We start from the raw sequence: 144,179 nt of genomic DNA, 5'->3' as shown, positions 1-144,179 counted from the left end.
GAAAAAGAAAGAAACCAAAAATCATAACAATCTACTTATGTTCATTTGGAACAAATTTAGGAAGAACAACAACATTTACCACAAATTTTTGGCCACATTGTGCTGCAATTTATACTGAAATTTTATGGCCACTAATAATGCTCAACTTCGTTTCTTTTATGCATACAAAACATTTGTTACACATATGTATGTATGTGTTGAGAAAAGTACTCAAACAGACATATAATATATACAATATGACTAAACATTAGTTTGTACATTACTTTGATAAGTGCATTAGGTTAGTCCCCGAAAAAGTTGGTTATGTTCGGCAAATGTGACCAAATCAAAATAGATAATATTCCTCAACACTAAAAATCAAACATAAGCTGAAAATAAATCAAATTGGTTGCCTTGGTATACTTTTTTTAGTTGGTATTGTGCTGCTCCATTAGTTTTGGGCTAGCATGTTCGATTTCGGTCAGAGACAACGTACTTATATTAGCTCATATCGGTAAATTTAACTAGGAAATAATTGTAAATTGGGATATATACTCCATAGTTTTGGTATAAGCACAATTGGGACGAACGACGACTTTCGTATAGCACGACGAACTAGTCGACAAAAATTCGTTGCGTAAATTCGTAGAATGGAACACAATCAAATTATTCGTACTGCGAATTCGTTTCAAAATTTGTTTGTTCGAAATTGGAAAAAGTAAGAAAAAGGAACAAAAATTATATTTTTGTGAATCTCCACGATTTTGAGATAATTTTAACAGCTTTCAAATTTATTCGAACATTATTTCGAAATTAGAAATTGGCCTCGAAAAGAACTAAAATTATATTTTTGTGAATATCCCCAATTTTGAGATTATTTTAACAGCTTCAAAATTTTTTCGAACATTACTTCGAATTTTCGAACTTAATTCAATTCAAACATAGCATTGTAGTGTCATCATCATGCCAAATTTCTGGCAATTCGGGCCACGAGAACTGGTTTTAATGGCTTCAAAAATTTTTCGAACTTATGTTCGAATTTTCGAAAAATATATTTTTAGTTTTTATGACCCAGAGATTATTTTAAGAGCATAAAAAATTTTTCGAACATAACTTCGAATTTTCGAATATAATTTCGAATATTCGAACATAATATTGTATTGTCAAATTCGGGCTACCGGAATTGGTTTTAAAACAATTTTCCCCAATTAATTCGTCGTTCGTCTGCGTAAGAAATAGAAATAAACCTATCGCATAGTTCGTTACGTACGACGAATTTCGTCATACGCAATGATTGTGTACATTTTCATATACCCAAGTGTGTTCTATTTCTGACGACGAATATTCGTTCCGAAAAATTCGTCGTTCGTCCCAATTGTGCGTATACTATTAGTTTCCATCTAATATTTTCAAAATAATTTTGAAAGTGTTGGTCAAATTTTTTATTTAAATTCTGAAATCCTTGCTAATTTTCTAAGATTTTGATGATAATGATTGTATGATATTCTTTTTATTTTGTGGAATATTTCTTTGTATGTTGTTTGTTGCCAAGTAAGTGTATTTTTTTTTTTGTTAGAGTCAAGTACATTTAATACTGCCCAATTAAATGTAACAAATTCTTCCTTCCTTCGTCCTTTTTTTTGTGATTTTCTTTTTGTTTTGTTTTGCAATTGCAAGCAAAAATATAAAATTATTATTAAGTAAAAGTTGTAAATAGTAGTGAAAAGAAAAAACAAGGAGTCATAATGCGAGTACTAAACTGAACTTAACTAAACACAGTATAACTATTGTAAGTAACAATACAAATGTGAAATAAAAATACTACCAAGCGACTTTATATGAATTTTTGTACATAATGAACACATAAAGTTTTTGAAAAAATCACAGTTATTAAGAGGGGAGTTTTGTATGTTACGTAAATACCAGAATATTCAAAATGTTATAAAGAATTTGAAATTTTGAAAAAAAATTTCATTTTTTTTTTAATTTTAGCTTATTCTAATCAAAATTAAAATTTTCAATCTTTAGGACGGGATATCTTGAAAATCTGATATGATGGAGAATTCAAAAAATAGCGGAGTTCAGTTGGCAGATCATAAATCTGCTAATATAATTAACAATCCTGTTGTTATGAAAACCCCCCTTTAATAGCCACATGAAAAAGAAGATCATGTAATTTAACCACCACAAACAAATAGAAATGAAATAAAAAATATAAAATAAAAAGTTTCCTACTTATCCTAGGGAACAATGGATGACTGAATGAATAAACATATACTACATATTCTACATAAGTATATTTTACTTTTTGTATGCTTTACACAAAGCTTACAAATACTTCTACTACTACTTTATACTGTATAAAAACAAATTGGTTTGAAGTGTTAATTTGCCCAAAGCGTTATACGTTTTTTTCTGTTTCTGGTTTCAAAACTAACGTTCAGATATGTGTGTGTGTGTATGTATGTATGTAAAGAGGAGACTAGGGAAGAAAACAAAGCAAAAAGTCCTTCCTTTTATACTCGTTTATTTTTATTTTTTTTTCGCTTTATGTTTGTACTATTTACAAAAGCTACAGCACAACAATAACAAGAAAAAGGTTATTCTACTGAGTATCTATTGTTTGTTATTGTTCTTCCTTTTCTTTTGCTTTTGGTATAAACTAATACTCGCTTTTCTTATGCCAGGCACGTTTTGTCTTTATGTTTTGAACAGTTAAACGTAAAAGGACAAAAAAAACAAGTAAGAGTGTTATATGCGGCTATGCCGAATCTTATATACCCACCATCAAACCTCGTTTGACTCGAATGAAACTTACTTATGTCTAATTTCATCTATATATTCGTATTTTTAGGCCAGTTATAAGCGTTAAAGTAATTTTCTGAAGGGGACATTATATGGGGGGAGTAGGGTCAATTATGGGTCGATCCTCATAAAATTTGGTAGACAGAATTTGGTTCGTATAAAATTTATTTGTGTCGAATTTCATCGCTACACTCGTATTTTTAAGTCATTAATGAGCGTTGCAGTCATTTTCTGAAGGGGACCTTATATGGGGGTCAATCATGGACCGATCAACATAAAATTTTTTAGATAGATTTTGACTCGTATGAAAATTACTTATGTCGAATTTCATCTATATACTAGAATTTTTAAGCCAGTAATGAGCGTTAAAGTCATTTTCTGAAGGGGACCTTATATGGGGGGTAGGGTCAATTATGGACCGATCCTCATAAAATTTTGCACAGTGATTTTGGATCACAAGAAACTTACTTATGTCGAATTTCATCGCTATATTCGTATTTTTAAACAAGTTATGGCTGTTAAAGCTGCTTTTCTAGGGGCCACTTGTATGGGGGCTATCCGAAAACGTGGACCGATATTGCCCATTTTCAATACCAAACAAACCTTACCTATAAGAAATATTTATGTGAAATTTCAAGCCTCTAGCTCTTTCCATTCGGACTCTATCGTGCTTTCAACAGACAGACAGACGGACGGACGGACAGACGGACAGACATGGCTAGATCGTCTTAGAATTTAATGAGGACCCAGAATATATATACTTTTGTGGGTCTCTGACCAATATTTCGATGTGTTACAAACGGAATGACAAAATCAATATACCCCCCATCTTTTTTGATGGTGGGTATAAAAAAAACAAAACAAGCAAGAAATAGGTACTCTCAAATATACTTAGCGACGCTCACACGCACAAACTGGGTAGTGTAAAGTGTAATACACATACACTTAATCACAGTAGGTCGAACATAGATAGATATACGAAACGAACTACTGATCAAAGCGAACAAAATATGAGTATATTTAATATGATTTTGGGAATGCCTATGGACTTGCTTATTAACGTCCCATTGTTTTAGCGGTATATAGATTTTCTAATTACTTTTCTAACACATTAAAATAATGATCATAGACCCACCAAAGTTAGGTCCCTTATTAGATTCCAAAATGATCTTGTCAAGTCCGTCCATCTGTCAAATTTTGAAATATGTTATAGTTTTTCTAACATCAAAACCCACTGTACTAATATATTTATAAAAAAAATAGTCCTTAAACGAAAAGAACTTGTTACAATTTTCTTTAGTGTTTGTAAGGGTATTGCGAGCAACGCCAATGTAGAGTAGTGTGGCAAATAAACAACACGAAGAGGGGGAAAACGTTCTTTTGATGGCAGTATTAAAAGAATGGACTTTGAGGATGTTGGGTGTCATGATTATAAGTATTATCTAGTCGAAAAACAACAACAACAACAGCAACAACATAAACATAAACAAAAATTTATTATTTAACAAACGAATTTCCAAGTATTGGTTGTTGAATATTTACTAAGGTCAATCGAAAGTGTCAGTGGGAAAGGTCTCAGACACAAAAACAACAAAAACAATAAATAGCAATATATAAAATAAGGACGATTTTATAAGTTAAAATTCTTCATTTCCTATTAACATCTCTTTTTGTTGAAATGATTTCCTTTTTTTTAGCCTTCGCTTAAGAATTTAAGCCAAGAATGTGTGCAAAATTTAAGGTTGCCTTTTGTACTTAATGTTGCTTCCAAAACGTTAACAAATTGCATAAGTATTTCATTTATTTTCTTTTTAAGATATTTCAATTGAATAAGTTTTTTTTTTTTTATTTTAACTTCCCCTAATTTTTTGAAATTTGTGTTTATCTTTTCTTTTTATTTAACATTTTTTTAAGGTTATTGATAGAAAATCCTTTTTTAAGTTGAAAATTTTTATCACTTTAGCAAAGCATAAAAATTCAATTGATAATACTGCTGCCGAAACAAATAATGGAAAATTGAAAAAAAGTTCTTTTCTTTATTTTTGGCCAACACAAAAACCAAACATAAAAACGAAAAAAAAAAAAAAAAATGCAGAAAAAACGCCTTAAGTAATACTTAACAATATTTAGTTTTCATTTTCCTTAACAAAAGTGTTTAGGTTTTTCTTTGGTTTTACTTACTTTTTGTATATATTGTTTAAGACATTTTTTCAATGGCAAAACAGCAAAACAATTACGCGGTACCAAAGTCAAAAAAGGAAAAAAAGGAGCATAAATCTTGAAAATATGCATTATTATAGCCACCGGATATCGTTCGTTATAACAGGATTTTCTGATTATGTTAACACTAACGCAAAGTAGGTGGTGGTATTGAAAAACTTATTAAAATATGATACTCTACACCAGTTATAATGATTTTCGAAATGAGCTTGAGCCAGTTATAGCCATATCTTCGTAAAATTTGAAATAAGTTGTCATCTTAACCTGCTATCAGATTAAGTTTAACTGGATCTAGGGGACATGCGAAAATCATTGATCTTATACCGCAACCCGCATATGCCGTTGATTACTACATCCCTGAACCTCTCTAGACAGTTCCAATATCACATCTCTTCGGAATCTCAGGAATCTCTCCTACCGCCTACAAATTACTTCCGTGTGTATACAGGATGGTATTTTCATTGAAAAGTTTGGGACTAAAATCTCATTTAGATTCTATAACGACTACAGTATCTTCCTCGCTAATATATCAGCGATCAAAAGGTCGTCAAATTCGCTGAAGTACTATCGGTATCCAACAGAGATATCGGAATTTATAGTGATAATCAAGCTGCAATTAAGTCCCTAATTGGCGCTTCTCTACATCACAACATGTCTATCAATGGCGGACGTCTGCGAACGAGATGGCGAGACATTCGAACATAAGACTTGTATGGGTCAAGAGACTTGGGACTACACATGGCAATAATATTGCTGATACCTTAGCAAGAGTTGGAAACATGCCGAGTAAGTTGGATATGGACCAGTACTGTGATGTTCCACTACCTGCTCATTATTGAAATCTGTCACACAGTGAACATACTTGCACGATTTAAAGAACGCTGTTGACCAATATGGATCCACGTAGAACCGCCTGTCTTCTTGGTATTCAAAGAACTCAATTAGGTGGCTACTGTAAATTTGGCAAACCCGCTAATCGTATTGGTTTACCGCATAATGACTTCTGTAGAAGTTGTCAAAATTATTACGAAGAGGAGATAGTAGTCCATCTTCTCTATTATTGTTTAGCTTTGGAAACGGCCCGATTCCGAACCTTAGGATAAACCTATTTTACTGATCTGTCAGATCTGTTAAATGTTCAATTTGAACGACTATCTGCATTCTTGAATTTGTCGAAATGGGTGCGAACCTCAAATTCACACTAGGTTGGGCTTCTATTTACGTCTCTATAATAAGTGCACTCTTAACTCCTTACTCTCTTTCTTCTCTCACTGACGCTTTTTCTACTATTCCTATTTTTCTCTTCTTCTTACAGGGATTAATATTAGACGCAAATAAGGCTGTAATTCGGATGTTTGATATGCAGCTACCTGTCAAACCAAACCATCATTATTCCAAGCGGCCGTGAAGGATTCACTAGCCTACTTTTAAAATCCAGACCTCGTTGTACGTAACGGTTTTACATTTGTCAGGTTCCCTTTTCCCTCCGGTTATATCAAAAAATTAGCTTTTCACAGTCGTAATTCAGGTCTGTGTTGGGGAACAACTCTAGCGTCATCGAAAGCCGGGCAACGCTTGTGTTTGTTGCCTGGCTTTTGACAGTTTTGCGTCTCGCTCGCACTGGTGTTGTGTATTACTTCATACAACTGTTCAAAGTTATATGTTGTCTACATTATCCTCGTGCTTTTGTATCACCTCAAGTGAGTTTATGTTTTATTGGTGGAGACCATAGAATACTCAAACGTTTATACCCTGGTGGAGACCATTGAAACTCAACTGTTTATACCCTGGTGGAGACCATTGAAACTCAACTGTTTATACCCTGATGGAGACCATTAAAACTCTTTAACTTTACGGTGGAGTATCATTAAAAACTCAAATTTTTCTAGTGTTTAAAGGTAAAGGAAACCCAAATATATTTATCGAAGTATTGTGAAAATAGGAGTTAGAAGTGTTCGTGTCTTAAAATTGAACACTCTGCATTTTGTTGCTGCTATTGGGCTTAAAACGATCAAGATATTAGGAATTCTGATGGAGATCGAAGATGAAGCTACAAGTAAGAAAAATTTATCTACCAAGTGTCAATTATAATTTTTAAGCTACAAGTGTAAACTGAAAACGTGGTTGACGTGATATAAACTTTTGAACGAGATTTGTCAAATAGTTAAAATGATATTTATTTAAACTCCAAATAAATTGTAAAATGCAACACCTAAAACTTTTGCATCATTAAATATTAATGATGATTATTCGGATGATGATGCTTTTGATTGCGACCGTGTTGATTGTTGAGAAAAATAAGGAGATGATGTTGATGATGATTTTTACAAAAAAAACCAAAACTATTACACTAACCCAGCAACTGCTCTTGCTTTGTATGGTAACAATCTTTATGCCACAATAACCCCAACCAGTCGTCGTCATCGTCAGTCATTTGAAATGTCGTTGTATTGTGGTGTTTGTTTGGTATGCATGTTATAATGTTAAAAACTTATGACATTTTACCATCCAAAAAATCGACATCACTTTAACGTTTTTAGCATTTTCGATTATCTGCTTTATTTTCATTTTTTTCACATCATACTACTGCAAGGTTTAATATACATTTACTGGTAAACGATTTTTTTCAGTTTGGTTTTTTTCTTTTGCTGTTATTTTGCTTCTAAATGTTGAAAAATATTTTTTTGGTTTTTTGTGTCGTTTTCAGTTTTTTTTTTTTTTTTTTTTTGGTTAGTGGTACGTACTTTCAGATCTTTTATTCATTTTGAATTTTGCTTTAAGGACTTAATGCAGATGACGTTTTAGTCTCGATGATATGTAGCGATAAATATTAAATTTTTTCCTAGAGATTTATTCTTATTTCGTTCTTTTTCCAATTTTATTCTTGTCGTTTTGTAGGATGACGTCTGATAGTAGTGGGGGTAAAAAAGTCAAATGCACCAAACGGATACTGTTGCAAATTTGTATGACAAATAATGGCAACGCCAAAAATGCATACTTACTTAGCTTTTTGCTTTATTCTAGATTTCCTTTTTTGTTTTTTTTTTTACAAAATTAAATTTTCCTCTTAAAGTAGGAAGTGCTTAAAATTATGTGGTTGTTAGAATAAAGAATAAGAATCTCTGCAAAGGATTAAATTTATTTTCAGGTTTACATACATATATATGGGTGATTTCCAACACAAGAAAAGAAGGTATTCCTTCATATGTTGAAGAATTTCACTTGGTAACAATTTAAAAAAATAATTGAATTTATTTTTTGCAAATCTTACAAAATTTTCTTTAAAATATTTTAAAAATCTTAGAATTAGGTAGAATCACCCATATGTGTAAAATCTAACTTACTTACTTAGATTAGACAGACACTCATACATTCTTTAATAACAATTTGTAAGAAATTCTTTCGAAAAGAAATGAAGACGAAAAAGAATGAGCGTCACTTTGTGTTAATGAATTGTACGTGCTGAATTTTAATAAGCCCAACACTTGAACATATACGTACAAATGTAATCACTGCCACATAGATATAGACAGACATACATGTACATTTTCTACATTCTCATAAGTAGTTGGTTGTTAAACTTAAAGTTACAGACGTTTTTTTTTGGTAAATGATAAATAAACAAAATAATTTAAGAAACTCACTCCCTGCTCACTAATCCTGAGGAGGTAGAGTAGTTTATTCAAAAATGTAAGTTTTGCAGCAACAATGTTTAGTCAAATACTTTAAATAAAAATAAATTTAAGCTAAATTTTTTAAAAGTTCCTGCTATATTCAGGTGAGAAAGCACCACATTTCAACTTTACATTTCGTTGGTTATTTGTCAAAATTTAACCATTTATGAGTAATTTGACATTTAGGTGTCGCATTACCATTCTAGTCCTTGGTAATCTATAATGTATTTGAAGATTAACAGTCAATCGGTTAGTCGATTAACTAAAAAAAATAACGTGTTCTGATTTAACTACTTCTAGAATGGGCGCACTCAGAAACATTTCAGATTTTTCAACAGCAATCTTGGAAATAATGTTATTGCTTTTACTTCTGCAACTTCTGAATGATAGTGAATGATGGTTTATGCGGTTCAGAAGCGCCGATTTTCACACGGAAGATATATATTGCCCAGACAAGGTTAAAGACCAAAAATTGGAAGCCCATGGAGATTGTTATCAAACTAAATAAGAGCATGCAAAATCATTGGGAGCATTGGGAGAATCCTGCAGGTTACATCGAAAAGCAGGGTACTACGGGAATTGAAGACGATTTTACATATCGAAAATTCAGCTAAAAGAAAATTATTAGTTACTATGAAAATGAATCCATTAAGATAACCCAAAGATATCGTTTGTGAGGCCCGGCCATCGAGCCGATTAGGTACCAAAACTAAATATCCATGGCGCTAGGATGGGATCAAAAGGACCCTTTTCCATTAGGAGCTGCAGAAATTTAATCAGACCATCGTACATTTGCCGAAAATTGTACCATTCAACTTTTATGGAAACTCTGCCACGTACAACGCGTGTTATGTACTTTCAGCTTTAGAAAAAAAGTGGTTGTGCAACGTTGCCTCACCTACAAGGCAAGACGCGTCCAACTGTTATTTGGTTCGATACGCTTCACTCCAGAACATGTTATTCGAATTGACTTGATCGTTATTGACGAGGAATCCATATGTTACCAGAAAGATTAACAGAAGATTATAACGCGTATAACGCGTGTTATGTATTGTCTGCTTTAAAAAGAAGTGGTTGTGAAATTTTGCCTCTTTAGCCTTACAGTCCAGACCTCGCCGACTATTATTTGTTTCGATCACTTTGGGATACGCAGGTTATTCGAATTGGCATGATCGTTCTTGGCCTCAAAGGATGAGTATTTCGTTTAGAGCGGTATCCATATGTTACCAGAAAGACTAGAAAAGGTCATAGCTAACAGGAACTGTAATTTGGAAAAAGCTGCATTAGGGCATTTAAAAACATTTTCAACAACCTAATGTGTTCAACATTAAATTAAACTATGCGATAAAAATAAATACCCGGGAACACCTCCAATACCTTGTGATACTCACTTAAAACCCGAATCTCAAGATTTTTGAGTTGTTCGACAAATTTCAAAAAATGATTCTTGTTGTACTCGATAATGCCTATTAAAACAAGTAAGAGTGCTATATTCGGCTATGCCGAATCTTATATACCCTTCACCACGGTGTATTTTAAAAATATCAATTATATAAAATTTTAATTTATTTCATGTTCCCGTTTATATTATTATTATAGCAATAGCAAAACGAACAACAACAACGCTAAACGAAATAAACACACAAAAAAACAAAATACACAAGACAGTAAAACCAACAGACATCCAAACATACGAAACGAAATACACAAAAAAACAAAAACAAAATACACAACGCAATGAAACCAACAGACATCCAAACATACGAAACTGAATACACCAAAAAACAAAAACAAGGCAATGAAACATACGAAACGACATACTCACAAAAAAGCAAAAACAAAATACACAACGCAAAGAAGACAACAGACATCCAAACATACGAAACTGAAAGCACCAAGAAACAAAAACAATATACACAAGGCAATGAAACACACAGCCATCCAAACAATTTTCAGAGTTTGTCTCGGATTTTTGCTCATATCTCCGGTATTTATGGACCGATTTTGCTGATTTTAAATAGCGATCTTCTCGAAAGCATGTCTAACAGAATTATTGAAGATTTGAATCTCGCCGTTATCTGGGGTCCTCTAAAAACTGATTTCAACAAACACACAGACGGACAGACGGACATAGCTTAATCAACTCCGCTACCTATAAGGATCCAGAATATATATACTTTATGGGGTCGGAAAATTATATTATAGAAATTACAAACGGAATGACAAACTTATATATACCCTTCTCACGAAGGTGAAGGGTATAAAAATGGTATCATTTCCCAGGTACTTCGTTTTTAGTTTATTTTGTCTCACTGTGTTATTTGGGTATAATAGTGATAAAATATTGTTATTGTTGCAAATAGTATGTGTGTTACATCCATATGTTGCATTCACATAATCTTGCAATGTAATGATTTCTAAATATTTTAAGTATTTTACATGTATGCTGAATGGTATGTACAAATACGTATGCATTATATATACAGTGACTATTAAAAAAAGAGATAATCAAATAAAAAGCACATGTCTGTTTATGACATTAAAAGGAAGTGTAATAGACTGCCAGTCATTAAAAAACAGAAGAAGAGCGGTTTTATGTTTTTTATTTACAAAATAAGCATTTCAAAACACGTGATCCTATATTGTTTCTTAAAAAATTATTGCCAGAACAAATAAATAAAATTAAAATTTTTAATTAGAATATTCAGACAAAAAGAATGTTAAGAAAATATTTAATTACACAGTTTAATGTTTACATAATTATAATAAAAATAACAATAGAAAAAATAAGGCTTAAGAAGAAATTTATGCTTTTAAACAATTTACTTATTTTTACTAATTTTTAATTAAAATACAATAATGTATATACTGCAATATACATAAATATTTAGGTAGTTTTTAAATATTCCGAAAAATTCTTAAAATTTATAAACATTCCGGAATGTATTAAAATTTAAGAATAAAACGAATATACACTCAATTACATGCTAAAGGTTGTTGCATTTATTGAAGAGTGTCATCATTATGTATGCCTTTTAATTTATGTTTTCCTTTTACCAGCCAGAATTAAGGACTGGTAAAAGAGTACGTTGGATGGATGTTGTAGTTTGGCATGTAAAACCATTTATCAACACTTGAATGATCAAATGCATATTAAATTAAATTCAAATCATCTTGCATATAGACAGACATTTCTTTTTACACACACACACCCATACAACTAAGTTTAAGTTTACATAAACATGAATATCTACATATTATTCATTTATAACATCAAACAGAGTATAAATTAATTCATATAGGATTGACCAAATAGGACTCTTTGGGTTTTCAAGCACAATGTATCAAATAGACATTTTAAGATGTTATCAATTGTATAAGAGTCTGTATGTAAATTAACTATAAAATATATGTACATACACGTAAATATGTATGTTTATAAGTGTGTATGTATAGTAGAGTGTTCCATGAATCAGACTTTTTTGAAGAGCAAAGTTTCGATGTAATACAGTTATAAATTTTGTATACAATTTGATTCGATTTTCACTTAAAGCCAAAATTACTTTATTGATTACAAATTTTCGAAAATTTTCCTAAAAGAATAAAATATGTGAGACAAATTTTTGAGACATTTTCTATAAAACTTAAATTTTTTTAAATCCTTCTAGGAGAAGATACCTTTAAAAAAACAAATAAGAGTATTATATTTGGCTATGCCGAGTCTTATATACCCACCTTCAAATCATGTGCTATATATTTCAAGTGAATTATGGAAAGTGATCTTATACTATATGAATCGATCCTTTTGTTAAAAAAGCCAGTTTTTGAGGTGTAAAATTATTTTCTGAAGAGGTCCTTATATTGGGGATAGGGTCAATCATAGACCGATCTTTATAAAATTTGAGCGAAGAAACATATTAATGTCGAATTTTGTTGCTATATTGGTTTGAATATTATAAAATTAATTGGTATAGTAGTGTTTTTAAGCGAATTATAGTCATTATCTGAAGGGGACTTATACGGAGGATTGTTTAAATCATGCACCGATATTGTTCATTTTCGATACCAAACAAAGTGCAAATTTGTGTGCAAAAATTCTGCCCTCTAGCTTGTCCCGTTTGGACTATATCGTGTTTTCAACAGACGGATAGATAGTTGGACGGATGTGGCTAGATCGTCTTAGAATCTAATAAAGACTCAAAATATATATACTCTTGTGGGTCTTAGCCAATATTTCGTTGTGTTATAAACGGAATGACAAAAACAATATACCCCCATCTTTTTTAGTGTTTTTAATGGTTTTCAAAAATATCTATTTAAAAGTGAAAATTTCGAAATATTTTTATAAAATTTTAAATTTTCCAAAAAAATTTTTTCAAAAAGTGAACTTTTTAAAAAGTATTATAAAAAGTGAAATTATTGAAAATGTGTATTTTTAAGAAAAAAATTTTCGTAAAATTTCTATAAAAAGTGAAATTTTTGTAAAATTTCTATAAAAAGTGAAGTTTTTGTAAAATTTTAATCAAAATTCGTAAAATTTCTATAAATTAAAATTTTTCGTAAAACTTTTCTATAAAAAGTAGAATTTTCGTAAAATTTCTATAAAAAGTGAAATTTTCGTAAAATTTCCAAAAAAAGTGAAATTTTCGTAAAAGTTCTATAAAAAGTGAAATTTTCGTAAAATTTCTATAAAAAGTGTAGTAGTAGGTTTCGTAAAATTTCTATAAAAAGTGAAGTTTTCCTAAAATTTTAATAAAAATTCGTAAAATTTCTATAAAAATTACAATTTTCGTAAAATTTCTATGAAAAGCGAAATTTTCGTAAATTTTTTATAAAAAGTGAAATTTTCGTAAAATTTTGATAAAAAGTGAAAAAATCGTAAAAGTTCTATAAAAAGTGAAATTTTCGTAAAATTTCTATAAAAAGTGTAGTAGTAGGTTTCGTAAAATTTCTATAAAAAGTGAAGTTTTCCTAAAATTTTAATAAAAATTCGTAAAATTTCTATAAAAATTACAATTTTCGTAAAATTTCTATGAAAAGCGAAATTTTCGTAAATTTTTTATAAAAAGTGAAATTTTCGTAAAATTTTGATAAAAAGTGAAATTTTCGTAAAATTTCTATAAATAGTAAAATTTTCGTAAAATTTCTATGAAAATCGAAATTTTCGTAAATTTTTTATAAAAAGTGAAATTTTCGTTAAATTTCCAAAAAAAGTAAAATTTTCGTAAAATTTCTAGAAAAGTAAAATTTTTATATAAAAACTGATTTTTTGAAAATTTTTCTATAAAAAGTGCAAAAATTTAAATGAAGTACTTTTTGAAAAATTCCGATAGAAAGGAAAGAAAATTTCCAAAATGAATTCTAATTTCCGACAGGACATATAGAGACATTTTCTGGAAAATATCTACTTCTTTGATACCTTGAAAATCAGCTCAAGACACGAAATCAATTGAATGACTAACCCGACTATATGTTGGATTTTATATAAAGTGGTTTTCGACAAGTTGCTTGAACTGACAATACACGATCGACTTTGACATTTCTCAAGGGTTCCGTCCACGCTAAATTATATTGAGTTCACTTCAAAATTATGGCTTGTTTTTTGATCACAAGATTGAATAATAGTTTCAAATAAATGGTAACAGAAAAACCTGTTAATATTTCAATTCTTATCATATTCATATTGATATTAATGGCCATGTTTTTTTCGGCCGGACACTCTAATATACAATATATATCAAACTCAAAAATATGCAAATAAATACTTGATAATTTGTATTACATGTGAACTATTACAAGAGAAACACCATTTCCATTTGAATATTTTGAAAAGAAATTCATAGATTTAGAAAATCTTAAAGCAAGAAAATTTTCAACATATTAATGCAATAAAATCTAACACTTAGTAAGGGGAAATGGTGTTATTATATTGAATGAATATACACATGTATATTTTAAAGACAGACACATTGTATAACAACTTAATATAAAAGCTTCATAATATTGTAATGAAAAGTCTAAGATGTTGTAAATTTATAATAAACATCTCGTTAAGGCGTTGGACCAGAAACTCAACTGAATGCTTAAAACAAATAAGGAAATTTCTATTTAGTAAACTTTGGAATAATTTAAAATTATTTTGAGGAATAAATATGTACATAATTAAATATAAACCCCCTTATTCACAAACAACATTTTTATTTTATAAAAGGTTTATAAAACAACATTTTTATTTTATAAAAGGTTTATAAAACAAAATTTCCATGTAAAATCTAATTTATAAACTGTTTATAAAATAAAAATTTTGTTTGTGAATAAGGGGGTTATAATATATTTTCTTTATTAACAATACGAAAACCGATTAGAATTTCTCAAATTATGTTATAAATAGTTTTAACAGTGCTCTTGGAATATACATAAATTTTTTCATACTTGTGCAACAAATAAAACTTCAAAATATTCATACTCATGCAGTAATCTATTATTTAATTTTCACTAGTTTGCAATATTATTTATTTTCTGTTATTGAAAATTTTGTACGCATTTGTGGGCTAAAATCTAAAAATAAACTATTTTTAATTAGCGAAAAAGAACCAAAACAGTGAGTACACATCAAATTAATAAATACTAAAATGCCAATAATTTGTTTAATTTAATAATAAAGGTAAATGTTACATTGTTTTAATTTTATTTATTAAAATATAAAAACTGAAAAAAAATAACAATTATGAAGTGAACACAGAATTATTCTACACACTGTTTATTTCAAAGAATAAACCTCTAATTGTCTAAAATCATATACAACACGTTCTGTACACTGCATAAGCAAATCAATGGAGTTTGAAGTGAAAAAATTCCGTTAAAAAAATTAACGATGAAAGTGAAACTGAAAATTCAAATACATGACAATACATCATACGTCTAAACATTTTTATAGGACAACCATAGATCACATTAAAAATTCATAAATATTTACACAATTTCAATATACAGTACATGCATGTACGTAATGTTGTTGTATGTGTGCTTGGGTACGTGTTCCAGCAGTTTTACAGGCTGTAAATGTATCGTCATTTAGAATTTTTTCGAAATGTCTAACTATTTTGAATGTGAATTGTCTCTTTGGTGTCTCCAAGTAATCAAGAGAGTGGCCACTTTAGACGTTTTCTCTGTCATACACATTATAAAATTGTAGTTTAATCCACCATAAGTAGGTTAACTATCGAAAAATCATTTGTATTCAAAATGACGATAATTATTTTTAAAGAGGCAGTTGACCAGGTTTGTCAAAATTACTACCACACCCGCAACTGCAGGAATACATATTTCTGAAATATTTTTTTTTTGAAACATTTCAAAAAGCCAAACTGAAAATCCAATAAGAGTCAACGTTGGCATAATGCATTATAATCAGCATAGAGATGGATGTGTTAATCATAAATTCAAAACGTCGAGGGAAAATATTAAAAATATAATAAAGTTTTTGATACCAGTATTATTGATACTTGTATGGGATGATGATGACCTTTTTGACAGCAATAGAAATAGTAGATGTAATAATATTAAAAAAGCTAAATATAACTAGGTGTTATATTAAGACTAATTATAGTAATAAAATTTTCTTTTGTCCAATCAAATTCATATTTTAAATTACTACTTTAAAGTTTTAAAACTTATACATTATAATGAGTAAGTAGTGTGTTTGTGCTAATGTTTGTAATATCCAAAAATTAGAGTTAAATAACCATATCAGCGTAGATAAATTTTATATAAACCCAAATCTCTTTATAAAATTTTAACAGAAGTCACGCAACTCATTATACCCTACACCACTATAGTGGGGAGGGTATTATACGTTTGTGCTGATGTTTGTAACACACAAAAATATTGGTCCTACACCCACCTTTAAGTATACCGATCGACTCAGAATCACATTTTCGATTAAGACATGTCCGTCCGTCCGTCTGTCCGGCTGGTTGGCTGGCTGTCCATGTAAACCTTGTGCGCAAGTACAGGCCGCAATTTTCAAGATAATTTGATGAAATTTGTAAATTTGTTTTTTGCATAAGGACGAAGCCTATTGAAAATGGTTGAAATCGGCCCCCATACAACCGTACCTCCCGATTTGGGCTTTTGATGCCATAATTACGTCAAATATACAATTATCTCTCTAATTTTAAATTGGCACAAATAAGTTTTATATAAGTATAAATGACACTGCAGATTTTCGTAATGATCGGCCCTTATTTGACCGTAGCCCCCATACAAATTCCCCTTCAAAAAATGTCTTAAACGTCTAAAATTGACTTGTAACCATTTGTATCGCAATAAAACTCAATATAATTAACTATTATTTAAAGACATATCCTTTTCCCAAATTTAATGAGAATCGGCCCATGTTTGACCTATACTCCTATATAAAGCCTCATTTAGAAAATTTGTTTTTTATCAATAAATTGCTTTAATACTTTGGAATTAACGTAAAATTCAACATAAAAGTTTCTTTGTGAAAAATAAAATTTTTTTAAATATACTCATGGTTTAGGGTATTATATGGTCGGCCATGCCCGACTATACTTTCCTAATTGTTTTTATATAGTTTTGTTGTATGAAGTCATACATAATATAATTTGTTCTGAAGCCTACTTATTCGATTTTTCGTTGTAAACTAGACAAGAAGCAACGACTTTGTATATACATAACTAACATACCCTAGCAAAATTAAATACATACAAAATTTTGATTACTTTTATAGAAAATTTTAATTGATTAAAAGTCTATGTTTTTTACGTTGAATAATATTGAAATTTTACACGTGAATAAAGTCGCATTCAGTAAGGAGCGTGTATTTTTTTAATTTCATTCGTTTAGATTTCGCATTTTAGAAAATTTCGAAACTACTATTTGAAAAAGGAAAACGTACTATAAAATACCTTTTAGAAATGTTCATTCAATCAAATATTTCTGTGTTCAATATGATAGAAAATTCAAAAACTATAATTTGATGAACGAAAATTAACCAAAAATCCCATTCATTAGATTCTCATTCACTTAGTCCCTTCATGTTAATTTTTATATATCTATAAAAATATATCGTAAAAAAATCAAAAAGTATCATCTGAAAAATTGAAAAGTACCATATATGTTCAAATTTATGTTTCTAGGTCGAATATTTTGGAAAATTCAAAAAGTACCAATAGAGAGATAAAAAGTACTAAAAAGTTCTATGTTTAATAATCATGTGTTTTGGATTCATATTATAGAACATATAAAGAATATCAATTGAAGAAAGAAAAAGTATCAAAAGTGGAAAGTACTAATAAAAAAAATTACCATTTTCCTCCTTTCGCCTAGGAATAGACTTTTTAGAAAATTAAGTTTAAGAAATATTCCGTGTTTAAATCTATATATGATTCAAATATGCATTCATTTGTTCCAGAAAAATTGTGGTTTCAAAAAGTACCAACCAATTTACCCGAATTTGGTCCTATATAGACCTTAGTACCCGTATTCCAAAATTAAAATTTTTTCAAATTTTATAAAAATTGGCTCAATGAGTTTGAATAAAATTAAATTTCCCGTTTTTCCCCTTTTTGGTACTTTTTTCCCCCAGTGAAATAGCAAATATTTTGTTTAAATAAATATTACAGAATTAGTACATAATTTAATAGGTGTACGTCAATAAGTCGAAAAAGTTTTCTTAATGTGCTAAAAAAAAGTACCAAAAATACAGTTTTTCCCTTTTACACCCAAAAAGGACTGAATTTTAAAGAAGTAAGAAACAGGTGTTTTATAGTTTTGGAAGATATATCCAAAATATTTCCAATAATTTTATTAAGTTTATTTGTTAAAAAGTTATAAAGAGCCAAAAAAAAGTACCAAAATCACCTTTGTTACACATTTTCACCCCTTAAAAGTATGTATTTCAAAAAAGTACCAGACACTTATCTGCTCATTTTAAAAGTAGATACAGGTGCATTTAAAATTATTCTTGTATCACTCGTTTGTGTAAGATAATTATGAAAACCTGTTTTAGCCGGGTTTTCCCTTTTTTACCCCTAACCAAAAACACATCTACTGTCAAAATTTACTGATTCTAGGTTCATCCGTTTGGTCTGTGCGATGATGAATCAGTCAGTCAGTAACGCTACTATTTTATATATATAGATAGAAGATAGATTACATAGATATTCACAAAATTTGAAGGGCTTTTCGAAGCCTTGCTAATAATATCATCTCTGTTTACGTTTTCCACAAATGAATGCTAACTGATGTGTGTACAGTTTTTCTTTTTTGATTTGATTTGTATTTACAAGGACTCCCATTAACAAAGTCATACAAAAGGTCGTCTAAACTATTCCAAGTCCTTGTAATATTACGAAGCCATATTCAATATGCATGCGATTTCGCCAGGAAACTAAGTCTTCTATTCTCTCTTTAAAAAGAGAGAATTTTTTAATTTTATTTTCCAAAAAGGTAGGATAAAATATTAACTGCATTTTTAGCAAGCCTTCGATAAGGCCTTCAAATTTTGTGAATATCTATGTAAATATGCACTTACAGAGTCGTTGCTTCTTGTCTAGTTTACAATGAAAAATAGCGTAAATCGACTTAAGAACAAATAAGATGACTTCATACAACAAAACTAAAGATTTATAAAAAAATGACTTCTGTTAAAAAAAATTTATTCCGTTAACATATTTTCCGACTTATGCTGTTTAGCATAAGAACAAATTAGATGACTTCATCATCCTATTGTAGGACTATAAAGCCCTTCAAGGAAATTGTATAAGCTTTCTTTAAAAAAAGGACCTATTTTGAAAAAAAAATTATAAAAATTATTTAAAAGAAAGAATGAAGAAATAGCTTTCTGAACTCCTTGGACAATTTTTGCTAGGACCAATAGGTGAAGAGTTACACTCATTTGAATAAAACCCTGTATGGCCAAAATGTCCAACTTTGACCCCCCTCTAATAGGTAGAACTAAAAATTTGTGTCTGACCTACTATCCGATTTTTATACCCACCATCAAAAAAGATGGGGGGTATATTGATTTTGTCATTCCGTTTGTAACACATCGAAATATTGGTCATAGACCCACAAAAGTATATATATTCTGGATCCTCATTAAATTCTAAGACGATCTAGCTAGTCTGTCTGTCTGTTGAAAGCACGATAGAGCCCGAATGGAAAGAGCTAGAGGGTTGAAATTTCACATAAATATTTCTTATAGGTAAGGTTTGTTTGGTATTGAAAATGGGCAATATCGGTCTACGTTTTCGGATAGCCCCCATACAAGTGGCCCCTCGAAAAGCAGCTTTAACAGCCATAAATTTAATACGAACCAAATTCTGTCTACCAAATTTTATGAGGATCGACCCATAATTGACCCTACTCCCCTATATAAGGTCCCCTTCAGAAAATTACTTTAACGCATATAACTGGCCTAAATATAGGAGTATATAAATGAAATTCGACATAAGTAAGTTTCTTTCGAGTCAAACGAGGTTTGATGGTGGGTATATAAGATTCGGCATAGCCGAATATAACACTCTTACTTGTTTGAGTTGGGTTACTTGATATGAAATTCCCCATATACAGATATACATATATTCAAATGTATGCACCAGCTTATAAAAGTGACTGTTAGATGCAATTGCTTTGCACTTTGAATTCAATTAGCAACAATGACTGATGCGTAAAAAAATTCATAGAAAACTGCTAACGGTTGCAATTGATATATTGCACAATAGGTAAAAAAATGTTTATAGATCAAAAATTTTTAAATTTTAAAACCCGAACATATTTTTGCAAAATCTGTTGAGTTTACTTTTCTCTTATCTCTGAAAGAAACTTCTGATTGTTAAAAATAATTCACATAAATGCGTGATCAGGGTAGACAGAAGTTTTCTTTTAATTTTGTAACAGTAGTTATAGTATAGTATAATTTTTTAAATTCAATAAAACTATTACTTAATGTTCTTTTTTCTTCATCAAAAACTAGTTTCTTTCTTTTTTTTCTCATTGTTCTTAACCCAGAAACTCAACTTTCATTTTCTATATTTAATGTCCTTCGGTTTTTGTGGTCCACAATTAACAACATACTTTCTTTATTCCTCAATTGTTTTTTTGTTTTATTCTGTATAATGATGACACTTTGTTGTCGTGGTATTAAATGTAAGAAAACAAAGTTTCCTTATTTTCTTTTGTTTATATATAAAGCTAAATATCCACACAATACTAATGCCGGCATTTGACATGTCGACACAGTTGTGTCTTAATTAAATTTTATTAATGATGTATATAAGCACAAAAAGATAAAATCTTAAAGATATCTAAAGGTTAGCTGATAAGTCTACTTACCAATGTGGAGATGTATTTAACGAAAATGTTGCTGAAATGAGATAATAAATTAATATAAATAAATTAAAGTTACATAATTTTTTTTTATAAAAAAATTGTTAAGAAAAAATATAAGGCCAGTTCCTTTAAATGCGAAAGAACGTTTCTTTCTTATTTTATATTAAAAACAACAAACAACTTTTTGAACTTATTTGTTGCTTTCAATATAAAATGGAGGAACAGGCCCATAGATTTCTCCTAAGTAAGTTTATACTAAACGTAAAGTAATGATCAGAAATGAGAGCTGTTTTTAAAGGAACAGTGATTGGAATTTTTAAAATTTGTTTACAACATTTTATTCGAGTTTGATGAAATGATTTTGAAAATTTCGACAACGTTTATATAGACACACAGACGAACATAAGGACATGTTCAAATCCATTCAGCCTTTTTTAAGACTCAAACACATTTTTTTACATTTCTAATAAATTAAAGGGAAATATTTGTAATGAAAATTACATGTTTTTCTCTACAAATTTTTATTTATTTTATTCAGTAAATTTTTAACACAATTACGTTTCAATGGTTTTTTTATTTGGAATTCATTAAATAATAAAATTAAACAATTAAAATTTCTCTTTTCCTTTAATATACAATTTATTTTAATTTTGAAATAATTGCAAAAATACCACATTAATTTAATTAGTTGTATCGTTTGTAAAATTTCACTTAATTATAAATAACTACCAGTACGTATAATAAAAACAAAAGAGAGAATTACTACAGAAATACAAATACTTTGTACACAATTATCGTATTAAATTAAAATATTTTATTTTCTAATAAATTTGTATGTATGAACAAAATGTGTACATTTTGTATTTCAATCAAAATGGCTGTTGTAAAATAAAAAATAAAAACAATTTATTGTACAGACCACAACACAATTAAAACCTCAAAAATTCGATCGATTCTATCAATTATAACACAAATATTTGCACACATACATAGACATACACATTTAAACACCATAACCATAAACATTTTATTTATTTAAACACAAATATTTTAAGCTAAAAACAAAAACATCAATGGCTCAAGCAAAAGCCATAATAGTAATGGGAATATTAAATAATAAAATTATAAATAATAATGATTATTTTGTAATATGTATACTAATGTAAATGATCACACACACACATTAATTTGATTATAGAGCAATAAAAATACAATTTCAATTGGCTTTACATTTTAACACTACTGTAATGAATCTGTACATACATACCTAAGTACACTTTTATGTATATCGTTTACTTCATTTATTAAAAAGTCATTATTTAAGAAAAAATACAGTTTCGAATAAAATTACTTTTAACTCTAATAAAGGGAATACTTTATAGTTTAATTTAAAGCTAGTTATGAGCTTTAAAGACATTTTTGGAAGGGGTCTTTATATAGGTGAAAATAAAATCGTTTCACATAAGAGGCAGTTATGAGCGTTCAAATAATTTGCTGTATGGGATCTTATATGAGGGGTAGGATCATATATGGTCTGATCCTCATAAAATTAACGATCCTATATAACATGCTTAATTAGGAAGAATTATTTTTACTGACTAATTAAAATTTGTATGACGATTTAAACCATATCCCAGGGGGTCACCTGACCGATATTGCCCATATTCAATACCATTCCTCTTGTCTGTATCTTCAATAGACGGATGGACAGATGGACAGACAGACAGACAGACAGACGGACAGACGTGTCTAGATGGACGTTCATGTCTAGACGGAAAATATCAAAAAATACCAGTTGTTAAACAAAAAAGTTCCAGTAAAGTCTCCTTTTACAGATTTTAACTTAATCGGGGCGCTGCGTGTTAAATTATATGTTTCTTGTACAAGTTAAAGTACGAAAAAGTCCCCTTTTATAAGTTCTTATTTACTCCGGGCTTTACATGCTTAATTTCAGGGTTCTAGGTTTAATATGGGAAATTTAAAAAGTACCTTTCGGAGAAGGAAAAATTCCCAAATGTAACATTTTATAGATTCTCATTTCCTCCGGCAGTTAGATGTTTAATTTCGTGTTTCAAGTATGTCTGATAGAATTATTGAAGATTCGGATCTCGCAGATATCTGGGGTCTTCTGAAAACTGATTTCAACAATACACACAGACAGACAGACGGTCAGAATAAGGAAGCTGCGTGTCCAATTTTATGTTTTTAGGCTCAATATTATAGAAAACTCGAAAAGTACCTTTTGAGTAACGAAAAGGCACCAGAAAGTCGCCTTTTATAAGAGTTTCTATATATGTTTCTAGGTTCTATAAGTGTTTCTAGGTTCAATATTATAGAAAACTCTAAAAGTACCAGTTAAAAGTACCAAAAAGTACCGAAAAAGTCCCCTTTTATGGGGGTCTCTACATGCTTAATTTCATGTTTTTATGTTCAATATTATAGAAAACTCTAAAAGTACCAGTTAAAGAACGAAAGAGTACCAAAAAGTCCCCTTTTATGGATTCTCACATACTCCGGTCTCTACATGCTTAATTTGATGTTTCTAGGTTCAATATTATAGAAAATTCAAAACGTACCTTTTGTAGAACGAAAATGTTACCTTTTATGTGTTCTGACCTAATCCGAGCTCTACATACTTAATTTTATATATCTAGGTTCAATATTTTTGAAAATTCCAAAAATACCTTTTGAAGAACCAAAGGGTACCAAAAAGCCCCATTTTATAGGTTTTCACTTTCTCCGGGATATATGTTTTTTTTAATTTTATATTTCTAGGTTATAGAAAATTCCAAAAGTACCTTTTGAAGAACGAAAAGGTACCAAAAAGTCTTATTTTATTACCATATGATGACCGAAAAATGATAGTTGTCTTTTAACTCAAATATTGTTAATTAAAAGAAATCATATAAACTCTTTTTCCTCTTACTGATAACTTTGAATTGTATCACACTGTATTAAAAATTAATTTATATACATTGCTGTATATAACTAAACTCGTTAAATACTACATATATACATATGTAGTTGCCAAGGTTACTCAACAAAATTCTCATACATTTTAGTAACTTGTATAATTGTTACCTACAAAACAATATTGACCACTATTCATGCCAATATTTATTACCACACTCAAACACACATAAAAACACAATAATCAAGTTAATCGTAAACACTAATAAATACAAGTAAAAACTAATACATATAAACTTACGCAAATCCCTGCAGTTCGAGGAAGATTTCGCAAACTTTTGCTGCTGTTTAGGTACTAGATGTTTAAACCTTAATTTTTTAAGTGATCGCAAAGTTCGTTCAGTACACCATTTTACTTCGGGACACAACAGAAATAGTTACTTTGTAATACTAATGTAATGATTGGCTTTTGCCGAGTACATTTTTGTGATATTATTTAAAAGTATTTAAATTCAAGTTGTTAGGCTACCTTGAAGGGATACATTAACTCATGTAGAACTACTTATATATTGTAGACTTTTTGCTCTACACATCAACCAACACACCCGCAAACATTTTGTGCAAAAACAAAAAAACTATAATAAAGTTTTGCAATTATTTATATGAAAATACTTGTTGTATATAGACATTTTATTAGTAGATGTTGTTGTGGAAAAATTAGAAACTGTTTTGTAGTTTTTGTTATTTTATTTGTTACTTAACTTTGTATGTTCATTACCTTGGCAATATGTATGGGAAATAACAAATACGGCAAGAGGTAATATAAGGAAAGATTTATGATTCCAAAGTGAAAAGGATTGAACACGTTATAGAGTGATCAGAAAATAAATTTCAATGGAAAGTATTAAGTTTTGTGTAAGTGTCTTTATATTTAATAGATTGACCCTGTGACCAAAGCTTTTGCTTGCGAATGGACACCACTAGAACCAAAATATTTGGATTCTCATAAAACTTATCAGGCTATATTTTGAGAGGATTCATTATTTTTGTTTTTTATACCAAGTCAATCTAATATTTATACATATATGTAATTGTAAAATCTAAATACCTTATTTTTACTTGGGATTTTGGTCACAATTTGTATTCGTTTAATAAGCTCGTTGTCTATAAAATTCACGCAGAAATGAAGTTCTAATACAACTTTAAGTAATACTTCACTTGAATAGTTTTTTTCTCAAAATTTTGCTACAAAATAACAGTTTAAATACTTAAGTCCCTGAAACATTGCAAGAAATTCTTACCAAGAATGTATGTACTTCATATTTGCAACACAAAAAATAATACCTTGATTGATTTTAATATTTAACAATATTTTCACATTGTATAACCTTTAATTCATTTTTAGGTTCTGCAACTTTGTAATTGTATTGTTTTAAATTGTGTAAAAATATTGTTTCATTGTTAAAAACTTCATTGTCAAAATGTAGCAGCACATACCTACATAATATGTACGTGTATGGAAAACTCAATACGATATAAATATTCGACAACAAAAGAAATCCTTGCAGGAAATTAACTTTACATACATGTAAATTAAAAATTCAAAGTTATTGGTAAATGTTTGTTTTAAATTTAATTGACTTTTTAAACTTGTTTTTAAACAATCGAAAATCTAACATGACGTATGATTAATATTTATTTCCTGTTACAAAATGTTCATATAATAAATGTTATTCATACGCCTACAAATTAAAAAAGAAATCATGTTACATTTTGAAGAATAATGAAATATAAGGAAATCATAAGAATACATTTCACGTTACTGTTAAGTGAGAAATTTAAGAAAAATATATACAACAACACTTCCCATTTGAGTTTTTCACTTTTGCCTTCGAATTCGAGAAAACGATGAATTTTTACCTTAACACCAAATTAATGTTTTTAAATTTCCATAATTTAAGAAAAAAAATTCTGCTCTAAATATCAATAAAATTTCTATATTTTTTTAAAGCATTTTTGCATGATTCTTGCATGCCGCCCACAATTTTTTATAAAAACGCTGTTGTATGTAACATGGCATAAAAAGTTTTTCTAGATTAAAGTGAATTGTGTAAAAATTGTAATTTTTGTGTTCATATTTTTTAGTTCATATTGGAAAATTGATTGACTTTATCAAGTACATAGATAATCCTCTTATTGTTTTGGAGATTACACAAAATATAATATGTTTTATTGATGAATAGTTTTCTATGCTGCTTTGCAATGGATTTATGTTTGAATAGAAGTACAAATTTCATGGCTATGGGAAAATTTTAGATAAGAAATATATATTTTTTTAAATTTAGCAACTGTGTTAAATGTTGAGTCTTTTCGAAAAGGAAAGATGATAGAGAAACTTTATAGACAGTGAAAACCCTGAAATGGGATATACGTAAATGTAGGAATGACTTTAGATAACATCAAAGTCTTGTGCTAAGAATTTTAGCAAATTCGAAGGAGTACAAAAAGTTTTTCTTTTTGGTATTTTTTCTAAATATTTTAATATTGTTACATCAAAGGCTAAAAAAAGTGGCAAACAGAGGTATAAGCGGTTAATTGTATTTCATAAATACAAACAATTTTGATTGTAAAATTTAAAATAAATAAATTTCATGACAAACCCTAATCACTATAACAATTAGAAACCACAATCCAAAATTACTGGGTAGAGGTATCATATGAATCTGTATAACTGACTCATCTTAAATTGTACATTTTTTACATTCGGCCTAAAAATTCTAACCCTACTCCAATCGTTAAAAAGTTAAGCAAAAACAAAATGTTGATGAAAATATTTATTATTTGCTGACTTCACACAAAAATGAAGAACAAAACCAACCATAATTAATAATATTTAAGTTGTTTTGTTGTAAATTTTTATTTGAAAAAAATAATGCTGACAACTTTGTTTTTTTTTTTATTCTCCACAACAATACATTCATTTTAAGTTCACAAACATGGCATCCGTTTCATTTCCGGCGCTTTTAAGTCATTTTGAGTTCATAACTTTTTTAAATAAAAATATATGTGTATAAGAACATACATCGTTTTTACTGTATCTATGTATGTATGTAAGTAAGTATCCATATGAGTGTGTGTGTATGTGCGGCAAGTGGGTTGGTAGCGGTTTTGTAAGTATTTGGGTATTTAAGTGCTTGAAATGTGTGTGTGTGTTTGTAAATGCATTGTACAACGCGTCCGTTTTACAGGAAATATGAAACCGTTGACAATAGGTTTTATTATTTTTTTGTGTACAACTTTAGTATTTTTTTCACATTTCCGTTATTTTCAGCATTTAGTCAAAGTTTTTTTAGAACTACTTATTTTCATTTCCAAATACACATACCCAAATACATCCATAAGCGAAAAATAGTCCTTCTAAATAAGTCTATGTATGCGGTTTTGAGCTCTAAATGCATTTTCTGTTGTGGTAGGCATATAAAGTTGTTGTGTGTATTTATACACTATTGTGTGGGTAGGTATTATGCCTTTGTACTGATGTTTGTAACTCCAAAACATAATAGTCTTATAGCCATCTTAAAGTGTATCAATAGATTCAGTCCGACCATCAAATATGCAGTATGTAATCAAAATTATTTTATCAAAATTCTGTGAGTATGTGATAATTTTAAAACCCCTTGTTTGTCCTCTATACAATGCCTTCTAATGTAGAGTGTCATATGTTGGGCATGTTCAAATATAATTTCTAACTTGTTTTATATTCGATCTTGAATGAGTATTTAAGTGTCCATGTTTTTGCGTTTCACTCTATATACACTGCACAAAAGTTCTATAGTTAAATGTACATAGTCCTGTTGAAATAACCAACACCCACTATATTATATTTATTTATATCGAACCAAACTGTTAGTAGTAAAAAACAAGACCAACTGCTTGCAACTTTAACTATACATAGATGTAGCTGCCACTAACATTACAAACACTAAACTACAACAATACAATATTTTATACACAATCTGTTGTTGCAAGAGTTTTAGAAGTTCTAGTGGCAAGTACACATTCGATGTTAGTAGTGGTAGCTGTAGTAGTCCTAGTGTCGGTAACATTTGTTGTAATAAAAAATGCATTGACCTTTCAGGAAGCGTGTCTACTGTTTTAATGGATTTTATGTGGTCCTCTTTAGTTTATGCACTTGTTTGTTTGTTAGAGGTGTGTATATATATGTGTGTGTGTGGGTTTGCTATTGAAACTTTTTCAATTTTACTTATTATTTTCTAGCCAAAAAATGTACATGTTGAAAAAAAAAAAAAATAAATGCACAAGTACAACTCAGTTGTACTGATATGAAAAAGCTAGACCAGTCAGTCCACTCCTTTTCAATTTTGTACAGTCCATTTGTATTGCACGTTATTAAGCCGATGAAGCACAAAACTCTTATGGATGAACTTTTTTTGCTGTGAATTTTCTATGACAACATATATAGGCGATTTTGTGAAGATTTGTTATATACAATGTGTATTATTTTTCCATTATATTGAAAGAACAAAAGAAAAAAGTGGCAAAATAAAATGAATAGCCGTGGCAAAACATTTTTTAACAATCATCAAAGCTTATAGGTTTTAAAATTAAGTCATGCTTTTTCACAATTTATTTCAAAAAAACAAAAACGCATTTGAAAAAAACTCATTACTCTTACACATTTTAGCTTATATTAAGAAAAAGGTAAAAAATATATATGAAATAATAATCTGATATGTTCGACCACATGATTAAAATTTTAATCTTAGAATCTTCCTTATGTATTCTGCATAAATTTTGTAAAATTTGATTACAAAATTTACACAGGGAAAAAATATGATAATTAACTATATATTATAGCCAATATTCTTAGACTCACAAGTTTCATATCAGAAGACTGACACATGAACATTTTGATATCAACTCCAAAAGCAATTTATTGAAGATGAAGTTTTGAAAAAATCAATTTCTTTCTTTATGATCTGAACCAAAATGTTTTTGTATAAAATCTGAAACAACAAATGAAATGAAATACCCTGTAAGACACTTGAGTACTCCTATGCGCATAACATAAACAACGTAAAGAGTATGTCGGTGTACAATTTTATTTAAGTATTTTTTTTTTTTTTTTGCATTTCATATAAAAGTTTTCAATATTAAAACATATAAAAAGTATATGTATTTAGTCTATAAAAAATATAAGTAATATTAAAAGTTGCAGACAGTCAATATATATTTTCCTATATGTATTCTCTTTAATTTATTATGCAACATGTGTTTCTTTTGATGAAATATTTGTATTTTAGTTGATACATTTTTGTAAATATTAAAATAAAAGATAATAAAAGTCTGATTGAAACTGAAATTAAACTTAAAAACTATCTATCTATCTATCTATCTATCTATCTATCTATCTATCTATCTATCTATCTATCTATCTATCTATCTATCTATCTATCTATCTATTCTATCTATCTATCTATCTATCTATCTATCTATCTATCTATCTATCTATCTATCTATCTATCTATCTATCTATCTATCTATCTATCTATCTATCTATCTATCTATCTATCTATCTATCTATCTATCTATCTATCTATGGTTTAATATTTAAAAATAATAAAATGTCATTAAACATGAACCATTTTTCTCGCAACTACTTTTTTCGGATTATGCCAGTCTTATAGTAAATCTTATGTTGTGATTTATATAAAGCGCTAAAACAATTTTGGTGATTAAAAACAAAATCAAAATGTTGCAAAAAATCAAAGGTTTGCCCGCTTTTAATAGCCCAGAGTATGATATTTCTGAGTTATTGGTGCTTTTGTTTAACAAAATTATATGAGGATCGAACCACTACTAATTACCTTTTTTATTTATAGTACAGGAGTTGTTGCAATGGAGAAAATTATAGATAAAAAACCAATAACTCAATAACTTTGTATTTATTTCAACTACATAAAAATGCAATTTACTGACACACGTTTCAATCATTTACAGAAAACAATAATCTATATAAAGACAATTAAAAAAAAAATATGTCAAATAATTCTTCTAAATTGTATTTCGTTAGATAGACAATGGCTGTTGTTTACAAATATGTGACATGATTTTCTACAAGTCAAACAGTCAAGTTAAGCTATTTATTTATATATTAAGTTATTTTTAGAAAATGTTTAAGTCATTTTTCAAAACGGCTCAAGATATTTAAGCTAATGTCATTTATTAATTGTACATAAGTACAAAACAACAAGTGCCATTCAATGACTACTTCGAGTATGAAATCAAGACTCTTATATAATTGAATAAATAGAAAAAAAAAATGGAGAAGAAGAAAAACCCTTAACAAATACCGCCAACATGAAACTAAAAATAAAACTGAAAAAAAACATAAATCCCACACAAAATGGAAAATTGAAAAAATCCCGCTTAAACACCCACTACAAATATGTTGCCACAAACAAAATAGAACTATAGGATGAAATGAAAAAAAAAAAACAACAGCACATAATAAGGAAAACAACAACATAAAAAATGGATTGTTACACATAACAGCTACAACAACAAAAACTGTTGAATCTTTAAGTTTGGGTTTGCTGCTGTTGCTTTAGAAAGCGTAAAATCTCGATAACAGACAGACATATCTGAAATTGATGTTAAAAACAACAGTTGCTTTCGAACATTTCGCCTGCCAGGATAGGACAACACTAAACATGTAGCAAAAACTATTGTAGGTGTTTGAATGACACCTACGATGAGAACAGAGAACATAATAAACATTCCATTCTCTCCTAACTGCGCAGACGTTGGAAATTCATTCAAGAAAATTTTTAAAAATCATTGTTGTTGCTGGTTTTGCAAAATAACTTTCACAAATATTTTCTCTGTTGACATTTTTTGGGTATTTTCCTTGGGTTTGTGTGCTAACGGTGTTCGTTCATACAAGTGTTGGTCACAAAGGATGACAACAACAACAGCAGCAACAAGAGAATATAAATAATTGGAAGGATATACAAAATAGCGGCTATTCTATACAGCTCAACACAACTCTGCTCAGCACAACTCATACATGTACGTGCACATACGTTACAACACTATACTCATTTTTATATATTAATAATGTTATGGAAGGTTTCAAAGTTAGTTGGTATTTAAACACGGTAAAAGAATGAGCTAAAAAATAAAATAAAAAGAAAAATAAATCTGAAACGCCAGGAAATCAATGATAAAATTTATGAAAAAGTATTAATAGAATTGAAATAAATTCATATACTAAATAGTGTAATATATACATATAAAAAAGAAACTTAAATTAACACTACTTAATTAAAATCAATTTAAACTTAAATAAATAGTTAAATTTACTCAAAAAATCAAACAAAAAATTGTAAGAATATGTTTTTCTTTAAATAAAAATTCAACCTTAAAGTTTAAAATAAAACCTTTTAAAATATATATTAAATTGCTTATGTTTAGCCCAAAATATCTTGCAAGTGTATTTTTAAAATAATAACAAAATTATAATGATGTTATAAAATCGTTTAAACCCCCAAGAAAGTGAAAAATCACGTCCATTTATGTAAATATAAAGCAATTTCTTATTATTCATACGCCGTGTAGGCCCTGTGAATGTTCTGTTACTTTGTGTGTTTGTTGTTTCCGTTTTATTTTCGTTCTTTTTTTTTTTTAATTAAACTTTAGTTACTGAAAGCAACTGTTTGTTAGAGTATTTGTGGGGGAAGTGAAATAAAATTAAATATATTTTTTCTAAACTACTTGATTTGCCAAACTGCACAGTGGGTCTGAGATGTGAAATAAATATAAATAAAATTAAAATAAAATGTTTCAGTGTTTAAGAAAAGAAAAGCAAGTGAATATGAAGTTGTGAATTGCTCATATATAGTTAAGAAATTTCTTGTCTTTTATGAAAATTTCAGCATTATTATTGACAAACTGATTTTTCTTTTAGATCTGTAATAGGTAATTTTTAACTGAATGTTTAATGATTTTTATGCTGAGTTGTTTTATTTGTAATTTATTTTTCGGTGATTAAAATTTGATAAAAATTTCTCACTAATTTAGTTTAATTTGTAATAAACAATTATTTAATGATGTAACATGACTTCAATTTATATGAAATTTATTTTTATTAAATTTTTCTTTATACCTATAATTTTGATGACAGGATTACACATTTTTAAGTTTTTAAGCAGATTCATTAAGGTGATTTTCAGGAGGTGGTCTTATAGGGAAGCTTTCGCACATAGAAAAGTTGATATGCTTGTGAAACTAGAGTCCATTTATAGCAATTCTGCATAATACGTTTTTTATAATCAGCTCTTATGTCCTTATGAAAGGACTTTAAATTTCAAAGAACTGACAATTTCAAACAAATATTTTAATTATTTGTATGTGTTACATTATGCTCATATTGGTATCATAAGAAAGCTGGGAGTCGGTACATTCTATTTATATTATTTATTTGACTCACTTAGACAAAAAATCTAAAAAGAAATTAAATTTAAAAAGGGTATAATTTTCAAAACAAAAATTTTTAAATTCTTTTTTTGAAAAATTTTCTTAAAGCTTCCAATTCATTTTTAATCCTGATGAATTGAAATAAATAATATTACTTTGTAGCAGAGATTTTTAGCTTCATTTGATATTAATACCAAATTTTGTATATAAATTTGGAATTCCATCTTTTGAAATCGTATACCCTTTAAACATTAAGGTCCTTTTATAGGGACATAAGAGCTGATTATGAAAAACTGAGTACACAGCGTTAATACAAATGGCCCATGGTTTCCTATACACATAGATTTTTTCATGAAAGGAAGCAATTTTTGAATTTTATGTCTGATGTTATTTTTTCCAGATTTGAAAATTGGAAGAAATGAAAAAAAAGTTTTAAAATAAAAAGCTAAATTATTAAAATGTACTATAGTGAAGGGTACAAACGATTCGTCATAGTCGAATTTAGAACTTTTACTTCTTCTCTTTTGTGTTCACTATGTTCATTTTTAATCAATCGTAAGACGTATTTTTGGTGATAATTCAATAAAATTTTGTGTATAATTATTCTATTCTCAGTCTATTATTTCATTTAGTATCCATAAAAATGTACCGCTGGAACTGACTATAATTTCTTACTTTTTTATTTATTTCAATATATTAATTATAAACTTAAAAACGGTCACTTTATACAGTATTGAAATCAAATTCAATATATTACAACATGTTTCATCATGTTTAATATGAAGAAAGGTTCGTAGAATCAGGATCTGATTTGGGCGCTGTTCAAAATTTCAATATATAAACCCTTTCCTCATAATTTGTATTTACAATTTGTGTTATAAACCTATGATAAAATAAAAATTAGATTATGATTAAGGCCATTAACAGTATCAGGGCGTTGAAGTGTTTTTCGAATAATTAAATGATATGAAAGCTTAAATCAAAAGTATACCGATACAAAAAAAATTCTTAAATTCAAACAAAATTCTTTATCCTACGACCCACTGTGCATAGATGTTGCATGTTTTTAACATATAACAAATGACCGCCTAGAGAGACAATTTAACAAGATTTTACTATAAAAATAGCACAGAAATTAAAAAATAAACTCTAACAGCAAATAATAAGAAGCAGTAAATTGTGGCAAAATACGTGAAAGTTTTATTCTGTTTGAAAATAAAACAAAAAGAGCACAACTCTAACAATATTGGCAAGTGCTAAAACTTAATGTTAAAAATAAAAAAACAAACTCGAACAGACAAACTAGCAAATACATACATAATCAATTAAATGGCCTAACAGGCATTGCAAGATTGCAATATAGTATCAAAAATACAAGGATACTTTAACATTCATAGCACTACTCATACAGACATACTTATCACACCCAATATACAAAGTTTACGTGCCAGCAGTAACTGAAATATACAATTAATTTAAATTTAAATTAAAACGTGTCTCTGTCAGAATAACTTGTTCATCTTATTGCGGTTAATTCAATTCAATCATTCATACATTCAGTCATACATATGGTCCTTGGTCGTGGTTATTTCCCTTAAAGTTAAATTATAACAAGTGCTAGTATTTGCGGTTTTGGGTGGTAAATATATTTGTACCAAAACTTATCTCTACTTGTTTTCCCAAAAGCTATTTCACCTCGCTGATATATAAATATTAAAATTAAAAAAAAAAAATAAATAAGTAAAAAAGCTAAAAAAAATTATATATTAAAAAAATATAAAACTTAATTTTTTTTTGTATTAAATACGTGTCATTGTGCGTTGTGAAATGGACAATGTGTGACATTAACTGCATATGGTTGTTTAATCTACTTGTGGCAGTTGTTTTAATATTACTACAACAACAGCAACATGTTGTTGGTAGTAGACAAGTGCAACAACAACAACAAAATTTACAACAGCATAACTACATATCGCCATACGATGGTATATCATCATATGCTGCTGCAGCTGCGGCAAACTATCTTCGTCGCACCTCCTCTTTGTCATCCTCTCAGTCACATAATGTGGTGAAACGTGAGATAAAACATGACAAAAATACGGATTTTATTTCATATTTAAATGGTAAGTTTAACATTGAAAATGAAGAAGAAAATAAAAAATTAATATGTATTTACGAAGAAAAATATACTTATTTTACATTTACGCTGTATTTATTAAACATTTCAGTTTTTACTGGTTTACATTTTATGTTATATTTAATGAGAATTAAAAATTCATTCTCCAAATGAAAGATGCATATTATACAAATAATATTATATTAAAGTTCAGAATGTGTTTTTATTCAGTACGGTCTATAGGCTAGTCTAGTCTATAGTCTAGTCTATAGTCTATTCTATAGTCTAGTCTATAGCCTAGTCTATAGTCTAGTCTATAGTCTAGTCTATAGTCTAGTCTATAGTCTAGTCTATAGTCTAATCTATGGTCTAGTCTATAGTCTAGTCTATAGTCTAGTCTATAGTCTAGTCTATAGTCTAGTCTAGTCTATAGTCTAGTCTATATCTAGTCTAGTCTAGTCTATAGTCTAGTCTATAGTCTAGTCTATAGTCTAGTCTATAGTCTAGTCTATAGTCTAGTCTATATTCTAGTCTATAGTCTAGTCTATAGTCTAGTCTATAGTCTAGTCTATAGTCTAGTCTATAGTCTAGTGACAACATTCATTTTCACCCCTCTGCAAAAACCTATTTAGTCACTTTCCTACGTTCCACAGTGGGGCAGAATGGAAATTTTTTGGAAATAAATCTGGCATTTCTAAACGGCTGATCCGATCGGGATAAAATTTGGCGTGAGCGTAGCCAAGGAGTATTCGAGTTTAAGTTTTGAAGATGAACCCTGCAGATGCCCCAGGGACGGCGCTGTGGCGGCTCAAAGTAGGGTACCTACGACATGTAAAATTTTTAAACTCGTGCCATTTTTTTGTTTTTCACCCAAATACAAAGATTTTTATATTTTGTGAAAGCGCTCGACGAGATCTTGAAAAAACATGCTTGGTCATACTACTTATCTCTTATAATATCCGAGTTATAGGCATTTAAAAATTTAGTGATACAAAATTTACCATACCTTGGTCCGCCTTTTTTTGAATACCGGGCGTAATTTTGGACCAAATGGACTCTTGTTAGTTAGACAACAAAATTTCCAATAATATACAAAAAATTTCAGATCAATATCGTTTACAGATCCAAAAATATACGTTTTTTAATTTAAAAATTCAAAAAATTTTAGATTTTTGGCGTTTTTTTGCCAAAAATGTGTCTTAACTCTTTTATTAATAAAATAAAATTTTTATTAAGAACATATAACAATTTTATAGTTTTCTAAAAGGTATCTTTACGCAGAACGCTTTGGCGTAAAAAACTTGTCCTATTTTTTGAAAATGTTGCCACTGCGTCCTTCCGAATATGACCTATTTTTTATCAAAACTTCAACTTTGGGCGACATGTTCTAAAATCCCAAAGCTGGGATCAGAAAACTGAAAGCAGTTTTGGAAACCTCAATATGTTTTCTATTTACTCCAAAAGTATTTTCCCAGCCCTGAAAGAAATGTGGACCCTATGGGCAAAAAAGTAAAAAATCCCATTTTTGGGATTTTCATTCCTATTTTTGGGAATTGCGGGATGCCCTTTGACCTTTTCAATTTTTTTTTTGCATATTCTTATTTGAAATGACAAATTTAACAAGCGTTGAAAATTTCATTGAGTTTTGTTCATAAATAAAGATTTTGTCATATATTACATATTTGTTTAATTTCTAAAACTATGATTTATATCAAAATTTTAATAGGATCGCAGATAGCTACAACAATTTAGTCCATATTTATCCCTTAATATCATTTTTTAGTTAGATATGGAAATTCTCGACCCTTTACAAAAAATTTCAAGCCAATATCTCAATTACATTCAAAAATATGTTCATTTAAACCTGTGTCCTTTAATTTCATCTTTTTCATATTTTAGTATTAAGTATGACAGAACATACATTTGGTGTTGAATAAAATATTTGGACAATTTTTAAAAATTATTTAGTTAATTATTTTATTATAATATTGTATATAAAATAAAAAAAATTATAATTTTATTATGAGCCACGCACAACAACACCTAAATCACCCTACACAAATTACCTTTCCCGCCCACCGAAATATAAAACACAATTTAATACAATATCATCAGTTAGTATAATAGCTTTTTTTATTTGAACTGTTTATCTTAAACATAATACAATTAATTCTTACAACCTACTTATATAGTTAATTCCTAACACTACTTATTTTCTATAAAATAATCTGTCATATCGGTATACATATCTAGAAGGTAATATAAGTCCTTTAAATCTTCCTTGTTTTGAGATGATAGAGTTTCATAACAAATCCATCTTTTTCGCATAGTTGAAAGAACAGGATCAGAAGATAGAAGTAAACTATTAAAAATATCTTCATTCTGTGATTGCCTGGAGCATTTTCTTGAGCTGAATAGTTGAACATGCTTAAAATCTCGATTCCTCGCTTCCTGGGCTTCTTCTGTTAACTCTCCAAGTGGAAGAATATTCGATTCAATTATTATTTGACCATGACACAATACTTTGTGTACTGTTGGTGTTAGTTCCCTCCATGGATACAGAGATACAAGTAATTTAGAAATTTCAGATGTGTATTCCCCAAATCAATTTTCATTAATTTTATGTTTACTATTCGGTGCCATTAAAATAGTTTTAACTCTTCGAAGCAACTCCTTGTCGATTCCAGTTATTTTTGAAGTAATTTCAAAATCACGAAAAAACCTTCTCGACGTATTACCGTCATTTGTACTACCGCAACTTGAAAGTGGTTTGTCGATGTTTAATCCCATCTGAACTTTAAATTCTTCTTGGATTCTGCTTTTTCCGCAGCTCTCAGTTCTTTCAATTCTTCATTATTTTTTGTTGATTTAGTAGGATAGTTTGTTTTTTTTCCTGGATCGCCTTGTATTATGGTAATATATTGTGTCCTTTTTCATGCAGAGCTTTCCTTAATATTTGGTACTTATTTCGACTGAGAGCCAGTTCCAACATAAGCGCTATTGCTTCCTCTTCAGTAAAATTTGATTATGATGTTGGAGTTGGTATACTTTCCACAATTCGCTTAAGTCGTTTTGGTGATGCATTAGGAAGAATAGTTGCAATATGTACGATATCCATATGTTGGTTTTCCTTTTTCAGCATTTCGTTAAATGTATCAGCAATTTCCTCATTTGAGATTGAAAAAAGTTTTTGTGTGACCCTCTTTTTTTTACCTTGAACATAAGTCTTCGTATGACTTGCAAGGCGCTCCTATTGATGTGTTGTAAGTTGAGATTTCCGTAGTAGTTTCCATCCAACTACAAAATTTTAATCGAAATTTCTTTTGATTTCCATCCACAGACTTACTTTTTACATCAAAAAGTTTTAAAAAGTTTTCAATTTTTGATATGCCTGTTTTATCTACTTTTCTACTATATGTAGTTTTTATATAATTTGAAATGTCTTCAATTCTTTCTGGCCCTTTTGAAGATATACTCCATAAAACGGAACACAACTCTTCGTACTTTAATGTAATCTTCATTGTAGATTTATTAAATATGGTACTTAAAAGCTGAGAAGTTTACTTATATACCAATTCTTGTCATTTCCGATACAGGTATTCCAAAGTAAAAAATTACGAATTGTCTACCTATTAACATTTAGGACTATATTACTATAACCTGTAATTCAGTCATTGATATTTCTTATTAGTGAATGAATCGAAATTATCATTACCTGTATATTTTTACCTACATGATCATAAACGAAACAGAACGAAATGATCTGTCGAAAAAATGTAGGTAAAAAATAGTTATAAATTTTTGAAAATTTAAGCATAATAGGACCTTTCAATTATAAGGATAAGCAAGCAAATAGAAAATAGGTAAATATAAGATTTAAATATGTGCTGTCATACTTAATACTAAAATATGAAAAAGATGAAATTAAAGGACACAGGTTTAAATGAACATATTTTTGAATGTAATTGAGATATTGGCTTGAAATTTTTTGTAAAGTGTCGAGAATTTCCATATCTAACTAAAAAATGATATTAAGGGATAAATATGGACTAAATTGTTGTAGCTATCTGCGATCCTATTAAAATTTTGATATAAATCATAGTTTTAGAAATTAAACAAATATGTAATATATGACAAAATCTTTATTTATGAACAAAACTCAATGAAATTTTCAACGCTTGTTAAATTTGTTCAACAAATTGAAAAGGTCAAAGGGCATCCCGCAATTCCCAAAAATAGGAATGAAAATCCCAAAAATGGGATTTTTTACTTTTTTGCCCATAGGGTCCACATTTCTTTCAGGGCTGGGAAAATACTTTTGGAGTAAATAGAAAACATATTGAGGTTTCCAAAACTGCTTTCAGTTTTCTGATCCCAGCTTTGGGATTTTAGAACATGTCGCCCAAAGTTGAAGTTTTGATAAAAAATAGGTCATATTCGGAAGGACGCAGTGGCAACATTTTCAAAAAATAGGACAAGTTTTTTACGCCAAAGCGTTCTGCGTAAAGATACCTTTTAGAAAACTATAAAATTGTTATATGTTCTTAATAAAAATTTTATTTTATTAATAAAAGAGTTAAGACACATTTTTGGCAAAAAAACGCCAAAAATCTAAAATTTTTTGAATTTTTAAATTAAAAAACGTATATTTTTGGATCTGTAAACGATATTGATCTGAAATTTTTTGTATATTATTGGAAATTTTGTTGTCTAACTAACAAGAGTCCATTTGGTCCAAAATTACGCCCGGTATTCAAAAAAAGGCGGACCAAGGTATGGTAAATTTTGTATCACTAAATTTTTAAATGCCTATAACTCGGATATTATAAGAGATAAGTAGTATGACCAAGCATGTTTTTTCAAGATCTCGTCGAGCGCTTTCACAAAATATAAAAATCTTTGTATTTGGGTGAAAAACAAAAAAATGGCACGAGTTTAAAAATTTTACATGTCGTAGGTACCCTACTTTGAGCCGCCACAGCGCCGTCCCTGGGGCATCTGCAGGGTTCATCTTCAAAACTTAAACTCGAATACTCCTTGGCTACGCTCACGCCAAATTTTATCCCGATCGGATCAGCCGTTTAGAAATGCCAGATTTATTTCCAAAAAATTTCCATTCTGCCCCACTGTGCGTTCTTCACTTCGTTCTAATAACGAAAATATATAGTCTAGTCTATAGTCTAGTCTATAGTCTAGTCTATGGTCTAGTCTATAGTCTAGTCTATAGTCTAGTCTATAGTCTAGTCTATAGTCTAGTCTATAGTCTAGTCTATAGTCTAGTCTATAGTCTAGTCTATAGGCTAGTCTATAGTCTAATCTATAGTCTAGTCTATAGTCTAGTCTATAGTCTAGTCTATAGTCTAGTCTATAGTCTAGTCTATAGTCTAGTCTAGTAGTCTAGTCTAGTTAGTCTAGTCTAGTCTAGTCTAGTCTATAGTCTAGTCTATAGTCTAGTCTATAGTCTAGTCTATAGTCTATCTAAGTCTAGTCTATAGTCTAGTCTATAGTCTAGTCTATAGTCTAGTCTATAGTCTAGTCTATAGTCTAGTCTATAGTCTAGTCTATAGTCTAGTCTATAGTCTAGTCTATAGTCTAGTCTATAGTCTAGTCTATAGTCTAGTCTATAGTCTAGTCTATAGTCTAATCTATAGGTCTAGTCTATAGTCTAGTCTATAGTCTAGTCTATAGTCTAGTCTATAGTCTAGTCTATAGTCTAGTCTATAGTCTAGTCTATAGTCTAGTCTATAGTCTAGTCTATAGTCTAGTCTATAGTCTAGTCTATAGTCTAGTCTATAGTCTAGTCTATAGTCTAGTCTATAGTCTAGTCTATAGTCTAGTCTATAGTCTAGTCTATAGTCTAGTCTATAGTCTAGTCTATAGTCTAGTCTATAGTCTAGTCTATAGTCTAGTCTATAGTCTAGTCTAGTCTAGTCTAGTCTAGTCTAGTCTAGTCTAGTCTATAGGTCTAGTCTATAGTCTAGTCTATAGTCTAGTCTATAGTCTAGTCTATAGTCTAGTCTATAGTCTAGTCTATAGTCTAGTCTATAGTCTAGTCTATAGTCTAGTCTATAGTCTAGTCTATAGTCTAGTCTATAGTCTAGTCTATAGTCTAGTCTATAGTCTAGTTGACAACATTCATTTTCACCCCTCTGCAAAAACCTCTTTAATCACTTTCCTACATTCTTTACTTCGTTCTAATAACGAAAACCTTTTTCGTGGGTTATTTGGGTGCAAAAACCCTCTGCGCGATATCGATTTTTGTATAGTAATCTATAACAAGTGTTTACATCAAAAATTACCAAATTTATACTTCTTTTTGTAATTTTAATTATGTTTCGAGTAAATATCTAAAACTCTTAAGCATTTGCATCGGAAACTTTTTAACTCTCGGGAAAAAGTGACATACTTTTACAACGTATTTTTTTATGCTCTATGTGGAATGGATAGAGCCGATTTGAAGCTTTCAAAATTGCGAAAAATGTTATGACCCTAACGTATATATGCAAAGATTTTGTGTATTTTTTATACTTTATTATAATACAACAGTTTGAGTTAAACTTCACATTAAAGCTCATGGGAGTTTTATTTGCAATTTTCATAAAGTTTTTAATTCAGTTTTCATTAAAGTTCAAAATATTATTTCCTCTGGCTTTAAAAGAAAACATCATAAGTATTATGTAAATAAATTGTGGAATTGTACTTAAATTCTTAATTTACGATATTTTTTGTTCTTGCTTTTTTTTGTTATTCTAATTGCCTTGAGTGTTAATTATTTGCAACAACAGTTTTATTTATTATTCATATTATGTACAAAATTTATTGTTGTATAGTTATGTATACTTAAGAAAAATGTGTTTTTTTGAAACGAAATAAATTTTGGTAATTAAGCCTAGTGTAGTATGTATTTATATGAATGTCTTAGTTTGCTTAATATTTTTACAAATATGTATATATTTGGCAAATTGTATGATTACCTTTCATTTAAACTACAATAATAAATAATAAATTTTGTTAGAATTACAATTTATATTATAATGGACAAAAAAGATATTTTATAATCACAATAAATAAAGATAAAGATATATTAATAACAACAATCTTAATATGACTTCAATTAAAAGATATAATAAACTATTTACTATCAAAATAAAAAGTAATTGTGCATTCAATTCTTTAAACTGTTTTAAATTTAAATTAATACAAATTAAAATAAATTTTAAACAAATAATAAGTTGTTTCTTAATTTAAAGTTTTTCATGTTTAGGGCAATTTTTAATTCAATAAATTATTAAATGAATGTATGCATTAGATTTCTAAGAGGAGATACATATTCAATAAAAAATAAATCGGCTATATCCGACAACACCACAAAAGTTTTAAAGAAACAGTTCTAATGTGTCAATTTGTAAGAGGTTTTTGAATCATTTATTTAAGGCTGTTGTCAGAGTGATGTACAAGCAATGCGAAGCTTTGCGCTTCAAACCGTTCCTTGTGTTTCCCATGTGTTATGCCAGAGTGAAAGCGAAACTTGATGCGAGAAAACACAAGCAAAAGTTTGTAGCGCAAAGCTTCGCATCTCTTGCAGCAGGCACTCTGACATCAGCCTAATTCCAAAAGTAAAGCTAGATGGAACTGATGATCACATAATTTATCAGTTGTTTTTATTTATTATCCATATGAATAGATCCTTTATCATGCAATATTTTTGTTTGTTTCAACAAGTAAGAAAGTATAGTCGGGCTTGGCCGACCATATGATACCCTACACCAGTTATGAATATTAAATGTGATTTATTTTTCATAATAAAGCATTTATCTTGAATATTACCTTGATTCTGATATATTTAAGCAATTTATATGCTCGATAGATTTGTATTTATATAATATTTGTCTGTGCTAAATTTCATTGCAATAACAGTACTAATAAATTAATTGCGGATATTCAAGTCACTTTCTGTAGAGAGTTTTGCATGGGGGCTAGGGTCAAATGAAGTCCGATCATTTCGAAATTCGGCAAGGTCATCAAGGCTTGTATAAAACTTAGTTGTGTGAACTTTCATCGAGATACATTTATATTATACATAATTATGAGCTCAAAAGTCCTTCTCGAGGGGTTCAGCTGTATTCGTCAAAGCAAACGTGTATTCCAAATTTCATCAAATTATCTTGAAAATTGCGACCTGTACTTTGATAACAACGTTTACATGGACACACGGACGGACGGACATCGTTAGATCTACTCAGAAAGTGATTCTGAGTCGATCGGTATACTTTAAGGTGTGTATAGTACTAATATTTTAATGTGTTACAAACATCAGCACAAACGCATAATACCCTTCCCACCATAGTGGTGTAGGGTATAAAAAGCAACTGTTCCTTTTAAGAGGCAAGGTAAGGCAACTTTTAAATTGAAATTAATATTTTTTATAAGATGATTTGTGATGTAGAAACTATATACATTTTTTAATATTAATATAACATTTAACATTTTGCCAATCCCTTTATTTGTATAAGGTATATAAGTAAAAGTATACATACATATGTACATATATTTGAACTTTTTATATACACATGTACTAAGTATGTAAATTCATTTAACATTTATATATCTATGTTGAATAAAAATATAAAATAAATATTTTCATTACATTGTAAAATAATATATTGTATTTTAATAGCTTTTCAAGACACAGAATAGGGCAAAATGTAATTCTTGATTATATCTTGTTTGATAATAACACACACACACACTGACCATGTACAACGTATGAAAATTATATTAAATTTAATAATTTGAATTAACTTTAAATTTAAATTAACTGAATATACATTAGGGTATAACTTTTATAAAATTTTTTAAAATTTCAAATAGGCTCTACCCATTCCACACAGAGTATATAAAAGTACGTCGAAAAATAATATCACTTTTTTGCGAGCGTTAAAAAAGTTTCCAAGGTAAACCCTTTAAAGTTTTCGATATTTACTCTAAAGAAAATTTTACACTTTTTTATACAAAATCGGACATTTTTAATATAAACAAGTGTCATTATTTGATGCACCACATCACACGGCTTAGTATCCAAACATGTATACTAGGGTATTCAATTATTCGGGTTTTTCACTTATTCGGTTTATTTGACAAATAATTATTTGAGGTTTTATGTTAGCCGGTTAATAATTGGATAATTCAAAATTATTCGGTTAATCGAATAAAAGAAAAATGAATGTTTTTTTTATTAATTCTGTTGCTTTTTTACATTATTTTTCTTCCTATAACAAACAAAGTATAATTTTCCACTTCTTTGAGTTCAAATCTATGTATATTTTTTAATTAAGTTCGTTCTCAAATATTCGAAATTATATCTTTTCATGTGAATTTCTTTCCTATATAAAGAAATTAAGTTAATTAATTTTATGTTTTTGAGATTTTTCAACGAGTTCCAAAATTCATACGTTCCATTGAATTAGTGTATAACTGATGCTGAAGAACTTATTAGAAATTCTTAAAAAACACAACAATGTTCTTCAAAACTGGTTGTAGAAGTAAGGGGGATTTCCAAGATTGCCTCTCAAGAATCTAAAGTGTTTCTTTACGAATACATTCTAGAAGTAGGTAAATTAGAACAAATTCCTAAAATGTTTCCGAAGTATTGTTATTGAAATCATCAAATAAATTTTCTTCATTATTGAAAATAATTAAAAAATTAATAAAGGAAGAAATTTTATTATAAAAATATTGAATTTTCTATAAAATATATAGCAATTTTACTGTTACAAGTAATTTTTTCTTAATCGGTTATTTGATAGAAATTATCGGTTTGTTATTTGAAATTTGGCAATTTAAATTCATTCGAACGATTAATCGTCAAAAATTGATCGATTAACCGATCGACGATTAATCGTTTGAATACCCTAATGTATACTATTAAAATTCATCAAAATTTGTTTCTGAATGATTTTAGAAAATCGATTTGCCACGGAAGGTTTTTGCACCAAAATGATGCGATAAACTGATTTTCGTCATTAGAACACTATTGGAGCACCACGTAGTGATAGGGCCTAATATTGGTTATATGTAACATTTTCATACATAAGACAATAATGTATAATTTTAACGAATTGAAAGAATAATGTAGAACTACTGCAACATGCTGCAGCAAAATCATTGCATATTTTGAGATAATGAAATTTAAAAAATTTTTAGAAAGAAAAAGTCCGAACAATTTTAGACTATATTCTGGTCTATAGTCTGTACTATAGTTCTGATTTACAGTTTGAACTATAGTATAACCTATTGGAATAGTTTGGTCTATAGTCTAATTATAGTCTGGTCTGTAGTTTGGACTATTATAGTCTGTTGTGTAGTCTGATATATAGTCTGGACTATAGTCTGGTCTATAGCCTGGTCTATAGTTTGGTCTATACTATAGTCTATAATTTATTGAGATTTTCTGAATCTAAATTAATGAATCCATTTCGTTAACTTTAAATAGCAAGATTTGTATCCTAAAAAAATATGGAGTTTTTAGAAAATTTCAACCTATTATTAAGAAGCACACATTCTAATTGATTTAAAAGCGTCACCGATTCTGAAAATCTTCGATACCAATTTAATGATTCGGATCCATGTAAATAAATTGTCGTAAAATTTCCTAAAGATTCAGAGTGTATTGCAGAAATTGGCCTGATTATATTTTTAGTTACGTTATGTGTATCACTAGCTTTTTATGAAATTGTGTATGTGTGTTAATAAAATAAACACCTAAGCTACAAAAACATGGAAAACAAATTTAATATTCTATCTGAGCATACAGACATACTAATATACATAGAACTCTATGAAAACTGTTTAGTGGGTGGGATTATTTATTATTGTAGGAAACAAATATGTACATTCCGCCTGTGTCAATGTATGTGTTTGTATTCATACTTAATAAGTTATTACTTACATACCTGTAGTTCGGGCTGACAGTCCTAAACTAAAACTTTAAACTATGGGTAAAATAACTATTTTCTGAATTTGTTGAGGTCTTCTGAGTATATTAGTTATGTATACTAAAAATACATAACTACTCTGTATATAGGGTTGGATTCTATATTACTAGGAGGCACTTAAATTACTATTGAATTTGAAAAATACTGTCGAAAAGGTATACATCGGCTTCTAGTAAAACTGTAGGTTTATGAGATGTTTTTACTAGAAAATGTAAATTTATTTAATTTTTTTTTTTTGTACACGTATTTTATAAGTACATATATGAAGTAGTATTTAATCATGCATGCTAATATTTTATGCATTGGCAAAAAAAAAAAATATACATACAATTATCAGAATTTCTTCCTATTTTGAAAGTTTATTAATAATGTACCTGAACTTTTTACTAACAATTTTATACATACAGATTTTGTATAGACTAGAAACATGTAACAAACTCTGTAGAAAACTTTTAATAAATCATGTAGGAATATATGATTTGCTTAAAAAGTATTATATAGAGAAGTTTTTACTAGTGCAAACTTCTTAAGTTTATAAATTATATCCATTTTTGTGTTAATATTTTGAATATAAGAACTCACTGCTTTACAGCTACTTTAAGTAAAATGAAATATTAAACTGGAATGTATACAAAAATCAATTAAAATTTAATGAAAAAAAATTATGACTTATGACTTTTTTCTATAATTAAGGTTATATTTATCCTAAAGAATAGTTGCAATAATACATTTGTAAAAATACAAATAATATTTTGTTATTGCATGCCCTCATATGCAATATGATCAAATATTGAAATTTTGCACTATTTTTCACAGTTGGTGGTTAGCAAATATTATGTTATCATTGTGCCAGTTGTATGCTGTTTCCTTTTGTAAATATTTAAATAGAAAAATATTGTATGTAATAGTATTACCAACAAATATGTATTAGAATTACATTTTTATTTATTTGGCACTTCAACCGCTTGCGGAGTTTTTCTCGATTATGGAAAAATTCACACATATAATAAATTTTCCAATTGTAAATAAATGGGGTAAGTTTTTTTCCCCTGTAAACAATATGCAAAACGGAAAAAATTTAATAATATTATTAGCTTTGTTCGTTTCCATTTCCAGTTAAAATTGTAAAATAAACAATATAATAAAAAAACTAGAACAAATTTAAAAAACAACACTCAATGTTTGAATGTGGAAATTGTGAAAAATAACAATACAAATTTTATTAAATTTTCTAGTATGAAAACTACTAACATAGAAGAGCTGCTACAATAGTGCTCATAAAGGTAGCAGAGTTGGGAAGAAAACCGATTTATTTAAGCAATTTATTGACGAAAAACTTATTTTCTAAAAGAGGCTTTGTATGGGGGATAGGAGCGAATGTGGAACGGTCCCGATAAAATGGGCTGAATAGATTTCTATTTATATAATATTTGTGTATGCTAAATTTCATTGCAATAACAGTGCTAATAAATGAATTGCGGATATTCAAGTCACTTTCTAAAGGGGGCTTTGTGTGGGGGGTCAAATGAAGTCCGATCATTTCGAAATTCGGCAAGGTCATCAAGGCTTGTATAAAACTTAGTTGTGCGAATTTTCATCGAGATACATTTATATTATACATAATTATGAACTCAAAAGCCCTTTTCGGGGGGTTCAGTTGTATGGGGGCTAGGTGAAATCATGGACCTATTTTCAATAGGCTTCGTCCTTGGGTCAAAACAAACGTGTATTCCAAATTTCATCGAATTATCTTGATAATTGCGACCTGTACTTTGATAACAACGTTTACATGGACACACGGACGGTCGGACGAAAGGACATCGTTAAATCGACTCAGAAAGTGATTCTGAGTCGATCTTTACCCACTTTAAGGTGGGTAAATACTTTACTAATATTTTAATGCGTTACAAACATCAGCACAAATGCATAATACCCTTCCCACTATAGTAGCGTAAGGTATAAAAATCTAGGAGAAATTTCCTCGAAAGACAGAAATTGTAATATTTATAATTCTCTAAGGGATTTCTCATATTTACAAGAAGTTAACAGATTTGTAATGGAAAATTAAAGCAGATTTGTAAACATAATAGAGAATTTTTATAAGAATCCCTAAGAGAGATACTTAAAACTAAATTTTGTTATTTTATAATTCTCAAAATGTATATTTCCCTAGAAATTATCCTAGTCCCCATAATAGGTTTTACATTAAGTGGAATTACTCGAAATATTATCTCTTTTTAAATGTAATATATAGGGCTATAAATAAATTCTAATTTGAATATTTTTCATCATAAACTACAACACTAGTGCTATAATTTTTGCAAAATAATACTAAAAAAACTAACAAATTTTATCGTACACATATTTTACTCTTAGAAAACACTCCATACATATGTATAAATTTCACAATAAATAGTATTTCCTAATAAAAAACAACTACAACTATCGATTACCACTACAGTCCTGTTACAATAACACTAATATAAACGTAAAATTGTGTATTATAGAAGTAAGCAATGCATTCTATGTATGTTATTGTATTACAGTAAACTCTTTGCAAAAAAAAAAAAACTAAAACATACCTTAACCGGAAATCGATCCTAATGTCCGGTTTTAGGAAATGAAAATGTCTTTACTTGCAATTTCAACGGAAATAAGTCTTAGAATGAAAGATGTATTACAAAAGTATAAAGTACATAAAACTAAAAAGTGATGTTAATTTTCAAGTAGCTTTTACTGTTTTATCATAATGTATGTGTGTTTGTGTTTTTTTTATGTATAGTGTCAATTCTATAGATAAACAAATATTTAACATTTGACCACAAATGCCATTATTGCTGCTGCAGTTATTTTCTAAAAACACTAAACAAATCTATGTTGGTTGTCATGTTATGTTACGTTTCGTTTGGCTAAAGGATATTTCTACAATTGCTAAAAATAACAAAAGATAGAAACATATACCAAACTAGTAAGAGTTTTATATTCATTTAAGCCGCACATTATATACCCTATTATGTGCAAATATTAGAAGATGAATCTAAACTTTGTAAGAACTTTTCTCAATGCTTTACCACAATATACTCATTTATAATATTTGTGCTTAATTATATTATCACTAGCTATACCCAATATGCTTCCTAAAAACAAAATAATTTTCTATATTAACATTGTATGGAATGAACCAATCATGAACCATTTTTGCTACTTAGATTCTAGCTCTAATGGTTTCCCAAATTGTTTTATTTAATTCATGTCTTGGTCAAGCGGAACATTAGAGCAAACAAATACCAGTAGGAATCCGTTGCTACAAGGAAGGCTTTAAATTGGGTGATAAAGTGGGCCTGGGGACCTAATCATAACACAAGCTTCCAGACAGAAGTCCGAGCAATAACGGAATGTGTAAATTGGATTAGAATAAATATGGCGCCCATAAGGCTTAATATATTTACCGACAGCCAGAAGGCAATTAGGGCGATATCAGGTGATAGAATTAAATCTAAGACCGTATTGGATTGTAAGAAAGCTTTAACTAAATATTCTCCCAGAGGTATGGTTAACATCATATGGGTATCAGGCCATTCGGGAGTAGTCCGCAACGAAAGGGCGAATATAATAGCTTTAAAGGGAAGGGAGCTCGAGGCAGTTAACCAGTTAACAAACGCAAACCATTCGGCGCAACAAAAGCCCTCTTGGAGTAATGAAACGGTGGATAGAAGCACAAAGATCCTATGGGGCGACCCTGATGAGAGCAAGACTAGAAATCTCCTCAAAATGAGCAAGTCTGAAGTTAGTATGATGGTACGTATTCTGAGTGGACATATCCACAATCCATCCATAATGGCAAAAATATAAATACATAAGTACTTATGTGTATGATTATATGTAAGTCATTATAAGAGTACTTAAAAGTAAAGCAAAATAATGAAAAGTAAGTTATTGTATAAATCACAAATCAATTATGTATTTTTATGTACATATAAATAGTCAATCGCATTCGTTTCCCGATACCAACAGATACCAACCACCGATATAGATTTCAGTTAGAATTATTAAACACGTACATTTGTACTACAATTTCATACGTCAACATTGTTCTGCCAACATATGTATGTGTTAAGCCAATTTGCTTGGTATAAGCTGTTTATTTATTCATATGTATGTATGTATGTTTGTAGGTAAATTTAACAAATATGATCATTTGTATTTTTGGTCTCAATAAATGCATTTTGGCATATCCATGTGTACCGAACACAACTCTAACAAGAACAATGTGCTAAAATTTTATTTTATTTTTCAACGAATAAATATTAGTGACAATAATCGCTGTAGTGTAGTGTTTATAACATTTCCGTTTAAAAATAATAGTTGTTTGGTTGATTTCAATATTTATTATGCAAATATTTTAAATGGAAATACAATATATAAATTAGTATATATATGGTTTAATAACTAATGATAGATATTTTGTTTTTATAACAATATGATTTTGTGGGAATATGTTGTGAAATTTGAAAAAAAAAGGAATTAATTCTTTTTTTATTAATTTTTTCTTAGAAGCAAAAAATTTTCGGATCACAATTTAAAAAACATATTAATTAACAATTCTCAAAATTTTTCAAACTTGTTTTCTTTATATAAATAATAATTTAACTACAAAAGCCTAAACATAACAATCGAACAACCTTATTAAGCCGGCTGTTTAAAGAAACATTTATTTTCCATTAAAAACACTTACTTTTACTTATTATACATTATAATCATACTTAAGTCGTAAGGAATTTATAAATTTATTATTTAATTTCCTTTAGCTCATAAATAATTTCATAATTTAAAAAGCATAAAAAATCAATTTTCTCTTGTCCCTTCTTTTCGCAACTGAATGACTCTATTTGGAAAAATATTCAAAAGTATGAATTGATTCTTATTAGTGTCAATGTCTGTTTGTCTTAAACGCTTGAATGAACTTTCAAAAAGTTGTTTCTTATTACCGAACCAATCGACAGACATAATGTTTAGAGTTTTTTGTATTATTTTCTACCAATATCAATTTCAATTGACTGCCTAGTAGTATAGATTCATATCAGCTGAAGAGTGTCGCAAAAGTTAGGATTGAAAAGTTACATTATCGTTACTATACTATACAAATTGGGTCAATCAGAGAATGTTTGCAGTTAATTAAATTATGTAAATTACTTTACAAAGAATTTATACTTTAAACAAAAAGAAATTGTATATAGAAAAACTCAAATAACAACAACATCAACATTATGATGGTCTTTCTCCATTCATGCCTTTATTTATCCATCTTATAACCAAGTTAATGGCATAATTTATGCGGTAATAGTACAGTAGTCTAACGAGTAATAATGGATGTTAGGACATAGCAACGAACAGTGATGGCAGTTGCGAGTTTTGTAAAGAGGCAGGCTGTAGACAAAGTGTTTTTCATAAATTAGTTAATAGACCATAAATATGATGATGATGTGATATACAGATATGACTATATCTATATGTTTGTATAAATATTTGTAATTGTGTGCATTTATAAGTGTGTTTCTTTGGTACCCTGCAGTTCGAGGTGGTTGTCATGAAATTCGAAAAATGTCTATAATTTTCTATCTACTTTCTACATGTCTGTAGAATAATCCAAAAATATAGCAATTTGAGTAAACCAATTACTTTATAAAAGGGTTACAAATTCATACGTCGCAAAGCTACTGGAAAATACTTAAGGGTCTAAAGACAACAAAAAATAAAAAAAATAAATAACATTAGATTACAAGGTAAATATGCCGACTAGAATGCCAGCCAGAAAAGGGGAAAATGTGTAGTCATTGAATACTTTGAATAATATTTCAAATATTTTCTTTTGTGAACTAATTTAAAGATAAATAAACTTATTTAGGTTAAATTATTTAAGCCGCAAGTGTTTACAAACAAACAAATTATGTTAAAGTAAAAAACATAAATTTAATTTAAGTAACTACAACGTATATTTACTAAATGTTTTAGACATAAATAAAAGCAAAAGCAGACAGTACTACAATATATAATTATTTAACATACATAAATATATTCAGGATCCTGTGTAAATGCTTACTGCATAAATTTTCTACGTCCTGTAAGGCAATTTATTTTCAGTAATTTGTTCAAAGAAAACTTCAAGTAGCAATTTTACTAGAAGTTTATTTGAGATAAAAACATTTGTAAAGTATAGTATTTTATAATTTGTTATATAGTTTTTAGATTTTGTATATCCACTTAATCTGAATGCTTGTTTGATGTACATAGATATTTAAAGAAACGTAATTTTTCATTATAAAAAGTTTTGACTACACATCAGTATTAAATCTCGTCCATAGGTCAGTGTATGTATATAATCTGTATTATAGAAGATTCTATAGTGTTGACTATAGACCGGTCTATAGACTTAACTATAGAAAAGTCTATGGTCTTGACTATATACCAGTCTATAGTCTTGACTATAGACCAGTCTATAGTCTTGACTATAGACCAGTCTATAGTCTTGACTATAGACCAGTCTATAGTCTTGACTATATACCAGTCTATAGTCTTGACTATAGACCAATCTATAGTCTTGACTATAGACAAGTCTATAGTCTTGACTATTGACCAGTCTATAGTCTTAACTATAGACCAGTCTATAGTCTTGACTATACACCAGTCTATAGTCTTAACTATAGACCAGCCTATAGTCTTAACTATAGACCAGTCTATAGTCTTAACTATAGACCAGTCTATAGTCTAGACTATACACCAGTCTATAGTCTTGACTATCGACCAGTCTATAGTCTCTACTATAGACCAGTCTATAGTCTTGACTATATACCAGTCTATAGTCTTGACTATATACCAGTCTATAGTCTTGACTATAGACCACTCTATAGTCTTGACTATAGACCAGTCTATAGTCTTGACTATAGACCAGTCTATAGTCTTGACTATAGACCAGTCTATAGTCTTGACTATAGACCAGTCTATAGTCTTGACTATATACCAGTCTATAGTCTTGACTATAGACCAATCTATAGTCTTGACTATAGATCAATCTATAGTCTTGACTATAGATCAATCTATAGTCTTGACTATAGACCAGTTTATAGTCTTGACTATAGACCAGTCTATAGTCTTGACTATAGACCAGTCTATAGTCTTGACTATAGACCAGTCTATAGTCTTGACTATAGACCAGTCTATAGTCTTGACTATATGCCAGTCTATAGTCTTGACTATATGCCAGTCTATAGTCTTTACTATAGACCAGTCTATAGTCTTAACCACAAACCAGTCTATACTTGACTGTAGACCAGTCTATATTCTTGACTATATATCAGTCTATAGTCCCGACTATAAGCCCAGATATATCCATAATCATAGACCAAGGACTTGACTTAAAAACACAAGATTAAAGCCAATGTTCCATAATACATAAATCATCCAAAAAGAAAAGGAGTAAGCAATAAGAAAGAGAGATAAAAAATGATAGTAAAACAAAAGGAAAAAATTAAGTTGATTATGTTGATGCAAAAAAGCAGATGATGATGTTGCTTGTTTTTGTTTACTAAAGATGAGACTTTATCCTTATTATAATGAAGGAGAAAAACGGAAACAGCAAAAAAGAAGGAGTATAAAATACTAGTGTGGTTCAAGTAGTGGTGGTAAAGGGATAATAAAGTTGAGGGTTGTAGTAGTGGTGTTGGTTTATGTAGTGTTGGTATTTATATTGGTTTATTCATTTATTATTATTCGTTTTTTATTATATTACTTTTTTTTTGGTTATATTCAAGAGAGTTTATTTTCGATTTACTGTTTGGTATTATAAAGGAGTAAGTGAAGTGATAAAGTGCCAATGGTTAATGGCATTTATTGAGCAGAAAAATCTACTTAAAGTCCTACAATAAAAAATAAACTATTAAATCCAAGTACAATAAATACAAATAGGGAACAGTACAAAAAATTTAACTGAATAGCACCACACAGAGATTATTGAATAAGAAAATACTTAAGTGTCAGCAAAAATGAAATAAAAAACACATAAAAAATAAATAGTTGAAAAAATGTATATGTATAATAAATTGGTATATAAACCAAAAACAGAATAAAATTATAAATTGTTCGATTAAGCATGAGGTTAAAAAAAGAATTTTTTGCGCCTGGTAAGAATATAAACAAAAAAATTTTATGCTAATATCAAACCAAGAACTGCAACAGCAATAATAAATAATGGTTTTAACACTTGATTAACCCTGTTGGTAAAAACAACTTCAAAAAAATTACTGCTGAAGTTTGAAAAACAAGAAGTATATATTTTTTTATAAGCAGTCTTTAATATTTTTTTGTCTTTGCTTTTTACTGCTTTTTTTCAGTGTTATTTGTTCTAAACGAGGTTATTTTGCTTTAAGTTAATTTGTTTATAGCAAGACACACCTATTTAATAATAACCCAACCAACAAACAAATTATCCAACAACCCACTAAACAAAACCACCAAACATTCAATACTCAAACCATTAAAGACAACCACGACCTATCCGCTCAACAACCATATTTTACTAAATAAGTACATAATCACCCAGTAGCTTAAGAGGAGTCTGTGTATCCCTTTAAGTCTGAAATTTTACCAAATATCTACTTGATTCACAGAGAAGTCAATTGCCATTTATTATCTTTAGTATTCTATCATTTTAACGCCACCATGTTTTCTAGAGAGAAGTTACTTAATTTTTTTTTTTTCAATTCAGAGTAAATCACTACATATTTAGCAACATAAAGTATAATGTAAAGAACTTCAGTTATCATGGGTATTTATAATTTTTAGCCAAATTCGGGATAGTTACCACAAACTGCTGGAATAATAATAGATATATTCAAACATACAAACAAAACTACAGACATTCTAACAAAACCACACATACAAACATATTTACTTACACCATCACACTCTTCAATTTGCCATGATAACAAACATTAATTTTAAACATAACTGACCTTGAAGCCATTAAAATATAGAAGGTTAAAATGTCAACATGCAAAGGTTATATCAAATAAAAACTACTAACAACAGCAACAACAAAAAAGCAAAATAAAAATGAAAGTTTTCATTTTATTGTTTTTGATATAAAACATGTGGGTGAAAAAAACTTTCTAATTTTTATAGTTCTCTATGGAGAATGGTTATTAAATCATTTTCAACTTGTTTAATATTCAATACTTTAAGGGTGATTTAAAGACAAATACACATCGGTATAGGTCGGATTGAAGTAACTCATGATTGAGGTTTTATAGTTGAAACAAAAACATAGAACTGTACCAGAACTGAATTAGAACTGAACTAGAACTGAACTAGAACTGAACTAGAACTGAACTAGAACTGAACTAGAACTGAACTAGAACTGAACTAGAACTGAACTAGAACTGAACTAGAACTGAACTAGAACTGAACTAGAACTGAACTAGAACTGAACTAGAACTGAACTAGAACTGAACTAGAACTGAACTAGAACTGAACTAGAACTGAACTAGAACTGAACTAGAACTGAACTAGAACTGAACTAGAACTGAACTAGAACTGAACTAGAACTGAACTAGAACTGAACTAGAACTGAACTAGAACTGAACTAGAACTGAACTAGAACTGAACTAGAACTGAACTAGAACTGAACTAGAACTGAACTAGAACTGAACTAGAACTGAACTAGAACTGAACTAGAACTGAACTAGAACTGAACTAGAACTGAACTAGAACTGAACTAGAACTGAACTAGAACTGAACTAGAACTGAACTAGAACTGAACTAGAACTGAACTAGAACTGAACTAGAACTGAACTAGAACTGAACTAGAACTGAACTAGAACTGAACTAGAACTGAACTAGAACTGAACTAGAACTGAACTAGAACTGAACTAGAACTGAACTAGAACTGAACTAGAACTGAACTAGAACTGAACTAGAACTGAACTGAACTGAACTAGAACTGAACTAGAACTGAACTAGAACTGAACTAGAACTGAACTAGAACTGAACTAGAACTGAACTAGAACTGAACTAGAACTGAACTAGAACTGAACTAGAACTGAACTAGAACTGAACTAGAACTGAACTAGAACTGAACTAGAACTGAACTAGAACTGAACTAGAACTGAACTAGAACTGAACTAGAACTGAACTAGAACTGAACTAGAACTGAACTAGAACTGAACTAGAACTGAACTAGAACTGAACTAGAACTGAACTAGAACTGAACTAGAACTGAACTAGAACTGAACTAGAACTGAACTAGAACTGAACTAGAACTGAACTAGAACTGAACTAGAACTGAACTAGAACTGAACTAGAACTGAACTAGAACTGAACTAGAACTGAACTAGAACTGAACTAGAACTGAACTAGATCTGAACTAGAACTGAACTAGAACTGAACTAGAACTGAACTAGAACTGAACTAGAACTGAACTAGAACTGAACTAGAACTGAACTAGAACTGAACTAGATCTGAACTAGAACTGAACTAGAACTGAACTAGAACTGAACTAGAACTGAACTAGAACTGAACTAGAACTGAACTAGAACTGAACTAGAACTGAACTAGAACTGAACTAGAACTGAACTAGAACTGAACTAGAACTGAACTAGAACTGAACTAGAACTGAACTAGAACTGAACTAAACTGAACTAGAATGAACTAGAACTGAACTAGAACTGAACTAGAACTGAACTAGAACTGAACTAGAACTGAACTAGAACTGAACTAGAACTGAACTAGAACTGAACTAGAACTGAACTAGAACTGAACTAGAACTGAACTAGAACTGAACTAGAACTGAACTAGAACTGAACTAGAACTGAACTAGAACTGAACTAGAACTGAACTAGAACTGAACTAGAACTGAACTAGAACTGAACTAGAACTGAACTAGAACTGAACTAGAACTGAACTAGAACTGAACTAGAACTGAACTAGAACTGAACTAGAACTGAACTAGAACTAAAGTAGAACTGAACTAGTTATTATAGTAAATATTCTACTTAATAAAATATCCTACCAGGTTTTAACAGCAAAATTATACGAAATTTTGTTTGAGGCTGAGTATACTTGTTCCTAAATACAACGTATTTGCTACGATTTAGTATGTATGGGCCTATTAAGTCGTTCTTGACCTAAAAACACATTTGGCTGATGACTACTTCGTCATTTCATTTTTTTTTTTTTCAAATTTTAACAGCAGGTAATAATTTGTGATAGCTAATATTTTATAATTCATACTTTTATTTTCCTTTAATAGTGGGTCGTTAGTTGGCTGTTATTTTTTCTGTGTTATATTTTTTTCATATAAAAGTTTCTGTAATAAATGTAAATTTTCAGTTCTTAATGTGTTTTTTAGCCCATTAATTATATTAGTATGAATGTGTTTAGTAGTGGTTGGTAGTTATAAACACTTTGCAGGCACGTGTCCTACATAGAATATGAGAACACAAACAAACACTTTTCCAAAGGAATATGACGGCTAGAAAAGAGTATAAAAAATAAAAATTAAGTATTAACACAAGGTTGTGTGCAGCAGAAAAACAGCTTTAATAAAAATTTATTTAATTTTGGGTAATTTAAGTTAAAAATGTAAAACGCAATAAAAGTTAGGTTGTTAGAAAAATTTTTAACATAAAATAATAAAAATGCTAAATTTATTGTTTAGAGGTAATTAAGTGTTATTAATTTTTGAATGTTTTTTTATATACTATAGATTTTGTATCATAAAATGTATTTTAATTAAACTAACTAGGTAACTAACTAATTATTTAAAGTTACAGTTAATATTTTCGTATAATTAAAAAATTCTATAATTGTAAGAAAAATCCATTTTCAAAACGAATTCTTAAGCAAAACTTTTTTGTCGAACAAAATTTTTCCTCACCACAGCCGCCAAACCTATGCAATGTTTTTGCTTTCATGTTTGATCTTAAATTTCTAAAGAAGAATAATACAAAGAAGGTAATTTTAATATTTATTTTAACTTCTTAAACAATTTTCCAAGAAATTTAACTAAATCTTTTAAGGAATTTTTCTATGCAAAATTTTAAATATTTAAAGTAAGTACCTGCGCTACAAGTACAAGGAACTTCTTTACAATTTCGTTTCTTTAACATTAATAAAATGTTGAGTGTTAAATCATAGTTGTTGTTGTAATTGCACAACAAGAGGAGGAACAATCTTAAATCATCTATTTTGAGTTTGTAATAGACAACAAAAGTCTTATGTTGTTGTTGTGATGATTTATTTAAGTATAGAACTTTTTAAACTAAAACTACAAAGATGTTTCGAAATTAATTACGTCTGGCAAGTTTATTTGAAAACAAAATTTTATGTAAAAACAAATATTTATAAAAGAAACTGCCTTGTTTTATTTTAACAAGTATTTGAGTTTTGATACCCTACAGTAAACGTCAAACTTTATACAAAGCTTGTGGTGAATTCATTTCTGAAAGGATTATTATTCAAGGTTTTGGGGAAAAACTGTTTAGCAAATACTGTAATACATTTTTTGAGAACCGGTTTACTAAGCTCGTTATTAGGTCTTCCGAATATCAATATATGACTTACAAACGTCTAAAAAACTTCTATATAAAAATCTTGAAAAAATATAAAAAAAAATCATAATAAACACTAAAAGTGTATACATCGAGTTAATCTGTACTTAACTGACCTTCCCACTCTGGTTTCTTAATCATTACCATTTAAGCAGTTACTTCTTTACCCCACTCTGAAATATGATGACTATTTGTAGTGTCATTGACATTTTGCACCAGCAATTTGGGGGCGAAAGTGTTATTGAAATTAAATATGACCTCTAAGTACAAAATGACCACAAATTTGAAGAGTTGCTACAATTCGTTGCAAACCATTAAGGACATTTTTTTACTTTCTTCTACTTATGCTTGTTTCTTACATTTAAAATAAAACTGACAAGTACCTCAAAAATGCTAAAATTTGTAAGAATTAAATAAAAATAACAAAAATAAAAAGGTTGAAGTTTTTCGAAGGTTTTCCTTCAGCAACAATAACTTGGTCTTTACAGTTGTGAGTGAATGTTTCACTTTTTGGTACTTATGAAAATTGTGCGGAAATAAGGGATTATAAAACAATAAGACTTGTACATTTAAAGTGAAAAGGAAAAAAGTGAAGATATTCAACAACAATTTTAAATAATGTTTGCTTATTTTGGCTACAAATGAAAGCGAAAAGTAAACTTTGTAAAAGAATATATAAAGAAACGAAAACTTTCACGGCACCTGTCTGCTGAGATTTTGTATAAGATTTTTAATTTCATTCTATATACTTGAGTTATGTATAAACAAAGTGTTTTACAAAAGTAAAACTTGTACTTTTAATTTTATTTTCATGATGATAAAATAACTTTTAATAAAATTAATAAGTTACTTTATAATCAAAAATAAAATTCAAATGCGATATAATTAACAAACAAGATTTTAAATTGTTTTACTTTTGGTAAATGAAATTTTAATAATAAATGAAAAAGTTTTTCTTTTCAAATTGAATATGCAATTAAAATTTATTATGAATTTATATTTATATAAAATATTGGTGTGATGTCAAGTTAGATATACCTATTTCGCCATAATTAAATTAAAGATAATTTTTATAAAAATGTTTTTTAATTAAATAAAGTTTTTCTATAACTGACTGATCCATAGCAAATTAGAAGAATCTATAATTACGAATAGCCTATAGTCAAGAATACGGACAAAACAATAGTCAAGGACAACACAGACTAAATTATAGACAAGAACAATACAACAAGGCTATATAATGGTCCATAGTAAAGAATATTTATAGTCGAGACTATAGTCAAGAATATAGACAAGTCAAGACTATAGACTTGCCTATAGTCAAGGTTATAGGCTTGACTATAGTCAAGGCTATGGTCTTGTCTATAGTCAAGACTACAGACTTGTCTATTGTCAATACTATAGACTAGTCTATTGTCAAGACTATAGACTAGTCTATAGTCTAGAGCTGTAGAATGCTATGTAGTCATGACTATAGACTTGTCTATAGTCAAGTATTGACTTGTCTATAGTCAAGACTATAGACTTGTATATATTCAAGACTATAGACTTGTCTATAAGACTATATAATGGTCCATAGGAAATAATATAAAATGGTTTGTAGTCAAGACTATACACTTGTCTATAGTCAAGGCTATAGGCTTGTCTATAGTCAAGACTACAGACTTGTCTATAGTCAAGACTACTGACTTGTCTATTGTCAAGACTATAGACTAGTCTGTTGTCAAGACTATAGACTAGTCTTTAGTCTAGAGCTATAGAATGCTCTATAGTCAAGACTATAGACTTGTTTATAGATATAGACTTGTCTATAGTCAAGATTCTAGACTTGTCTATAGTTAAGACTATAGACTTGTCTATTGTCAAGACTATAGACTTGTCAATAGTCTAGACTACAGACTTGTCAATAGTCAAGACTACAGACTTGTCAATAGTCAAGACTACAGACTTGTCAATAGTCAAGACTACAGACTTGTCAATAGTCAAAACTACAGACTTGTCTATAGTCAAGACTACAGACTTGTCTATAGTCAAGACTACAGACTTGTCTATAGTCAAGACTACAGACTTGTCTATAGTCAAGACTACAGACTTATCTATAGTCAAGACTACAGACTTTTCTATAGTCAAGACTACAGACTTTTCTATTGTCAAGACTACACACTGGACAACGTTAAGGCTATAGACTTTTCTACAGTCAAGACTATAGACTTGTCCGTAGTCAAGACTATAGACTTGTCCATAGTCAAGACTATAGACTTGTATAGAATCATGTCTATAGTCAAGACTATAGACTTGTCTAGGGTCATGTCTATTGTCAAGACTATAGACTTGCCTAGAGTCATGTCTTTAGTCAAGACTATAGACTTGTCTATAAATAAGATAGAGAATAGTCTACGGTTTTGACCGGTTTAAAATCTATTTTGAAGTCTTGTTCTATAGTCAAGACTTCAGATTAGTCTTAGATTGGTCTATAGTCAATCTATAGTTAAGACTCAGACAGGTCTTTTGTCATGAATATATGACTTTAATTTATATTCATCATAAAATTTGTAATGAGTCATGGTCTTTTTTCTTTAAATTAATTAACGCTCGATAAAACCTTTAAACTGTTTAACACTTAGAACATTTCTTTAAAATACCCAAACACTTAATTAACAATACTTTTTACAATTTTGACTAAGAACAATAAATTCTTAAGACACTTTATTTATGTGCCAATTAGGCACATAGACAAATCTTTAACATTGTTTACTAATTGCAATTTAATTTTCTTTCATTAAAGGACAATTTCTTCAAAAAGGTTCAATAGACTCTCTGTCTTACAAAAACAACCTTTAAAAAAAAATTGCCAACTCATTAATAATGTTATGAAAATTCACAAAAATTAAATTAGAAAAGAGGTCAGACTAAAAACAAAAATTTAATTTCTCTTGTCGCAGTGTTAATTTCACAAAAAAGCTGTAAATAAAATTTAATTAACAAATTTTACGGTCTATATGACCAGACACAAAGACAGACTTTTTAATAGAAAATCTAAGTAAATGTACAAGCATGTAATTAAAATCTAAAAACAACTGTCCAGTAATTTGTTTTTTTGATTTAATAGTTTCAGTTATACAAAAACAAACCAAAACAAAAAAAAATTCTTTAAAGTTTCTTTAAATTCTTTGCGTGCATTTAATCATACAGTTGAAATCAACTAATTTACATTTTGTTTAATGTTAAAGGAACAACACATGCAACAACACACAACATACAGAGTCATGTTGAGAGTGTGAGAAAAAAATGAAAAATTTGAACTAAAACTACAGCAGAAAAAGTTTAACATAAAAAGGAAAGAAAAAAATTAGGTTGAACAGTTTCCAGACACACAAACATTAGTATAGCTCATTAGTGAGAAAGAAAAAAAAGATCAAGATCTGTTTTTAACTACTTCGAATTTTCTATAAAAAAAGGATTTCTCGAATATTTTTTTTTGAAATGGAATTTTAAAATATAAAATTATTAGTATATTTTTAAACAAAAAAAAAAAAGATTTTTTATCAAAAACATTTCCTATAAAACCAAAAACAGTCGAACATTTTTTATAAAAACCAATATTATCGAAAATTTTCTATAAAAACCAAAAATCGAAAATTTCTATATAAACGAAAGTTATCGAAAATTTTCTATAAAAACGAAAATTGTCAAAAATTTTCTACAAATCGAAATGTATACCAATTTTTTTCAAAAAAAAATATCGCAAATACTCTATAAAAAGAAAATTATTGGAAAATATTTTAAAAAATTAATGGAAATTTGTTTAAAAAGGAAATTAATTGGAAATGTTCATTTAAAAGAAAATTTATTGAAAGTTTTATATAAAAAGAAATATATTGAAAATAGAATAGAAAATTTTTGGTAAACATTCTATAAAATGACAATTAATACAAAATTTTCTTTAAAATGAAAATTTATTCAAATATTCTATAAAAAGAAAAATAATTGAACATTTTCTATAAAAAGAAAATTCATTCAAAATTTTCTATAAAAAGAAAATTCATTGAAAAATTTCTATTAAAAGAAAATTCATTGAAAATTTTCTATAAAAAGAAAATTCATTGAACATTTTCTATAAAAAGAAAATATATTGAACATTATCTATGAAAGAAAATTAATTGAAAATTTTCTACGAAAGAAATTTTATTGAAAATGTTCTATAATAATAATAAGAAGAAAATTTATTAAAGAATTTCTATAAAAAGAAAATTTATTGAAAATTTTCTATAACAAGAAAATTTATTAAAAACAAAAAGAGAATTTATTGAAAATTTTCCATCAATAGAAAATTCGTTGAAAATTTACTATAAAAAGAAAATTCATTGAAAATTTACTATAAAAAGAAAATTCATTGAAAATTTTCTATAAAAAGAAAATTCATTGAAAATTTTCCATAAAAAGAAAATTCATTGAATATTTTCTATAAAAAGAAAATTCATTGATTATTTTCTATAAAAACAAAATTCATTGAAAATTTTCTATAAAAAGAAAATTCATTGAACATTTTCTATAAAAAGAAAATATATTGAAAATTTTCTATGAAAATAAAAAAAAATAAATGAAAATTTTTTACGAAACAAATTTGATTGAAAATTTTCTATAAAAAGAAAATTTATTGAATAATTTCTGTAAAAAGAAAATTCATTGAACATTTTCTATAAAAAGAAAATTCATTGAAAATTTTCTATAAAAAGAAAATTCATTGAAAATTTTCTATAAAAAGAAAATTCATTGAAAATTTTTCTATAAAAAGAAAATTCATTGAAAATTTTCCATAAAAAGAAAATTCATTGAATATTTTCTATAAAAAGAAAATTCATTGATTATTTTCTATAAAAAGAAAATTCATTGAAAATTTTCTATAAAAAGAAAATTCATTGAACATTTTCTATAAAAAGAAAATATATTGAAAATTTTCTATGAAAATAAAAAAAAAATAAATGAAAATTTTTTACGAAACAAATTTGATTGAAAATTTTCTATAAAAAGAAAATTTATTGAATAATTTCTGTAAAAAGAAAATTCATTGAACATTTTCTATAAAAAGAAAATTCATTGAAAAATTTCTATTAAAAGAAAATTCATTGAAAATTTTCTATAAAAAGAAAATTCATTGAAAATTTTCTATAAAAAGAAAATTCATTGAAAATTTTCCATAAAAAGAAAATTCATTGAATATTTTCTATAAAAAGAAAATTCATTGATTATTTTCTATAAAAACAAAATCCATTAATTATTTTCTATAAAAAGAAAATTCATTGAACATTTTCTATAAAAAGAAAATATATTGAAAATTTTCTACGAAAGAAATTTTATTGAAAATTTTCTACGAAAGAAATTTTATTGAAAATTTTCTATAAAAAGAAAATTCATTAAAAATTTTCTATAAAAAGAAAATTTATTAAAGAATTTCTATAAAAAGAAAATTTATTGAACATTTTCTATAAAAAGAAAATTTATTAAAAACAAAAAGAAAATTTATTGAAAATTTTCCATCAAAAGAAAATTCGTTGAAAATTTACTATAAAAAGAAAATTCATTGAAAATTTTCTATAAAAAGAAAATTCATTGAACATTTTCTATAAAAAGAAAATTCATTGAACATTTTCTATAAAAAGAAAATTCATTGAATATTTTCTATAAAAAGAAAATTCATTGCAAATTTTCTATAAAAAGAAAATTCATTGCAAATTTTCTATAAAAAGAAAATTCATTGAAAATTTTCTATAAAAAGAAAATTCATTGAACATTTTCTATAAAAAGAAAATATATTGAAAATTTTCTACGAAAGAAATTTTATTGAAAATTGTCCACGAAAGAAATTTTATTGAAAATTATCTATAAAAAGAAAATTTATTGAACAATTTCTATAAAAAGAAAATTCATTGAACATTTTCTGCAAGAAGAAAATTTTTTGAAAATTTTCTATAAGATGAAAATTTATTGAAATTTTTCTATAGTAAGAAAATTCATTGAATATTTTCTATAAAAAGAAAATTCATTGATTATTTTCTATAAAAACAAAATCTATTAATTATTTTCTATAAAAAGAAAATTCATTGAACATTTTCTATAAAAAGAAAATATATTGAAAATTTTCTACGAAAGAAATTTTATTGAAAATTTTCTACGAAAGAAATTTTATTGAAAATTTTCTATAAAAAGAAAATTCATTAAAAATTTTCTATAAAAGGAAAATTTATTAAAGAATTTCTATAAAAAGAAAATTTATTGAACATTTTCTATAAAAAGAAAATTTATTAAAAACAAAAAGAAAATTTATTGAAAATTTTCCATCAAAAGAAAATTCGTTGAAAATTTACTATAAAAAGAAAATTCATTGAAAATTTTCTATAAAAAGAAAATTCATTGAACATTTTCTATAAAAAGAAAATTCATTGAACATTTTCTATAAAAAGAAAATTCATTGCAAATTTTCTATAAAAAGAAAATTCATTGCAAATTTTCTATAAAAAGAAAATTCATTGCAAATTTTCTATAAAAAGAAAATTCATTGAAAATTTTCTATAAAAAGAAAATTCATTGAACATTTTCTATAAAAAGAAAATATATTGAAAATTTTCTACGAAAGAAATTTTATTGAAAATTTTCTACGAAAGAAATTTTATTGAAAATTATCTATAAAAAGAAAATTTATTGAACAATTTCTATAAAAAGAAAATTCATTGAACATTTTCTACAAGAAGAAAATTTTTTGAAAATTTTCTATAAGATGAAAATTTATTGAAATTTTTCTATAGAAAGAAAACTCATTGAAAATGTTCTATAAAAAAATCGTTGAAAATTTTGTATAAAAAGAAAATTTATTTTTTATTTTTTCTATGAAAAAAAATTTTAAATTTTCTATAAGAAAATTAATTAGAATTTTCTATACAAAAAAAAAATATTGAATATATTTTTTTTTTTATTGCAAAAAAGAAAGTATTATATTTTCCATAAAAAGTGAAAATTTTTTAAAATTTCTCTAAAACCAAAAAATTTGTGCAAATTATTTAAATTAATTTTTTGGGCACTTCTAACATTCCTTCATTCCATGTGTTATAATGATGTATACCGCAGCATGAACTCATACTCCTGCACATTTAGACGTTTACAAATAAACATTCAGTCTACTTAAACTAAAATGAAATGTACATGCAAAACTTAACATATCTGCATAAAAGCTAGACATTTTCTCTTTACGAGAGTTTGTGTGAACATTAGGAACGCCCAGAAAACTTGATATATTTTACAGTGAAATTAATGCTTATTTTACTTAACAAGATATTTTCGAAATATGTTTGTTGATGAAAATGTATTTAATTTGAAAATGTTTTCTACTTTTCAAGTTTCAAAAAAAATTTCAATGTTTGTGACATATAAAAATTGATCATTATAGTAACATATAATAAGGATATCTTAATATAAGTTTGTGAGTATGATTCCTGAAAATAAACACATGGAAAGATGATATACACAAACAAATAAACATACACAAATATTTCTATGTTAAAATATTTGTTTGTAAATTGTTTGTTTTCTTTTGTTGGAAAAAAGAAAATATCTACACATAGAACTACAACTGTATAAACATTTTTATACTTTGTACTAAATTCATGCAGGTGTAATAGGTAAGATAGAAGATTTTTTGAATTCTTTTTTTTTTTGCCCCTTTTGCAGACGTTTAACATGTACCCTTGTGTGTGTTAGAAGACTGCATACGTCTGACATACATTTTTTAAGTAGTTGTTGCCACATGAGTTTTAGCTTAATTTATTCCTTAGTAAATGTTAGATCCTAAGTACACTACAACTCTATGTCAGAGGGAATAATTTGAAAAAAAAGTTTAAATTAATAAGCCTGCTATTTACTGGATTGCAAAAAAGAAGGCAAATATTAAGGAAAATTGGAATGTTGAAGTTAATGATTTTTTGAGATTGTGTTTAGATTTTGTAAAAATGCTAATATTAAGGGAAATGGATTTTCTTTTAAAACACAATGATTAAATATGAATGAGGATATTAACTTTAAAAGTTTACAGGAATAACTAATATCTTTCTAGATAGATAACGGTGATTTGTCAATCAAACTTACAAACTTATTATTACTATTGCTCAAGAAATTTTCTATTGGTTGAAGATATTCCGCTGGAAGATAGGATTTGGAAACGACAAGGAGAGTGTTATCACCCCTACTTTGGTTACCAGCGGTCAACTCTATCCTTAGGATCTTTGAATCTAAATGTAGGAAGATATTCGCTTATGCGGATGACATGGTGATACTGATTAAGAGTAAATTTCTCCCAACAATCAGTAAGGTCATGCAATCAGCATTAAGTGAACTATCAACCTAGGTTAATGGATTGGACGAGAATCCATTTAAGACGGAGTAAGGCCCATTATTACCTATGGTTGTATCGTGTTGTGGGTGGTGATGAGAAAAAGTAGCTATAAAGCCTAAAGGTGTGCTTTTATCGGCATAACTAGTGCCATGGGTATAACACCGCAGCCGGCATTGGATATTATTCTAAATCTGCTTCCCATTGAGAAATATGTTGAGACTGTTCGAATCGGCTTTAGTAAGCCCAAATCGGGTAGGCTACTCAAGAATACTGTACGAAGTAGATCTAACAGGAATTGAGGTAAGTACGAAGAGTATTTCTGACTATTCGGTTACGACCTTGGACTTCGGTGTAACACCTTCAATAGCGATTCCTAGTAGGGACGAGTGGATTAGGTCCGAAGTACTGTGTAGACTTTACTGACGGATCCAGGATAGAATCTGATACAGCGGCCGGAGTTTATCTGGTTAATGATGTCCTATAGACTTCCGGACGAATGTAGGGTCTTCCAGGAGGAGATCTTGGCGATCGTGGAAATCATTAAGATACACATTACTAGGGGGACGGTAGTAACGAGTTATGTTCATAGTCAGGCATACTGTACGAAGTAGATCTAACAGGAATTGAGGTAAGTACGAAGAGTATTTCTGATTATTCGGTTACGACCTTGGACTTCGGTGTAACACCTTCAATAGCGATTCCTAGTAGGGACGAGTGGATTAGGTCCGAAGTACTGTGTAGTCTTTACTGACGGATCCAGGATAGAATCTGATACAGCGGCCGGAGTTTATCTGGTTAATGATGTCCTATAGACTTCCGGACGAATGTAGGGTCTTCCAGGAGGAGATCTTGGCGATCGTGGAAATCATTAAGATACACATTACTAGGGGGACGGTAGTAACGAGTTATGTTCATAGTCAGGCAGCACCGAAAGCTCTACAATATCACATGTTACATTCTAGCTTGATAACTAGCTACAAAAGGACCTGTAATCATTAGTCAGGTTAAACACAGTGAGGCTGTGTTGGGTACGGGGACATTGTGATATTCGGGGTAATAACTGGTTGCTGCGCAATTGGGGCCTTTTTGTAGGTTGTGTGAGGACGAAGAGGAACTGGAAACAGTGGGGCATATAGTATGCAGCGGTCCCAGAGTACAGAGTCTGAGACTAAAATGGCTAGGTAGAAGATACCACGATGAACTGGGAGATGTAGCACTATGTGACTTAGGCAACATATTAGGTTTCATCAGGGGAATATCTTGGTCATTCAGGTGACGGACAATAGACAATTCCCTTCAATCCTTTATGGGGGGAAATTTTTACTCTTCTCACTTTTTCTCTCTCTCTTACTTGTCTGTCTTCTCTCTAATATTTTTATTCTTTATTCTTCATTAAAGGGAATCACAATGAACCCTTTTGGTCTCCGAGTGGATGTATACTAGGGTGATCGACTCGATTTTTCAACCGGTTTTAAAACCGGTTTTTTCTGCTTTACCAGTGTCGGTTTTTTCTTAATGTTGATTTTTCGAATATCGAATAACCCGGTTTTTTCACTTTTTAAAAACCGGTTTCGAATACTTTTATTTGCTTTGTATTCAAAGATTATTTAAATGAAATTTTTAAGTAAATAATAATATAGACCGTCTAAATTTTAAAAATATTCGGTTCGAGGAACTAGCGTATATTTTTCTACAGCTCCTTTGGTTAAACTTCTTTGATTTTCCTAATTAATTAAAAAAATTTATTTGTAAAATTGATAACTGTTTGATAAAATTTTATCAATCTTAAGATTATATTCCAATTACAATAATTAATTTACGGCTGAAATTTTATGGAAGTGTTGGAATGCCTATGCAAATTTCCTAAACAGGGCTTTTAAAATAAGCTTAAAATAAGGATTACATAGTACCTTATGTTTAACAGAAGTGTCCCACTTTTTTCCTAATTTTTTTTATATTAAAGAAATAATGTAAATCAGACGACTAGATCTAAAGTTATAATATTTTAAACTGTTAAAAATCATTTCGGGCCATGTTTTATTAATCAAATTTAAACATAAACATTAAGTTTTTTAAATTAAAATATATTTTTTTTATTTATAATGAAAAACCGGTTAACCGGTTTTTTCTGTATTTGAAAAATATCAACCGGTTTTTTTTAAATGTCAACTATTCGAACTATTCGAAAACCGGTTTTTGGAAAATGTCGAATAATCGATCACCCTAATGTATACCTTGGTATACAACCCTTTTAAACTAAACTAAAGATATTCCATTTATAGGACGCCTTTGAGAAGTTTTCAATTTAAAAACACATAACGATAATTTTCTACATAATGATATTTTTGTAGAGAAAAAATGTGAATAAAGTTTCTTTTTATAGAAAATTTTCAAAAAATTTTCTTTTTATAGAAAATTTTCAAAAAATTTTCTTTTTATAGAAAATTTTCAATAAATTTTCTTTTCATAGAAAATGTTCAATAAATTTTTTTTCCTAATTAATTAAAAAAATTTATTTGTAAAATTGATAACTGTTTGATAAAATTTTATCAATCTTAAGATTATATTCCAATTACAATAATTAATTTACGGCTGAAATTTTATGGAAGTGTTGGAATGCCTATGCAAATTTCCTAAACAGGGCTTTTAAAATAAGCTTAAAATAAGGATTACATAGTACCTTATGTTTAACAGAAGTGTCCCACTTTTTTCCTAATATTTTTTATATTAAAGAAATAATGTAAATCAGACGACTAGATCTAAAGTTATAATATTTTAAACTGTTAAAAATCATTTCGGGCCATGTTTTATTAATCAAATTTAAACATAAACATTAAGTTTTTTAAATTAAAATATATTTTTTTTATTTATAATGAAAAACCGGTTAACCGGTTTTTTCTGTATTTGAAAAATATCAACCGGTTTTTTTTAAATGTCAACTATTCGAACTATTCGAAAACCGGTTTTTGGAAAATGTCGAATAATCGATCACCCTAATGTATACCTTGGTATACAACCCTTTTAAACTAAACTAAAGATATTCCATTTATAGGACGCCTTTGAGAAGTTTTCAATTTAAAAACACATAACGATAATTTTCTACATAATGATATTTTTGTAGAGAAAAAATGTGAATAAAGTTTCTTTTTATAGACAATTTTCAATAAATTTTCTTTCTATAGAAAATTTTCAATAAATTTTCTTTTTATAGAAAATTTTCTAAAAATTTTGTTTTATAGAAAATTTTCTAAAAATTTTGTTTTATAGAAAATTTTCTAAAAATTTTGTTTTATAGAAAATTTTCTAAAAATTTTGTTTTATAGAAAATTTTCTAAAAATTTTGTTTTATAGAAAATTTTCTAAAAATTTTCTTTTTATAGAAAATTTTCTAAAAATTTTCTTTTTATAGAAAATTTTCTAAAAATTTTCTTTTTATAGGAAATTTTTAATAAATTTTCTTTTTATAGGAAATTTTCAATAAATTTTCTTTTATAGAAAATTTAAAAAAAATTTTATTTTTATAGAAAATTTACAAAAAATTTTCTTTTTAAAAAATTTTCTTTTTATTTTTCATATTTTTTTTTTATAGGAAATTTACAAAAAATGTTATTTTTAAAGAAAATTTTAAAAAAATTTTCTTATAATTTTTCAAAAAATTATCTATTTATTTTCAATAAATCTTCTTTTTAAAGAAAATTTAAAGTAAATTTTCTTTTAATAGAAAATTTTCAGTAAATTTTTTTAGAATATTCTTAAACTATAGAAAATTTCCACTAAATATACTATTTTCTTTAAATTATGTTATTTAAATTTAAATTTGTTTTACATCCTGTACATCAAGGAGAAATTATTAAAATGGACTAAACATAACCTCTTTTTATTGGAAAAATTAAGTATTTAATCATTTTAAGTACTTTTTCCAATTAATAGTGTATGTCAAGCTTTCAATGAAAATGAGGAATAAGTTTATTTTATTATGCACTTCAAAAGAACTAACAACAATGTCCGTGCAATTTTCGTAATCGTAAGTTTTTTCCTTAACAATACTTTTGTCATTACTTGAGTTTGAAAAAAAAGAAGCATAAAAACGAAAGAGAAAGGAAAAATATTGTTAAAAAACTTTTCGCACAACATAAACCATAACTTTTCATGTACTTTTTCTGAAAGCAAATAGTCAACGAATATAAATCATGAAATGAAAAGAGTGTGAAGTAAAAGATAACAAATTTTGAAAAAAAAAGAAGAAAAAAAAATATAAAAAATTTTATATAAAAGCAGAAAAACTTGACGAAAATGAACAAGCACAAACAAATAAAATAGAGAAAAAATATAACAGGATTAATGAAAATCTTTCATACTTTCTAACAATGTATTTGAGTAAAATTTTCTAGGAAAAAAAAAAGAAAAATAATAATAAAAAAATTTTATGTGGTTTTTAAAAATTTTCCCTTTTTTTCACTTTTAACAAGTTTTCTTTTTTTATTCATACTGCTTCTTCTTTCGGCTATTATTTGTGCTTCAGAGTTTTAGCATTAACAGCAAATAATATATAACTTTATTAGATTCAAGTTACATAAAAATTCCCTTTTTATTTTTATTGCGCTCAAACATAAAATGTTTAACAAACAAAAGAAAAACTTTGTGCAAAAATTATGGCAAAAGAAATAATGAAACTTTTGAAGGCAGAAACTTAAAACAAAAACTTAATGCTTTCTGTTGCCACTGCTGATGTTAAATTGTTAAATGCTAACTTAAGCTCTGAAACCATTTTATATAATTCCTATGAGAATTTATAACAATTTAACTGTGTCTAAAAAAACACACTTACAGTCTACAAACAAATGCAGCTAAAATGTTGTATATTCAACTCAATTTTAAGTTTTTTCTTCTTTAGTTTTGCTTTGTTTTTCATTTTCCTCTCTCTCTCGACAATGTTTAAAATATTGCATATTGCTGCAAAGTACTTACTTTTAGTGCTATACTTGTATAGCGATTATGACTATAATATTATAAAAAAAATATATGAAAAAACTTCAAAAATATAAAAGAAAATACTAAATAATACACTTTAATACTGGCCCACAGCATAGTAGTTATACATTCATATGTTTTGGGTTTTTATTTTTGTTGGATTTTTGGGGCTATAGACTTTATTTTTCATGCGAAAAAGTAACACTTATGCAGGCAAAATACACCAAAATAGGAAATGAACCACAGAAAAAATACTTCACACAACAAAAGTAAATAAACAACACTTGTTTTGATAAAAACAAGTTGAAAGCTTTTGTGAGAAAAGCAGACTGTATGATATCCTATAGTGTACAGTATATTTAAAGTTTTTATACGGTTATTAGTTCCATATATATGCGCTTCAGTCAATTGTATATTTTGGGTCAAATATGATCCCACTTTCTTATTTGTTCGATCTCTATGATTTTAAATCGTGTATCGTCGATTAAATGATATTAATTTTTGTTAAAATATTTGTACTTACAGGATATGATCTGAAATAAAAATAAAATAAAAATGTATTAGAATTTTTTTGTTTAATTTAGTAAAAAATTTATTGAATATACATATTTAACATTTGAGAAATATTTCATAAAATTATAAAAGTCTGAAATTTCTCCAAACCATCATCAATTGCGTAAATCTTTCCTTATTCATAACAAAAAACGAATAAAATTTTAACTTTTTGACCCTCGTAGCGTATGATTGATATTTATCACAAAACAAAAACAAATCCAATACTCATACGCCTCGTAGTACAGACTTTTCATTTCTCATTCAAAAACCTCTAAGTGATTGAAATATTTGTTAAAAATGCAAACACCTTGTAGTAAACATTTCAATTACTTCATTCAAAAACCTCTAAGTGATTGAAAGATTTGTTACAAATTCAAACATTTAATTAAAATAAAGTAAAAGCAATGCAATAATGCATTGTAGGGCACATACCCTTCTATAAATATGTATGTACAAAACAAACAGAACAGAGTCAGAGAGTAAAAATCGAAGTTATTGTAAAAGTGGCAAAAAAAAACATAATTTTAAATTATTATTCATAACAAAAAGCTAAAAAAATTATAACTTTAAGAGCCACGTAACGTATGATAAATATTTAATGCAAAACAAAAACAAACCCAATACTTATACGCCTTGTAGTAAACATTATTCTTATTTCATTCAAAAACCTCTAAGTGATTGAAAGATTTGTTAAAAATTCAAACATTTAATTAAAGTAGAGTAAAAGCAATGCAATCATGCATTGTAGGGCACATACAATTCTATAAATATAAATAAATAAGTACAAAACAAACAGATAACCATCATTTAATATAAAAGAGTCATAACCAAGGCAAGGATTTTCATGCACTAAAAAATGCAAAATATGCACTTATAATATGTGCTTATAATATGCACTATAAAATAGCAAAATATGCTCTAAAAATGTGAAAAATATGCACTAAAAATATTGTCTTGTGAAATTTATATAACATTTTAGACCATATGGTACCCTACACTAATTACGAATATATTTAAAATATGATTTAATTAAAAAATTAGCGCATTTATATAGAATTTTCTTTAATTCCATTATATTTAAACAATTTTGGTTGAAAAATTTATTATCCGCAAGAGTGTTTATATATGGGATGGTGTCAAAAATTGTCCTATCCTAATAAAATTAGTGAGAGGATGTATGTTTGTATAACCTCTATTTATTTCGAATTTTATCGTGTGGTGTGTTTTTAAGTGAATTATGGACGTTAAAGCCAATTTCTGAAGGATATTTTGTATGGGGGTTAGGGTTAGACAGTTGTGTATGGAAGTCAAGTTAAGTTATTTTGAGTTACTGACTACAAACATGCATTTGCATAGAAGTCCTTGCCCTGGTCATAACTAAAAATCTATATATTTTTGATTTAAATAAAAAAATTGGTGGGGTATGGTATTAGCGTCAATTCTGTATCGATCTTTATGAAATTTAATAGAAATTTTGGTTCATAATAAACTTGTTTGTTTCAAATTTCATTTTAAATTGGCTTACGAACAATATTTCGATATGTTACAAACAGAAAAAGAAATTCTTGATAAAAAAAGAGAATTTTTTTACTTCACTATTATTAATGGTCACAAATATCCAAAATCCTTGTATATAAAGCCTTGACTCTTTTTAGAGAAAATATATTTCTAAAGATTTTTTTTTTCCAAAAATAAACGTTATCCCCTTTAATTTTGCCAACTACTACATGAAAAAAATAACTATGTATGTTTATAAAATACTTCATGTCATAAGAGAATGTAAAATACAATGTTTTCTTCTTTTAGAACTGCATTACAAGAGTGCTAAAATAAAATGAAAAAAAAAAAACTTTATATTTTAGGATGTAAAATGTAACACATACACACAAAAATGTTTGACAACGTTATTTTACGGATAAATTGCATTTTTTTTCTGCGTAAAATTATGCTGACATTACAATGAAGCCAGAAAGAAAACAAGACAGAATGATGGGAAACGAAAAATAAAAATATAAAATTAAAACAGAAATTGCTTTGAAGCCAATATGTTACTTTTGGGGATTTTCTTGTGATATTTTAATTAAAAGCAACATAAACTTGCAAGTTTCTTTTGTTTTATAACTACTCTTAAACTAGATTTTTGTTCATTAGAGTGACATTTAAGTTTGAATTATAAAAGAAAATATAATTAAAAATAAGAAAGTTAATAAAATATAAAATAGCTCAGATGTGAGTAACTAAATTATGATAAAGTAAAAAAATGGAGAACAAGATCTTTAATATCACAGTTTTCAAACCCCTATATTGAGAAGTAAAAGCTCGTTTATTCCCTGGTGTATTTTTTAACAAATTTATCTTAGTGCAAAGCAAAATTTTATTATTAAATTTGTATTGTATTTACCTTTTTATTAGTTTATATATTTTAAATAAAGTAAGAGTTTTATAAAAGCAAGCCAAAAATAAACACTACAACATTTATTAAAGCAGTAGTCCCTGGTTAGAAATTACTCATACAAATACAATTTGGAAACTAAAGAGCATCCAAGCAGGTACAAGTTCATAAAACAGAAAACAAAATGTTCCAGAAACTCATACCCAACAACTGACCATGCTACAATTTTTTTTTTATTTTTTCATACTCCCAGCTTTTCCAAAAGTGTTAAGCTGCTTAAAACACTTACAACAATAACAACATGACCAGAAACAAAAAAAGGAAACTGAAAAAACTCTAAACTTCTATTAAGAGGAAAAGGAAACTAAATGGGAAAAAGTGTAACATAACAAAACTGTAGACTAATTTAAAGCAATAACAATAAATTAAAATAAACAACACTAAACAAAAAAAACTCCAAAAAAAAAATAACAACAAAATATTAAGGAAATTCGAAAAAAATTGCAAACAAAATCACAGTTGTGGTTGGTAAAACTAAAGAGAAACAGAAAAATAAAATAGAATAATAAAAATAAACTAAATGGTGTAAAGAAGTAGTTGAATAACAAAAGTAAAACTTTATTATAAAATTATATAACTATAAATTATAAATTGACCTAAATTTTAAAATGAACATTTGCACGAACGAGACTTTAGAAGAAAATATATATAAGGAAACGAGTGGAGACGAATTTGTTTATAATTAATTTTTTGTTAAATTTTTATAAATTTTGCTTTTTATAAACAATTTTCGTTAAATACTTTTTTTGTAGCTAATTTTAATAAATTCTTATTTTATAGAAAAATTTCGATAAATTTTCTTTTTAGAGAATATTTTCGATAAATTTCACTTTAAAAATAGAAAATTTCTCAAATTTTTCTTTAAATAGAGAATTTTTAATAAATTTTCTTTTAGTAGAAATTTTTTGACTAATTTTGTTTTATAGAAAATTTTCGATAAATTTTGATTTTATAGGAAATTTTCGATAAATTTTGTTTTTATAGGGAATTCTCGATAAAGTTTCTTTTTATAGGGCATTTTCGATAAATTTTCTTTTTATAGGACATTTTCGATAAATTTTCATTTTATAGGAAATTTTCGATAAATTTTCTTTTTATAGGAAATTTTCGATAAATTTTTATTTTATAGGAAATTTTCGATAAATTTTTATTTTATAGGAAATTTTCGATAAATTTCTTTTTATAGGAAATTTTCGATAAATTTTCTTTTTATAGGAATTTTTTGATAAATTTTCTTTTAGTAGAAAACTTGTATTGAGAATTTTCGATAAATTCACTTTTATAGAGAATTTTCGATAAATTCTCCTTTATAGAGAATTTTCGATAAATTCCCTTTTATAGAGAATTTTCGATAAATTCTCTTTTATAGGAAATTTTCGATAAATTCTCTTTTTAAAGAACATTTTCGATAAATTCTCTTTTATAGAGAATTTTCGATAAATTCTCCTTTATATAACATTTTCGATAAATTCTCTTTTAATAGACATTTTGGATAAATTTTCCTTTTTAGAACATTATCGATAAATTTTCCTTTTATAAAAATTTTTGATAAAATCTCATTCTATAGAGAATTTTCGTTAAATTTTCTTTTTATAGAATATTTTCGACAAATTTTCTTTCTACAGAAATTTTCTTTTAGTAGAAAATTTTCGATACATTTTCTTATAGCAGAAAATTTTTATAGAGAATTTTCGACAAATTCTCTTTTATAGAGAATTTTCAATAAATTCTCTTTCTATAGAGAATATTCAATAAATTCTCTTTTTATGGAATATTTTCGATAAATTCTCTTTTTATAGAGAATTTTCAAAAAATTCTCTTTTATAGCGAATTATCAATAAATTCTCTGTTATAGAGAATTTTCAATAAATTATCTTTTATATTTCGATAAATTCTCTTTTTATAGAAAAATATCGATAAATTCTCTTTTTATAGAAAATTTTCGATAAAATCTCTCTCTAAAGAAAATTTGCAATAAAATCTCTTTTTATAGAAAATTTTCTATAAATCTCTAAAGAATATTTTCATATAATAAAGTCACTTTTTATAGAAAATTTTAAATAAAATCTAATTTCGATAAATTCTCTTTTGTAGAGAAGTTTTGAAAATTCTAAAAAAAACTCTGCTTTTCGAGAATTTTTAATCAATTTGTTATTGAATTAATACTTGCAGGAACTTGTGTTATTTAATATGCGTTAATACAAAGCTTAAAGCAACATGTTTATTTTAATTGCATACCTGCAGTAGAGTATCTTAAGAAATAAATTAGTTTAAAAATATAATTATGCTTAGTTATATTATTGCTAATGCAACACTTCCACTTAATGATCACTATAATTAGGTTGTTTATATAATGCAGCAAGTGGAAATAGCAGTAATATTTAATTAGCCCCATTAAATAAAAAAGAAACATATATAAAAACATTAAGAAATAGTGTCAATAATGAGTTAAATTAAGAATCAAACAAATGAGGGCGAGCAAACCATGTGTCATTCATGCTTGAGTAAATCGAACAGAAACAGCATCTAAATCTGTTGAAGACAATTTTCTATGAAGACGAATGAATAATAAGGTTTTTATAATTTTCAAAAGAATAAATTGCTTATATGTATGTGATGATTGTGTTGATATGACACGAAGTGGAAGAAAAAGAAAATGTAGATTCGTACAGACATATTCAGTCAGAGGAAAGAAAAAAACGTTATAATGTTAAAGAAAATGTATCAGTTCTCAACAGTTCAAAGGTTGCACTTAAAGTTATTTGTCAATGTTCAAGGCTGATTTTGTTGTTTTTCCTTAGCAGGTAGACATGTGTGGGTGGTTAGGTATTTAGCGAACAGTTTCTCATATGTCTGCTTAATATTGTCTGAATTGAGTCTGTTTAATTGTGTCAATAACAGTTTATTTAAAATAGACTTATTTAATTGTGTTTAATGCGATTTAGCTTTCAATTGAAAAAAATTATGTATATGTATACTTAAGACTTTATCAAAACTGAGAACAAGTTTAATGTGTTTTTATTGTAAGTATTTAATTTGTATAAATTGGTATTAACAAAAGTGGTTTGAGTGTTATTGCAAGTTTTAAGTATTATTTTGCAAAATTGTTGCCATAACAGACATGAGAGATTTAAAAAAAAAAAAATTATTTTGCAAATATTTTAACATGGTCATAAAAATGGCGAACACAACATAAAAGTCTCAAGTACTAGAATAAAATCCACCATATGTTTATTTTCATTGCCTTTTCCGCTTTCATAAATATTTATAAAGAGAGGCTGGCACAAACGTCGGTCGTTTGGTTGCTGTTATTTTATATGACAGTGGTAATGATGATGATGATGGTCGTGATGTTGGGTGGGTATATGTGGTGATGTTAGTAGAGGTGTACTGTAGAACTGTTTAGGATAAACTACCGATTAGACATCGGACGGGCATACCATTAGTTCTCAAAATATTTCCATTTTATCTGTTTGCGCCCATTTTCAATGCCAATCATAACTACTTAACAAACATAAAATTTGATTGTCTTAAATTTTTAAAAGAATAAATCTCAAATTTTCTGGAAAATCCCTTAACTTAAAAATATTGCATTAGTTATTTAAGAATTAAAAATTTCGAATTTATTACGGTTATTTAAAACTACCAATTTACGTTGACAAATTAAAGAAATGTTTGATTTTTTATTTTTTCAGCCCCACTATCGTGGCGTGTAAAAAGCTAATTAAGAGAACGAGGCGTATGAGTAATATTTTTTCGCATACAATGTAAATTTTATAGCAAGAAAAACAATAAACATATAAAAAATCTAAAGAAATGTTAAAAGTGAAAATGAACGTGAGAGCTTCTTAAGTATCAAGTATATATAAGTACATACATACATATGTCTGCCTAAATGTATACTAAGTTTCAACATAAAATGTTATAGAAAGCCAAATACAATTTCATAACACTTAAAGAAATTAAAATATTTTTAAAAGATAATTAAAATTATGTTCTTAAACAAATTAATTAATTAGAAATATAATACAAATACAAACTCCTCTTACTTTGAAACTTTATTAGAAGCAATAGAAATTTTAATTCTATTCACTGATAACATTCGATAATAATGCTAAAATTGTAGTTTCTGTCTCCTATTCTCCGCAGAATTCATGCAGAAATTCATTGTTGTTTTTAAAAAAGGTTCGAAATTAACCATCAAAAATTGCGTTTATTATTTATTTAAAACTGATTTTGTATTTAAATTATTAAACTTAAATACATACGTTTCTTTTGCCGACAAAGTATAAATTTAAATCGCAGAAAAATAGGGCGTGTTTAAAAGCAACAATGTTTGTCTGCATGTTTCAAAAATGAATAAAAAACCCAGCAGTTTTGAAAAGACATTAAAGTACTTATACCATAAAAGTCATATCTCTCAAATACATAACTATCTGAATGATTTAAAATTATATATTTTAGTCCATCTCTAATTAAATCTGTATCTTAATAATATGTGATTACTAAGGGATAGTTAACGGAACTGCAGGAATACAAAAACAACAGCGATACCAGTAAAAAAAGGAACAAGTAAAAGCTCGTTTAGCTGCTTTATGGCCTCATAAAAATTTAAATTCATTTTTAAACCATAATTTTCCTGTACACAGTCGATTTTTTTCTTACTTTTTTGCTTACCATTTTATTTTGGCATTTTTCTTACAAATATTCACATATAATCTACAATTTATAGCTTAATACGAAACAGTACCACACACTGCGACTCAGCGAAAAGAACAAAGTTGCGCTTACTTTTCTCTTCCTTTTTGCTTTTTTTTGTTTAATTTAACAAATTATTTCCTTTAAGCATTCCGTTTTAGGTAAAGTCTGAAGCAAGAAATCATAAAAAACATTTACCATATGTCGTGTTGGTTTTTTTCTTCTCAAGCTTCCATCTTGTATATTCCTTCAGATAAATTTTTTATAAGATTGCTTTTCAGTTTGGTGGCTGTTGATTCTTATCGATTTTAATTTACTTCAGTTTGTTCTGGAAAAAAGTAATTTTAGGTGATTTTCGTTCTTTATATACTTGTTGGTGTTATTCGTGTTTTATTTTATATTAAGTATCTTTTGAAGATTAATAGATTTTCGGTTGATGTTGAAAAGAAGAAGGTACAACTTTTGAAAGTTTCATCTATTAATGAACTGGAGAATTTTAAATGAAATCAGTTGGAAAAATTACTTTCTAACTTACTAACTTACCAACTTACTAACTTACTAACTTATTAACTTACTAACTTACTAACTTACTAACTTACTAACTTACTAACTTACTAACTTACTAACTTACTAACTTACTAACTTACTAATTTACTAACTTACTAACTTATTAACTTTCTAACTTACTGACTTACTAACTTACTAACTTATTACCTTACTAACTTACTAACTTATTAACTTTCTAACTTACTGACTTACTAACTTACTAACTTACTAACTTACTAACTTACTAACTTACTAACTTACTAACTTACTAACTTACTAACTTACTAGCTTACTAACTTACTAACTTACTAACTTACTAACTTACTAACTTACTAACTTACTAACTTACTAACTTACTAACTTACTAACTAACTAACTTACTAACTTACTAACTTACTTATCGATTTTAATTTACTTCAGTTTGTTCTGGAAAAAAGTAATTTTAGGTGATTTTCGTTCTTTATATACTTGTTGGTGTTATTCGTGTTTTATTTTATATTAAGTATCTTTTGAAGATTAATAGATTTTCGGTTGATGTTGAAAAGAAGAAGGTACAACTTTTGAAAGTTTCATCTATTAATGAACTGGAGAATTTTAAATGAAATCAGTTGGAAAAATTACTTTCTAACTTACTAACTTACCAACTTACTAACTTACTAACTTACTAACTTATTAACTTACTAACTTATTAACTTACTAACTTACTAACTTACTAACTTACTAACTTACTAACTTACTAACTTACTAACTTACTAACTTACTAACTTACTAACTTACTAATTTACTAACTTACTAACTTATTAACTTTCTAACTTACTGACTTACTAACTTACTAACTTACTAACTTATTACCTTACTAACTTACTAACTTATTAACTTTCTAACTTACTGACTTACTAACTTACTAACTTATTAACTTATTAACTTACTAACTTACTACCTTACTAAATTACTAAATTACTAACTTACTAACTTACTAGCTTACTAACTTACTAACTTACTAACTTACTAACTTACTAACTTACTAACTTACTAACTTACTAACTAACTAACTTACTAACTTACTAACTTACTAACTAACTAACTTACTAACTTATTAACTCACTAACTTACCCAACTTATTAACTTATGCACTAATTTTCTAAATACAAATTGCTTCCAATTTCTGCAGACAGCCCTAGTAACAACGCTCTGAATATTCAATCAAAATGTGAAGAGAAATCTTCTAAATAATTTTATTATGACATACCAAACTGTAATGAGTAAAAACCGTAAAGCCCAGCAGCTACAATTAAATTGTATAAACAATCCTATTCTAATTGCATTCTTTAGTAATTTATTAGTTCAATTGTTCATATAACTTTAGTTGCAAATTGGCAAACCCTAAACAGTAAAAGCACATTTTCATTACAGCAGCTATAGAAACTTTTATGTGAGGTTTATTTCATTTTATACACATTCATTTATATCTTACATTTACCAGAATAGCACACAGTCTTTATAGCAACCATTCAGTGTACATTTTGATTTGCTGCAATAAAAGTGAATCGAAAGGTTATTAGTTTTTTTCTACACCTTGGAGTTTCTAGTAAAAACCAACAACTTGTGAAGTTGTTTAATATTTAACCAATAGTAGTTGTTGTAAGTTGTATAAATGCTGGTTAAATATTAAAAACTCCATATCATTAGTGTCATCATTTCCATTAAAGAGTGTTTTACAACTGTTATAAAATCATACGACTCATACAACAGATGGTGAATTGTATAAATTTATGTTTCCTATCCTGAGTGAGGGAGTGTTATGAAACAGTGTAGTAGTAGTTGTAGATAACTTTCATTTTAACTTGTGTTAATTTTCTGCTCTCCCTGTAGTTGGCTTTTAAAAAGTTGGCAAACGTAAAAATGTAATTATGATATTATTTCCGTTGCTATTTTTATCTGTCTGTCTGTCGATAAGAAGATACATTAACTTTTATTTAATGATTTTGTTGATTTATTTCAAAGAAATTCAATTGCTTAAGTGGTTGATTTTATGTTGAACAATATTTATTTATTTTTACAACATTATGCAAACTTTAAGATTTTAAAAGATCTTTTAACTTCTGATAATAATATTAAGAATTGTATTTTTTTAAGAGTTATTGTATTATGGATAAGAAATGTAATCAAGTTATAGTATTAATTTTTATTTTATTTTTTTTGCAGGTATGTTTAAATTAATTTAAATTAAATTATAATTTAAGGTAAATATAAAAAACTTTTGTTTTACAATTTGTTTTTTGGACGATGGAGGGACGGACATTTTGACTACCAAGCATTAAAATTTTAACTTAAAACACATAAATTAAAATAACTTTAAAAGAAATCATTAAAGTAATCTTAATTTAATTAAAATCTAATACCTTTCAATTTTAATTACCTATCTAAGAATTTATAACACCTTTTTTCATTAGAAAACTTTATGTTTTTTTCTAAAAAAAATATTTTAACATAAATTAATTAGGATTCCATTTGAATTCATTTAAAATTAATTATTTTATACTTAAAATTCCATTAGCTAAAATTTCTAATGAATTTTCTTAAATATTTCTATTTTAGAAGTATTTTTTTCTCTATTAAATAAACTTAATTAAACTTCTGGTATTTCAAAAAATCACAAAAAAAAACAATTATTGATTTAATTAATTACATTTTTACACCCACTGCCACAAATAGTAATTGCCAATATCGTAAAGCTTTATTAAGAAGCTTAAAAACAATAGAAGATTGAATTTAATAAAATAATCCCTGAAGTACACACACACCAAACCATAATAACACCAACCTTCACACTCAAAAAGTTACTATCACGCACATTTTCATACAATCTAATAACCGACATTTATTTACAATCTCTATGAAAGATAATATTTTTGAAACAAACAACCAGACTACTAGTCATCCATCCATTCAATGCTGCGTCCATCAATTCTTGCCATTAACCGAATGTTGGTAGTTTCTATCATTCAGTCACTTACCCAATGATTCATTCTCTGCTTTGTTACTTCATACAGTTCAATTCAGTTGTACACTTGTTATAAAGATGTCTCTATGACAGATACCATCAAAAACAACAACAGCAACAACCAAACAACTTCTGCGTTAGATAAAGCAATAACATTGAGAAAAAGTTAAAGCTGTTTCATAATTTTAATAACTTAATAGTCCTGTCAGTCTTGTATAGAGAAAAATACTAAAACAAAACAAACTCTGCCTTACTCATCCACAAGTAACAGGACTCACCACAAACATACAAACATACCTATTTACTCTTCATACACTATACAGAGTATGAGTGAAAATAACTGTAGAGGAATTTGTGGAGAAAAAAAAAAGGAAAACAAAAACATTGTGGAAAAATTATATTTACTACTCCTAGCCATGTTATTGTTGTCGTTATCGTTGTTGTAAGAAAACATTTGAAATGTTGTTGCTGTTATTTGCTCACCATTTCCCTTTCTCTCGCTATCCTGTATAGAACAATTTCCCTTTAGAATATTATTGATTAATCGTTAGATTTTTATATATTTTTTTGTGTTTGAAAGTTGCGTGTGACTTGTATATAACATTTGTTATTGTTTTTTGCCTTTGTATATATGTGCTTGTTGTGGTAGCAATAATTTTGTACAGTAGAACAAAGTTATAACGAACTAGAAGGGACTGCCCAATTTTATATTCATAATAATATTTTTGTATTAAAAAGTATTTAAATGGAACAAATGTACTAAAGTTTGAAATATTAGTAAAAAGTCATCTATAGTTGTACTCAACTGTAGTAGAAGTAGTAAGTAAGTAGTAGCAAAGTTGTGGCAATTAAGTAGGGTGGCTCAAGGATGATTATAGATTAGAAAGGTTATTGAATTAATGTCTGTCAGTCATGTAAAAATTTAAAACGTGCGATTATAGTTAAACGATTTCATAGAGAAAGGATCGTTTAAAAAGAAAATATAAGGTGAGATAATTTTGTTTGAAAAGAAATAGATTTTTCTATTCGTAAAATATTCTTGGAAGTTCACCGAATGATGAATTAAGAAAAAAAACTTAATAATCCGCAACGCAATAAAAGTAACTTTTTTCTTTTCTTCGTGTCAAATCTGAATATTTAGGATTTATTAAGAGTTGTCTATTTTTGGATTGAGTGGTAATTTTATTGGTAGCTCTAGCACTTTGATAACTACATAAATATGTATTGGATGTATAACTTAAAAATGCGGGACTTAAAAATGCAAGCATATGCACCAAATGCTCATCTTTTGAGGAAAATTTCGGATACTCTATCCATATCCGTCTGTCTGTTGAAAGAACGATGGAGTCCGAAGGTAAGAATTAGAGGGTTAAAATATTCCCTATGGGTATATTTGTATTGAAATGGACAATATCGGTCCACATTTTCGTATAAACCCCATACAAGTGGCCCCCCTAAGAACAGCTTTAACAGTCATAACTGGTTTAAAAATACCGGTATAGCGATATAATTCAACGGAAGTAAGTTTCATATGAACCAAAATCTCTCTACCAAATTCTATGATGATCGGTGGAACATACCTCCCATATAAGGTCCTCTTCAGAAAATTACTATATGTTTTATTTTTAAGCTAGTAACATACGAGTATTGCGATGAAATTCTACAGATATAAGTTTAATACGAGCCCAAATCTATTTACCAAAGTTGAAGGAAGATCGACTCATTGCTGGCTTAAAAATACGAGTACGGTTATGAAATTCGACATAAGCAACATTTATAGCAACGTAAATCTTCCTACCGAATTTAATGCGGTATGAGTCGGTAACTCAAACTACCTCCCATATAAGGACCCCTTCAGAAAAATACTTTAACGATAGTTACTGGTATAAAATTTAGAGTTCAGCTCATGACTGAATTAAAAATACGAGTACGACGATGAGAAACAAATAATCGAAATCTAACTAACAAATTAGAAAGATCTTTCCATAATTAACTTAAGCCCAAAAACAAATATCACTCTGCTATTTATATGGGAATACGGTTTGATGGTGGGTATATAAGAGTCGGCATAGCCGAATATGACATTCTTACAGGTTTTGTTTGGATTTAGTTTCAAAATCGTTGAAATTCTAAACTGAACCAATCATCTATCTGACATAAAAACCGATGGAACGAACAAACACATCTTAAGCTTAAGTGAGTAATCGGTGTACTTCAGCGACACTTTTTTTCAAATTAAAGAAGTAATATGAAACGATATGCGATAAGTTTTGTTGCCACATATACGATTTTTAAGATCTGCTCGATAATTTGAAATTTCTCAGCAAAAAGACCTACAGATGTGATGATTTTATCCTTTTTATTCGATTTCAAAATCAGTGAAATCGTACTTTTATAGATTATAACTAATTTGATTTAAAAAAATATTAACATGAATTCAGAAAAAAATTTTAACTCATAAAAATGATAATAGAAATTATAGCTTATTTCCACAGAAGCTAAAAAAATACTTAGTGCAACTTTGGTAGTGGTGATAAATGTTATTCTGTGACTGACTGTTCGTTCCTATATTTTTATTTCGTTTTGCTTTTATGTGTAATACTTCATTTGGGGTAGTATATCATGGCTTAAAGCCAATGTCGAAAGTTTTGTGACTTTAATAATTCACAAAATATCTCTTGCGACTTTCAAGTATTTAGTCTCTATGGAAATGGAACGTGCGAATAAACAGTAAAGGTAAAAACTTGAAGTGTATAGGTTTAATCAAATAAAGTAAATTTAGTTATACTATTTAATATAATCTCATAATTTAGAAATAAACTTTAGATTGTCAAAATTTTGTATGTTAATTTTTTATAACAACTTAAGATGTTTTTTTTTGCATCAAGTGTCTTTTTTGTCGCTTTTTTCAGCTGTTAACCCTTTGAAAGGATTAAAGATTTGAATTGAGCTCAATATGTAAAAGTCAAAATTTTTTGAACTTTGTTTCCATTTTATGCAAAAAATTTCACTAAAACATATTAAAATAGAAAAAATAAAAACATTTATAATTTACCTTTAAAAAATTATATTTATTTTCCGAAAGAGACCCCAGTTTTAAAATTCCATCAATTAAATGGCTATTAGTAGGCATTTATTATCACTTAGAGAAAAATTGTGAAATACTACCAGTGTTAAACAAACACAAAATTTATAATACTAGCATAATTTTATTTTCCTGTTAAAACTAACAAATTATAAAAAAAAAATCTTTCCAAGCAAAAACAACACCCAGCACATTTTATCATTAAAAATTCACAAGCCAAAGAATCCCTTAATTATGGCTACTGAAACTGTTTTAAAATTTATTAACTTCAGAAATAACAAAAACAACAACAACAAGTAATAAACAAATACCAAAAATATATAAAAGTTGAAACAGTTTGTGAGAACTTTTGAATTTTGAATTTAATGATTACAACTCAACATGACCGCTGTAACCAAACAAAATACCAGACCACAGGACATTCATGGTCGACAGCGACAGCAACGCCAGCAGGATGAGCAGAAAACAAAATTACTTTGTAAAGGAAATAAATTTAGCAAAAAAAAATATTAAACGACACAAAAAAACTTTATACATTAATCATAAACAAAATAAAATTTATTTCAACTTGTCAAGTTTTAAGATGAAAAGAATACTATAGAGGAAAAAAAGCCTGTTTTTTGTTACACACAAGAAAACAATAAAATATACATGAACTCGTGTAAATTACTTACGTAAGTGTTTATGTGTACGTGTATGTCTGTCTACGTTTTCGAAAGGGGGGACATTTGAGCCTTGAAAGCCAACTGCTTTGGGGGCCAAGCAACTTACACAAACAAGTGTCGAAAATAATGAAAGTCAAGGAAACGGAGCAGAAATCAACAGTAATAAGAAGTTGACATTTGGCTGTAGTTTTTTGTCTGTTTTTAATTTTTTTTGTGTACTGTGTTTCCTTTTGTTACTTTTTATGTTTCTAGATCTTTTTGTTTTTAGTTTCTTATAAAATTATATGTTTTGTTGGTTTTTATTAGGATCACTACATTAGCTTAGTGTGGGATATCTATCAAAATAAATATTTTATAATTCAAGACAAAAGTTTTTAATTTTTTCAATTTTTTCAATTTTTTACAATTCAAAATCGCCTATTTCTGAATCCAGAATAGATATTTTAAAATTCATCACGATCAGATGAATTTTTTGGTTTCAAAAGTTAGGTCACTTGTGATGAAATCCCCCATATGTATAAACTGCAGGATTGGGGGGTAATGACTACATTTTCAATTACATTTGAAGTAATTGTAATTGAAGGTTTACCAATTACAATTACTTGTAATTGTAATTACAATTAATTACAATTGCAAGTAATTTTAATTGGAAACTTCAATTACAAATAGAAGTAATTGTAATTGTAAAAACTTCAATTAGAATTACAAGTATTTGTAATTGGTTATTTCTCAATTACACATTACAAGTAATTGTAATTGGCCATGTAATGAATTACTTTGTGTAACCATTAACCCCCATGCCTGATAAACTGTTCTAAAGCAAGTGTAGGGCCTTTTTATTCTTATTTGTTTTATTCTGCTCGTATCTTGAACATTTCTTTATTGGGGCAGCCGTTCATGGTCTAAGGACAATGTCGATGGTGTTATGACTTAAATAATTCACAAAAATTCTCTTGTGACTTTCAAACATGTTGTCTCGATGGAAAAAATACGTGTGAATGAATAGTCAAGGTGGTGTTGAATATTTGATAGGATTTAAATTATAAGAAACTAAAGATTTGTTATTATATTATGATGCCTTTTTGTACACTTCACCTTCGTGAGAAGGGCATAAAAAGTTTCTCATTCCGTTTTGCACCTTATTATTATATTCTAGATGCTTATAGATAGCGAAGTCGATTAAGCTATTTCCTATTTTTTAGCTGTCAACGCTTTGAAAAGGCTTTAAGATTAGTTTTAAGCTCAAAATGTAAAAGTCACATGTCTAACATTTTGTCTTACATTTTATGAACCAAATGTTGAAATACTAACTGTTAAACATATAGTTTTTTTCTTGTGTACATTAAGGTGTCCCGTTTCTATGGAGAAAAAAATAGCTATTGGCGTTTCAAACTAAAATAAAATTTAAAATCAGTTTATTTAAAAATACTGCTTCCTTAATTCCCCATAGGTCCTCTTTGAGGTATTTTTATACCCCACATCACTTTAGTGAGGGTTTCTGCCGATGTTTGTAATGAACAAAAATATTCGTAGAATCGTTTTCTGAGTCGAGTAAACCATGTCCGTCCATCCGTAAATGTAAAGCTTGTGAGCAAGGTTCAAAATAATTTGACACATACGATGTTGCTGGACCAAGGACGAAGCCTATTACAAATGGTTAAATTCGGTTCATTATTTCACCTATCCCCCATACAACAGAACCCCCCAAAAATGGCTTTTGAGCTTATAATTATGTTAAATATACTTGTATGAAACTTAGTTTGTAGCAAAACTAAGTTTTATACAAGTCATGATAACCTTGCTAAATGTCATAAAGATCGGGCCTCATTTGTTCTTAGCTCCCATATAAAGTCGGCTTCAGAAAATGACTTGAATGTCCAAAATTTTATCATTTTTGACACCTGGATACAATTTTTACAAACGGTATTTTGAAATAATTTAAGCATTAAATTTTATTTGGGAACTTCCCCATTAAAAACGATGCCACCCTGCTGTTTAGAAAATAACTCTGTTTCATAAGTGTATAGTTCAAGGTAAATTATCCACTAGACAAGCACGTACACATTAGAAATTTACTAACACTATTATTCATCAATTTATTATGATTATCCCTGCAGTTTATTGGGAGTATCCACAGAATTTATGCCTTGATGACAGAATCAGCTAACTGTGCTCTTTAATTCATTATAAATTGTCAGCTATGTAGTATATATTTGACAATTCTTTTTCTAAAAAGGTTACATTTACTGCTTAAAAACTGCTGGATGTTACTTTATTAGCTCTTTTGTAGACTACTTTTGCTACAATTCTATGACAGCTGCTATTCAGTGGAAAAATAATAATTTGATACATAGTTTGTAAAATACACAAAAAAGGAATAATTTCTGATAAGAATTCAACGCGGTTGTTAAACAGTTTAATTTTATTTTCTAAGGAAAATTGCTTTGCGAAACCATAAAGTAATTTTCCAGAAACGGTATTGGTTTTTCTGGCAATGTGAATATCAGATCTAGAAAATAATCATAGTCATTTGCAATAGATGTGTTCTATAAATGAAACAATTGATAAGTTCTAAAATTGCTTATATTTGTTGAATTCAAATTTCTTAAAATTAGCACAATGCGAAAGGACACAAAAAAAAATGTTGCACCAAAATATTCTCTTTGATCTGTATCAAGTGGCCGTATTATATTGGAGCCGTTATATCAGAATAATCACACGTTTTATTTATATTATTTTAAATATGTTTGTTCGATGACTAGGTTTCTGAAGGAATCGATCTTGCAGACCCTAAATGCAAAGCTCAACGCATTGCCAACTACCTTAACTATGAAACCTCTTGCTAAAACATTTAAATGACTTTTCAAGTCTTTAACTTCAATTTAAATGTACAAATATTGCAAATATTTGAACATAAATTTTAGATTTATATGCTCATGATAACCAGAAAAACCCTGTACTAATTTGCATTAGTACAGAGTTTATTTCCCTTTTTTTTTTGTTGCTGCTATAGTAAATTTAAAACCACATCCCAGTAATACTTATTACAAAAATTGTAAATGTTAAGAATTTACTAGACATATATTACAATATACAATCTATTACTATTTACATTATAGTCTATGTATCCATGGGTATATATGGTAAATTTCCGATAACAACTATTGACCAGACACAAAAACAAACACAGACAGTGGTAAATGTGCTGTGTTCGATGGCGGAACCATAGGACCATACTAAACTAAAACCACACAAAAATACAAATACACTAACACACGTTACACAGACACACAAACATATAAAACATATTGGACAAAGATTTACGGACATTTGTTACTGAAACGTACGTAGAGAGATACACAAATGAATTTATAGAACTATTAAAGGTGTTCTCGTTCACATTCTCTCGATGGTCAAAACATTGTTACAATTACAAGTTTTGTTCTAGGGAATGTACAGTGGGAGCGAATAAAAAAATTCTAAAATAAAATATTTTAATATCTTTTGTGGTTTTTCACTTAAATAATATGAAAAGTACCTTTATTTATCTCCAAATTTCAGAAATAACACTCATTATCCCACTGTGCATATTTACAGACAGTTAACGCATATATTGCAATATGCTGCTTAATATTCATATGAATACAAAAGGTTTTCCCATGCAAAAACTCATAGAAAGCAACGTGTAACAAAGGCCAATACAAATATTTGCAAAGGAAACGGCAACAAGCAAAAAAAGAAAATACTGCACGTAAAAATCACATAAATTGTATTCGTCGTATACATATATTGTTGTTTTAAGAGAAGTTGCTAACCGGCATTTTAGTTGTTGCTATTGGAGTGTTTTTATTACTGGCCAATACAATAGTCTATGGCCTATTAAATCGTTGTTATGTTACTTCCTGAGACAATGACCATAATATCCGTATAACAAACCTTTTTGGGGCCCATAGAAAAGAAAACTCCTCAACACATTGGTAATATTAACAATAGCAAAAACAACAACATCAAGTACAAGTACATTCAATAACAACGACATCAAACAGCAACAACAAAGTTTTATTGTTCCCCAAACTCAAACTTAAGCAACAAACCATATATATTTGTACTTGAAAAAATCATGTTGTAGACAATACGCATACAACCAACAATGTACCGCAACAAAACAGCACTGAACAGAAGAGTAGCCGGCAGGACATGGAGTAAAACATTTTGTATTGAAACCTATTTGAAGGTAAAAATTATTCAATGTTGTTGAACAAACAATAAGCCAAAAAACATGGTTTTTATGAGGCACTTGTAAATGACACAACAAAAAGTATCTCTTGTTTGTTGTCTTTAACTTTTGATAAATTCGTAAATATTACAACCCCACCTCTATTATTCTCCTGTAGCATTTCCCCACTTGTATTTTTGCCCTCCCCCACCCCCTGTTAATTTTGTTTATTTTGTCTATGGAATTTTTCTATAATTTTCAGGTATTTTTCCTCTCTCTCATAAAAGTTGTAACTGCCGTTGTTTTGAACATGTGTTTGTATGTTTCTTTCTCATTTTCATTTTTATCGAACAACAAACTTTTGAAAATTACTTTACGTTGTGTTGTTTTATTGGTAATTTATTTCCTGAAGTGTGTTTGCGTAATCATCATCACTACTACTATAATTTAACTGTTTATGTAGCGAGCGAGCAGGGCAACGCAAACGGGGGGAAGAGGAACGGGAGCCAGCAAAACCAAAAGAGAGACAGAAGAAAGGAGAGAGGGAAAGAAAAGGAGGAACGAACGGACGAACGACGACGGACGAACGGACGAACGGACGAACGGACGAACGGACGAACGGACGAACGGACGAACGGACGAACGGACGAACGGACGAACGGACGAACGGACGAACGGACGAACGGACGAACGGACGAACGGACGAACGGACGAACGGACGAACGGACGAACGACGAACGGACGAACGGACGAACGACGACGACGAACGGACGAACTGACGAACGGACGAACTGACGAACGGACGAACGGACTAACTACGGACGTACTAACTTACTACTAATTACTAACTAATACTAACTACTACACAAACTTACTAAACTTACTAATAAAATTACTAATTACTAACTTACTAACTTACTAACTTACTAATTTACTAACTTACTAACTTACTAAGTTCTCAGGACCCAAATGTTTACCCCTACCTAATATATTTTTCTTCCTAAATGTCACCAAATTTTTCTTTATATTACATTTTATATCGTGGCGAGAAAAACAAAGAATGAACGAAACTGTTTTCTTTTTTGACGTTCTCAAGAATATAAAATTCGACAACTTTTTTTTTATTGTCAAATTGGGTGGGAAATTGTAAAAGTGAGTTTTATTGACCAAGGAAAATGTTATAAAAATACGGTTTAGTAGATTATTTTATATTCTAAACGCTATACAGCTGTAAATTTATTTATGTATGTTTGTCTGTCTATGTGTTGAGGTTAAGTGTTAAGAATAATGTTAAATACAAATAATGTGTTTTGTTTTACATCCGCCCATAAAGTCAATATAAATAAGAAAAAAAAATAAATAAAACAAATGTCATAAAATTAGAATTACTAAGTTTTTTTTTATTTACCATTTTTTTCTTAAAGAAAGTTGACTGACTTTCTGGCTAACTTTTATAGTTTGATATAAATATGTATGTATAACAAAATAATTTTATGTTGGATTTTCTTTTTCTTTAAAAAAAATCCTTAGAGGTTTCTTTAAGTTGAGGAATTCATAAACAATTTAATTATTTTGTTAAGGACACTTCGTTTCATATAACAAACCAGACTGAAGCGGAAAGTTTTGATTTGAATTTAAGTTTTTTTTTCCTTCTGGGCAATATGTATAAATTGTAAAACTTTTTTAAAGTTGTAATATAACTGGCATTTTCAAAGTAAAAATAAAATTTTTAAATAATCAGAAAATTCTTTGCATATTGAAATAGTTCCGGGATTATATGCCCCCAACTAATTAAAGTTTTATTGTTCAATAAAAAATAAAGATTTCAAAATCTATAATAATCTTCATATATATTTTTTGGATGAAAAAGACATCGACTAGTTTTTTATAGAATTTGATTTGACTAGATTTTGTTTCAATTAGTTTTTTGTAGAAAACTTCTTCTATTAGTTATAGAGAACTTTTTCGATTTGTTTACTACAGAAAACCTCTTCGACTAGTGTTATATAGAAAACTTCGTCAATAAGTTTTCAGTAGAAATTTTCTTCGACTAGTTTTCTTAATTTTTTTTTTCTTTTTTCAAAAATTTATTTTCTATGACTAACTTTAATCTGTTTTTTTTTTTCAAACTAATTTTAGTTCAATTCTATAGATATGTTTCCATAGAAAACTTTTTCTACTAGTTTACTAGAAATATATTTTTTGTTTATTTTATAATTGGATTATTAAAAAAATACTTATTTACTTTTAAATTTTCTAAAAACTTTTGAAATTTACACTATACTAAACATTTTCATAAAAATACAAGTTTGTTTGTGTGTAAAAAAATATAATGTCATAATTTTTTTTTCATAAATTCTAATAACAACAATGTTTTCTAGGAAAAACAAAACAAACAAATGGTAAATAAAAAAGTTTTAATAGGAAAAGACCTAAGCATACATATTCAAATTAAAATTCCAGAAATTATAAAACTAAATTGTCATAGATTTAGTTGGACTTAACAAAATGTATTCATATGTATATAATATGAATTATATTTTATTTATATAACCACAAATATGCTTCTAGTTATAAAATGTATTCCTCGTTTACAGATAGTCACAAAATTGTATATTTATAATAACAAAAATGTCATAGTCATTTGTTGACAGGGCATAAAATCTGATAAATGTGTTTTTATGTGTTCAGCTTTTATTTACTTAATTTTTTCATTTTAGTTTTTTATTTCCACTCATCTTGTCTAGTTTAGTTTTAGCAACAAAATGTCAACAATTTAATGATCCTCGTACTATAAGGGATTTTTTTTTTGTTATTTTGCTATTATAAAAACTCAAATATATAGAAAATATTTTATAATCCTCACATAAAAAGTAAATGTATATGTTGGAATGTTATTTCGTAAGGACCGCAGGGATTTCAACAGCATGACAAACACATGAACATATATACTGAAGTAGAAAAAAGGACACTGCTTAACCATAATGTTGTAACACATATACAAACGTGAATATATACAAACGGTCTAGAATTTATGCATAAGCAAACATATGTGTATGTACTTATGTATATGTTGTTGTGTAGATAAATAGCTTCACTATATTGTTTAATTAAAATGTATGTCCCAATGTGAACTTTTTATTGTATTCTTAAAGTGGTGAGTATATTTGCTACACTTCGATTTATAATAATAGGTAGAAGCTTACTATGGACATGGAGTAAAACATAAGATAAAACTACTCATAGTGAGATCTTAAAGGCCTTTTACGATGAATAAAAGTTTTTTTTTTCTTCTCCTTATGTCGAATTAGGGCTGAATAATAAGAAACTCGCTGGTTATTAAATAAATTTTGCCGTTTTCTTATATACATATTCCTTTGGACTGCATAACCGACAAACGACATTATCAGAAATGCAACATAAAGATGAGATTTCTTTAGCTTGAGTCGCAAAACTTTTTGACCTCAATATATTGGAAATTAGGTCTATATTTAAGAAACTTGAACAGGTAAGAAATTCGGCCATTCCAACATGTTATGATACCCTACATACATATAGTAGGTTGGATTTTAAATCAATTCTTTTATTGGCGAAAGTAATGGATTTATGTTGATATAAAAGTGATTTAAATCTAATTTTATAGCGTTATAAATATTTATAACTACTTTATGTAATTTTTGGACCGATACGTACGATCGGCAGTAGCGTTTTTTAAGACACAAAAATATTAAATTTAATTATGAGCAAAATACCTAGTGGAGGCTCTAGTTGTATGTAATTCTGTACCTATTACTATTTTCCCAACTGTCTTTTATGCTCGTAGAACTTTCCAATTTTTCCTACAATGACAACATCTTTTTATAATCTCTTTTCCTTTTAGAAAAAGTGTATGTGAGTGTCTTTTTATTAGTTCTAAGAATTTAAGTTCCATTCTTATAGTTTAATACTTATATGTTTATTTCAAATATTTATTCAAGAAATCATTAAACAATTCACTGCTCATCTTGATAAAGTAGTACTACATCAATGTTAAAATCATTGAAGTGTAACTTTTCATCATCAGCAGTTTCATCTTCAGATGAATTTCATGATGATGATGTAGTGTTACAATAAAAGGATTAATTAATGTTTTGATGTCAAATTACATGAAAAAAAGGGAACAAAAAAGCAAAAATATAGAGATGAATTGTTATGTCAACAAGATATGGATTTTTATTGTATTTTTGTTACTTAATGAATGGAAAATTTTATTAGTTCTTAGATGGATTTTTTTGCTTAATATCGATTTCTATCGAGTTATTCACATGTACTATACATGAATGATATCGATAAATAGCAATAATAATAATACATAATAATTTGCACAAAATCATTGAAGAAGATGTAAATAAATTTGTCTAATTAAGATACAATTCATGCGTATGATTAATATTGAATACACACAAGTATTGCTTGAATAATATTACTCATACGTATTGATGTAATCATTAACACATTCATATAGTATAGTCTGAATGGTGTGTCTGTTTTATATTCTTGTTTTTGGAGGAAGAAGAATAATGGGTAAAATTGTTTAAGGCAAAAATTATTCCAGATTATTGGAGTGTTTCAAAGAAATTCTAAAGGGTGTAGTGAAATTTGATAGAAATTTTAAGAAAAAATAAACCACTTCTGTTATTAATATGAAAAGCTTCAAATCAAATGAATGATAATTTTAAAGATTTTTATATTTTTTCTAGTAAAATTTTCACAACGTGGTAAAATAGAGAAACTACACAATATCTATTTCTCATTTTTTCTATTTATCAGAAAAATTTTAATGAATTTCACTATGTTTTTTTTATTAAACTAGTCTTGGGGTATATTTAAAAGCATATAATAGTTTACTGTCAATCATGCCACAAATTATAAATTTAAAATCTTAATTACTTTTAATTATACTGACCGAACCATCATTCTATTTTATACTTTATGTCTATCAACCAAAAGCAAATAAGCTAACAGCATGATATACAAAATAAATAAATTTGTCATTTTGTTTGTTTAATAAAATTAAATTATACACACCCAAATCAATCTTATTTTTTTTTTTCTTTTTGTCTGTCTACGGAATTCTTGTGTTTTTGTATAAAGGAATTTTTCTAAACATTTGTAAGAATTGTTTATGGTCAAATAAAAGTTCAGATGTCATACCAAATTCTTTAAGTAAATAATAAATTAAAATAAGGTTTATATACTTTTATTAAGGAAACGAGGACTAAATGTATCTAATTCAATTGTAAACGTACTTTTAAGTTTAATTTCTGATCAATAAGATCATTATATGGACAACAAGGGACATTACGTGAAATTCTGAACCGACAAAAAACAATTTTAAATCAACTCAAACACAAATTTCTGGAACAAATCAGGCCCTATTGAGCCCTTGAATCTATTTAAAATATTAAAAATTATGAAAATTTATTTAAACAGCCTAAACTAAAATTTCCTATTTAAACATTTTATTACTACAGTTTATTATAAAACTCAACTCTGTTGGTCTTTACCCTCATTAACTTTACATTTCTTCCACCACTGCAATTTAATGTGAATTTAATATAAATTCTTTTCTAATTCCCAAAAGCCTTAAATACTTGAGATATTTCTCAATTATATATAAATATATTACTTTTTTTCAATTTCCTTTAAACCAAAACAACAACTAAAAGAAACGTTGTAAAAGATTCGATTTGCTTTTTTTTCGTTCTTTTTTTTCAAAATAAAAATATTTGCATTTTTATAATAAATTTTATTCACGTTTTTTTAGTAATATTATCTACACAACATATACTCATATACCACGTTATATATTTCACTTTATTATATTTGTATATGTATGTAAGTATATTTTCTGTTAAGTTATTATATCTTACAACAACAAAAATGGCTCAAGGCCAAATATGTGTTTATGCATACTAAGTAGGAGCAGGCTAAATACAACAAAAAAAAGCAAATTCAACGTAATATAAAAAAATAAAATAAATAAATAAAAAGTCAACACGAGCTCATACTCATTCATCACAAAAAAAAAAAAAAAAGACACACAATATTGTATGTTTGTATTTGTAGAAGGAGAGAGTTACCAACACTCTTACACTCATAGAGGTAAAGTTAACAAACGCTTATACATTCATAAACTGACTTTTATTTATATAATTTGTGAGTGCGTGTGTAAAAGTGTATTTACACGAATACTTATACATACTATCCTTTGGCATATACTCATACACCCATTTTTATATATACCTATGTAAGAATATTTCTATGTTGTTGTATAAAAATTTATATAAACATATATTAAATGGCTCTCTGAACGTCGTGAAAAAAAAACTTTTCAAAATTAAGAAAATAAAAACAAACTGAAATTTTATTAAAGTATACATAGATGTTGGTGTGATTATTGTTGTTGTTGTATGTAAGTATGTATATACTGACACCTTCACGCATGATGACAATATAAACAACAAGTGAATAATGAAACATGTATGGGGAGTATTTATGAAATGAACAGATTTATGTTTATTTTTTTAAACTTTGCTTTTTTTAAATATTAATATGTAGATTTGTATGAAATTATATAGATTTAAAACACCAATTTCAGATCTTATAAGATTGAAACTACAAGATCCCTAATTCGCCTTTATTTTTCATGAAGTTAATTGTTTCTTTCATCTAGTCAATCACTTGTGTTTATAACCTTCGTCAATTAACAATGTTGTATATCCTGCCATGAAGGTCACTCTGGCAACGAACGCTCATCCCCCACTTATTCGCTTGAACCATTCTTCGGTATCCCACAAGGATACGCCAGACAAAGATGCGAATCGTGGGTCGAAGCGGAATTTGTTCAACACTGGGAAGCTACAAGAGGGCTTATACACACAATGCGCTTAATTATGCAATCAAAGGGAAAATCCCAAAAGTTTTTATTGAGAAACAAGGGCGATTTTAGAATACTAATAGGGACTACTCATGCTAGGAAATGCCACATCAAAACTATGCAGATTTTTTGGCTGTCAGGATGAATCCTCTGAACATATACAATGCAATAGTCCAACACTAAGGAATCGTCGAGCAAGAATTTTAGGTGCTGCATCACTAGCCCTGAAGATTATATATTCAAACTCTCACCAATCAAACCATTTATTTTAATGCGTGAACTAAACCTTTCATGAAGAACCCGCGAGCAGCAGGAAAGATTCAAAACAGGGTCGTGGTTCATATTGTCCTCTCTTATCTAATCTACCCTTCGTCAAATTGAGCAATATCCATCCATTTGTCTGTCCGCCATTTTACCCTTTTGTCTGTCTGTGCATGTCTCTGTATCTATCTCGTCTGTCTGTCATAAGAATCGGTCCATAATAGACCTCTTAGTTTAACTCCTCTAACAGAAAATCACTTTATTGTAAATAAATGTTTTAAAAGGAATCTATTAAATGAAATTTATAAGCAATTATTTGTTATTATTTAAATATTTTAGTTTTTTTTCCGAAGTTTTCATAAGAAAACTTTTTGAGATAATTTAATTTTTTCCATTTATAGTTTCCATACGCTTAACTCTGCTGTTTTTTTTTTTAAATTTTCTTGTTGCATAAATTATCCCTAATAAATTAAGTAATATTTTTAGCATTATACTAATCTTTTCAAAAGGTGTGCAATAAAACTATTTTATTAAAAGTTTCCTTATAATTTTCAATAATATTATTATTCGAAATTCTGACGGCATACCAACTATAACAATTTATGCAATTGGCCTTTTTCGGGATAAATTATTAACAAAATGAAACTTTAACCTGTTTTTGAAGTAAGGCACCTGTCAAGTGATATGATTGAAGAGAAGAATATGCTATCTTACATATCCTACATAAAATTTCATACATATACATATTTCTATTGATGTAAAGAGTAGTGTGTGTGATGTAAATGTAGGTGAGTTTTTACTACTACTTTGATATGAGTATGTGTATGTAATATTTTGAATGTGTAACTTTTTATATCAAACCTTTTTTCTATGTTTAGTTTACTGAGTAAAAATGTATACAATATACAATATTGTGGTCAGGTCATGTTTATCTAGATTAAAGCATGTTTCCATACTTAAAATATGAAAAAAGAAAGAAATGTACACAGACAAAACATGCCATACATTTGTACATATAAAGGAATATATTTTAACAAACATACTTTTATATATGTAAGTAGATGTGCATTAGGAGTGCATCAAGAAGTAGTGAAATGTCCAACAAAATTCGACTGAAATGAAATGTAATGTCACTTTTTACAATAGTGAAAGGTGACTTTTCTAGTTAACATTTTGTTTCAAGTTTAAAGTGACTTTTCTAATGAAAAAGTGAATTTCTCAGTGAAAAATTACTTTTCTCATGAAAAGTGGCTTTTCTAGTGACAACATTTCTATTGAAAACTGTGTTTGTTAGTGACAACCGACTTTTCTAGTGAAAACTAAGAAAAGTGAGGGGAGGGGAAAGGGGCAGGGAAAACGACGGGGAACGGAAAAGGGACGGGGGGGGAGAAGGGAAGGGGGAGGGAAAAGGAAACGGGGCGAGGGAAAAGGGACGGGGCGAGGCAAAGGGGACGGGGCGAGGGAAAAGGGAGGGCGAACGAACGAACGAACGAACGAACGAACGAACGAACGAACGAACGAACGAACGAACGAACGAAGAAAAACGAACGAACGAACGAACGAACGAACGAACGAACGAACGAACGAACGAACGAAGAACGAACGAACGAACGAACGACGAACGAACGAACGAACGAACGAAGAAAACGAACGAACGAACAACGAACGAACGAACGAACTAACGAACGAACGAACGAACGAACGAACGAACGAACGAACGAAGAACGAACGAACGAACGAACTAACGAACGAACGAACGAACGAACGAACGAACGAACGAACGAACGAACGAAAGAACAACGAACGAACGAACGAACGAACGAACGAACGAACGAACGAACGAACGAACGAACGAACGAACGAACGAACGAACGAACGAACGAACGAACGAACGAAAACGAACGAACGAACGAACGAACGAACGAACAAAACGAACGACGAACGAACGACGAACGAACGAACGAACGAACGAACGAACGAACGAAAGAAACGAACGAACTAACGAACGAACGAACGAACGAACGAACGAACAACGAACGAACGAACGAACGAAACTAACGAACGAAACAAAAAAACGAACGAACGAACGAACGAACGAACGAACTAACGAACGAACGAACGAAAAACTAAAACGAACGAACGAAAGAACGAACGAACGAACGAAAACGAACGAACTAACGAACGAACGAACGACAACGAACGAACGAACGAACGAACTAAAAAAAGAACGAAAACGAACGAACTAAAACACTAACTAACTAACTAACTAACTAACTAACAACTAACTAACAACTAACTAACTAACTAACTAACTTACTTACTAACTAACTAACTAACTAACTAACTAACTAACTAACTTACTTACTTACTAACTAACTAAGTGAACATTCTATTTACAAATGTAAATATTTTACAATGTATTTATCGTAAGCGAGCGTATTGGTGCCAGTGCTAGAGTTAAACATCTATAGGCTACTCTTAGCTTTTCATACGAAATATTGCGCCATTTGAGGATCTACACGTTTAAGATTTTTAAAGAACTACAGACGATGCTTAAGATTTAATACAAAAATCAGTGCCCGTACAATGTTCAAAGGACCAACCTAATGTAAATGTTCATATAAATATATTAAGTATATTGTTGGGAGTCCAGCAGGTTTTTTTGTGTATCATTTTCATATACACAAAAAAAATACATAAATACAAAGGACTTTTACATACTTACACTTATGTTAAGGTCTTTATATTTAACCTGTTGTATCATTTTGTTTGCTTTTTGTTTTGCAACAATGTTTTCTCTCCTCTTATTATTATAATAATACTTTTATAAAATTTTTTTAAATTTACTTTTTATCTTTTTTTTATAACATTGTTGCTGGAAAATGTATGTCTTTATTTTTGTTTTTCATGCTTTTTTATCTCTTTCATCAGGTTCTTTTTTAACATTTTATATATGTATGCATTTTTTTTGGTACCATGAATTTGTTACATAAAAAAGGGTCATATTTTACACATAATTCTTACTTTTTGTATGTATAAATATTTTTCGGAGAGAATAAAAGGGTTTTTTTGCGGATGAAATATGAAATGTTTTAATTAGTATGTTGTTAAGAAATATGAATTTTTAATGAGGTTCTTTTAGTAAAATATTATAAGAACCGGTGAATTATGGTTTAATTTTTGTGTATATTAATTTATATTTTGGTGAGAATATTTACACTGTAGTAACGTATGCGTATTATTAATGAGTACTTTCAGTAATCATACGCTAAGTGGAACAAATTTTTAAAAGTGAAACATTAATTTTCATTTTATTTGTGTCTGTATAAATTTTGTAGTAGAGTAAAAAGGGAATTATTAATCGTAAATATAAAGTTTTTATAGCATAATGATTAAAAAAGAATTTGTTTGAGGAATTTTATGGTGGATTAAGATGAAGAAATAAGTTGAATCTTAATTAACGTAAGTAACATTTATTAAAAAAATTTTACGAAAAGAGTTAAAAAAAACTATTTTTTGAGCGAATAGTAAAGAAGTTTTAGATCCCTTTATAAGGATTTGTAGAGAAAATAGTTTGTCTTTATACATTTCCAAAAAAAGCATACTTTGTCAAAATTTTAGTTTTTTACTGGTTGTGAAAAAATTCAATCTTACCCATTTAAAATTAGCATACAATTTGATTTTTGTAATTTTTAAAAGAAGAATTGCATTTGTAGAATAGAAATTTTATTTTCCTGCCACACAAAAACAAAACTTTGCTTGTTTGTTTCAACTTTAGTAATAACATTTAAGGAATATTCAAAACTTTCAAAACACTAGAGAAAAATACTGCAAAAAAATGTTCATTTTACACACATTACTTAATATGTCTAAACCAACACATACACAAACGATAACATACTTACTAAAACATTTACATGCCAAACTTAAAGATACCCTGCAGTTTCTGAAGATTGCTTCAAGCTAGTGACAAAATTTATGTTCTTATACACTACTCCGTAATAGATTGGACACTTCTAAAGTGCATAGATAGTATTTAATGAGTTTTTTTTAGATTGTAAGTTCCGCTCAAGATTTACCAATAAAGTATTTTAAGATTTATAAAATTGAGTCACAGAAATAATTAGACTTTTGGGATAAATATTGTCTAAAAGGAATACATTGATTTCTTGTAAAACTGCTGGATACTTGCAGTCTTTCATTTAGTTAGTAGCTGTAATTTATAATATATATTGGAAATTTAATAGAGAGGTTCATTTTTACACAAACAAATTTTGTTACAAGAATTTCCATGACAGATAGAAATCAATTTATGCTAAGTCCTGCAATATTAGCTCTAAAGTTTAGAAGCAATCTAGGATTTTTTCAAAAAATATTTCCAAATTTTTAATGTTTTCTTTTTAAAGAAAACATTTCTGTCTCGCTCCCAAAACAAATTGAGCCATCCTTGTCTACACTGTTAAGCATTTTGTGCATGTGTCTACTTTGTGTGTTGCACATTTGTTGGGATTATGTAAATTTTGTCTGTCATTTACAGAATTCAAAATCAAAGTTCTTAACATTTTTTTTCTGAGCAACCAAAGCTTAAATATACAAAATACTCTTATTATTCTTTCATGAGTTCAAAAATTGCTAAAAATGCTTTCAGACTTAAAAGATGAAACTGAAAGAGTGTTTAAAATTAGAAAATGCATATTTTATAAAATTTTGGTTTTATAAGAGTTAGAAAAGATGTTTTGGCTTTAGTTTAAATTAAAATTTAAGATATTTTGTTTATGTTTAAATCTATCAGTTTTTCTACTGAAAAGTGACTTTTCCAGTGTAAATCGACTTTTCTAGTGAAATTAAATGTAATGTCACTTTCAACAATAGGGAAAAGTGACTTTTGAAGTTAACATTTTTTCGTGTTTAAAGTGACTCTTCTAATGAAAAAGTGAATTTTTCAGTGAAAAATTACTTTTCTAATGAAAAAAAAGCTTTTCTAGTGAAAACATACATTTCTATTGAAAACTTACATTTCTATTGAAAACTGTATTTGTTACTGACAACTGACTTTTCAAAACTAACTTTTCTAATGAAAGTGACTTTTCTTGTGAGAAGTCCTTTTGTAGTGAAATGTTACTTTTTTAATGAAAGGGACTTTTTTTAATGAAAAGTGACTTTTTTTTAATGAAAAGTGACTTTTCTAGAGAAAAGTGACTTTTCTAATGAAAAGTAACTATTCTAGAGAAAAGTAACTCTTCTAGTGAAAAGTGACTTTTCTAGTGAAAAGTGACTTTTCTAGTAAAAAGTGACTTTTCTAGTAAAAAGTGACTTTTCTAGTGAAAAGTGACTTTTCTAGAAAAAAGTGACTTTTCTAGAAAAAAGTGACCTTTCTAGAGAAAAGTGACTTTTCTAGAGAAAAGTGACTTTTCTAGAGAAAAGTGACTTTTCTAGAGAAAAATTACCTTTTTTTAATGAAAAGTGACTTTTCTAGAGAAAAGTGACCTTTTTTTAATGAAAAGTGACTTTTCTAGTGAAAAGTGACTTCTGTAGTGAAAAGTGACTTTTCTAGTGTAATGTCACTTTTAACGATAGGGAAAAGTGACTTTTGTAGTTAACATTTTGTTTCATGTTTTAAGTGACTTTTCTAGTGAAAAGTGACTTTTTTAGTAAAAAGCGATTTTTCTAGTGAAAAGTGATTTTTTTTAGTAAAAAGCGACTTTTCTAGTGAAAAGTGACTTTTAGTGGAAACTGACTTTTTTTAGTAAAAAATAAATTTTTTAGTGAAAACTGAGTTTTCTGATGAAAACTGACTTTTTTAGTGAAAAATTACTTTTTTCGTGAAAACTGACTTTTCTAATGAAATCTGAGTTTTCTATTGAAAACTGACTTCTCTAATGAAAACTGACTTCTCTAGTGAAAACTGATTTTTATAGGGAAAACTGACATTTCTGTAGAAAAGTGACTTCTCTAGGGAAAACTGACTTTTCTAGTGAAAATTGGCTTTTCTAGTGAAAACAGATTTTTTTACTGAAAAGTTACTTTTCATAGTGAATTCCTAAGAATTTCTTCTAATGCGTATAAACTTGTATTAATATCATCTTTGTTATGAAATCCAAAATAAGAAAGTAATATCCCTTAAAAACACATCATTAAATAAGATATTAAATATTGGGCCAAAACAATGTCATAATCATAATATTTTTACGCATTATTTATATAGTCTGGCGTTAAGAACCCCTCTCAAATTAAGCGTATTACTTTTCTACTTAAGTTTATAGCCGCAAGACACTACCAATTACCAAAAAACCAACACTAACAGAAAAGGGTTATAAGGCGATTAAAACATTATAATGTCATCAAAATATAACTCAAACATAATAAGTGTTAAAAAAAATAATAGCAAATAATGAGGGGATGTAAGAATGAACGCATAAGTACCAGTAATATCTGAGAATAAGTATTTACTATATACATTGACTTTTTCTTGAATTGTTATTATATTTTCCCTCCCCCCAAAACCAAATAACTGATGCCACCAATATCAACACCAAAGGGGACACACTCATACACTTGAGTTTTATGTTTAGACAATCGTAAGTGAACGGATGTAATAATCAGATTTACACATTTTACTTTCTTTCCCTTTTGTTTCTTTTAGGGGATCTTAACGCAAACACGCTTATATACTCTTTACACAATGTAGATAGAGATGAAAAAATAACATTACAAATATATTTATATAAAACACTAGAGACTCAACAATGCTTTCATAGAAGAGTATAATTTTAAATGGTTGAATATAGTCTATGGCAAATAAATGAGATTAAAATAATAGTAAAGAAATCTTAAAATAATATAGAAAACAAATGTAAAATTATCATCGAATATTAAGTTACAGAATTACCACCGAAACCACAAACAGGCTTATTAAACTGACTGGAAACATGATTTGAAAATTTATTTAATTGCGTGGTGCTCTTATTTTTCTCTCTCATGTAGTCTAAAGGAATTTATACATGAAAATATGAACACAATGTCTATGGGTTTCTAATGGGAATTTTATTATAATATGTTTCCTTTACATGCATATGAGAATTTTTATTTTCGTTTATACATGATGGTTTTTTCATATTTTTATTTAAATTTTTTTATTTCAGTTTTTTTTGTTGTTGTTCATAAAATACCCTTAAGGATAATTACTGAAATGATTTTCATTTAAAAATGTATAAAAATGTGTATGGATAAATTATTATTACTGTTGTCTACTTTTCTTTGTCAGTATGTTTGCTTCAGTTTTTTTTTTTAATATTTGTGTTAAACGAAAGAATTATATAATATTAAATGGGTTTTCCTTTTATTCCTTGTGTTTTTTGTTTTTCTTTAATCTCAAGACAATTATTTAAAATGAATTGGATTTATAATGAGAGAACAATTTAAATTTGTTTGTACAACAGCAATGTTTGTTTAAATAAAAATATAATAAAACAATTTAAAATAATTTAAAAATAAATTATTTTGAAATTACTGTTCTAAAGAAGTAATTCTGAAACGAATACAAACAAAACCTCTTCAGATTCTTCAATAGCATACATGGAACTGGCCATTACTCCTAGAAGTTATTCTCCAGAACATTTTACATCTTAAATAAAAAAAATGATTTCCAATAATCTTTTAAAGACAGCGAATAAGCTCTCTAAAGCTTCCCTGGAATAAATTTTGGGGGTGACAAATTCTCACAAAAATCAGAACTAGTTCAAGAACCCATCCATAGAACGAGTATCGAAGTAACACGAATTAAGGCTCTAATCATGCTTGTTTCCACTACATATTATTTATTGACCTTCCCTAATTCTAGTATTTTTAAAGATTTGGATCTCAATGATACCTGGGGCCTTCCAAAATTGATTTAAACAAACACACAGACAGAAAGACAAAACTGTATCTTGATAGTAGTGTTTATAACTGAATTATTGACCTTCAAGTCATTTTCTGAAGGGAACTTTGTATGAGTGCTAGGATCTAATATGACCCAATAATTACGAAAATCGGCAATAATATTTAGACTTATGCAAAACCAAGTTGTGTCTATAACATTTAACAAAACCACCGGGACCCCTATTTGGGGGTGCGGGTGTATATGGTGGTGTATATGGTATATGGGTGTATATTTCAACCATTTTCAAGAGGTTTAGTCCTTGGTTTCATCAAATTATCGTGAACATTTCAATCTGTAACGTGCGCACAAAGTTGACAGTAACGTCTGTCGTGCACACAAGGTTTAGATAGACGGACAGACAGACAGACAGACAGACCGACAGACAGACAGACAGACAGACAGACAGACAGACAGACAGACAGACAGACATACATACAGACATACAGATAGACAAACAGACAGACAAACAGACAGACAGACAGACAAACAGACAGACGGACATAGAAAGTGATGGTTATACTTTTTGGTGGGAGTAGGACCAATCTTTTTTGGTGTTACAAAAGTCAGCACAAACACATAACAGCCTCCCTACTATAGTGGTGTAGGGTATAATTAATAAATAAAATTTGTATTGCACTCTTATTTTTTATTTTCCTTTATTTAAAATTTACCACTTCAATCTTTAAACAATGAATCACTGAAACAATATGCCAATTTATTATTTCAACAATTTCAAATGTTTCAATATTGTTAAATTTCTTTATAAAAATATTGCAGATATTTTTGCCAATAAACACTAAACGTATGAAAATAAAACAATTGAAACATTTTACACCTCAATAGTTACAAATTTTTAAATGCTGGCACACTAAAATATAACAGAATTTCTAGGCCACATAGACCACAATGCAGATTTGTTGTTTTTTTTTTTTTTTTGTATAGAAAAATTTTTAAATTTTAAACAAAAAAAAAATTAACAAACAAATTGTAGGTCGTTTGGTTTTTATTTTATGCAGGTCACATGCAGGCAAACAAAAACATTTGAAAGAAACCCCTACAAACCTACATTTCTAAATATGTACCTAGTAGTTGTTATTCTTAAGCTTAAATATCTATTTACTATTTATCTTTGAATTTTTGTTATTTCTTGTCATTGCAGATTTCAATATGCAAGATGAGACCTCAATACCTGAGGACATTATTGACCAACAACATCTACAAGAAATTATAGACAAACAGCAACAAGGTTTACAGTTAGAGCAGCGGCAGCAGCTGCAACAAAAATATGTTGGTGATAGTGCAGTAGCAGCAGCAACAGCATCAGGCTCAAGTATTGTGAATGGTGATGATGATATTATTGATGTTAACTTGCCTTATGATGATTCTTCTACAGATACAGATTCAGATGCTGATATTGTAAGTAGTATAAGGTCATTTCTTTAGTTTGTATATTTAAATACATAAATCTATACATACACTCAAAATATTTTGTACGTAAATTCAACTGAAAAGCCATTTTAAACAAATGAAATATCATTTAAAAAACGGACTACAAATTTTTCATTTAAATCAAAAGAATTTTTCAATTATTTTTGAATGTTATTTTTATAACTAACAAATTATGTAGAAAGAAATGTTTTTTTCAGTAATTTCAACATACAATTTTTTACCTACAAAAACAGTAAAAATGAAAAAAATTTCAGTTATTTTAACTTACAAAAAATTACCTACAAAAAAGTAATTTCTACTGTATTTTCTGTTGTTTTTAATGACAAAAAACAAACTCCCAGTAAAGTTAAACTAACTGCTTTTTCTTTGGATTTATGCACATATGTATTTATTTAATTATAGTGATATAAGAAATATCTTAACTATTTAGAAAATCGATTATTATGATAAATATAACAGATTTACATACAATATGGTAACACATCAAATGACTAATAACAATTTAAAAAAATCGATTAAAATGATATTATTACTCCGATATCCCGAAACGTTTTAACAGCAAGTTTTTGGCCATTGATAGTTCTAGTACTTGAACAACGTGAAATTGCACACAAATAGCACAAGAATCTGAAGAAACTAAAAAGAAGAAATTTTTTTTATAAAATATGTATATTATGTAAAATTTGTGACAAATGCATACTTACGATTTAATAGCTGTCAATGCACCAGCCTCTATATTTGGTAGCAAGTTTTTGGACATTCACCTTGTATTTTAAAAAGGAATATAGAAGATTTCTAGATCTAAAAAATAAAGAATATTTATCAAAATGTACTATTAACAAAGTTTTAAAAAAGCATAACCGGTCTAGATCGACTAAATGAAGCCGATTGGTTCTGGTTATATAAATTTATTTTTGCAGATTTTATGAGGGTCAAATTGTTAATTCTAATTTCCAGTTTCGGACGACATTTTTATGGAGATGGTAGCCCGATTTTAAACAGTTTTTATAATCTTAGTCCTTACACCAAAGAAAACCTCTTTTGGCAAATTTTATAAAAATATCTTGTGACATAGACACTCGGACGGACGGATGGACGAATGTAGTAAACAATCCACGTCGATGCATTGCAAACATCAACACCAACATTAACACTTTTCAGTAAAATAGTCCAGGGTATAATAAAATCTTAAGATATTCTAATTGGATTAAGAATTAGTATGTAGAAATCTTACCTTTAAATAACATGCAATTATAAGGAACTCACGACTTTGATGAAACTAAAACAGGCGTTTTTTATAAAATATTTTTAATAAAATGCATACTTAATGCTAACTTACCATTTATATCGCTATTATTACGCCAATTTAAAATATACATAAATCTGTATTTTATATAAAAAAAAATAACAAATTGTGTTTTTTAAAATTATTGTATTATTTTCTTTGGCATTTAAAACTTTTACCGGAAATGTTTTTTTTTAATTTTTTAAAAACAAAAATAATTACCAATAATATTAACTGTAAAGAAAAAAACATTTTTTTCTGTAGTTTGTTGTTTAAACAACATATCCAAAAGGTTAAAAAATATTATGTTCAATAAAATAAATGAATTTTCATTGATTTTTAACTTTACAGAAAACTTTTTGGATAAACTACAATCAGTTAATGTAAAACTTTTTTGAGTGTACATACAAGGGGCAGAGAGTGGATTTATAAAGAAATATAGGAAAGTAATCCTAAAAGTTGTTTAAAAAAAGGGAGTCAAATATTTTTGCAAAGCATAATCATGAGTTTTGGGTAGTTTGTTATAGACTTATCTTTGGAATAGACTTTTGATGGACTCTTACTAACCTGAACTAGTTCATAATGTTTGTACCGATGTGTACTCCGTTAGGTTAGTGGTTAGTGTTCTAGTCTGGTAGACCGGAGGTGGTGGGTTCCGACAGAGGCCCGATAGAGGCCTAGGTGTATTTCTTCGGATCTGATGTATATATGTACATCCTCCTTTCAAACTAACTAACTATGTACCGATTAGCGTGCATCTAACTAGTCTTTGAACTATGCTATTTATTAGCCTATGGATTTACCTATTGACTAGTCTTTCAATTAGTATATTGACTAGTCTGTGAACTAGTCTATTGATTAGTTTTTGGACTTATAGTTGACTTGTCTATGGACCAGTCTATGGTCTATTGACTATACTATGGGCTAGTCTATGGCTCAGTTCATAATGAATGCGGTAGACCATAAACTAGACTACGAACTAGTTAATTGACTTGGCCATGGACTAAACTATAGAATACACTATGGACTAGTCAATATGCTAGTCTATTGATTAGTTTATGGAATTATCTATTGATGAGTCTTTTAATTTGACGATGGACAAGCCAATGCAGTAGTAAGTGGCGTAGTCTATAAACTAAACTATGGAAAACACTATGGACTAGACTATAGACTAGTCAATGGGCTAGTCTATTGATTAGTTTATGGAATTATCCATTGCTTAGTCTTTTATTTTGACGATGATCAAGCCAATGCAGTAGTAAGTAGAGTAGTCTAGAGTAATTTATGGAATTGTAAATTGATTAGTCTTTTAATTTGACGATGGACAAGCCAATGCAGTAGTAAGTGGAGTAGTCTATAAAATAGTCAATCAACAAGTCTATGGGCTACCAGTCTGTTGACTGTTCCATGATTAGCTCTAGTGACTTGTGTATAGGCTAATGTATTGACTGTTTTTCTGATTAGTCTGAGGACTACATAGAACTAGTCTATTTGAAATGAATAATATGAAAATGTACTTTAGGTGTCGTAGAGCTACTGCGTTGGTTTTCGATAACAAAAATTCCGAAAAAGTATAATAGTATTAAATTTTCCATATCTGGTAAGTCCTTCAATACAATTATTGTCTGTTTGCCTATTAAGTATACATTTACAAATATGTTCCTTTGATTCAAACAAAAGAGAACTAGCAATACTTCTTTCTGTTACAAATGGACTACTATTGGGGCGGTATTAGAATAGTTCTAGTAAGATATTTTAATGACTACATTCTATGATACAGTACAAAAAAAAGTTGTCTAGTGACTACTCCCTAAATTACTTGAGGATACTAATGTGATGAATGACTTTCGCTTTACTACTTGAATACTCTAAAGTAACTCTAGCAGTAAAAAGCAAAACACTTGTCAAATGATTCAACAACAATAAATTTTGTCAACCAAATAGTTAAAATAGCTTAAAACATTTTTTTAAAGCTCTAACTTAAATCCTTTTGAACCTGCTGGACTAGTTTTTTTATTTATTTTTTCTATTTATCTATAGTTTCTTTTTTCCAATTGACAAAACCGGGTTAACAACAATTCTATTGAAATTATTTGTATTATGCCATAAAAGACACTTGCTGGTAGCTTTCGATTATACTATATATATTTTCTTTTCACTGTAATGCGAAAATACTTTATCCTCATATTTGTTCCTTTCTATTATATCTACAGTATGTCTTTATTTTATTTTAATAAAAATATTGAACAGAAAAAAAAATACAATATGTGTCATATGTACATTATTCATTTTATGTCCTTTAAAGAAGTATGTATGTATATGTATGTATAGTGTAAGAACAAATATGAAAACAATTTTTAAAAGTCATAAATATTTATGTAACAGAAGTACAAATCCTCCAGGGAGTTGAGAAAAAGCAAAACAAGTCTGGTCAGTTTGTTTTTTAGCAGAATTGTATAGAATAAGAAAATATTTTTATAGAAAAAAAGAAAATAAATAGAATTTAAGTTTGCAATTTGTTTAAATTTCTAGTGATTTTAAATTTAGTTTTCTTACTATACATCGTAAGTAACATCAGTTTATTTTCTTTTTCTAAGTTTAATATAATAAATTTTATAGATTATAAACTGAAGAAAAGGTACTTATACGTAAACGAATTGATGGCTTCTTAAAGTATTTTTTACTCCTTTTGTTTTCAGTAAACTTTTAAACCTCTTTTTGTTAGTTTAATATCCTTAACTTTATTAAGCTTTTTTAGTTTTAAGATTCAAAAAAAAAAAAAAATAAAGAATGAAAAAAAAATGAAATGGTTTATACAATCAATGATTTTTATGACTTCCTTATAGTTCGAACAAACAAACTTTATTTTCTACGAACAATCTAATAAACTTGTAATCAATGTATGTATGTATGTGTGTAGAGCTGCTACATATGTATAAGCACAATGGGCAAATATTTTATAAAATAGAAGTAAAATTTAAAAAAGAATGTAATTATAAAATAGTTAATTTTACAAAATTTATTTAATTTAAAAAAATTGAAATTACACTTGAAAAATTATTAAAAATTAAAAAAAAAATTAATTTAAGCCCTTTCTCACTTCAACTATAAACAAAAAGTTTTTCGTTTCTAGCTATTCATTTAAATCGCTCTTTTTATTTTGTCTTATGTACACTTTTAGATACTTGAGTCACAAAGGTCCAGTGAACAAAGTGATGACAACAAAAATAGCAACAACAATAGTAACAGCAATAGCAGCAAAAACATTAAAACCAACAACAACAACAATAATGATGATGATGATGATGGAGACAGCAGTGAAGAAGATGAAGATATGGTGGTTGAAGAAACAACTAAGAAAAACTTAAAGAAAACTAATAATAAAAAGGAAATGTTTAAAGAAAGGAAAACATTCAAGAGCAACAATGACAATAAAAATAAGGAAAAGAAAAAACAACAACAACAAATTAAATATGAAAACAATATTGACTATTCAAATCAATACAACATATATGGAGATGTAGATGTAGCAAAAAGTTTGAAAGACAACGACAGTCTTGATGATGATGATAATGATGCTGATGAAGATGAGGAGGACAAATTTGAACTGGACGATGAAGATGATGATGATGGTAGTGCTGAATATGAAAAATTTAAAAGTATGCATGAACAGAAACAAAGAGAACAACAGCAAAAACAACAACAACAGCAAAAAGAACAAATGTCCACACTAAAGACAATAATAAATGATGATGAGACATTTAGTAGACCAGACTCGAATGAAGAAATGACCAATAATCGAGATAATGACAAAATTAAGCACATGGCCGATTATACTGATGACAATAATAAAAATAAGAAAAATCTTAACGATTATGAAATATTCCATCAACATTTACTGGAGCAAAAGCAGCAACTATTACAAAAACAACAACAACTAAACCAACCCAAACAAGATGCCATTGGTGATATTGAAGAAACTGAAAATTCCAATATTTTCAAAACAAACAGCTACACTAACAGCAATAATAACAATGACAATGAAAGTAAAAATAAAAATAATAATAATTTTGCAAATATTTTCATACCACGTAAAATGAAAAGACACAATGGTGCTGCACGTTTAGATGATGCCACCAATAGATACACCAAACTTAAACAAGAACAACTACTACAGCAGCAACAGCAGCAGCAACAACTAAAATCCCAAATTAACACTGAAGGAAATCATCCGGATGCCGTGGCAAAAGTATCATCACAAGAAGAAAATTTCAAGAAAAAATATTATGACATTTTAAAAGAAAATTCAACATCAACTTCAGACCATCATATCCAACAGCAGCAGCAGAAGCATCATCATCACCCAACAGGAGAATTGAACCCCAAGGATTTTAGTTTTTATGATGAGAATAATGAAAGAGGTTAGTAAAACTTTACAACTTATTTTTCTCGTTTTACGTTTTGGTTCTTTCTATTATTACACGTAGCAAACATTTATTATTATTATTTAAACTTGATTTCATACTTAAATAAATATATTTTTTATTTATTTTTACTGCAGAGTGTTTATATTTTGTTGATAAGTATTACTTTGGTTTGTTGTTATTGTTATTCCATTAAATAGAGTCTGTATCTAAAAGCAATATGAATTATTGTTATTATTGTTTTAAACATATTGCTTTTGTATATGTATAGAACTATCAATCATAATAAGTAAATTCCAGAGAGATAAATTCAATCATTTTTTATATATAAGAGTAAACAGTGAAGCTATTTGGGAAAAAAAAATTATAATAAAATTTGTAATTTAAAAATTTAAGAGCAAATTTCTTGGACCCTATAATTTTTGCAAATATATACCGATTTTATGAATTTCTATCCAGAGGGAAGGACCTGAGTATAGATTAGAATTTCTCGTGATTTCTCTACTGATCTGAAATATCCAAAATCATTCTAACAGAAATAAATTAAAAAAAAAATAGATTTTCCTACTTTTCAGTTCAAAACATCTTATTGGTCGTAGACCGTCAAATATATACATATACATACTTATATCGAGGGACTATATTCAGAGACCATTGAATTCTTAAATGACAAAAGTTTTTTAATTTTTGCTTTTACAATATATCTAACAAACTATACCCAGTGTGCTTCGCTACCCTGATCGTATTTCAGCAATATCAAATATCAATATCAATTTAGAGATTTCATGTTTCTAGGATCAATAATATAAAAATTTAGAAAGAACGAAAATGTACCAAAAAGTCCCCTTTTATATGTTTCCACTTACTCCGGTCTCTACGTGTTTAATTTCATGATTCTAGGTTCAATATTATAGAAAATGCAAAAAGTACATTTTGAAGAACGAAAAAGTACCAAAAAGTCCCCTTTTATAGATTCTCATTTGATCCGAGCTCTACATGCTTAATTTCATGATTCTAGATTCAATTTAATAGAAAACTCAAAAAAGTACCAATCATCGTACTTCGATTGGTACTTTTTTGAGTACCAATAAGTTCAATTTAATGGAAAACTCAAAAAGTACCAGTCGAAGGACAAAAAAGTCCCCTTTTATAGCTCAACATGCTTAATTTCATGTTTTTAGGTTCAATATTACAGGAAATGCAAAAAGTACCAGTTAAAAAAACGAAAAAGAACGAAAAGGTAGCAAAAAGTCCCATTTTATACAATCTCATTTACTCCGGTTCATTATTATAAAAAATTTAAAAATACAATCAAAAAAACAAAAAAGTACCAAAAATTTCCCTTTTATTGATTCTCATTTACTCCGTTCTCTACATGCTTAATTTCATGTTTCCAGGATCAATATTATAAAAAACTCAAAAAGTACCAGTTAAAAAACTAAAAATGTAACAAAAATATTCCTTTGTGCTGGAGTTCCAAGTAATACCCCATTGACATATTTAGTGTACTAAATCTACCAATTTTTCCAATTTTATTAATATTGGGTCAATGAGTTTGAATAAAATCAATTTTCCCTTTTTTCCACCTTTTGGTACTTTTTTCTCTCTATCGAAGTAATAAACATTTTATTCCGAAAAGTTGCAATATCATAGTGGGAGCTTATCATTAAGTATTCATTCACATGTACAAATCGATACATAGGAAACAATGTTTTATTCAAAAAGTACCAAAAATATGTACAATTTTCAGCCCTTAAACGACCGAATATCCAAAAAGTACTAAATTCGTATTTTTATTTTTTCGTTAAGTTATAAAGGAGTCAAAAATATCTTTTGTATGTTCACATGGGGTGCAAAAAAAGTACCAAAATACTGTTTCTACCCGTTTATTCCCCAAAGGGTCCGAATTTGAAAAAAGTACCAGACACCTATCAGCTTATTTTTAAATGAACGACAATAAGCTTTAAACTGTTTTTGTATCTTTTCTAGTTTAGGAGATATGAGGTTACCGAATTTACACGTTTTTACCCTTTTTCGAATTTCCAAAAAACCCGACTTAGTGGATCTTTTTGGTGGAAGACCAATCTCCTGTCCAAATTTCAGCTCTTTAGCTTCAACCGTTTAGGCTGTGCGATGATGAATCAGTCAGTCAGTGAGTCAGTAACGTTAGAATTTTATATATATAGAGAGGTTTAGCAATAGAGAGGTTTTTATAGAAATATGTCCACAATATTTTCTTTTGGTGCATTTTGTTTGTTATTGAAATAAGCAATCGGTCCACATATAAGAACCCCATCGGAATATGACTTAAACGTTTGCCTCTTTCGAAAATCTCACTTATTTCTTTGTCTCTTTCGAGAAATTTTTTTATAAAGCAACTTGCATATTTTCAAGATTACATTTGTAATCTGATGATTACAAATGTAATCTGGGCATTAACGTCCCTTCTACAGACAGACAGACGGACTGATGGACAGATATGGAAACTACTTTTTGAAATTATCTAGTTTTAGGGTTAAATTGAACTCGATTCTTTTGGTGTGATTTTAAATTATATCAAATAATTTCAAGTAACTTTGACATTGACAACATGACAACATTTATCAAAATTTTTGGAATGTTGCTATCTGGTCTTTCTAAGCAAAATCTATTTTGTTTCACAGACGGACGGACTTTATTGGATGTGATTCCCTACTTTTTGGTCATTAGTGACATCAACACAAATACATAAGGCTTTTCCTACTATATTGGTGTATAATATAAATATAATTTACAATTTTTACCTTAAATGTAGTCCACCGTAAAAAGCTCTAAGCAGTGACTTACCTGAAAAAGAAAAAATAATAATATTAAAAAAAAAATGTATTAAAAATAAATTTAATAAATTATAATAAATTATTTAGAAATTTGACTTCAATCGCGGCAGATTAGTGAAAGTTTCTCATTATTGTTTAATCTTATAAGTTATCTCAATAGGATATTTGGTTGGTAGTGTGTTAGTTCTAATAATCTGAGTTTCATGTCCATTATAACCACCTAATCATTTTTTATAAAACTTCAAAAAGCTATTACTATACATGAAAAATTTGTTTAGAAAAGGTTATTCTAAATTTCATCAACTTGGTACACCCTATTGTATATATTGTATACAAAATCTTTAATAAACCAATCACGTTTACAGTTTGCCTTCTTTGTCAAGTCAACTTCAAGTAACTGGAAACACACTTTTCTTGAGAATTTTGTTTAATGTTGAAGTAACAAAAACGTCAAAATTTAATATAGTACAATATCACTTGAAAATCACTAAGGCCTAGAGTAAATATATTCCAACAATTTACATGTCCATGAAGGCAATTAGTTTACCTTTAACCTTCAACTTATAGATACAAAAGTTTTAAAAATATTAAATGAGAAAAACGGAATAAATTACATTTATAATTAATGTTTATGACAAACATAATATTACCACGAACGTTGTTGTTAAAGTAAATTTCCTGATTGACATGTGACTAAAAAAGGCAATTATGAAATATCAGATTTGGAAAGATTACACTAATTGACAAAGAAAGGTAATTTCGCAATATTCATTTTAATTGAACAATTATTTAAATTACTACATAATATGTACATTACATGGGATCAGTTATGTAATGACTTTCTTAGAATATTTTCTGAGATATTTGTATTTGTCAGATGTATTTTCATTATAAAAAACATTGTATTTATCAAAAACAAAATTTTATTTTTAGTTGAGTTGTGTAATTACGCTAAAGTTTTTATACAATCTTGCTATCGAAAATACATACACATGTGGACAGAAAAATAGGTGCGAATAATAAGAAAAAAATTGTATTTTATAAAACTTCGATAAATGTAAAACTCATAACACACAATGAGTTTTACATACAATGAAACAATGAATTTATAAAAAAAAAAAAAAACTGAGAAATAAAAAACTATCACCTAGTTTTCATATCACATGTGTATATCCTTTTTCATTTAAAAGTACTAGAACTTTATCTATCATTCAATGCGTTCAATTCGTAATTTGTTTACTCTACTCATCCCAGTTAAACTCTAAATTGCAAATCTATTTAAAACGCTTGACGTTTTCCTAACTCAGCCCTTAAATCATGGTATTTATAATACTTTTCCTGTAAAATAAAATGACAACAGCAAAAGCAACAACAATAATACAACACACAAACATGATAAACAATAATTGCTGCAACTACATTGCTACAAGCAATATACAATACGACAACAACAGCAGTAGCAGCAACAGCAATATAATATAAACAGTACAATGAAATTACAAATGACATATAAAACTTTATTGTCAACGACAATAAAATGTCAACTGCTGCCATAAAATACTCGGCTATATTGTGGTGATAGAGCCAAGAACAACAGAACCTCAAAACCTAGAACAAAACGGAATAGATGTACAAATGTATATAAAAGGAGCAGGAGGATAACACCTCTTTTTAAATCGTTGCCTGTGAATTGTAAATAGAATCTGCTGTAATCAGCATTAAATGACAACAATACCCAAAATACAAATACATTTCACAAACGGAGGGGGATAACAACCAATACTTACACATGTACATTTAAAACAAGGGGTGAACGTACAAGGGAAAAATCTGTTGTAAATGAAAAACACAAAAACTGACACGATACAAACAACATTTGTAATTTTGTGTATGAAGGGGAACTAAATGACAAATGGACAGACAGATATACAAATAGACTTTTAGACAGCTTAAGTGTACAATTGTATGATCATGTATGACGACTACAATGAGAAAAGTCATTTAATTTGTGACATTTTAGACAAAAATTAACACAGAATTAGGCTTAATTGAATTCCTTTTTACGGCAAAATAGAGAAAATAAAATGTTAAATAGACAAGATTTTATGTTTGTTTGTGTTGGCAGGAGTTAAAAGTCCATGAAAATTAAGTTTTTTTTTTCGCTTAAGGGGAAATGAAGTTTTGTTGTGCTATTTAACAGTTGGAAAATCTAGTACTACATATGTATGTGAGTAATTTGAAATCATGAACAAATATTAAATTTAAATGAGAGACTTTTAGTTTTGATTCGAAATGAATATAAACTTAAAGTTAATAGTTCAGTTAATAGACTATATTAAAGTTTTGACTATAGTCTTGACAATAGTTTGGACCATAGTACTGACAACTAAACTTAAAGTTAATAGTTCAGTTAATAGACTATATTAAAGTTTTGACTATAGTTTAGACCATAGTATTGACAATAATCGAGACTATAGTATAGACTTTAGTGTTGACTATAGTATAGGCTATTAACGTGACTATAGTATAGACTATAGTCTTGACTATAGTAAAGACTCTTGGCTATAGTATAGACTATAGTCTTGGCTATAGTACAGACTATAGTCTTGACCATAGTATAAACTATAGTATTGGCTATAGTATAGACTATAGTATTAGCTATAGTCTTGGCTACAGTATAGACTATAATCTTGGCTATAGTCTTGACTATAGTATAGACTATAGCCTTGACTATATTATAGACTATAGTCTTGTTTATAGTATAGACTATAGTCTTGGCTATAGTATAGACTATATTCTTGACTATAGTATGGGCTATAGTCTTGGTTATAGTATAGACTATAGTCTTGACTATAGTAAAGACTATAGTCTTGACTATAGTATAGGCTATAGTCTTGACTATAGTATAGACTATAGTTTTGATTCTAGTATAGACTATAGTCTTGATTCTAGTATAGACTATAGTCTTGATTCTAGTATAGACTATAGTCTTGACTCTAGTATAGACTATAGTCTTGACTCTAGTATAGACTATAGTCTTGACTATAGTATAGACTATAGTATTGACTATAGTATAGACTATAGTATTGACTATAGTATTGACTATAGTATAGACTATATTCTTGACTATAGTCTTGTCTATAGCATAGACTATAGTCTTGACTATAGTAAAGACAATAGTTTTAAATATAGTATATACTATACTATATAGACTAAAGTCTTGATTACAGTAAAGATTATAGCCTTTACTACAGTGGAGACTATATATTTTACTATAGGCTTGCTTAAGTTTTAACGATGGTATAGACTGAAGACTTGGCTAAAGTATATAATTGCTTATAGTTTTGCCCATTGAGTTTTACATTACAAATTTAGCAAATTTTAATTGACTTAATTTTTACCATTTCCCTTTTGCATTAAACACATTTTGTGATTAGAAAAAGTTATTACTTTTCTAACTTTAACCATTTCGAACAGAAATTAAAAAATTTCCTTGTGAAATTTATACAATAGATTTTCTTTTAATTTCTTTTATAGCACTTTTATAGTTTTTGGAATTTATAACATTTAAGACTTTAATCAAAATGTAATCTACAAAAAAAGTTAAGAAATAAAACTTTAACTAACCAAACCTCATATTTCATTTTTCTTTTTTTTTGTATCTTCTTTTCTTTATCCCTTTCAACTTTACAACCCTATATGTTCAACTTTAATTGCAACACGACAACATGATGGAAAAATATAAAACAACAACAATTGTATGGGAAATATAGAATCAACACATGAAGTTAAAAAGCAAACAGCATTCGAAAAGGAAAAATCTCTGAGACGCAACAATAAACGTTACGGTCATAAAACCCATAAAAAGAAATACAAAGATTATCTGCGCTATTCACAGATAATGATGATGACAACCACTAGCACTCCCAGTCCCCAGACCACTGCTAGCGCCCAGCAGCAAACTCCTACAAAAAATGCAATAAACTTGCTGAAAGACAATCAAGACACAGAGGTGGCCGACTTAAATTTCTTGCGCGATAAACATGCCAAGAAATTTAAGTTGGAAAAACTTAAATCGCTAATACCGCCCGCACCCATATTCGTTTTGAAACCGCGCGAGGAAAAGGACAATAAGGAAGATTTAAGGGAAATGGAGAAAGTCGAGGAACCTACCACCAAACCATTTTATGAGGGACAAATTAATTATTTCCTAGAAACTCCTGACGATGATAGTGAAAGAGCTAATGAAGTTAGATTTATAACCAAAGGTGAGAGAATGGATACAAATGACTGGTATCGAAAATTGAGTCCGGTATTGAGAAATGGCAATAAGAAAATAAATCCGGTGGCAGAGGAACGCAGCGGCATAGGTGTGGGACGCTCTAGGGGAGGTTATACCCCCTACCATCATTACAGGCCGCAGCATCATGGTCAGCTGCATCATGGCCAAACACGTAATCATCATTATCATCAGCAACACCATCATCAACAGCAGCAGCATGCTCGACAGCCCCACCACCATCAAGCATTAAAACATTCCAGACATCATGCCTACCAACGCAAAATGATACCCAAACGTTTGGTTACTACCACTACACCCATGCCACCACCTTCGCGGAAACAAATGATGAGTCCCAATGGCATAGGAGAATTGGGCCACCAGATCACAGATATTAAAGATCTAGAGCGCTATTATGCCAAATGGCCTCATTTAGCCAAGGTCCAATCACGGTTGCACGAAGAACAAATGCGTGAAGAACAATCCGAAAATTATCCAGACTATGAATACGACAATGATGACTATTTCGAAGATAACGACAATAAAGATGATAATTTACCACCTTATATACGTAAATTTAATAGACGCAACAAACAATTGCTAGATCTCTTAGAGGGCACCATAGCGCCGCCTACCAAGACAGCACCACAATTAAGATGGTCTGGCTCCAAACTACAGCCGGGACCTAGAGACTCCAGTGTGGGCAGCATGTCGGTGCGCATAGACGATGATTACCTTAAAGAGAAGCGTAAACGTTATCATCAGCGTCAACGTCAAATACACGATTTATTTGCCCAACAAAGAACTTCCACTACTACCACGCAACCACCACCCTATCCATATGTCAATGTCAACGGTGACAGAGATGGTGGTGGAGGGGATGGAGATGAAATGACGGCTAGACAGTATACACACACTGAAAATCATTTACCCGATGAAGATGTTAGCATTTCATTGGAATCCAATGAACAGGAGAATGAATTTAGCAGCAACAGTGCTAAACACGAGAGTGGCGTTGGTGTTGATGAAATTGCTAATGATGATTCCAAGTCAGAACAAGAAATTTGGCAAAAGGAAATTGAAACTAAATCAGCAAATATGGCAGCCGGAAATTTACAAATAACAAATTGGCAAATGGAAAAGTTAATAACATCAACACCAGCAGTAGCAGCTACAACAACAACAAAAAAGTCAGCAATACATAAATTACCCTCATATCCATCCATAGCCGGTGGTTATATGAATCGTCCCAGATCACGTAGTGCACAATTTGCACCCAGTTCTGGTTCGGAATTTCGTAGGGTACCCTTGCCATATCTAAATAATTTAAATAACAATGACAATATCAACAACAATAATAACTTTATAAATGCTGGTGGCTTTGTGGCCTATAATAAAGCTCCAGTTGTAAGTAAAACAATAAATGGCCGCTTTTCAGCCAACACACCAAATGATTACAATAATAAACAACAACAGCAATCAGTATCAAATACAACCACAACCTCACCGGATGCAGCTAAAACTCAAAGCAGCAGCAGTAGCAGCAGCAATCATTTAACTTCTCCCTCCTCGTCCTCGCCCTCGTCCGCTGCGTCTTCATCTTCGGTTACAAACTCTTTCATTTATCATCGTGTAGTCGATGCCTCACCACGTTTAGTGGGTGCAGGCTTTATACCAGGACGTAAACAGCGTTTACCATTTGTAGCTATTACCGATAGACGTTTGGAAACTTCAAAGAAATCCTTAACGGATCATCAAAAAGACTTTGAACAAAATCACTATCCGTTGCCTTAAAAAACTTGACAAAACAAACTTATTACAACAAAAACAAGCCCCTCCCCTTAAACAATAAAAATCAATTAAATGGAAAAAATACAATAATTTTATTTTTTGGCCGCTTAATTTTTCTATTTGTAATTTAACAAAAAAAAAAGAAAAAAAAAACAAACACTAACGTGAAAAAATTTAACATAAAAAACTGAGTTTTTAAAATCGTTTGGTGGTATGCTGTGGTATGGTGTATTACGTAAATTTTTTTAGTAGAACAACAACAAAATATTGTAAAATAAATCAATAAATAAATTAATAATAAAAGTAAATAAATAAATAAATTAATGAATATTTGTTTGTAAGTATATACAATTATAACAACAATAATAATCACTTTATAATGTAAACAAAATAAAACTTTAATGAAATGATATGAAATCTAAATTAGGCTTTAATTAAATAAATATCGATCTCTGTCTGCTTAGATGTTAATTGAATTTATGCATAAGTTTGTATGATATACAATATATATACATATATATTTACTAAATATATTTAAAACAATTAAATGAAACACAATCACACACTCACACTCACTCAAGACACTTAAACTATTAAGAAATCTTTTAACACAATAAATTTAGTTTAAAAATCGAGATAAAAATGAAGGTATCACCAGTATTTAATGAGTTTAGAAAAATATCACAATAAATAGAATATTTTTATAACACTCATATAAGCATTTAAGAGTAAATTCACTTGCCTTGTTTATTAGTTATGTGTTGTCAAACTTTCACCATCTCGCTATGCATAACTTTGTTAAGTAGACTATTGAACTCGTTTCTATTGCTGATTTTGCTTCTAGATTTCCTAAAAGTCTAATATTTTTACTGGAAAGTGACCGACATTCTCCTAAGCTTATAAATAAAAGTTAACGTATTTATACATTCCTTCCATTATGAATAAAAATTATAAATTTTAATATTTTGTTGTAATACCCGTGTTTGTAAATAAAAGCTTTTGAAGATATTTTTTTAATTATAAACTCAAAAGCGTCTAGTTTCTATAAGTTTAAAATAATTTTATACGCCAAAATTATATAACACTATTTGGTGAGAAATACTTCATTTACAAGAAAGCTTTTTCTGAAAATATCCGTGTCAAAAGCTTTTCTCCAAACTAAATTTTCTTAAAAAATATGCTCAACAACAAGTTCTATTTAAAAAAAAATATATTGTCTTTACTTTTATTTCAAAAAATCTCTTTTTAAAAATATTTTCTCTAAACAGGTAAATACACCAGTTTATAAAGAATGAAAAAAGCTTTCCTAAAAACGAACGGCCTTATTCCCATAAGGGAAAGTTAGAAGCTTGTTAGCCAGCGGTTAGTTTTTTATTATGCATAAGGCCATAAATGTCTAATAAAAGCTGTTTCAAAGAAAAAAAAACCCGTCAGAAAATTGTATACGTTTTTAGTGAGAAAAGCTTTTTTGGAAAAAAAACGATTTTCTTGTTTTCCATTTCAAATTAAATTTATATTATGTCTACTTTTTCCCATAAAATCTCTTTTCACCAAAAAGCTCTTTTGGTTGAGAAAACTGTACACATAACTTTGTAAAGAATGAAAAAAGCGTTTCTTTCTAAGAAAAAAATTCTGTCAATTTTTGTTTTTAGTGAGAAAAGCTTTTTAGGTAAAAAGAGCTCTTCTTGTTTTGTGATTTTTTAAGATTTCTACTTTTTTTAGCAAAGCAATTAAAAAGAAAAGCTCTTTGTTACAACTTTTGTACAAAAAAAAAAAAAACTGACTCACTAAAATTGAGAAAATTTTTTCTTCCATAAAAAAAGGAATATAGTTTTTTTTTTCAAAACTTGAAAACTTTTCGCCAAAGAAGAAAAGTTTGCTCTTGTGATCGAGCTTTTAAATCTATTTCGTAAAAAATGGTTTTTATTTTCTTAAACAAATTCTTTTTAAAAGTTTTAACTTTTTTGTGAGAAAAAAGATTGTTTTTAGTAAAAATTTTAAAGAAAGCTTTAAAAAAATGTGAAATGAATGAAAAAGCTTTTTTGAGAGAAATTTCTTTTTATAACAAATAAAGAAAGATAAGTAATGATTTTTACGCAAAAAGCTTTACTAATATTTAGGAAAACATTTTCCTTTGAAAAAAAAGCTTTCAATAAAAATGTTTTTTATATAGACAAGCATTTTTACATTGTTAGAAAAACTTTATTTGGCAAAGTTAGTTGGTTAGTTAGTTAGTTTAAAAGGAGGATGTATATACATCAAATCCGAAGAAATACACCTAGGCCTCTGTCGGGCCTGTTGTGCGCTGCATAACCAGTGCCTCAGGTGGGAATCGAACCCACCACCTCCGGTCTACCAGACTAGAACACTAACCACTAACCAACTTTTGGCAAAAGTTTTAGTTTTTGTAAAAAGCTTTCTAGCGATAACATCTGTTTATTAAAAAAAAGCTTTGTTTTTATACAGTTTCCTGTAAATTATTAGTATTTTCCTAGACAGAAAGGAATGTAATAATAAGGGAAGAAAAACTTATTTTGCCAAATTTTTTTAAAAACTATAGAAATATCATTTGAAATAAAGCAATACGACAGATTATGTGTTTTCAAAACAACCCATTCAAAACAATCGATATTTTATTTATACTTTAGATTAGTCCTATATAGAAAAATTCAGTAAAAATATTTGCTTTATTATTTTTTTGTTGAGTTTTGTAATTTTGTAATTTTAATATTGAGTTCACGGGTGTTATTCATAAACTTTTATCATAGGTTTATAAATCAAATTTTCATACAAAATTTGTTCTTTAATCCTTTGAAAAGTTTATTTTTAATCCTTTTTAAAAGTTTATGTAAGTGTATTATATTTTATAATTTCTTTACCACAACAGTATTTTAAAATTCAAAATAATTTAGCAAATTTTTTTTATTTTATAAACACACATTAAACTTTATGTATATATTTATTTCATTATCTTAAATTTATCATTATAACTATTGTCATTTGCATACTGCTGCTAAATGTTCTACATTTTTTTCTACTATAAATTAGAATTTTTGTAATTTATTTGCATTAGAGTGCAGTGACAGTAGCAGTGTTTAGATTTGATATAGACGTCATATTTTATGTTGATTATATTATGAAAACAACAATAAAAATATATAGAAATTTAGTGGAAATAGTTTCCCATTTACTCACACCGCTAAACAGAAATAACGTCACACACACACACTCTTGAATTCAAAAACTACAATGAGTTTATATTTAATGAGCTTAGATTGGTTTTAGCTGAAACAACAACAACAAAAACCTAACACATGGTCATCATTAAAATTAATGTGGAAAAAGTTTGAAAGTTAGAACAGAGCAAAAAAAAAATATATACATACATATGATGGTTTTAAGCAATTTGTTTTTCAAACATTAGAAGTACTATGAGTATAATGAGATTAGAATGAAAACCCAAATCATATTTTATGTTAAAGGTTTCAGTAATTGAGGAAAAATGCACAAGAGATGAGTTATAAATTATAGAAAAAAGAACCAGCAAATGATTAACACGTATAACGTGCTGCAAAGTTGTAAATAACATTAAGAAAATAAATTATTACATAAAGAAAAAACACAAACACACAACAACAAAGGAAAAATACCTTAAATAATAGTTATAAATAAATAAATAAATACATTTATGTATATATATATATACATATATACTAATTTATAAACATACATATACAACTCCACACTCCATAACATCACTTACTAAATACAGAAAGTGTATATGTACTTTCTGTATTTAGTCAAACATATCTTTATATCTATTGGTGTAAGAGTATTGAAAAATAAATGCTGTTTTATAAAACTATTAATTTTTTTATGTTTTTTTTTTATTTATTTTTTGGTATATTAACAATAAAAAATATAAATGACAACATTTTCGCACAAATACATTGGAAAAAATGGCAATATATATTTGTAATATTTGGCAAAACATTAACAACTGTAGAAAAGGACATTTCAATAGAGCTGTTATAAAAACGTTAGTTGATACAATATTTTTACCCTACACTTTTCGATATGAAATAATTAGAAGTTTTAAATGTATATAAATTTGTTTCTAGAAAACGTCGGTCATACACAGACGGGAAAAAAATATACACGCCTGGTACCAAATTGACACCAAATTTTTCAATTACATCCGTTGTCAAGTATATACATATATACAACAACAACATGTATTGTTGACTACGCAACGTTGTCAACATTGCAACAATTCGTTGTCGCAATCTAAATTCTATGCACATCCGTTGTCTAAAAATTAACAAACGTGGTAGGCTCACTGTTAAGAACTGATTTTGAGCTTACCACGTTTGTTAACTTTTAGATTTAATATGAAAAATTTGAATAATCTAACTTTCCAAGATATACGAAATTTTGTATTTAATTCATATATGTGGTGCCAAGCCCCACATTGAAAGACCGGCCGTTATTATCTAAATGTTTACATAAATGTCAAAGTTCTTCATGTAAAATTTGAAGATTCTAGCTCTAATAGTTTCCCAGATATACGAATTTTTTTATTTAATTCAATCTTCCCCAGATGAAAGTCCACCCTTTTTTCTCCAAAATGTTCAGATGAATATTAATGTAATGTTTGCAAAATTGTAAGAATCTAGTTCTATAAGTTCTATGATTTTGTATTTAATTCATATGGGAGGTACCAAGTCCCCCATTGAGAGTCTGCCCGTTATACTCTAAGTGTTCAGATGAATGTCAAAGTTCTTCAAGTAAAATTTGAAGAATATAGCTCAGATATACGAATATTTCTATTTAATTCATATAGGAATGAAAGTCCGCTCTTTTTCCTCCAAAATATTCAGATAAATATTAAAGTTCTTCGTGTAAAATTTAAAGAATTTAGTTTTATTAGTTTCCCAGATAAACAAATGTTTGTATTTAATTAATATGGGAGGTGCCGCTTCTCTCAATTTATCACCCAAAATGTTTACATGGATGTTAAAGATATCCGTGCAAAGATTTAAGTTTCTAACTGTAATAATATCCAAGATAAAGGAATTTTTTTTATTTAATTTATGTGGAAGGTGCCACGCCCCCTAATGCTATTCCGCCCACTTTTTGACCTAAATAATCATATTGAAACGAAAGTGGCTCCGACAAAATTTTGAGGACTCTAACTGTTATATTATCTCAAATATATGTATTTAATACTTTTTTAATATGGGCGTGGCTCCTCGCCCACTTGAAATTTTAAAAAAATAGCCTATAACCTCTTCCGGACATACAGGAATATTATAGGACTTGAAAACAATTTTTTATATTTTTTAAATTAAAATGCATATAACTTTAGACCCAGTCCAATTTTTAAGCAATCCTTTTTTTTATACATACCCGAGGTATCCTACGTTGGGGACCTCTGGTCACGACCCCGATGAATCTATAAGGTCTAAATTAGAAACTAAATTAAATTTACATTCTTTATGATTTTTAGCAACAAAACAAACAATTAACTACAATTGAATAAATTCAAGTATACTTGATGAACCAATCATTAAGTGTAGGGTATAAAATGTCATTGAAAGGTATACAATACCATTTTAACCAAACAAATGAAATTGCAATAATATTATTTTTTTTTTTTTCTTTTTTTATTATGGCGATAATAGCACAATCAACTATAAAAATGGCAACTAAGTGTAAATTTTAATGTGGAATCAATACAATTGAATTGTTGTATAAGAGGGCCTACGAGAGGGAGAAACAAAAAAACGAATGAACTTAATAGAAACATATAAAAATAATGTTTGCCATTTTTTCACATTCAGAACGCAATAAAATGACAATGAAATATCGAATGTAAAACACAAAATATATATAAAAATATATTGAAAAACAACACGCACAGGTTAATGTTGAGTTTTAACACGAAACCAAAAAAAATACAACTTTAAAATATCAAAAAAACTAAATCAGATAAAAAGTTTTTAGTTACCAAAAAGTAATATTAAAAAAATCAGAAATAAATTAACAAAACCAGCATCAATAATAATAAAGAAAAAAACTATAGAACATTAAACTCATAAAAAAGAACACTTTTACACACATACCATACACAATTTATGAAAAAAAAAATCTTAATTTATTTATGAAAGTACTCAATAAATAACAAAATGATTTATAAAAAAAAGTGTATATGTAGTAAAATTTGAATAAAAAAAAAAAACAATAATTATACAGACAGTATTTTTATTATTATTATTTTAAAAATATATAAAAGAGAACCTTTTATTATAATAATGAAACAAATAAATTACAAAAAAAAAAAAACATACACATGAAAATAGTGATTACAACCGATAAAATTAAAACAAAATATTACAAAATCATCGGCATCATTTTCATTATTCATCTTTGTTTATGTTTATTAAATGAATATTAATTACATTGTAACATAAATATATACACAGAGAAACAAAAAAGGTTGGAAATGGTTACAGCAAACTGATTAAAATGACTACAGGAAATTCTTTAAATATTATGGCCATATTTTTAATTGTCACAATCATATTACATTAGATTCTTACAACAGAGCACCAAAATGATGTTCATGTCATCATTCAAATGGTTATCACTATAGTATATATGAATTAAGAGAAAAAGTATATGTTTGACACAATCATTTTAATGATTCCCACCAACATATGTGCAATTCTTTTAAGCCTGTGTATTTTTGTGACAATCATTTGATATAATTTTATTGCAACAACTAAATATATGATTGTGAATATAATTTTGTAATCATGTTAGAATAATTGTTGTAATCATATCCTAACTTATTATTTCTTTGAGTGTACAACTAACACACATTCATACCAGCATCAATTTAAAACTCAGCTTATCTAACTTATTATATCTCACCTTCTCATTCTCGATTCTTTCCCTAATACTCCTGTAACTACACTACACACTACCCCACAAACATCTATACATATTTATGCAAAGCATATCGTAGCATGTTAAAACCCCGCTAAATATACTATTGTTTTCCTTTTCATTTTTATTTTATTATATATTTTTTGTAATAACAGTAGTTTGTATGTATTTTATGTATAACCACCGCATGAGTTTGTGTAAACAATACACTCACTAAGCCGTACAAACATAAAAACACACACTTGAACATATACAGTTTGTTGATAAACAGCTAATTATTATTATGTAATATTTAAAACAAAAACAAACACACACATATCAAAAAATGAAAGAAATAAATTAAAAATTAAATAATAAAAAAAAGATTTATTGAAGTAAAACAAAAACAAATATGTGTATAATTTTCTATTATTTAGTTGAGTTGTGTAAGTTTTAAATATTTACAACTCTACAGCATTTTAAAGTTAGATATTGAGGGAATATTTAAAAGTTTGAAAAGTTTTTTTTTCACATTGAATTATTTTCTATTACTTGTTTTTATTACCATCAAGTTCACATGAAGGTAGAGAGAATATACATGGACAATTTCGTGTCAAGGGACCCAACTTTTAAAACTGATGTCTTCCGATTTGAATGAAATTTTCATCCAAATCGGATTTACTATTTCATCCAAATCGCATTTCGATTTGGAAGAAATTGACTATTACTATTAGTACTGTTGGATAGTAGGCCAGACTATCGGTCGAGAACTGCCGGATTTAGAGGGGGTCAAAGTTGGACATTTTGGTAATACAGGGTTTTATTCAAATGATAGTAACTTTTCACCTATTGGTCCTAGCAAAAATTGTCCAAAGGAGTTCAGATAGCTTTTCTTCATTATTTCCAAATTTTTTTTTTTTTTTTTTTTGTAGGCTTGGGTTAACTTTAGACCGATTACTGGTATACAGAATTATATTATTTATATCATTAGCCTATGGGCTCTAGTATAAATCGATTTTAGATTTCAATAAGAGAGAAATAATTCTTTAAGTTCTAACCGGTTGGTCCGATAGGAACCAAATTTCACATATACGGGACACAGGTGTCCCAAGATTTTTTACTTGATTTCACTATATGCTAAAAAAAACCTGCAATATCTTTCAAAAACCCTTTTTCCATTTTTCATCAAAAATGATCGACATACTTCAAAATAAAGTGTGTGGTGAAGTCATATCTATAAAAAGTCCAGCGATTTGGTTTTGTGCGTGAAAGGGTTAACGAGTTTAAGTTTTGAATTTGGACCTCTTGAGTCCACCAGGGGCCAGTCAGAGGTCCAAGAAGGGGGAAACCTTGGATATGTTAAATTTTTAAAACGAGTCTATTTCTTCGTTTGTATTTAAAGATAAAAACTTATATAGAATCCTCTAGTCGTAATAATTAATTATCTCTTGCAGTTTATGAGATATTCGTATTTGAAAATTAAATTTTCAAAGTTTCCACCGACCCTCTTCCAATTTTTTAATAACAGCGGGTCGAAATATTTCCCGATTTTTTTAATTTTTATTTTATTCACTTAACAACAAATGTTATCTAAAAATTTCTAAGAAGATGTATAAAAAATTTATAATTTTTGAAAAGCCAACTTAAAATAAAATATTTTAAATAATAAAAAATTTCTAAAATTTTGATACCGAGGGGACAAGGTGTATGCCAAAAACGTCTATTTTTGTATCTCAAATTCAACTTTAAGGCAAAAATTCTTAAATCTCATAGTTGATATTAAATCATAGTAACCGGTTTTTGATGGCTTAACATGTTCTTAATTATTATGCAAAAGGTTTCGATGACTCCACACCTGCTATGGAAGTCACGGCCAAAAAAACTAAAAAAAATTATTTTTGGGATTTTTCAAAACTTTTTTGGGAATTGATGGATTCGTGGTACACAATTTCACAATTTGTTTTATGTTTTACATTCTTAATGAAAATGTCTATGTAACTGTAAATTTTCGTTAAAAAATATTCATAAATAGAAATTAAAAATTTTTCTTATAAAAAATTCCACGAAAAACTTTTTGCCACTTTTTTTTATAATGTCTTTTATAAATTTCTGAATTGCTAAAAAAATTATGAATTTCGAAAAATTAGATTTAATTTCAAATACATTGATATATAAAACGTCTACGTTATTCTTTTCACTTGCAACATTTAGAACTAAATATTTAACATTTCATGGTAATTTCATTAGAATCGGACAAAGCGTTTAGAAGTTACAGAATTATTTCCATCTTTCAAAGTTCAAAGGCTCTTATAAATCGAGAATTGAGGTAAATATCTGTATAAAAAACTTCCATATGTTAGGATATCGTATTATAAGATTATTATAATGTCCACTGCATAATTGCCCATAGCTCCCATATAAAGCCTAATTCCGATATGTTTCTATTGTAGGCTAATTTCTGCTCTTGCTGAATTAATAGTTGAATTAATTAATTTTAGTTTGTATTTTTTAACAAAAAAAAAAGGTTAAAAAATTTTATAAATTTTAAACCCATCAATTCAACTTAAAATGATGTAGAGTGTGAATACACAAAAAAAAAAGAATATTTAATTTAATTAAATAAACAAACATATATGAAACTATAAACTTTTTTATTAATACTATTATTTTATACTTTATTTTCCAATTTAATTTTAATTTACATATAAAATGTAAAAAAAACACAAAAGGATTACATACATACATTTCAATATACACGTGTTATTAACCTACGTGTATATAAATAAAATAAAAACATAATTGATTAGTCAAATTACAAATATTGAAATTAAACAAATATATATTAACAAAAAAAAAAAAAAACAAACAAAAAAACATTAGCAAAAATAAAAATAAGAGACAAATTTAGCGTGATGAAGATATTTTTTTTAAACAACTCTAAAAGTAAAATGGAGAAAGAAAAATGTATTATGGAAAATTTTATTTAATTTTATTTCAGTTTAATTTTATTATAATTTTTATTCAATAAAATGGTTTAAATAAAAACTGTACAAAACAACTAAAAAACAAAGAGCCATACAAATGTTTGCTATTTTCTTTTTTAAAGAATTTATAACAATTCAATTATACGGTAGGTAAGTTATATTTATTTATTATATGATAGAATTAAATTTTATTCCAGAAATTGGGTAAGTTTGTTAAAAACTATTTATTTTAATTAATTTACCCGAGATTATAAAACAATGTATTTTATTATAAACATTTATCGCTGTATGATCTCATATTCGAATGTGACAGACAGTGTTAATATGATAACAATGTGGCGTATACTTTATTTATATTTATGCATTGTGTTAATTAACATTAATCATACGCGTCAGGTGTCAGCAGTTTAATGGCAAACTTTTAATGCAATTATTTATCGATTTATTTTCCTGGTAGTTAGTTGATACAATTATGTAGATAGAAGTTTATTAATACAATTTTAATTAAGTTTGATTTTAAATTAAAAAACTCAAGGTAAAGTAAGTAGAAACATTAATTAAACGTAATTTTATATATAAATCGATTTACTATAAAACGAAACAAGTAGGAGTTTTTAGGGTGTATTGGACTTAAACGAGACCATGATACTAGAAGTCTTTCATTTACTGATATTATCTCCTTTTAAAAAGACTTCTAATATTTATGGAAATATTTCTACCAACTACTTTTTGTCAATATGGGTACCAAATTAGAGAGGGCATTCTCTAAAAATTAAAACTATTTTTAGAAAGAAGTGGTTGAGACGTTTTTCTTCTCCCGCCTTATAGTCCAGACCTAGCTTCGTCCTACTAGTATATATTTCAATCGTTGCAGAATACTCGCCCTCCGCGTATGAATTATTTCACAACATTTCCTATCCTAAATTGATTAATTTTTGGTCTCAAAAAGTGGTCAGTTCTTTTTCCACGAAAGAGTCATACAAATATTTAGATGTGTTAAAAAAATTTCCACAAATATACATAAATGCAAAAAAATTAAAACCAATAATCGTTTTCAAAATACCATGACCGGTTTTTCTATAAATTTGAAATGTTCATTATAAGTTTTCATTTGTTTTTGCATCCTTTATGGTTTAAATAAATTTAAATATATTGTAATAAATTAAGTTAATTTTACAAAACCGCACTCACAAAATATTATTTTATATGTGGAAAAAACAGTTTGAATAATTAATTGTAATTTAACCACAAACAATCAAATTATAAACTAATGCCAATTATAAAATGTTTTAAACAAATTTAAACGAGAAAACATTGAACAAAAAAACAATAGAAAAACTGCATACGTTAACAAAAAAAAAAAATAGCAGAAATAAACAATCAAAATCGAATGCAAATATTTAAATAACAACACATGCTAACATACGTACATACATACATACGTAAGTATGTTATAAGTACTGTACATATAAACATTTTTTTGGGCAGTTAAAGCAATATTATAGCACAAAGTTTACAAACGTAGAAAAAGACACACAGAGAAATCGCAAGAGATACAAATAGAATAAACTTTTCAATACTTTTTCTTGATACCATTCTGTCACAATCTAAACATTATATATGATGTCATATACACCGTGATTTGATACTTAGATCTTTATTAATATAAACATTTTATTTTCCCTATTTCTTTCGTATAATTTGTAAATTTTCATTTAAAATACTTGATTTTAAATTGCTAAAATGTATAAGATGAGTAAAAGTTTATTTTACATGAGTATGGATTGGTATGTTTATAGATGAATAATCAGCAATATTTGTTGAGGACCACAGCACGTATGAGTATTTTTAATTAAATTATTTGTGCTGTTTAATCAATTATATACACGTGCTACTGTGAATACTACCATGAATACTACGAAAAAATATATGTACATATATAAGGATCTACACATACAATAGCATTATTAGGGAGCACCAATTTAAACATATTTTAGAGAAAAAATTGAAAAATTAGAAAGTTTTAATACTAAACATTATAAAAAAAATTTGTATAAAATATACGCATGGAAGGAAGGACAGGAAAATAAGGCACATCAATACATTATCGCCTATCAATATACTCCCCTTTTTGGTGTTGTGCATAAAAGAGTCCCCCTAATGATTATACATACATAATCAAACAAAAAACACTTTGATACTTATGCGCATATTTGAAGTTAGTTAAATTTTATTAGTTATTTCGAATCACACTACATCACTGTTACAATAGTCAATACGTTGTTGTCATTTCACTTGTAATTCAATTAAGAAAATAATTATGATTTAATCTCAATGTATTCATCTGTACTTTAAAAGATAATAAGCTTAAAGGAATTTCATTGTATATAAAATTATTTGCTTAATAAATTGTTTTTAGACGTTAAGCTATTGCTAAATAAAGTTTAAACATGAAATCTTAATGCGGAAATTTTTTGGTTTCTTATTAAATTAACATATTAAATATGGACTTGATACACTTCATGTATTATAAAATTATTTCATAATATGAAATAAGGCAGTAAGTTCTGAATTCATTAAGTAGTGAATAAAAGTGTATAACTTAGAAATGAGGTATTTTTCACATATTTAGCTTTTATTTTGAAACATTTGTACAATATAAATTTATTCAAAGTATTGGTCATTGTTGGCTTAAAACTTTTTCTGCCTTTCTTTCAAGGCCCTACATGCTATACTTCCTGTTTCTAGGTTCAATTTTATAGAAAATTCAAAAAGTACCTTTTGTAAAACGAAAAAGTACCAAAAAGTCCACTTTTATGTGATCTGGCCTAATCCGGGCTCTACATACTTAATTTCATGTTTCTAGGTACAATATTATAGAAAATTCAAAAAGTACCTTTTGTAGAACGAAAAAGTACCAAAAAGTCCCCTTTTATGTGTTCTGGCCGGGCTCTACATATTTAATACCATGTTTCTAGGTTCAATATTACAGAAAATTCAAAAAGTACCTTTTGTAGAACGAAAAAGTACCAAAAAGTCCCCTTTTATGTGTTCTGGCCTAATCCGGGCTCTACATATTTAATATCATGTTTCTAGGTTCAATATTATAGAAAATTCAAAGAGTACCTTTTGTGGAACGAAAAAGTACCAAAAAAATTCCCTTTTATAGGTTCTTACCTAGTCAAGGCCCTACATGCTAAATTTCATGTTTCTAGGTTCAATATTATAGAAAATTCAAAAAGTACCTTTTGTAGAACTAAAAAGTACCAAAAAGAACTAAAAGTACCCCTTTTATGTGTTCTAGCCTAATCCGGGCTCTACATACTTAATTTCATGTTTCTAGGTTCAATATTATAGAAAATTCAAAAAGTACCTTTTGTAGAACGAAAAAGTACCAAAAAGTCTCCTTTAATAGGTTCTTACCTAGTCAAGGCCCTACACGCTAAATTTCATGTTTCTAGGTTCAATATTATAGAAAATTCAAAAAGTACCTTTTGTAGAACGAAAAAGTACCAAAAAGTCCCCTTTTATGTGTTCTGGCCTAATCCGGGCTCTACATACTTAATTTCATGTTTCTAGGTTCAATATTATAGATAATTCAAAAAGTACCTTTTGTATAACGAAAAAGTACCAAAAAGTCCCCTTTTATAGGTTCTTACTTAGTCAAGGCACTACATGCTAAATTTCATATTTCCAGGTTCAATATTATAGAAAATTCAAAAAGTACCTTTTGTAGAACGAAAAAGTACCAAAAAGTGCCCTTTAATGTGTTCTCGCCTAATCCAGGCTCTACATATTTAATTTCATGTTTCTAGCCAATAACAACGTAACGTGATGTTCATTCTTTGCTTTGTGTTTATAAACAAGAATTACAATAACAAATAACAAAAAAAATTTACCGTTTGATACTGTGTTTTGTTTTTGTTTGTTTATTGTTTTGTATAAGCATGCACGAAAAAAGTAAATTTTTGATGAAATTTTCAGAGGTGGTCTCGGATTTTTACTCATATCCTCGTTATTTATCGGCCGATTGGGCTGATTTTAAATAGCGTTCTATTCGACCGTATTTCCGATAGAATTAATGAAAATTCGGATCTCGCAGATATCTGGGGTCTTCTGAAAACTGATTTCAACATACACACAGACAGACAGACGGACAGACGGACAAAAATTAAGTTAATTACGTATACCCTCTTCTGAAGTGAAGCGTATTCCAGAAAGACAGTTATGCATCGATCGAAACAAGTGGTAGTGTGTTTGGGCTTTAAGTCAGATGAGCCAAATAATCCCAACCACTTCTTTCTAAACAGTTTTTAACAGGTATTGTAACATTTGTCATAATAGAATATTATGCTTGATCGCAGTCAATGAAATTGATTTTAGATTCTAACTTTCGTGAACCTAAAGTCAGTTATGATTGTTAAAGTTATTTTCTAAACAGGCTTTATATGTGGGCTTGGGTCAAATATGGACTTTTTTTCTCCATCAATAGAAAATATTTTTGGAAAATTTTAGTTCTGAAGTTCCTCCCAGACGGACGGACGGACATGGATAATATAAGCAGAATTTATATACTTTTGTGGGTCTAGAAACAATATTTTTTTTTAAAGAGGATTACATGGGGGCAAGGGTCAAATGTGTATCATTTTTCTATACAAAATAAACTTCAGTTCTTTAACTTCTCCCGATTAAACAATATCATGTTTTCAACAGACAGACGGAGGGACATGAATAGATCGTATTACATATAATTAGAATGTATATTATTTTATTCTTTTATGGGGCTATAAACAAAATTTAAAAATTTTTATACTTTTGTAATCGCACAATACCTTTCTAAGAAATATTTAAAACCTTAAAAGAAATACATTTTTATCCTTAGATCCAGCTCAACAAATATTGCTGTCAGGGCAAATAACTTGAATAATGAGCAAATATTAATTTTCAGAGGGAAAATTAGCCACTTCTATTTTGAGGAATTTATAGTGTAGTGTCTTCTTCAACCGACCATACATAATACGTCTTCACTTTTTTCGACTTTTTTCCATATGACTAAATGCTGATGTAGCACATGTTGCTTCTAATTAATTTGATTTAATTTCATTTAATTTAATACATATTTCTTTTCTTCTTTTTTTTCATTCATATTTAATGTGCTCTAGTTTTTGTTTTATTTATTTTTTTATTTTTTTTTTTTTTTTTTGTTGTTTAGTATTATTAATGTTTTTGTTTTTCTATTAATACTTATTATGTTCTGCATAATTTCGCTTGTATTCAAGAGTTGATGTACATTCTTTAATTAGTTAAAAGATTTTAGTTAAATTGTTTATTATTTTTATATTTTGAAGCATTAAGAATTTCTTATATTTCTTGCATTACTTTGCAGAAAATTTAGTTTTTTTATATGTTTGGAAAATAAATAATTTATTTTTTAGTTGGTGTTGATGTTCATTTCTTTTCTATATTATATTTCTTTTTTTTTATTTAAGTTTTGTATACTTGAAAATTCAACACCATAATACAATTGTATAAAATTACATGAAAATTCCATTATACTTGTCTTTCTACAAGAAGAACTCGTTCTTTTTCTGAGAAAGTAAAGAAGAAACTTTTGCAGTATATGTTACTGCTCCTTTATTTGTACTTTTGCAGTTTTACTTCGTTTTTTTTCGTTATTAAAAGTTAACATTTTACTTGGATGTGTGTGTGATTATGTCGGAAGAGCAAAGCAGAGCATGCTCTTTCTTGTTCGACTGCATACGTAAAAAAGTTTTTCTTAAGTTCTCACTAAAGTACGGTGGGCTTTTATAAATGCATCTTTAAAATGTTTAAAATATTTCAGAACTTAATTCAAGTTCCTAGCAAAAACGTTTAAAACATACCTTAGTTAGATAAAGCTACATATAAACTCTACAATAGTGAATTCTGAATAGTGCACGATGCAATTTAAAAATATTTTAATTAATTTATAAATACATTTTTACGTCTAGTTCCTCTAAAAATACCACTGTATATAAAGTTGTAAAAATATGTAGATTTTTCACTATTCTATTATAATGTCATCATAATATAAATTTTAAATTTAAGTTTTAGCAGTAAATATATTCATACATGCATTACATACATACTTGTCTAGAATCACTGGTTTTCACAAAAAACATGAGCATTAGGGAGTTCCAATAATACAAATTTGTATGCCTTTTTGCAACCCAGACACCCCGAAAATCGCATTTAAATGTACGAAGTGCTGCTTGTAGAGAATAAAAGGAAATCATATCCTTTTGCACTGAATGAAAATTGCGACAAAAATAGATCTCTTAGGATAACTTGCAGGGTAAGAGGTCGAGTGTAAAGCACTCCCAAAACATGTATGGCGTTATGTTATTGCTCTGTATTTGACCATCACAGGGAACATGTACCGAATGCAACTGATACATTTGAAGCGATTATTAGCTATAAAACGCCTAGGAGATGCTGTCAAATATAAAATAAAATTACTTGTAACTGTAATTGAAAAACAATTACTTGAAACAATAATTGTAATTGAAGAATTTGAAGTACTTGTAATAGAAGAATTTACAATTACTTTTAATTTTTTCCCTTATAATTACAAGTAATTCTAACTGCTAAACTTTAATTACAATTACAAGTAATTGTAGTTGGAAAAACTTTAATAACTAGTAATTTTAATTGTTTATTGTTCATTACACATTACATATAATTGTATTTGTTTATTGCTTAATAACACATTACAAGTAATTGTAATTGACCATGTAATGAATTACTTTATGTAATCATTAACCCCCAAGACTGATTTCATCATTACAACGCCCTAATACATGTTACAATTCCTGTTAAAAACTATTTAGATTGGGTTGGGACGATTTTCCTGACACGCCTTATTGTCCAGACTTTACCCGTTCAAAATATGATTTTGAAACCCTATAAAGTACATACAAATATTCAGGATTGTTATACTTAGATAGCGGTGTCTATTAAGCTATGTTTATCGGTCTGCATTCATTCTGTCTGTCTGTATGTCTGCTGAAATAAATTTTCTAAAGGCCCAGATTTATTTGGGACTGCAGTCCATTAATAACGATCCTTATTGGAAAGACAATTTATTCTAGAAGATAAGATTTTATTCATATATTAAAAATATACAATTTGAATGGCATTATTTTTTATAGATTTCAAGCTTGCGTTCCCGTTATCCGATTTGACTAAAATTTTATACAAGTAAGCTTTAGAAACTAATGAGCACCTCTAATGCTCGTATCAGTGTATTAGTGGAAATAAAAACGACTATGAACCTGAGTTTTTAAATCGTCTGCTTACAACTTAAAAATATGAACAAAGGGTGAAAGTGTTAGTACTTGTAGGTGAAAATACCAAAAAGTGATATGAAGAAAAACTAAAACGTTTTATATTACTTAAAAACACCCATATCTAAACTCATGCACCCGTTTAAAACAATCAAACCCAGCAGTTTTACAAAGAGTCAATGTATTCCTTTCCTATTTACTAACTACTTGATAATGCAAAGAGAAAGTCAGTAATGCAGAGCAAAGAAATTTAACCCTCTAGAGGTAATCCATGTACAATGTATACACAGAGGGGGAAAAATATACACGCCTGGTACCAAATTGACACCAAATTTTTCAACAACATCCTTTGTCAAGTAAATACATAGATACAACAACGCGTAATGTTGACCACGCAAGGTTGCAGCAATTCGTTGTCGCAATCTAAATTTTATGCACATCCGTTTTCTAAAAATTAACAAACGTGGTAGGCTCACTATTAAGAATGGATTTTGAGTTTACCACGTTTGTTAACTTTTAGTTGTTGTTATTGTATATATGTATATACTTGACAACGGATGTTATTGAAAAATTTGGTGTCAATTTGGTACCAGGCGCGTATATGCTTTCTCCCTCTGTGTACGGATTAAATTAGTTTCATTTAGACAATACAAATGTCAAAATTACTAATCATATAGCCTATTGAGTAATCTGGATAAATTCTAAATTATTGCTAAAATTATAACTTTAAGCCAGTTACCACGAACTACAGGATTAAATAATAACATTGTATATGAGTATTTAAATTAACACATTTATCACAAACTATGCTCCTACACATATATACATAATCAATGTCATCATTATGTGGCTTACATACATCCAAACAGGCTAAAATTAAATTTATAGACTGAAAAAGTGTGTGGGGAAAGAAAACCCCCGCCCGGTTACCAAGACATTGTAATATAATCATTTTACAATTTCAATTTCAATATTAATTATTCATGTTCTTTGAATAAATTTCAATTATTACAATTTAATTTTAAGTATTATGTGTTTTTTTTTTTGCATTTTAAATATTCATAACTAAAATTAATTAAATCGATTTGAATAAATAAATGAAATTTTTCAGCCATAATTTCACCACAATAGAAAAATATTATTTGATATTTTGTACATTATTTTAGAAATGAATTTATTTAAATTCTAATATTAATACACGTTTAATTATTGACACAGATACCGACAGACAGACAGACATTCAGATCATACACACTTCATTAATTAACACACACATTGATAAATATGTATGAGGAAAAAAAGTATTGAATTTCAGAAGTGTTTCGAAATACATATTTTTAGATGTACATACAGCATTTATAATTATTTAAATGGTTTGTGCATGTGTCTAAATGTATAGGCATTTATAGTTATGCATTTTATTATGACATTTTAATAGTTTCAATAACACAAGACATCAAAAAAAATGTTAGAAGAAAACTGTTAATTTAGACTCCAATTTAAATAGACATGCTGCGGTTTGCTCGACTATAATTGTCCTCTAGTGTGAATCAATCCTTTAATACAAACATCTATTAACTAATATATCTTGTCTTAGAATTACTGTTGCTCTGTGTAAACGCTGGTCATTAGAATTGGCAAATTTAACAAAAACTATTAAACAAATGTCATAATTATTCGTAAACATTTTTAGTATTAATAAATAAATTATAGATATTTGTAATTTACTAAAATTACCAAATGACAAATTTTACACAGCTAGACATACATACATAAATAAATATTAGATCGTTTATCGTTGATATGTATTATTTTAATTGGAATTTACTAAAGTTATTGCAAACAAAGGAAAATGTATATTTAATTGGTAATTTCAATTCATAGAATTTAAAAGCCATTAAATATGTGTGAAAATTTTAAATTATTTCCTAGAAACTTATTTTAATGAAAATAAATAAAAAAACTTTTTTATTAATAAAAATTTTAATAAAAACAAAAAAAAAATTTAATTTAATTTGGACCCCGATTTAAAAAAAAAATTGGAAATAATATTTTCAATCCATGATCAAGCCCCCTTTTTTCTCCAAAATGTTTAGATGAATATTAAAGTTCTTCGTGAAAAATTTCAAGAATTTAGTTCCATTAATTTCCCAGATAAACCAATTTTTGTATTTATTTGATACACTGAAAAAAATCCATGCCTAATAAATACGAAAAATGTCGTACATTGTACGAATCGTTCGTTGTTTCGCACCAAGAAATTCTTTCGTAATATATACGAAATTGTAGGAAATATTTTAGTGTAATGTAAAATAATCTTAGAAAAATTAATTTACATAAATTGAAAAAAGTGAATTTTGAATAAATATGGTAAAATTTACAAAATATTAATTTATGCAAACATTTTTGTTCATTTTAAAATAATTTTTCTAATTTTAGTTCAAAATTATTCTCCACACGAATTTTTAATATTTTTTTATGAAAATAAATCGTGAATAATATTATACTTTTTCTTAAATTTTATAAAAATGTTGTAGTTTTATTTAATGATAATTTAATTTATATCATTATGTTTAATTTCGCTAAAATTTAAGAAAAAAATATTACGAAAGGTTTTCGTACTTTCGTAAAAATAGAAAATGGTTTTATTAAATAATATTTCGTATTACACACGAAATTTTTGTAAATATTACGAAAATAGAAGTTACTAATTTTTTTTCGTAAAGTTGAGCATGGATTATTTTCAGTGTGTGGGAGGTGCCGCTCCCCCCATTGGTAGTTTGCCAATTTATTACCCAAAATGTGTACATGGATGTTAAAGTTCTTCATGCTAAATTTTAAGATTCTAACTCTAATAGTTTCCAAGATGTATTTGTATTTAATTCATATAAGAGGTGTCACGCCCTCTGCTGCCAGTCCGCCCATTTTTTGCCCTAAATAATCGTATTGACACTAAAATGGGTCCGACAAAATTATACTGATTTTATATTTTCTTTATATGTAAGGTGCCACGCCCACTATAAGCATTCCGCCCATTTTGTCCACAAATATTCTTATGGATGTCAAAGTTGTCCATAAAAAAATTTAGGACTATAGCTGTTGCAGTTTCAGAATAACTTTGTATGTGGTCGTGGCACTTCGCTTACTTGAAATTCCAAAACAAAAGGTAGCCTATAGTTCCATCCAGACATACAGGAAGACAAAGTGAAAATTTCAGAAAAAATCGCTCCAGCCTTTAAGCATTCTATAAAGTCCAATCAAATATACAAACACACATTAAGTTTTATATATACTATAGATAGATATAGATAGAACAAATATTTCAGTTTAACTGAAATACCCTTATCTGTTGGACCGCAAGTCGTGAGTTTGATTCCAACCAGATACGTAGGTAAAGGAGTGCACAACAGGCTCCATGGAGGCCTATGTGTGTTACATCGGATTTAATGTAACATACATCCTTTTTTCAAGCTAACTATCTAACTGAAATACTCACACAAATTCACCGAAAAAACACTTGTGGTTATGCTTTCTTTGTAAATAACATTTTGAATGTTTCGAAAAATTCAAATAAAATTTTTGGGCTTATCGCGGGATTATAAAGGGCACATACATACATGCATAAGTTCTAAAATGAATGATACCGATTCGTGTGGCTGAAAAAAATCAAAATCAGATTCCGAATCGATTAAACCTTTCCATCGATCTGCGTGTATCATATATTTAAAACTTGTAGTATCTCATATCTCATGTATTTAGAAATTGTAGTATCTCATATTTCATGTATTAAAAAACTTGTAGTATCTCATATCTCCATTTGAAAAAAATTAATTTTTTTTTTTAAATTTGCACACTCATTTCTTTGGACTCGTCAAATAAACAACTACAAAATAATTTAAAATTTATTAGTTTCTTTAAATGTATTGTGCAAACGACAGATTGTACACCACGACTATAAAATAACAACATTACACTGATATACACACGTTATACAAATGTACAGAGAACAAAAGAAATATGTATAATAAAAATTGCAGAATATTTGAAAAAAAAAAAAATAACCGAATAAAAAATTGCAAGATATTGAAACCAGAACAAATATATGCCCAGTCATCGGTATCACCACCATCATCGTCGTCATCATTGACGCCGTCACCATTCAACCATGTATATTTATTACCATAAACTAACACTACCACGTTTGTAGGTTTTTAATATATGTATATATATAAATAGAAATACACAAGCTCACACATAGGATATAAAGAATATAAGGATATATTTACATAAGTGTATTTTCCTATTGGTATTGGATAGAATGTGAAAATATATTTGCAAAAAATATGGCCTTCGTTAGCACACAAATCTTTTTTTTACCCCTATAGGAGATATTTGAAAAAAAAAATAGTCATATTTTGTATAGATTTTTAATACAAATCTATACGCAATAGAACTGCATTCAAGTAAACTCATTCACACACAAGAATGCATGTATCCTTTCATATACAATTTACTGCAAACTCATATATCGTACATCTACAAAAAAAAAAAAAAACAAACAATATATTTTGTAAAAATAGAAATTCAATTGATATTCCTCTTGTTGTTGTAGTATGTACATGAGAGCATGTCTGTATGTAGTATCTATGTACATATGGATTAATATGTCTGAAGTTTTTAGAAGCTCAAAAGTTCATTCATACAAATGCCAATAAAAACAACTAACAAATGAACGTTATTTCAATATTTGCTTAAAACTTAATATCGTACATTTTTCCTCAATATTCAATCTAAAAACTATATATTTTTACAAAAGTTTATTTTCTCTTCATACGGAAAAAGTTTATATTCTGTATGAAAAATGTATATGAACATTTATAAATAAAGGTGAATTAATATTTGTGTGTGTGTATGCAAAGATCTATTGGTGTTTTGATTAGATTAAAATAGAGTATTTTTAATACAGTTCGACAATATTTCATCTATAAGTTTTATGAATCGTTTTTTTTATTTTATTTGCACAAGAATGTTTTAGTTAGAAATTGAAAAAAATGAAATTTC

General features: G+C 28.1%; 1 protein-coding gene and 1 long non-coding RNA gene across 10 annotated transcripts; one reads left to right on the top strand and one right to left on the bottom strand.

Annotated features, from left to right (window-relative positions):
• Positions 1–31,124: 31,124 nt before the first annotated feature.
• On the top strand, positions 31,125–123,568 carry LOC119607143 (putative uncharacterized protein DDB_G0282133). 9 transcript variants are annotated; one of them, XM_037960935.1, is made up of 5 exons: positions 31,125–31,356; positions 33,540–34,570; positions 106,995–107,251; positions 111,751–112,990; positions 119,583–123,568. In XM_037960935.1, exons 2-5 carry the CDS (start codon positions 34,282–34,284, stop codon positions 121,880–121,882), a joined length of 4,086 nt encoding a protein of 1,361 aa, XP_037816863.1. In that variant the 5' UTR covers positions 31,125–31,356; positions 33,540–34,281; the 3' UTR covers positions 121,883–123,568. The 9 variants fall into 9 exon arrangements, with proteins under 9 accessions (XP_037816863.1, XP_037816872.1, XP_037816870.1 ...); XM_037960944.1 differs by having other exon boundaries at positions 31,138–31,211; positions 34,134–34,570; XM_037960942.1 differs by having other exon boundaries at positions 31,152–31,211; positions 33,575–34,570.
• LOC119607144 lies at positions 107,619–108,804 on the bottom strand. The gene is made up of 4 exons (XR_005231710.1): positions 108,624–108,804; positions 108,519–108,563; positions 107,989–108,085; positions 107,619–107,920 (listed from the first exon to the last, which is right to left on the bottom strand). It is a non-coding gene; the product is annotated as an uncharacterized LOC119607144 (long non-coding RNA).
• Positions 123,569–144,179: the final 20,611 nt, after the last annotated feature.

This window comes from Lucilia sericata, unplaced genomic scaffold (genome assembly GCF_015586225.1).
Source record: "Lucilia sericata isolate MDLA Ls3-8-SP2 unplaced genomic scaffold, ASM1558622v1 Contig000662F_arrow, whole genome shotgun sequence".
Lineage (NCBI taxonomy): Eukaryota > Metazoa > Arthropoda > Insecta > Diptera > Calliphoridae > Lucilia > Lucilia sericata.
The sequence above is the reverse complement of the archived record's forward strand: the minus strand, read 5'-3'. Positions and strand labels throughout refer to the sequence as shown.

What these genes read in the sequence shown, in the direction of transcription:
- LOC119607143 (XM_037960935.1), top strand. Translation starts at nt 34,282, where the DNA reads ATGTGTGACATTAACTGCATATGGTTGTTTAATCTACTTGTGGCAGTT. An exon ending in CAGATTCAGATGCTGATATT is followed by an intron (nt 107,252 to 111,750) that starts GTAAGTAGTATA and finishes GTACACTTTTAG; the next exon opens with ATACTTGAGTCACAAAGGTC. An exon ending in TGATGAGAATAATGAAAGAG is followed by an intron (nt 112,991 to 119,582) that starts GTTAGTAAAACT and finishes TGGGAAATATAG; the next exon opens with AATCAACACATGAAGTTAAA.